The sequence below is a fragment of the Vanellus vanellus genome, assembly GCF_965231255.1.
Source record: "Vanellus vanellus genome assembly, contig: HAP1_SCAFFOLD_35, whole genome shotgun sequence".
NCBI classification, from domain to species: domain Eukaryota; kingdom Metazoa; phylum Chordata; class Aves; order Charadriiformes; family Charadriidae; genus Vanellus; species Vanellus vanellus.
The window spans coordinates 2,238,017-2,379,719 of NW_028128889.1; the positions used below are offsets into that span (position 1 = coordinate 2,238,017).

Consider the following 141,703-nt stretch of genomic DNA (forward strand, 5'->3'; position numbering starts at 1 on the left):
ATCAACCCTCTCATCTAGCTGGGTCCATCCCCAGAGGAACAGAGAAGTGGCAGGATCTGACAGTCCTCTTTCCAGTGCTGAGGCAGGCACTGGGACAGCGCAGTGCTTCCCCGTGCATGAGCGCCTCACAGGTGCTGAGCACATCATCTCCCTCAGAAGTGAGTGCAAGCCGAGCAATCCCGTGTGGGATTTGACAGGATGGGCAGGGGCAGGCACAACAACGAAAAGGAAATGCAGATGAGGAAAACAAAAATCTAAAAAGAAAATGAAAATCTAAAAGGGGTGGGGTGGGAACCCCAAACTGAGGCTAGAAAAGGCATGTTCCATGGCGTGGGGAACTAAACCCTCCAGCAGAGCACAGGACACACTGCAGAGCAATAAGCCCAAAGGCTGGGATTTCTCCCAAACCTCCTATGTGGCATAAAAGCACAAGATCTTGAATTCAGGTTGGGAGGGGGATGGCCATCACAGGGATTGCTGTCACTGGAGTTGTCAGAGATGGGAGCATACCAGTGACTCTCTTTGTCTTCTCCAAGAGCCCTAGCCTTCCCTTCCTGCCTCTTCCCAGACCCCTGTCTCTCCCTGTCGGCTCTGGGACGCCCAGCTCTCCCCCTCTTTACCTGCCTGTTCCATCCACCCTCTTCAGGAGCTTTTCTCCTACCGACTTGTCAGTAGGGCTGGGCATGCTGCTCGATGGGTCTGTGTGTGGCCACATGGGTGAACATGTGCTTCTCCCATACAAATTGTGTCTGTCCTCTCCACCTCCTTCCCTCTCAATAAAACCAATTTGAAAGTGAACACCATTTGGCTACGTAAAAATGTGGACAATGTTGTTCCCCATACCCACAGCCAAGCTGTGCAGTTGTGACCAAAACCAATTTGGTTTCTTCTCCCTGTGGCCACCTCCCACGCCTTCCAGCTCATGTCCTGCTTCTCCTCACATCCTTGTGTCATGGGCCATGTTGTGGCAGACACTCACCATTTCAGGAAAGATCACCACATGCACGGGCAATGAAAACGTGTCTGCTTTGGTCTGCAACGAGCTCTGCCCTTTCCTAGGAGGCCTTTGTACCAGCAGCAACTGCTGTGCTGTGCCCATCCTCAGTGCTACATGGACAGCTGGGGAGAGGGCAATGGAGCTCCCTGTTTTAATGGACAGTGTTCCGCACAGGGACACTGCCAAGCCCCAAAGAGCCACGCACCCAACTGCTTCCATTTTTCACGGCAGTGTTTGCAGCACCATTATCACGGCAGTGTTGCAAATTTTCTTGCTGAAGCCACAGGACCAGCAATGTTGAGCTGGGAGAGACTTTCCAGGATCCATCCCTGCCTTGCCCCTGAGGAGGATTTTCTAGTGCAGGAGTGAGTGAAAAGCCCTCTGAGCAACTGCATTCTATTTATTCTACAGGAGACACAGGGGGATGTGAAAGGCCCATGAAGTGTTGGTGTTGTGTGTGGCTGCTGATACAGTCAGTGCTTTCTCACTGTAGTGCAGGGTTGGGGTTCACACCATCATTCGGTTGTGTTTTCAGGCCAGGAAAGCATGTTCTTCAGCACTGTACCACTGACGTGAGGGTGGCTGATCCCTGTGCACACACAGGGTCACTTGTCTACAATGAATTTCACCTGCCGTGTGATTGCGTAGTCATTCAGTCTTAGTAGGTCTTAGGCAGATGCCAGTGCACACCCCTGCAGACCTCCCCTCCACTGTGAGAACTGACCTGTCTGTCCTTCCTTTCTTTTCTTTCTCCCTCCCTCCCTCCCTCCCTCCGTCCTCCTCTCTTTCCCTTCTCCCCTCCTTCTCTCCAAGTGTTGTTGTGGAACGGTGAGGAGTCCAGCCCATCCATCAGGCCACTGCAGAGTTGGTGGGGACCAGCTGGTGGAAGCAGGGCAGGCTGTCAAGGAGGAACTTGGAATCACATTCCAGAAAAGCAGACAATGTTTTCGGAAAGCCAAAGCTTCCTCAGACTTGACCCTTGAAGGGGACATCAAGGGTAAGATGGTGAGCTGCTACCACTTCCTTAACATGGAAAGAATTAACAAGGACAGTGTAGGGCTAGCTGCTCAGCTGGGTGGAGAACCTACTAACAGCAGACCCAGATAGGTCTGAAGAACTCAAGGCCTCCTTCTCCCGACTCTTCAACAACATGTCCCAAGCCTTTTTGTGTAGGGTCACGTCTCCAGAGGAGAAATACAACCAGCAGTGGATGAGGGTGCGGTCAAGGATTACTTCATGAACTCAGCGCATGCAGGTCTGTGGGGATGAACAGACTTCATGGGAGTGTGTTGATAGCTGCTGCTTTCACTGCGAGGCCATTGTCTGTCACTTTTGGAAAGCCATGGTGATGGGAGAGGTCCCTGGTGAGTGGACCCATGGCCACATTGCACCCATCTTTGAAAAAGCACAGAAGTTCAACCTGAGGAACCCCAGGCTTTGATGAGAGTGTGCTATTGAATGAGTCCTCTGCAGGTGACATTTCTAGTCACATAAGGGAGAAGAAGGTGCCCAAGAATGGTCAGTGTGCTTGTATAGTCAGGGGAAATCATGCCTCATCAGGCTGATTGCCTTCATGATAAACTACCTGTATAGAGGACTAAAGTGGATGTCATTTGCCTCAGCACAGGAAGACTTTTGACACGGTGTCCCTCAATATTCTTGTATTCAAATTAGTACGCTAGAGTCTGGATGGGTAGACAACCAGGTGGGTAAAGCACCAGTTGAGTGATTGGGCTGAGAGAGCATTAATGAAGAGGTCATACCTCCCTGGATGGGCAGCAGAGGGGTCTTTCCTGGACCTTGTGCAGTTTTTAAGTCTTGGCTCTGCAGTGTCCAGATGTGGGGTCTCTAAAATAACTGCCTCCCAGGGCTCTTGTTCTACTCGCTGACTGCTCTGGTGTTGTGGGTTAACCCCGGTGGGCAGCAAAGCACCACAGAGCTGCTCACTCCTTCCCCCCACCTCCTGTGCCCCCAGTGGGATGGGGCAGGTAGAAACGAAGTATACAAGCAAGAAAACTTGGGTTTGGAATTTTAAAAGATGTTTAATAAGTGAAGGATAAGTGGAAGAAGTGAGAAATAAAGGAAAACAGAACAAGTGATGCAACAGCAATCACTCCCTACCTCCCATGGGTAGTGGGATGCACAGCCAGTACCCGAGACAAAGGTGGCTAAATTCCCGAAAGCTCCCACTTTTCCCTTTTATTACTGAGTATGATGTCATATGGTAGGGATTATCTCGTTGGTTAGTCGAGGTCATCTGCCTGGTTGTGTCCCCTCCCAACCCATTGCGTCCCCACCAGTCTGTTCCCTGAGAAGGCGCTGATGCTGTTCAGCAAGAGCTAGAACATCAGCGTGGTACACACTTTGTCTGCACAAAGAGCAGAGAGCCCCCTCACCCCAGAAACTTGCTGGAAATGAACTTTAGTAAGGAAACAGGACAGGCTGGAGAGATCAGTCGCAGGCAGCTAATTATACGACCAGCCAACGCTTTACATGTGACCAGCTCTTTTTAAACCCTTTTCCCTCTGTTTCCCATGTTTGTTGCTCCCCAACCCACCTTGATCCCTTCCTTTCCTTTGCCTTTGGTCCTTTCCTAGACACGCCATGAGGAAGTGCAAGATGACTTTCAGATCTTTAATTATCCTAAGTTGATTCCATCCAAGGACACTCTGGATACTCAATGGGGTCTAGCAAACGATTTCTCAGCCTGAGGGTACTCATCTTCTCACGGAATGCGTCACCCTCTCATCCCTCTTGACTGCTTTGACTATTTTCCTTTCAAGGTACTGGCAGCTTGGGCAGACACAGCCGGAACAAGCGATTTGCAGTCAACTCTCCAGGGGAACTTAGGATGTTCTGGAGTAGGAAGATATCGAGGTGGAGCTACCCAAGATGGCAGGAAGGCCCCAGCAGAGCTATCGCCTTCCTGAGGAGGATCATAGCCAGGCAGGACACCAGTTTTCTCTAAGCTAATATGGGACACCTGTGTTCACACAACCAAACACCTTGTGGGGGCTTTTGGTACTGTTTCAGCTTATTTCACAAACTCTGCAGTATCACTTTCTCCATAGGAGTCTCTTCAGGGCAATACTCACTTCCTTATTCCTCAGGCTATAGATGACAGGGTTAAGCACGGGGGTCACAGCTGTGTAAAACAGGGCAAGGTATTTGTCAGTGTCTGCAGGGTCTCTTGACCGTCCTTTGAAGTACACAACCATCGCGGAGCCATAGAAGAGAGTCACCACCCCGAGGTGTGAGGAGCAGGTGGAAAAGGCTTTGCGTCTGCCCAGAACTGAGGGCATTTTCAGGATTGCCCTGACAATTTGCGTGTAAGAAACAACTCTCAAGGAAAAGGGAAGGACTGCAAAGAGCAGGATGATGGTGTGCAGCATCACTCGGTTCCAGAAAGTGTCTGCACAGGCGAGTTGCAAGAGAGGGGGCACGTCACAGAAGAAGTGATGAAGGGCATGGGAGGCACAGAAGGGCAAAGTGAACACCTGGTACGTCTGCCCTGCCTGTACTGGTATGACAGCCAGCCATGACCCCACTACCAGTGTGACACAGAGCCTCCCATTCATGATGAGGCCATAGTGCAGGGGGTCACAGATGGCTACATAGCGGTCGTAGGCCATGGCAGCCAGGAGAAGGCTTTCGGTGCTTCCCAGCAAAACCAGGAAATACAGTTAGGCAGCACAGCCAAGGAAGGAGATCCTGCCGTCTCCCGTCAGGAAAGCCAGCAGCATTTTTGGCAGCGTGATGGAGATATAGCAGATTTCCAGGAAGGATAAATTCCTCAGGAAGAAATACATGGGGCTGTGGAGGTTTGGGTCTACCAAAGTGATGAGCACGATGAGGCCATTCCCTACGAGGACCATGAGGTAGATGATCAGGAAGACTGTGAAGCACAAGTCTTGCAGGTTGGCCTGGTCAGAAAATCACAGAAGAAATCCAGGTCCGGCTGTATGATTCTCCAAGCCTTTTCTTTGGGGCATTTTCCGTCTACAGAGAAATGCAAACAACACACTCACTGGACAGTGGCAGTGGCCCATCCACCATCCCACACCCCTCAAGCACAGCGAAAGACTGCAGACACCAGCGCAGGTGTGACTGCAGTGTTAGCAAAGCCCCAACAAGATCTGCATGGCCGTACGGGAGTCTACCACCAGGTGCTTGTTGAGAAAAGGCTTCTAAGAGGAAAACAGAACAGGGATGTTCAGTCCAAATCATGGAGTTTGGCAGTATGGACCGGAAAAATGTGTCTTTCCTTCTTGGGAGGAGATGTTCTAAAAAGCATTGCCTGGTGATAGATGAGGGAAAGGAAGGGAAGGGAAGGGAAGGGAAGGGAAGGGAAGGGAAGGGAAGGGAAGGGAAGGGAAGGGAAGGCAAGGCAAGGCAAGGCAAGGCAAGGCAAGGCAAGGCAAGGCAAGGCAAGGCAAGGCAAGGCAAGGCAAGGCAAGGCAAGGCAAGGCAAGGGTAGGGCAACACCAGATTTCACTCTTAGATTGTAGTGAGAGAGATTTACCTCAGCTCTTCTGAGACATAAGAACTCATCTCCTGAAGCTGTGTCCACACACGGTGAGCAGGGAGACATGCTTTGGATCCAAATTTTTCATTTCTACATGGCTGACAGGTGAACTCTGTCAGAAAGAAAACAAACTTCTCTCTGTCCATGAATCAGAAACATTGATGGGGCATTTCAACACATCAGAAAAAGTGCTATTTGTGCATCTATCCCAATCCCTCAGGGTGCTAAAAGGAGCCACTGTGCAACACTGTCTCAAAGAGCTTTCAATGCATCCCAAAACAAAGGTGATCAAAGGCAGAAGAGTGGAGATTAGAGGGTGATCTCCCAAGGTATCTGGTTTTCCTGAAAAGGTCAGGCTTTTATGACTTCTGAAGGAGCTCTGTGCAGTTCCCTGTTCCTGACCTTGCTGCTCTGTCGCATGGATTTATGGCAGTTTACTGAGGGCTCGGTCGCTCTGATGCCAAGGCAGAGATGTTTCCCAGGCCCCTGGAAGCCCTTGCAGAGCCAAGCGATGCTCTCATTGACTGGGAAACTGAGCCTTCCCCTCTGCATTTCCCACAGCACACGGACTTCTGGTGGATCACACCGGAAGAACGTGAGCCATTAACAATCAGCTCTGCAGTAGCAGGTTGCTCCTTGTGAATAACAGACTCAAACAAAGGTTTTTTAAAAGTTTCGATTTGATGTGGAGAAGGTATGTTCTCTTCAAGACTGAAGGTGCTGGCTGCGTCTCTGCAGCTCTCGCTGACTGCCTTCCAGAAGTCGTCTTAAACTCTGATGTATCGATAATGAGAAGAGCTGGTTAGAAAACATGTCATAAAAGCGTTCCCATTAGCCAAGTGAAAAACACACCATGTTTGGTCCAAGAGGTCGCTTGAATTCACAGACACCCAGTTTTAAGAGCATGATTTTTTTTTCTTTTGTTTTTAATATTCTCTTCCTACTGTTCCTGCCTATTTTGGTGAGTTTTATCCATGGAGTTCTCTTAGAGCTGCCCTTTGAAATCTCCAAGAGAAAATCAGGGTTTATGTGAGGGAAAAGTGGCCATGATCTCTTTCCTAATCTCACAACTTATGCACGCCAATGCACAGGAGCATTAAATACTTTTATTTCCTGAAATACTGTCAGATATTGCATTTAGTGTACACAAGTTTTTAACAGAAAGCAACCGCTTATAGGCAGCTTTTCCATAATCAGCATTGTCTGCTCCTTTCACTCCCCTCCCCCACCCAACCCTACAGCATCTTCTTTCTCAGCGCTTCACAGGATCACGCACAGTGCATGGTTTGGACCGGCTTTGGCGTGGGAAACTGCTGGAGGACTCTTTACCCGGGGACTGTCTCAGCAGCAGCGTTTCTCCAAGCTGAACCAAACCTGCTCCTCTGAGCCCAGCCGAGCCCCACAGATGCCTGCAGCTGCCGTGGCAGTGGCTGTGCTGCCACGGGCTCTCAGCACTTCAAAGCGTGCCAAAAGGGAGTTACCATTGTCAGGAGCCACAATGCAGGGACACGCTCCTCACTCCATGATGCTTCAGGAGACGGTGCTGACCTCTCTTCCTTTCTGTCATTTCTCTGGAAAACACCTGGATGGGGTTCCCCGGACTCTTCTCTGCCACTCCTGTTCCCACCTGGTTATAAGTCAGTGAAGAACCCCAGGAGAGAAGACAGCAATGCTGGCGCGACCAGTGCTCCTCCCCAGACACCCACAGCATCATTACCAACTTGAGAAAGACTGTCAGAATAATGATTAGAAGGGTCTGAGCAACTTCCAGAACGTGACTTTTGAAAACAGAGAAATTGAGAAATGAGATTTAGCTGCTCAAAGGAAAATTGCTAAGCTTGTAAGAAGGGGGAGGGGGGAGGGGAAGGCAAGAAAGGAGCAGTAAAGAAGCAAATTCAATCTGTGTTTAGCTTTAGTTTGCAGAAACGGAAAAGGCTGCTCTGCAACGCCTCCTCCCAGGGCCTCCAACTTGGGTGTGCCCTGTATTAGCTCCAAGGTGGAGATGGTCTTGAGAGGTCAAACTCCAATTGCTTAAGCTGTCTGAATCCAGGTTCACCTTCAAAGAGGGTGTAGAGAGAAAGCTCGTGTTGGAGGTTCATGGGAAGGTAATAAGGCCTGTGTCACAGAATCACAGAATCACAGAATGGTCAGGGTTAGAAAGGGACCCCTGGAGATCGTCTAGTCCACCCACGCCACCCCAGAGCAGGGTCACCTACAGCAGTTGCACAAGACGGTGTCCAGGTGGGTTTTGAATGTCTCCAGGGTAGGAGACTCCACAGCCTCTCTGGGCAGCCTCTTCCAGTGCCACTTCTTCTCTGCCACCCTCAAAGAAAAGAAGTTCCTCCTCATTTTAAGATGGAACTTCCTATGTTCAAGTTTGTGCCCATTCCCTCTTGTCCTATCACTGGGTACTGCTGAAAAAGACTGGTCCCATCCCCCTGGCACTCTCCCTTTAAGTATTTGTAAGCATTAATAAGATCCCCCCTCAATCTTCTTTTCTCCAGACTAAAAAGACCCAAGTCCCTCAGCCTTTCCTCATAGGAGAGATTTTCTAATCCCCTAATTATCTTTGTAGCCCTTTCATGTAGTCCTTTCATGGCACCGCACATATCTATGTTTGGACAGATTACTGTGGCCCCAGGGCCCCCCAAACGGATGAGTGTGTCTGACCAAGGCAGCCTTGCGTGGCTATATAGGGGAGAGCTCCCAGGGGAGAGCATCTCCTGCCCTTGAGTGAGGTTCATGCAGTCCTTGATTTCTTACTCTGAAACTCTACACATGGGTTCAGCCCTGCTGTTCAGCCAGTTCTTCACGCAGCACACCATGTACCTGGACAAGTTGTCCAGAAGGATGCTGTGAGGGAAGCTATCAAAAGCCTTATTACAATCCACAACAACTACATCCCCCACTTTCCATTCATCCACTAGGTAGGTGACCTTACTGTGGGCCGTGGTGAATCGCTTGTTTCTCTTGATGTTAACTCCTTCTCCCAGGTGGGCTTTAGGGCTCTAGGCAGCCACCAGTTCAGGCTTGGCTCTTCACTGTCCAAGAAGGGCACTCTGTGCAGCAGAGCTGAGATAGTTTCCTAGCAAAGTCTGAGATAATAAGAGGAGGAGAAAGCCTAAGCTCTGACTCCATGAAGAGCAAGTAGAAGTGTTGGAGGTCGTCTGGCCAAAGATTCCTTATGACAGGGGAATCCTTTCCCACCACTATCACTGGATGGAACTCTATGGACATTTCCTGAAGTGTTTGAGTGCAAAAAGCCCAAAGAAAGTCGTTTAGTCTCCACACCGTGCCTTCCTGGTGGGCCTTCCTGGTGACTGTGCCTGGGTCCAAGCTCATCACAGTGCTTCACCCAGCCATGAGACTTCTCTTGCCTATCACCTGCACAGACAGATGGGACCTCACAATCTACATCCAAGCCATTTTTTTTTTCTGGCCTGCGAGTTTCTCAGACAGAACTGGCTTCATAGTCACCTTCACAGATACCTGCCTGTTACGCACCTGTGAGATTGTGATGCACAACTGACATAAGAGGAACTTCCTCACCATCACCCACCCTTGTCACCTACAAGCTGATCTGACATCTCATCTCACATTCACCTTCCAGCACCATGTGACTACTCCAGGACATCACAGTCTCTGCATTCACTCTTCCTCCCGGGGAAAAACAGCTCCAAGTGAGGGTGAGAGGACAGGTGGAAGGTTAGGGGTTTGGGGGGAGGGTGCTGGGGCTTAGGGGGTTGGGGTTTCTGTTAGCAGTTTGCGTTCAGGCGAACCCGAAATTCTGCTGAGAATTTCTACTTTGTGCTCAGGGTAGGGCGAGGGGTAAGAGCTTCCCTTTTAGGGTTGGGGATCAGGGTGAGGCTCAGGGTGAGGGTTTGGGATTCTTCGTAGGTCTTCTTGTAATTGATGTGAGTACTGGTCAGCTTTGTGGGTTATGGGGTGGGGTTAGGGCTGGAGGTGAGGGCCAGGGTTAAGGCTAGCCTGGCATGAGTAGGGACCTCACAGACAGCAACCAAGTGCTGTCCCTCTCATACACCTCTCCTTTGAAGTTCCCTTCACTCCCTTTCTCTCTGATGAAGCCCTCACTCTTCTTGAGCACCTCAGAATGCTTCTTCTTAGCAGCCAGCTTCCTCCAACAGAAATGACATCCTAACCTACTCTCCAGAAAGGACACTTTTGCCTTCATCTTCCTCTTGCCTGCCCCTAACCTCTCAGCTCATCTCCCTGGCCTTTCCCTCCAAAACCTCACAATCCCTCTCCTCCTTCTACCTCCTGGGAAACATGAGTGAGGCTTAGGAGAGGGGTTGAAGATGAAGGGAGGTTGAGGGACAGGATGAGGGAGTTGGGTTATGGTTTAGGCTTGAGGCACCTGAGGGTTTCAGCTTTGGCATTAGTGTTCAGGGAAGGGCTAAAGATGAGAGCTCCGGGTTTGGTGTTCGGGTCAGGGTAGAGGCAAAGGTTTCGGGTGAGCTGGGCAGTGCCAGGTCTGAGAAGCAAAGGGCACTCTGCGTGCTTCTGCCCTTGTGGAGACCAGAAGGAAACCTCAGCTCCTGGTGACCAAAAGCATCACCATTTCAATGGGCTGGGGATCAGCACTGGGCCCCTTGGCTTGACAGGGCACATCCAAGGGGCTACACGACACAGGACGTCTCTGCCTCCTTTCTTTGTCATCCCAAAACCGCTGCCTCTGAGTTTGTGCTCCAATCAGCCCCCAGGGAAGCCCACTTCAATTCCCTGAAACAGCTTCATCACCCACAGCCTCAGCAGACCCTGCTAAACCTCCAAGTCTCTTTATTCCTGCCATGGCCCTCCACTCCCTGTGACTTTCCCCTGGGAGCTTGTTAGTGTGCAGCAACTGTAATGAGTTTATTCTTGCATCTCAATTTCTGTACGGTTGCAGAGGGATTTTTAGGAGAGTCTGTCTTTGAGGAAGAGTTTTGCAAAGTCTGACGATGTTAACAAGCACATGATGGAACACAGATTCTTTTCTTTCTCAGTCGTGACTCAGTATTGATTTCCACATGGACAAGTGATTTTTCATTTGACTGTCAAATGATGCCCACAACACCCCAACTTCATTTGCTAGAGGTGGCCATGGGATCAGGAGGCAGAGGCAGCCAGGTAGATGTGACCACAGGAAGATGGGCAGGGAGATCGCGAGAGACATGAGTTGGTGACAAGGCTCTGGGCTGGGAATTTGGCCAAGAATGGATGCTGAGCTCTGCCTGAGAACCTGAGAAATTTTGTCAACATCTAAAAAGTTATGAGCACTTTGTCACTCGCTGCAGTGATTGAATACTCCTACTAAAACTAATAAATTTTCCCCGGGTCATGTCAAATGGAGAATTTTAATATATGTTCAGTATTTTTTGGCCGTGTCTTCTTTCCTCAGTCGTGAGGATTTTTGTCCTCTCCTTCCACATTGTTTCTGCAGTCACCTCTCACCGCTGTGACCTTCAGGGAGTTGCTGCTTTCCCCTTCGTGGAGCTAAAAGCTCTCCTGTCTTCTGGTAGTCTGCTGAATTAACTCTTAAACCAACTTGCAAACTGTGTATATATTAATAATTTCCTCTTCTCTTGTCTAAAGTGTGTCATGTATGGTGATTGCTTGAGGAAACTGGACCTTATTGGAGGTTTGGACCTGCCATGCAGTTGAGGAGCGTGTTACTTCTTTTTATTAATTTATTAATTTAATAAGAAATATTGGTTTATCATATACTTGATAAAAATCAATTATAATTTATTGATTAATAATTAATAATTGTATTTTACTTGTGGATGTTCAATATTAATTACAAACCTGTATCTATTTACAGACAAATCTCAGGTTAAATCAGGTGGGAATTGGTACAAAGAAGCTGTAACAGTGATCTACAGAGTTCAGTGCAGAAATGTGATGTAGGAAAAGAATGCAAGTCCCAGGCGGCCCCCGAGAGAAGTGGTGGGGTTGGGGAGGTGGGGAGGAAAGTTGTACATACAGTGGGGGACCTCGAGGGGACAGCTGTTGCTGCCTCTGCAGATCTGCTCAGGACACCCTCGGCTTCAGTATCAGTTGGAGAAAGCTGCCAGCACTTCTGTAATCTGAAAACATAAAATAAAATATGCTTCAAAATTAAAACCAATTTTTTTTTCTGTTCACATTGAAATGTTCCACTGTAAGTAGACTCCTGAGACCTCTCCAATTAGCTGTACAAGCCTGGAAGCCCTGAAGAAAATCATGGAAGAGATGTTGCTCATTTGGGCTTTCTGCACTTTAACGAGCCCCATGGTGTATTTGGAGCTGAGCCCGTGAACCTCAGATACTGAGAGTGAACAACCTGTCCAGGAGTTAAAGTCAGCAGCAAACGCCAAAGTGTGTTGGAGCATTAATTGGCCCCACGGAGGGCCCTTCCAGATCAAGCCTCCCCATGGGTTTGTTAGAGCAGAGGGAAATATTTGACACAGTTATGATGTACAGTGATTAAAAATTTATTAGTGATTTAAGGTAGATCAAGAGATGGAATTTTAGCAGCACTTAATCATTAACCAATTTAGAGGTTTGCAAAGTGATTTAACAAAATAATTGAACAGCGACTTAGCTACAGATTCGAAGATGGGAAGATTCACACTAACGTACTATAGAGTATTCCAAATCAATACATATACATATGGGCAAGAGCACACATCTCCAGTTAATACATATGCACATAAGGAAAGCATATAAGTGCGCATGCACACACCCCCCCACATAGACAGAGGTCTTTGATTCCTGGAATCAGGAATTTCATAATAGCATATTAGCTATAATGCTCATAATTTCATAATGGCTCTAACAAACCAACAGGTACCACTTTTAACTCCTACGTGTGCATGGACAAACAGCAGAATATCCACATCCATAAAGCTAATGTGTATATCACAAACACATAGGTGGAGGGGTGAGTGGGATAGAGGCTAGCCTATAGTCACAATTTCCCTTTCCTGAGTTTAGGATAAATACTCACAATACATCGGTGTTCCTCAAGGGGCAGTAGTTGAGGCTCGACTAGTCTGGCCTTCCAGTCCTCGAGGTGTCAGCCTGAGCGGTGTCCCCACTCAGGGGAGATCCTGGCCACAGCCCACTGTGATCCAGAAGAGTTCAAATGATCTTTACGATAATTACTACTTATAGGATCTGAGATAATTGACTTTCATCATATACTTTTCCACTCTGAACCAGCTCAGACAATGCAATATCCCAGTACTTTCAACCAGAAAGTACGCAAGCCCAGAAGTTGCAAGGACTTGGGGTCCTGGTATTCCCTTTCTTTGTGGCCACGACCCATATGTTGTGAGTAGTGATGGGTTGTACTTATTATCTCCAAAGTGTAGGACCGTAGGGATCAGGCACACCATTGTGTTCTGGTCCGTTGTGTTCCACCTTTTCTATCTTTCATGGTACACCATTATGTATTGTTCTGATCCACTGTGTTATTTTGTGGCTCAGGTGGGGAGGAAATCTCGGCAAGTACCGAGTGGCCTGGGAGGAGGGGGGTTCCCCACCACAATCTGCTCTGTGACTAACGTTAATTTACCTCGTCCGTAGAGCTGCTGTTTTGTTGCCTCTTGTCTCTACGTCTATAAACATGGAATGCCTCAGTCTAAGTAGAATTTGAGGGAGACTTTTTGTTTGGTTAGTTCCTCAGCATTTTGTTAAATGTGGTTAAGTGGCATTATGTACACAGGGATATTTTTGCAGGAATGCAGTTTGTTTAGCCATCCTCCAAACTGCAATGTATAAGACAATATTTAACAGCAAGCATAATATAACAGCAGTCAGTAAGATCACGATAGGCTGTAACACCGGGTTTGGTGTTCCAGTTGCTGTTGGAGACCATCCAAACAGGACTTCCCACCAGTGGTGTTCTTGTCCTCCTTTGACACTTTTTAACACTCAGTGTATTTCTTCAACATCTCTGTAGCCTGTGATAATAGTTTTTTATCCAGTCCCTCGTGTTCGTTGTAGAAGGTTGATTAAATCCGGGTGGTGAAGGAGCTGTTTGATGATACTTACACTCATTCTGATAGGTGTGGGCTGTAGCTCATGATATATCATGTAATCAAAAGACAAATCATCATTAATAGTTATTGGTACAGAGAAAATAAAATCACAACCAACAATTATGAACAGGTTGCATACACATAAGTTCAGCTGATTGGTTATGTTGTAAGCAAGATCAGCTATCAATAAAGATTCACACAATGTTTGCATGCAGACATGTCCTTTTCCAATGTCTATGACGGCAGTTTCAGGAATCTCATTTGGGTGGATTTCAAGGTGGCAGATGCTTTGTTCTGTATCTTAACAGATGTCTTCAGCTACAAGAATGATACTTTTGCAAATGAAACCTTGTTGCTCTCTCATAATGCATGCATTGTCATCAACTGTTTGCCACTTTCCTCCCTTTGATGGGACCACACTCTGTGCTCTAAGGGACAGAGGACAGTTCCATTTTGATTTAGTCTTAATGCAGTGATTGGTTCTATAGTGCACACCGAAGCATTGCGTATTGTGAGGATGAAGGCAATAATCTTATCACTTTCTGTGTGATAAGTGAAGTTGATTAATTGCCACCAGGATTGAAACTGCTTTTCAAATTTTGAGGCATTGTCCCAAATCAATCGACGAGTTTCAGAGGGTAGGGTTCCTCCTCCTCCTTCTCTAAGAATGGCTGCTACCATAAGCTGTATCCACAAGTGTGCTCGGATACAACTCAAGGCAAGAGAGGTGTTACCTTGGGTTGCTCTGAGGGCTTTTGCAATTAATTGATGATCATTTTCTTCACTTTGTTCCCAATGAGGTAAAATGTCTGATTGGAGACACTGACTTGCTCCCAAGGCTGATAAAGATGACTGTAGTGGGCGTTCCAATTTGGTCAGGTCATCGGTAGTAGCGGTTAGTCTGTTCACTAGGACCTCAATTCACTACAATTCACTACTCCCAATCCTGTCCCCAGTAATTCAGTGGTGTCCCATCATATAAATTGGGATTGTTTATTGTTAAAAGATGGTCCATGTAACCATGCTATGCTGTCAGGAGTGATCAACCATCGTTATTATTTTCATACAACAGGACCATGGGGACCGGGCAGACTACTGTGTTCTGGTCCGTTGCTCTCCACCTTTTCTACCTTTTGTGTTACACAATTATGTATCGTTCTGGTCCCGTGTATTATTATGTGGCCCAGACATTGGAAGAACTGCTCTCTCCTGGGCACTTCCAGACCAGTCCAGACCCCCCCTGGCTCTCCCCCACCTCCCCTGCACTCTCCCCAGCCCAGCAGAGCAGCCCAGTCTGGGCTGGCCCCACAGCAGCGCTGGCCACAGGGTACTGCGGGGTTCTGGGCACTCCCCCCACAGCCCCAGCCCCTCGGAAGGCCACAGCAGCTGCTGGCGGGCAGAGCGGGCTCTCAGCCTCCCCACCAGCCCAGGGCTGGAGCTGGCCCCAAGTGCCAGCAGAGCCCGCTCACTCTCGGGCTCTCCTGCATTCAGCTGCGGGGCATCCCCCGCCCACACTGCCTCTGCCCCGCTCGGCCTCCCCGCCTGCCCTGCTCCCCAGCACAGCACCAGAGTCCTGGGGCTCCTCAGGCAGCTCCCCCACCTCTCCAGTCTCCCTTCCCTGGGCCCGCTGCATCCTCACTGCCTCCCACAGCACGGCACAGTCCTGGTTTGTGGGTACCTGGTTTGGTGCATTCTCCTGGGGGGACTTAATCTCAGAGGCTGTTTCACCTTCTCAGTCTCCATTCCCTTCCCACCCCAGAGGACATGGAGTGTCCCCATCCTCCCCTGAACACTCCAGATTCCTTTCCACATGGACTGACATCTGCCATCAGCCCCATCATACCTGGACATCTTCAAGTGTTCAAGGAAGTGTCTGGTGTCTGAAAGATCCCAGTGATACCATGAGTTTATTCCCCCAAACACAGGGAGAAAACAAGGTGGAAAGACACCTGGAAAGTCCAATGCTTTGTGTTTGTTGCTAGCTACAACTGTATCAAGGAGAGCCCAGCCTGCAGGAACCACACTCAGGAGATCCCCTTTTATTGCAGAGATGCTATTAGAAAGGCAAGAGGTGACACATGGTTCTTCAAGGATTAGACACACAAGACAGAGACTCAAGAGAAGTGTTATGATCCCAAGAAATTACCTGTAAGTATGATTATGAGAGAAAAAAAAACAACAAAACAAAACAAACAATAAAATAACCCAGAGGCCTTATCTAAAATACATCCTCGGTGCTCTGCAGACAAAGGGAAGAAAATTACTTCTGATGGTGCAAAACCACTTAGATCAGTTTCCTTAGGGCATTCTTCAGCTCCGTGTTCCTCATGCTGTAGATGAGAGGGTTCACTGCTGGAGGCACCACCGAGTACAGAAGTGAGACCACCAGGTCCAGGGTTGGAGAAGAGATGGAGGGGGGCTTATAGTAGGCAAACATGGCAGTGCTGATAAACAGGGAAACCATGGCCAGGTGAGGGAGGCACATGGAAAATGTTTTTTGTTGTCCCTGCTCCAAGGGCATCCTCAGCACGGCCCTGAAGATCTCCACGTAAGAGAGCACAATGAAAACAAAACACACAGAGAATAAACAGGCGCTAAGTAAAATAAGCCCAGCTTTCCTGAGATAGTATATGTCAGAACAGGAGAGATTGAGGATCCGAGCAATTTCACAGAAAAACTGCCCTAGGCTACTCCCTTTGCAGAGTGGTATTGAAAATGTATTGGCAGTGTGCAGGAGACCATGGAGGAAACCACCGCCCCAGGCAGCTGCTGCCATGTGGACACAAGCTCTGCTGCCCAGGAGGGTCCCATAGTGCAGGGGTTTGCAGATGGCCACGTAGCGGTCATAGGCCATGAGAGTGAGAAGGAAATATTCTGCTGAGATCAAGAAGGCAAACATAAAGACCTGTGCAGCACATCCCAGGTAGGAGATGGCCCTGGTGTCCCAGAGGGAATTGGCCATGGCTTTGGGGACAGTGGTGGAGATGCAGCCCAGGTCGAGGAGGGAGAGGTTGAGGAGGAATAAGTACATGGGGGTGTGGAGGCGGTGGTCGCAGGCGATGGCAGTGATGATGAGGCCGTTGCCCAGGAGGGCAGCCAGGTAGATGCCCAGGAAGAGCCAGAAGTGCAAGAGCTGCAGGTCTCGTGTGTCTGCGAATGCCAGGAGGAGGAACTCAGTGATGGAGCTGCTGTTGGACATTTGTTCCCTCTCCACAAGAGGAGCCTGTTCAAAGTAGAAAAAAGACAGTGACAAGTTAGGACAGACACTTCTGAGCAGAACTTGTTCCATTTGTCACAGAGAAGTGCCCCAAATGTCCTCTGTCATTCCAGGAAGACATTTGTGCAGGTACACAGGAACCAGGAGTGATCGCAGGTTAGAACTACCTTTGATATAAAAGAGCTTTTCACCATTATTACTCCCAATTCCCCTGAAGGCAAAACAGAGATGTGGGTTGGGTTTCTTTTATTTTATATTTTGCTCTTGTTACTGCAGTCCCACACAAGGAGTCATTTTTGAAGACAAAAATCCCTGGGAGGCAACAGGACATACCCTTAACCGCAGAAGGAAGAGAGCCGGTCTGTTCATCCGTCCTGCACTCAGCTGCATTTTGCTTGAACCTCTTTGCTCTGGAGGATGATCTCATGGAGAGTAGAGGATTCCAGTTTCAAAGTGTAGATCTTCAGCCTCCCCAGTGAAGAGCTGTGAGCTTGTGGATGCCCAGAAGATGGGGTATCCTTTAATGGAGAGTCAGCTTTATCCCCACCCCATGGACTGCATTGCCGAGAGACCCACAGGTTGGAAAGGTGCTTGGGCACCATGGACACATCAGCATGGCAAGACATTCAGGGGCAGTTGCTGAGCTGCTGCTGAAGCCCAACCCCAAATAACCTGAAAAGCAGAGCAGCAGCAACAGCAGGGATGGGTGGAGAAGCAAGGAGAAATGGCCCAATGGTTCTGCCAAGGCAGGCAAGGCCAGGGAGGGACAGAGGGGCACTCAGGAGAGTCTCTTCTGCCGGAGCTAATGCCACAGATGAGGCAGCTGCTGCCCTGGATGCCACATCCTTGAGGGCAGAAGCTCACTGGGAAGGCACACAGCCCCCCGGGGCACAGGGACCCAGCTCTGATGGACAGCCCTGGGCACCCCTGGCTGCACACCCGCCTGCACACCCCTGCAGCCATCCCCAGGACAAGGCAGTCCTGTACCTCTGATGGTGCTGCAGGGAAGCCCTGCTCTGGAGAACACCCTTATCCTCCTCTACACTGCAGTGGCAGTGCCCTGCAGCCCGAGACTTACCGTGCAGAGGGCTGTGAATCTTTCTCCCACAGTGAGCTCTCAGCTGTCCTCCCACTCCCAACTGCCTTTAAGCTCTCTCTGCATCGCTCATCTCATCGTTGTGCCTGAAGCTGTTCCCTCAGCCCTGCTGCGCTTTGCAGAGGAGCTGCTCCTGGGCAGAGCTGTCTCTCTGCAGCAGCACCAACTCACCAAGTGCTCCCTCTGTCCCAAGAGCCCGGCCCAGCTCAGCAGCAGAGCACCAGCCCAAGGCATTTTAATGACCCCTCTGGTGGGTTTGGGGCACAGTCCATAAACCTCAGACACTGAGAATTAATTGAGGAAAGGTCTCAAGAAGCCAATTTCACGTGTAATCTCCAAACTCAACACTTTCTTGTAGTGTTAATGGGTCCCACTGAGGACCATTACCAACAAAGCCTCCCCACGGGCTCGTTGGAGCACAACACTGGAGACAGGAATGGCTCAAGTAGGGAAAGGAAAATTAAAGGTGGCTCTGATGCTGAGTACACCTGAATGTGTTACATTGAGCCAAAGGGCCATGCTCTGACCTGCAGTCCCTGCGAAAGGAGATCTCGTCCCTCACCCCATGCTCAGGGCTCTTCCTGGGGCAGTGTGATGTGGGGATATGCAATGCCGAGGGCAGGAATACGGCATGACACTTATGGGTGAGGCAAGGAGGTAATGAGGTCTTCATGAGAAAGGTTAAAGTACCTTCTGGTAGGACTTGGTGGCTAAGATAGTAGCCATAGCCATGGTGAAGAAGAGATCATGTCTGGTGGGGGCTTTCAGTGCCCCCTTCTTTCTTTGAAGGCACTCAATTGTCTTTCATTTTCACCTCAATAACTCACTGCCCTTACTGATATCTCTCCATCCTCCCTGGCTTGTCCTTGAAAGACAAAGCCATGGGCTGGTCCAGCCTCCCTCTGGCTGCCCGATTGTTCCACAGCACTGCCCTTGGAGTGACATTTCCTTCTCTTCTTTTCTAGTCTCAACCTCCCAAGCCACACTTTGTGGCATTCTTCCTCTCTCCTGCTTTTTGAGCACTATGAAGTAAAGCTCCACCATCTCTGAAACCACCCTTCAAGCAGTTAGGGGTTGTGACTGCGATGCTCTGAGCCTCCACTTCACCACGCTGAAGGACCCCAAGTCCCTCAGCCCCCCCAAATGGGGCATGTGCTTGACGCCATGAATCCCCTATTGGCAGACCTCCTCTGGACACTCTCCATTCCTCCCCACTTGTCTAGAACAGGAATTCCCAAAGAGGGACACGCTAGTCCGGAGGTGACCACACGAGGTTTCAGTGAAGTGGGATGACAGCTCCCCTGCTGTGGGTGACCCACACTCCTCCCAAGGCAGCTCCACATACACCTGGCCCTGTTCATGGTGAGCATGCCCTACTGGCTCCTCTGGCACCCCTGGTGGTGCCCAGGCCCTTCTCCTCAGGGTGCCTACTCAGCCAGGCAGGTCCCAGGATGCCCTCTTCTACTGTATTAATCTTCCTCCTGATGCACCACTGGCCACTTCTCTGTGTAAAATTTCAAAGGTTTTCTGTTGCCCAAATCCCAGAGTTTCTCAAGCCCCCCCTGGACTGAAGCTCCCTTTTGTCAGCTGCTAACATTAATGTGCAGACGGTAACTCTGATGGTGGTGTCCCTCACAAGGTAACAGCACAGGGAGTTGCAGGGCACTACAAATACTAACAGGTGGTGCTACTTTAGTGCAACTTCTTTCCAATTTAGGATTATCCATGGTGACCATTTCATAAACAGCTGCAAAGCAAGCAAAGCCAGGGCCAGTGAGGAAAGAGCAAAGGGAGGTCTGCTGTTTATGTTGGAGGGTACAAGAAGGATTAAAGGGAAGAAAAGAGGGAGAAAGGAAATGGCAGGTAAAGCTAAGGACTAGATCAAGGCTGTTTTGGGGGTTCCTGCCAAGAAGCTCTGGATGTGAGCAGCAGTGACTGGTGTGGGACAAGAATGTCCCAGATGATCTGACCAAACCTATGTCTGCCTTACTTCCAGGTCTTGGAGAGTCTGAGTACTTTCCCTCCCATGATAAAGGGAAGAGCTGTGGTGGAAGGAAGCACAGAATCACTCATGTTGAAGGGACCGCAGAAGCTCCTTAGGCCAATGGCCATCTCACAGCAAGGGCAGCTATCAGGTTACACCAGGTTGCTCAGGGATTTATTCATGTTGGCTTTGAAACCTTCAAAGGAATGACACAGCACAATGTTGCTGTCCAACCTCCTCCAGTGCTTCACTCTCTTCGTGGGTAAACAGTGTTTCCTCACACACATCAAGGAAGAACCTGGAGGCACCTTATTGATGATTTCCTGGGAGCGGTAGAACTGTCATCTTTAGTTCTCCCCAAAGCCCTCTCTTCTCACAATGGAACAGCTTCAGCTCTCTCAGCCTCTCCTACTGACGAGGTCAACCTTACCAATGCATGCCTGAGACGTTTAGGTTCTTACAGTCCGAACAGATTTTATTGGATTTCCAAGTTACCGCAGGGATATTGGAATATTGTCACTCTCATATCATCACGTTCTGCATGTGTCGCTCTCATTGGTCACCCTGTTGCAATGCACAGCTGTTGCAGGCTGTAGGGACAGCCTGTTCTGTCTGAACAAGCAGTCACCCACAGTGAAACACTGAGCTCATGATGGTTCAGGCCCTGGTGGCAGCAGGACACCACTGTGAGGGTCTGGCTCTGGGGCTACCATGCTTGGTGCTAACCCACATGCAGATGAGGAATTAATGGCTGCAAGAACCACAGTACCCATCATCAGAGATGACAGGTTTATCACAGAACTGTTCAAGTTGGGAGGGAGATGGAACGTTTCCAGACCAACCTTCTGCTCACAATGAAGTCAACACTGATTTCACACCAAGTTCCTTCCAATTCACTTGGTCCGAAAGAGTCCTGAAATCCTCTTCTGAGGACTTCATCAGAGATCCTCGTTGAACTTAAATATTGATTTATGTTGATGCCAGTTTAGGCTAGTCAGAGGAGACTGTGACTGCTGGCAAGCTGCTGGCAGGCTCTAGCAGCTTCTAAGGAGCTCTGTCAACTGTCCTCGATGAAAGGGGGCATTGCTGAGAGGCTGCTGAAGGTTGTCCTTCTTTTGGACTATTAACCCCTGCTGCTCTTCCACACGAGCACCAATGACCCTGTCCCAGGACACCTGGAAAACATGAAGCATGACTATGTGACTCTGGGTGCGCTGGTCAAGGGCAGGGGGGGTGTAGGTGGTGATCTCAGTCCTTCTACTGAGGGGAAAAGGTTTGAGGAGAAGTGGACAGATCCTGCAGGTACACAACTGGTTGTGCATCTGGTGTCAGCCACAGAGTTACTAGAACCATGAGACACTCTCTGAGGACCAGTAACTGCTTGGAAGAGAAAGACTTCACCTGTGGAAGTTGGGGAAAAGTGCCTTTGGTAACAAAGGGACCAAGCTGGAGAGAAAACAGAGTCACAGAATCACACAGAATCACAGAATTATCAGAATTGGAAGAGACCTCTAGAGATCATCTAGTCCAACTCCCCTGCTAAAGCAGGATTGCCCAGAGCACATTACTCAGGACTGCATCCAGGCGGGTCTTGAAAATCTCCAGGGAAGGGGACTCCACAACCTCCCTGGGCAGCCTGTGCCAGTGCTCTGTCACCCTCACCGTAAAGAACTGTTTCCGTGTATTTGAACGGAACTTCCTGTGTTCTAACTTGTGCCCATTGCCCCTCATCCTGTCACTGGGAACCATTGAGAAGAGCCTGGCTCCATCCTCCTTCAACCCACCCTTTAGATACTTGTACGCCATAATAAGGTCTCCCCTCAGCCTTCTCTTCTCCAGGCTAAAGAGTCCCAGCTCTCTCAGCCTTTCCTCATAAGGGAGGTGCTCCAAGCCCTTAATCATCTTAGTTGCCCTTCGCTGGACTCGCTCCAGCAGTTCCCTGTCCCTCTTGAACTGGGGAGCCCAAAACTGGACACAGTATTCCAGTCGTGGCCTCACCAGTGCAGAGTAGAGGGGGAGAATGACCTCCCTCGACCTACTGGCCACACTCTTCCCTATGCAGCCCAGGATTCCATTGGCCTTTTTGGCGACAAGGGCACATTGCTGGGCCATGGATAATTTACTGTCTACCACAACCCCCAGATCCTTCTCCTCCGAGCTACTTCCCAGCAGGTCCGCCCCTAACCTGTACTGGTGCCTAGCATTCTTCCTCCCCAGGTGCAGGACCTTGCACTTGCTTTTGTTGAACCTCATTAGGTTCTTCTCTGCCCAGCTCTCCAGCCTGTCCAGGTCACGCTGGATGGCAGCACGGCCCTCTGGGGTGTCAGCCACCCCACACAGTTTGGTATCATCAGCAAACTTGCTGAGGATACACTCTGTCCCCTCATCCAGGTCATTAATGAATATAATGAACAAAATTGGACCGAGTATTGACCCCTGGGGGACACCACTGGTTACAGGCCTCCAACTAGACTCTGTGCCGCTGATCACAACCCTCTGAGTTCTGTCCCGCAGCCAACTCTCAATCCACCTCACTGTCACCTCATCCAGCCCATACTTCCTCAGCTTCCTAATGAAGATGTTATGGGAGACAGTGTCAAAAGCCTTGCTAAAGTCAAGGTAGATGACATCCACGACTTTCCCCTCATCCAACCAACCAGTTATAACATCACAGAAAGCTATCAGATTGGTCAAGCATGATTTACCCTTGGTAAATCCATGTTGACCACTTCCAATAACTTCCTGTTCCTCAACGTGTTTGGAGATGACATCCAGAATGAGTTGCTCCATTACCTTCCCAGGGACAGAGGTTAGACTAACTGGTCTGTAGTTCCCTGGGTCCTCCTTCTTGCCTTTTTTGAAGATTGGAGTGATGTCAGCCTTCCTCCAGTCCTCAGGCACCCCTCCTGTTCTCCATGACCGTTCAGCACTCGCGGATGCAAAACTTCAAACTGGAATTGATGAGGAAGGGAGGGAATGACCAACAGTCATATGAGGAAGTGATGGGTGTCAATGACAGGAAAGGGTCTTGCAGGATGGTAACAAAAGGGGCATGGTAATCAACAGAGCAGTACTGATGGGGAATCACCCAAACATACACATCTCTAAGGAGACATGATGGAAGGGCTCCCACGCCCTTTCTGGGAGATCAGCATGACTGGACACCTCTTTGGGGGTCTTGCACAGTAATTCTCACAGCATGGAGAACAAACAAGAGGAATTAGAATTCGGCGTGCAGTGACAGAGTTACAGCCTCATTTGCGTAGCACAGACATGGCGCGTAGCGCACACAACTGAAGTGCTGCAGTGGATAGATAGAGGCTCTTTAGAAGGACAAACCATGAAGAGGAGGAGTGGGAGGAGAAGGAGTTGCCCTTCATAGAATCATATAACCATTGAAAGGTTTAGTTTGGAAGGCACCTTAAAGATCATGTAGTTCCAACATAGCTGCCATGGGCAGGGACACCTCCCACTAGACCAGGTTGCTCCAACGCTATCCAACCTGGCCTTGAGCACTTCCAGGGATGAAGCCTCCACATCTTCCCTGAGCAATTTGTTCCAGTGCTTCACCACCCTCACAGTGAAAATTTCTTCCTAATATCTCATCTAAATCTCCCCTCTTCCAGTTTGAATCCATTCCTCCTCATCCTATCACTACATGCCCTTGTGAAAAGTCCCTCTCCAGCTTTCTTATAGAGGCCCTTCAGATATTGGAAAATTTCTGTAAGGACTCCCTGCAGTCTAGTCTCTTCTCCAGGCTGAACAACCCCAACTCTCTCAGCCTGTCCTCATAGGAGAGGCGCTCCAGCCCTCCGATCATCTTTGTGACCTCCTCTGGACCTGCTCCAACCGGTCATGAGAGAGAGCAGCGGGAATGTCTGGATCTGTGCCTGGGGAGAGATGATGAGTCAGCTGAGAACAAATGAGTTAGTGGGCAGAGACATATGGGTGAGGTAGTGGGTGTCTTCTCAAAAGTAGCGGGAAGATTAAGGAAGATGATTGAGGAAGATTAAGTCTTTCTTCAAGTGATCGTGGGCCATGCTCTCATGGGGAACATGCTCCAGTTTCATCTGGGAAAAAAAATGAAGGGCAACAAGAAAGGATGCTACAACTATGTCAACAGCAAAGGGAAGGCTTGGGAAAACATGAGACCACAGCTGAATGGGGTGGGAGCCCTGGTGACACAGGACATCGACCAGGCTGAGGGATTTGATGCCTTTTTAACCTCACTCTTTGCTTCTTAGATGAGCCTTCAGTAATCCCAGACCCCTGAGACTAGAGGCAAGGGTCAGATCAAGGATCATTTACCTTTTCACAGAATTGCTGAATGGTTGAGGGTGGAAGAGACTACTAAATGTCATCTGGTCAACACCTTTTCTACGGCAGGGCACCTCGTGCCAGTTGTCCAGGATCATGTCCAGATGCCTCTTGAATATCATCAAGGATGGAGAATCCACAACCTCTCTGGGGAACCTGTGCCACTCCTCAGTTCAACAACATTACCTGATGTTCAGAGCTGTGTTTCAGCTCGTGCGAATTGGCTCTGATCCTGTCACTGAACAGCACTGAAAAACATCTTAGAATCATAGAATAGCAGGTTGGAAGGGACCTCAAGGGTCATCTGGTCCAACCTTTCTTGGCAAAAGCACAGTGTCAATTAGATGGCCCAGCACCCTGTCCAGCGGAATTTAAAAGTGTTGTCCTGGTTTGAGGTGAAGCAGAACGGGTTTCCTGTTCAGGAACTTCACTTTTTAGCTGAGCCTCTTCTAATTACTGAAATTAACAGCATATTGTGCAGACACAGCTTTCTCTCAGAGTGGTAAGACTCTGCTTACCTGTGTTTATAGTTGAGGCCAAGGAAAGCCATGTAGAGAGGCTCCTGCTTATACTTATTGCTATAACATCCACTTTGTTGCTTGCCCTGTTGGAGGGTCGGAAGCCGAAGAGCATAGAGGGTCCCACCTGTTGAGAGGAGCGGACAGGACAGATGACCCAAAACTGACCATCGGGGTGTTCCATCCCATCTGCCTTATGCTCAGTACGAAAGCTGAGGGATCAAAGGGGTCAGTCTTTCTACAATGGCCTACATCCGAGAAGGACTCTGTTCGTCTGCCTTTGATCCCAGTGCTGAATCCAGATCCAGAATCCAGTTCGCATCCATTGCTGAGTCCAGTCTGGGACTTCCCCAGTCCCACCACTGATGGGATTGTCATCCTGGGAGCTTGATAGGGTTTTGTATCTATTTCATTATTGCCTTTTAATTTCATTATTAATATTCAATTAAAGTAGTTTAGTTGCTTCTAAACTCATAACTCTCTCTCTTTCTCCTGCCTCTCTTTGAAGAGAGGTTGGGGAGGGCACATGTTGTTCCGCCCAGTGGCTGGTTCAGCCCAAATCTCAGCATACGTATTGGTGCCCAGTGTGGGCCTTGAGCAGGGCCCGACCAGAGCTGTGATAGATTGGCTGAATAGTTTGAATTCCAGCTTGCCCAGAGATTAGAACAGACAGCTCACATCACGTCGTTCTTAAATGAAATGTTATATTCCACCTTTAGAGAGCTTTGTTTGTTCTTAACTGAGTCAACTCCGTTTAACCTGCCGACTGTGTTGCATAGTTTATTTACTCTTTGTGGTTTTATGCAAAAGTTTAAATGCACTGTTTTTTTGTGGTTCACAATTCAGATGTATATAATTACTTGGATAACGGCTCTACCTGCACATCACAGAATCAGAATCATAGAACGACAGGGGTCGGAAGGGAGCCCTGGAGATCTTCCAGTCCAACCCCCCTGCCAGGGTAGGTACACCTACAGCAGGTTGCACAGGATGGTGTTCAGGTCGGTTTGGAATGTCTCCAGAGCCTGAGACTCCACCACCTCTCTGGGCAGCCTGTGCCAGTCCTCTGCCACCCTCAAAGTAAAGTTCCTCCTCATGTTTAGACGGAACTTCCTATGCTCAACTTTGTGCCCATTACCTCTTGTCCTGTCACTGGGCACCACTGAAAAAAGACTGCTCCCATCCTCCTGCCACCCTCCCTTTAAGTATTTATAAGCATTATAAGATCCCCCCTCAATCTTACCTTCTCCAGACTAGAAAGTCCCAAGTCCCTCAGCCTTTCCTCATAAGAAAGATGTTCCAATCCCCTAATCATCTTCGTAGCCCTTTGCTGGACCCTCTCCAGCAGATCCCTGTCCTACTTGAACTGGGGAGCCCAAAACTGGACACGGTACTCCAGATGTGGCCTCACCAGGGCAGAGCAGAGGGGAAGGATGACCTCCCTCGACCTGCTGGCCACACTCTTCTTGATGCACCCCAGGATGCCATCCACCTTCTTGGCCACCAGGGCACATTGGTGTCTCATGGTCATCCTGTTGTCCAGCAGGACTCCCAGGTCCTTTTCCACAGAGCTGCTCTCCAGGAGGTCAGCCCCCAACCTGTACTGCTGCATGGGCTTATTCCTCCCCAGGTGCAGTACCCTACACTTGCCCTTGTTGAATTTCATACAGTTTCTCTCTGCCCAACTCTCCAGCCTGTCCAGGTCATGCTGTAAGGCGGCACAGCCTTCTGGTGTGTCAGCCACTCCTCCCAGTTTTGTGTCATCAGCAAACTTGCTAATGGTACACTCTATCCCTTCATCCATGTCATTGATGAATATATTGAACAGGACTGGATCCAGTACTGACCCCTGAGGGACACCACTCGTTACTGACTTTCAGCTAGACTCTGCACCACTAACCACAACCCTCTGAAATCTACCTGTCAGCCAGTTTTCAATCCACCCCACTGTCCATTCATCTAACCCATACTTCCTAAGCTTGCCTGTGAGGATGATGTGGGAGACACTATCAAAAGCCGTGCCGAAGTCAAGGTAGACAACATCCACTGCCCTCCCCTCTTCCACCCATCCAGTCACCCCATCATAGAAGGCTATCAGATCAGTCAGACATGACTTCCCCTTGGTGAATCTGTGTTGACTACTTCTGATAACCTTCTTTTCTTCCAGGTGCTTTGAGATGACACCCACAACAAGCTGTTCCATCATCTTTTCAGGGATGGAGGTAAGGCTGACCGACCTGTAGTTTCCCGGGTCATCCTTCTTGCCCTTTTTGAAGACTGGAGTGACATTGGCTTTCCTCCAGTCCCTCAGGCACCTTACCTGTTCTCCGGGACCTTTCAAAGATGATGGAGAGCGGCCCAGCAATGACTTCCCTCAGCTCCCTCAACACTCAAGGGTGAATCCCATCAGGCCCCATGGACTTCTGGATATCCAGTTTATCTAACTGATCTCTAACTTGTTCCTCATCAACCAAGGGAAAGTCTTGCTTTCTCCAGACTTTCTCCATTACCCGCAAAATCTGGGTCTCCCAAGGAGTGGCCAGAGCAGTGAAGACAGAAGCAAAGGTGGCATTCAGCAACTCCGCCTTCTCTGCATCATCTGTCACCACGGCACCTGTCTCATTCAACAGCGGGCCCACATTTTCCCTAGTTTTCCTTTTGTCTCCTATATACTTAAAGAAACCCTTCCTGTTGGCCTTGACATCCCTTGCCAGGTTCAGTTCCAAGGCTGCCTTGGCTTTCCTTGTTTCCTCCCTGCATACCCTGACAGCATTCTTATACTCTTCCCAAGCGGTCAGCCCCTTTGTCCACCCATTGTAAATTCCCTTCTTGCACCTGAGCTTTTTCAGAAGGTCCCTACTCAGCCATGCAGGTCTCCTTCTTCCCTTGCCTGATTTCTTGCTCTTCGGGATGCACCGATCCTGAGCTTGGAGGAAGTGAGCCAGCTCTCTTGAGCCCCCCTTCTCTCTAGAGCCCTCCCCCATGGGATTTGTCCAAGCAATTCCTTGAAGCAATCAAAGTTAGCCTTCCTGAAGTTTAAGATTTCAACCCTACTTGTCATTTTGTGTATACTGCACTTAATCCTGAACTCAATCTTCTCATGATCACTGCAGCCCAGTCTGCCCCCAACCTCAACAGCCTCCACCAGTCCTTCTTTGTTTGTCAGTACTAGGTCCAGTAGTACACCTCTCCTGCTGGGCTCCTCCACCACCTGAGTCAAAAAGTTGTCATCAATGCACTGGAGGAACCTCCTGGACTGTACATGCCCAGCTGTGTGGCCTTCCCAGCAGATACCAGGGTAGTTGAAGTCCCCCATCAGAACCAAGGCCTGTGATTGTGAGGCAATTCTCACCTGTCTGTAGAAGGCCTCATCAACTTCCCCATCCTGATCAGGTGGCCTGTAATAGACACCCACAACAGTGTCTCTCATATTACCCTGCCCCTTGATCCTTACCCACAAGCTCTCAACTGGCTCTTCGTCTGCTCCCAGGGAGAGCTCGATACATTCCAGTTGCTCTCTGACATAAAGAGCGACTCCACCACCTCGCCTCGCTGGCTTACCTTTCCTAAAGAGAACATAGCCCTCCATCACAGCGTTCCAGTCATTTGAGCACCACGTCTCAGTAATTGCAATGAGATCATGGTCCTGTGACCGCACGCAGACCTCTGACTCCTCTTGTTTATTCCCCATGCTGCGCTCATTAGTGTATAGGCATTTCACAAAAGCCAATGAGTGTATAGTTTTTGCCCTTGAGGGGTGGTGGGCCTTCCAATCCTCAAAAATACCAGCACTCTGCCCCACAAGTGCTCAGCTACTACCCCCAGGCGCCTCTCTATCGAGCCCAGTCACATGCCCACCCCCCTGCCAATTGACTTTAAAGCTCTCTCAGTGAGCCCTGCTAACTCTAGTCCAAGACCCCTTTTCCCCTGTGAGACAGGCTTTTCCCATCTGCTGCCAGCAGGCCCGGTGTTCTGTAAATCGGGCCGTGATGAAAGAACCCAAAACCCTACTGGTAGCACCAAGTTTGGAGTCAGTCATTGACCTGCTGGCTCTTCCTGTTAACCCCCTCATCACTCCCTGCAACAGGAGGGATAGAAGAAAACAAGACGGGCTCCCGATCCCTTAACCAGTCGTCCCAAGGCCCTGAAATACTTCTTCATTGCCCTTGGCGTTCTTCTTACTACATCATCACTGCCTACCTGAAAAAATAAAAGGGGATAATAATCCGATTGCTGCACCAGGGTTGCCTTCCTTTAGAGAGCGGCCCAGCTCTTGCTGCTCCCTGTCAGGGGAAGACTGTCTTCTGATCAAGTGTCAACATTCTTAAGAGAAAACCTGCACCTGACCTCATCATCTGGCCTCACTTCTCATTCTCCAGGAAGAAAATACCCACAATGGTATTTAGGAAGTATAACTCATCCCACTTAATGTGGACAACTGAAATCACTCTAGAAGCATTGGTTTCCTTTTACGGACCATCTTCTTTCATCCAGGTGAACACATGCTCCCCTGGGCCAATGGAAAAAAAAAAAAAAGAATTAGAAAAAGGGTGACTCATCAGAGGTGCTCTGCACAGATGAACCCAAAAGCAATGGATTGCCCTCAGGAAGTCTCCCTGCATTGATCACAGCAGAAGCATAGAACAGTTCAGACTTTGCAACCATCTCCACGGTGTATACAGTTACCTGAAACTAACCGTATCCCCTCCGTTCTTGAGCTATGTGCAGGTATCACTTCTGTTTCTCCTCCCCCTCACAACTGCCTTCCTGGCTCTGCAAACAGGGCTCAACGTGCACTCACCCAGAATAAATCATCAGGAGCTTGCCTTCATACAATGACTGGATAAAACAAAGACATGTATAAGAACGTTTACGTTTTCCTCTGTGTGCCACAGGGATTTGGATCTCATTAGGGTTTCCTGTGCTTGCCCAAGAGTCATACTGCTCTCTGCTCACACAACATTCTTGAAGAACAATATACAACTCCAGGAGCGGCTGATAGATGTTGCCTCTGCCTTCACTTGCAGCACAGTGTAGGCCTCGGCAGGTAACTTACTGTTCTCTCATGTCTCAGCTCCGGACACAGAGAAAAAACCTGAAATTGCTGCACTCTCAAAGATTGGAAGTCCAAAGTTCCTGGTGGTTGGATACTGAGGTTCTCATACCCCCAGCACACACCACAGTAGGAATACAGAGATATTAATGTGGATTTTTCCTGCCTCATTTCAGCTGTCAGATCATCAAGTCTAAATTAAGGTCAAACCTTAGTTCTGAACTTAACCTATGTTAAGATCTAAGATCACATTTAGATTCTAAATTGGACATCTGGTCTGAGGCCCTTGTCTGTGTTCAGTGGAGAGACATCTCTCAAGTGGTGAGCATGTAGTCACCCACCTCAGGACATGATGAATCACAAATGGGAAACATTTCTCTTCCCGTAAGGAGCAGAAGGCACCAAGAGGAATGGCTCAGAGAAGGTGATTTGGGAGGGATTAATCTCAGATAGTTGTTAATGTCTCCTACAGAAGCCGTTTGCAATAAGTCAGTTTCATAAATCAAAAGAAAGAGGAACTTGGATGGTAAAATGTTTATCAAGTGCTTTTAGATCATTGGAAAGACATCTCTGGTGCAGGTTGGATGGGGATTGATTTGAGCAACCTGTTCTAGTGGGAGGTGTCCCTGCCCATGGCAGGGGGTTGGAACTAGATGATCTTTAAGGTCCTTTCCAACCCAAGCCATTCTATGATTCTGTGATGCCAGAAGGTCTTCTTATGATGGTATGTTGCAGTACAGAACCTGTTATGATATTCATATCAAGAAATTTTACACTGCATCAGAATCATGTGATTCTACAGGGGGTCTACAGGAGAGCTGAGGAAGGACTTTTTTCAAGGGCACGTAGTGATAGGATGAGAGGGAATGGCTTCAAACTGGAAGAAGGAAGCTTTAGATTAGATATTAGGAAGAAATTTTTCACTTTTCCATGGGAAGGCACTGGAACAGCTTGTCCAGAGAAGCTGTGGAAACTCCATCACTGGAGATGTTTAAGGCCAGGCTGGTTGGGCTTTTGGACAACCTGGTCTAGTGGGAGGTGGCCCTGTCTATGGCAGGGGGGTTGGAACTCGATGATATTTAAGGTCCCTTCCAACCTAAACCATTCTATGACTCTATGAATCATGTGTTTGCCCTCCCCACACCTTTCTCACACATACACTTACAACATCTCTTCTTAGACAGAAAAGAAGATTTCCTGTTTCCTGAAGATTATCACACTTCTCTTCAAGCTCGCCTTGGGACCATCTTTCATCTGCTGGTTCCTCAGGCTGGAAATAAAGGGTCTCATCAAAGAAGTTATGACTGTTTTGAGAAGGGACACTGCCCTGTTATAGAAAATGTGGTGATCTGAAGGCTGGACATGCAGGAAGATGCAGCTACTGTAGCCCAAGATGACAAGGATGAAGGGAGAGAAACATGCAGAGAATGCCTTTTGCCATGAGGAAGCTGACTACAACCTAAGTATGGTACTAATGATGTACAGGTAGGACCTTGCTGTCATGCCCAGGGAGCCAAGGAGAATGATGCATGAGGTTCTGAAGGTGATCAGCTCAATAATCTGTGTTTCTGCACAGGACAACTTCATCAAAAGCACACTGTCCTAGAGGAAGTGCTCAATACCCTGCAGAAGGGCAGCCTGGCAACCGGGACAGTGGAGACACAGATGGCCAGGAAGCCTGCAGTCCACAAGCCCACCTTTAGGGCTGAAGGTAAGGCTGACTGTTCATGAACACAGGCTGCTGAAGAGGGTGGCATATGGCATCATAACGGTCGTAGGACATGACAACCAGAAGCACAAACTCAGTGCAGCCCAGAAGGCAGAGGAAGTAGCATTGAGGTAAGCAGCCTGCGTAGGAGATGGCTTTGCTCCCTATCAGCCAGTTTCCGATGGCTTTGGCTGGGATGGATGTCGTGATGAAGTTCTCCACACGGGAGAGGTTATAGAGGAAAGAATACATGGGCCTGTGGAGGTCTCCTTCAGCAAGAATGAGGGAAATGATCAGCAGGTTTCCCACTAACATCACCAGGTACGAAGGCAGGAGAGAGAATGCCATTGGGCCCTCCTGATGGCAGAGGGATGGGAAGCCCAAGAGGGGGAACTCTGTGAGAGTCGTGTGGTTCAACATTTTTTAACAATTTTTTAAAGAACCACACAACTTTGTAAAACTTTTCAAAGATTGTTAACAAGCCCCCACGGAGGCTTTGGCAGTAATGGCTCTCAGAGGGACCCATTAACACTCCAAAAAACTTTGGAGTTAACATCTGACTTCTACTTCTTGAGAGTTTTCTTCAGCTTCCTCTGTGTCTGAGGTTCATGGACTCAGCACCAAAATCACCAGAGAGGTCATTAAAATGCCTTGGGCTGCTCCTCTGCCGCTAAACTGGCCCAGGCTCCTGGGAGGGAGGAGGCTCATGGCAAGTGGGCATGCTGCAGAGAGACAGCTCTGCCCAGGAGGAGCTCCTCTGCAAAGCACAGCAGGGCAGGGTCAGAGGGCAGACGAGCGAGGCAGAGAGGGGTTAAAGGCAGTTGGGAGCAGGAGGACACTGAGAGCTCACAGAGAGAGAAATCTCCACAGCCCCTGACACGGTAAGTCTCTGGCTGCGGGGCAATGCAGCCGCAGCTCCTGCAGGGATCTCCTAAAGCTGCCATAGCCCAAAACCTACGGGATCTCGCTGCAGTGTAGAGGAGGAGGACGTGCTCCAGAGCAGGGATCCTCTGCTCACCATCAGAGGGAATGGGCACGATGGCTGCCTTCTCCCGGGGACAGCGTCAGGGCTGTGAAGGTGTGTGTGCAGGCACAGGTGCCCAGGGCTGTCCTTCTCAGCAGGGTCCCTGCACCCCAGGGGACCGTGTGCCGGGGCAGGGACTCTGCCGCCTCCCAGGGTCAGCACTCAGCCTGTCCAGGGAGCGCCCCACAGCCTGTGGCAGAAGCTGTGGGTCGAAGGATTGACCCCCGGCAGGGCAGGGCAGGGTCCTTCTGCTGTGGAGAGGCTGCTGCATGGGTCAGGTTGGCTCACAGCTCCACATCACCCCAAGAGGTTTCACAGGGGACTTCTCCAGAAGCCCATCAAGACAAGGGCTACCTGGGAGTTGTCCTGGTTTCAGCTGGGATAGAGTTAATTTTCTTCCTAGAAGCTGCTGTGGTTTGGATGTGGTATGAGAATAATATTGATAACACATTTTGTTTTAGTTGTTGCTCAGTAATGCTTATATTAAGTGAAGGACTTTTTCATCCAATAGAAACTGAGAGGGACCATAGGCAGGACAAGCTGGGCAAAGGAACGTTCCATACCATCATGCTCAGTACATAAATGGTGGGTTGGCGGGGAGCAGGAATCAGTGATCACTGCTTGGGATGGGCATCGGGTGGTAAGCACGTGTATTGTGTCACTTTTAGTTTTTGTATATACTTTTACCATTATTATTTTCTTTTCCATTACTGTTATTTTTAACTGTCTTTGTCTCAACCCATGAGGTTTCTTCTCCCTACCCTTCTGGGGAGGGGAGTAGGGGCTGGGGAGGAAGGTAGTGTACTCCAGTGTTGCCTTATTCCCCCACGGCTGAGGAGGGAACTGGCTCTGTTCATATCACTACAGTTTTAAGACATCCAGGACTTTCCTTGAGGTTTTCCTGCAGGAATATGCTGAGCAGCTCCACACTTCATTACAAGTGGATGACAAATGATGTAATGAGTGAATTTCAGAAGCTGTCACGCCCTTTTCCAAATCCCTGCTGCTGTGGAGCAGGGATGACTCCTTGGGAGCCCACAAGCAGCTCCCAAGCCCACAACTTGGACAGCACAAACCAGAGCTCCAACACGGGAGATTCAAAAAGTCCTTAGAAAAAAGGAGAGACGCGGTGTGTGTTTTCAGGGGTTGAGGATTTGAAGGGCAGGGAATGGGAAGAGATTTGCTCAGAGCTGCCCTGAGTTGTGAGTGTGCTTTCTCAGTCAGCAGTACCTCGTGAATCAAGGCATCAGATGTCCAACGGCAGCTCCATCACCCAGTTCCTCCTGCTGGCATTCGCAGACACACGGGAGCTGCAGCTCTTGCACTTCTGGCTCTTCCTGGGCATCTACCTGGCTGCCCTCCTGGGCAACGGCCTCATCATCACTGCCATCGCCTGCCACCACCGCCTCCACACCCCCATGTACTTCTTCCTCCTAAACCTCTCCATCCTCGACCTGGGCTGCATCTCCACCACTGTCCCCAAAGCCATGGCCAATTCCCTCTGGGACACCAGGGCCATCTCCTATGGGGGATGTGCTGCACAGGTATTTCTCTTTGTATTTTTGATCTCATCAGAATATTATCTTTTGACTGTCATGGCTTATGACCGCTACGTGGCCATCTGCAAACCTCTGCACTATGGGACCCTCCTGGGCAGCAGAGCTTGTGTCCACATGGCAGCAGCTGCCTGGGGCAGTGGGTTTCTCAATGCTCTGCTGCACACTGCCAACACGTTTACAATTCCTCTCTGTCACGGCATTGCCTTGGACCAGTTCTTCTGTGAAATCCCCCAGATCCTCAAGCTCTCCTGCTCAGACTCAGACTATCTCAGGGAACTAAGGCTTCTTCTGTTTAGCACCTTTTTTACTTTTGCATTTTTTCTTTTCATTGTGCTGTCCTATGTGCAGATCTTCAGGTCCGTGCTGAGGATGCCCTCAGAGCAGGGACGGCACAAAGCCTTTTCCACGTGCCTCCCTCACCTGGCTGTGGTCTTCCTGTTCATCAGCACTTTAATGCTTGCCTACCTGAAGTCCCCCTCCATCTCCTCCTCAACCCTGGATTTAGTGGTGTCATTTCTGTACTCAGTGGTGCCTCCAGCAGTGAACCCCCTCATCTACAGCATGAGGAACAAAGAGATCAAGGATGCCCTGAGGAAACTATTGCCATATACTCTATTTCAGCATCAATGAGATAACTGTCTGTCTCCTATGACTCCCAGCATATTCACAGAATACAGCAGGATGATCTCTTGTTCATAAGCTTCTCTTTTTCTTTCTTTCTTTCTTTCTTTCTTTCTTTCTTTCTTTCTTTCTTTCTTTCTATTTCTTTCTTTTTCTTTTTCATTTTCTATCTTTTGTATTTCGTTCTTTCTTTTTCTTTTTCTTTTTCTTTTTCTTTTTCTTTTTCTTTTTCTTTTTCTTTTTCTTTTTCTTTTTCTTTTTCTTTTTCTTTTTCTTTTTCTTTTTCTTTTTCTTTTTCTTTTTCTTTTTCTTTTTCTTTTTCTTTTTCTTTCTTGTCTTTCTTTTCCTTTATTGCTTCCATCCTTTCTCTGTTTTGCTCTTTTTTTCTTGATTCATTTCTCTTTCTTTCTCTCCTTTTTTCCTTCGTTTCCTTGTTCATTCGCTCAATCTCTTATTCATTCATTGGTTCCTTCTTTCCTTCTTTCTTTCCTTTCTTACTTCTTCTCCTCTATTCTCTCTTTCTCTCTTTCTTCTCTCTATCTCTTTCTCTCTTTGTTAGACCTGTGGTAATATTATTCCTAATCTCACTTCTTAAGTAAGCATTTAGGTGTATTTTCTTGCCCAGTGACCTGGTATACATGAGAAGCCAGATTCCCTCTGTAATTGAAACAAAATAGAGGCGGCAGCAGGAAATCAAGTTTTAAAAACCCTGTTTCTGAAAACGTTCCTGGAGCTGTAAGCAAGCAGAAGGCCAGGAGTGTCCCGCTGGAGAAGGATTCATGATAACCTGTTGTACTGGCTTTTGATGAGATAATTTTTTTTATAGTGGCTAGTATGGGGATATGTTTTGGATTTGTGATGGAAACAGTGTTGATAATATGGGGATGTTTTAGTTATTCCTGAGCAGGGTAACACAGCATCAAGGCTTTTTCTGCTCCTAGTTCCCTGAGAGCAAGTAGGCTGGGGGTGCACAAGAAGTTGGGAGGGGACACAGCTGGACAGCTGACCCCAACTGACCGGAGGGATATCCCATACCATATGACATCGTGATCAGCAATAAAACCTGGGGAAAGAAGAAGGAAGTGTGGGACGTTTGGATTTATGGCGTTTGTCTTCCCAAGTAACCATTACGCTTTCCTGGAGATGGCTGAACACCTGCCTGATGTTTGGAAGTACTGAAGGAGTTCTTGATTTTGCTTTGCTTACCCACACAGCTTTTGCTTTACCTATTAAACTGCCTTTCTCTCCACCCTTGATTTTTCTCAGGTTTGTCCTTCCGATTCTCTCCCCCATCCCACCCAGGGGGGAGGGAGCCAGGGGCTGTGTGGTTCTTCGCTGCCTACTGGGGTTAAACCATGACACCTCTTTGAAACATCACACACCAGATTTAGTGCAGCACTCAAATGCAGAGGCACTGGAAATACCCCACGGTCCTACCAAGCCCCTTCCTTGGCCATAGGCCCATCAGGAAGTGGAAGCTGGAAAGGGGCTCATCGGCAGTGATCCCTGTCCGTCTGAGTCTGCTTCCCACCCTGACCATCACAGCCAGTGCAGGGGCACCCCGTAGACCCAGGGCACCACAGTCCTCACCCACTAAAGAGCAGCACTTTAGCTCAGGGCCCTGTGGGGAGCATGGGCAGGGGTGCAGAAACAGCCGGCCAGGCCAGCACGGACACACTCACATGGGAAAAGGCTTTCTGTGATCAGGGGTGTCCCAGGAGAGGAGCAGGAGACCATGTGTGTGAAGGGGATGAAGACAAAGAGCAACCCATTCCCATGTGTCCAACTGGGGCAGGCTGCTGTGCCGCTGGCAGAGCAGGAGCTCCAAAAGGAGCCCCAGGGCAAGGACCCTCCTGCTGTCCTGGGGAGCGGGGCTGGCACAGGGGGGCTGCAGGCTGCTGGTGAAGGGCACCTCCTGGGCCTGACAGCAGGAGAGGCACTGTCACAGACCTCTCTTTCATCCTTCCACGTCCAGCCTGCAGCCCTGGGGCTGATGGGGAAGCTGAGAGCCCTCTCTGCCCCCCAGCACCTGCTGTGCCCTTCCATGGGGCTGTGGGCTGAGTGCCCAGCGCTCTGCAGCACCTTGCAGCAGGCACTGCCGTGGGGTCAGCCCAGACTGGGCTGCTCTGCTGGGCTGGGAAGATGGCAGGGGAGGTGGGGAGAGCAGGGGAGGGCCTGGGCTGAGCTGGAAAGTGCCTGGGAGAGGAAAATGCCAGTGCAGAGCTCAGCTGTGTGAGTATGAAGGTTGGGTGCACACAGCAGTGTTCTGCCAGGCCTTCTGGCAGAGACATGAAGGACCAGGAGAGCAGGACCTGGTCTGTGCCATGGTCCCTGGACACACCAGGGAAGCTGCCCCAGGGTACTCATCACCAACCAACCCCTCACAGCTGCCACTGCCAGCAATAGCCACTCACTTCAGCTCAGAGAGGTGGTTTGTGCCTCCACAGAGGGACATAAAGTGACCAGATCAGAAGATTTTTCTTGCATTACAGACTTATGAATACACATTTTCTGTGTGTGACGGGATGAACTTAAGTGAACACAAGTGCCATCAGCCCCTCCTGGGAATGTCCTCTTGTGGGAAATTGAGTTTCTTGAGATCACTTCAGTGTGTGAGTAACAACCCCTGGTAACCACCACTGGGATGTGTGTCCTTGCATGTAGGTCATAAGGACATAGAGCTATAAGATCTCCAAATGGTTCAGGTTAAAAGGACCTTTAAAGGTCATCCCATCCAATCCCCTTGCAACCAGCAGGGACAGCTTCCACTAGATCAGGCTGCCAAAAGCAATTTCCAGCATGAGTCTGAACACTTCCAATGATGGGGCATCCACAACTTCTCTTGGCAACCTATTCCCCTGTCTTACCACCATCATCATAAAATATTTCTTCCTCATGTCCCATGTTATCCCTCCTTCTTTCAGTTTAAACCCCTCGCCCCTTGCCCTGTCACTCTCGGCCCTGGTAAAACATCTGTCTTTCTATAAGCCCCCTTCATATCCTGAAAGGCCACAAGAAGGTGTCCCTGGAGCCTTCCCTTCTCCAGGCTGAAAAACCCACACTCACTGCAGCCTTTCTTCACAGGAGAGGCCTTCTCGGCCTCACATCTTTTTTGTGGACTGTACTAACACGTCTACATCTTTCTTGTGCTGGGGACACCAGAGCTGGACACAGTACACCAGGTGGGGTCTTGCAAGAGCAGAGTGCATGGGGAGAATCACCTCCCTCGACCTACTGGCCACGCTTCTTTTGATGCAGCCCGGGATACAGTTGGCTTTATGGGTTGCAAGTTGATATCGGAGGGTAATGATCAATTTTTCCCTCACCAGTGTCCCCATTTCCTTCTCTGCAGGGCTGCTCTCAACCCATTCATCCCTGTCTCTACTGATGCTGGCGATTGCCTCAACCAAGGTGCAGGACCTTGCCCTTGGCCTTGAACTTCTTCAGGTTCACATGCCCCCACTCCTGCGGTCACTCAAGGTCCCTCTGGATGGCATCCCTTCCCTCTAGCGTTATCAACTGCACCCCTCAGCTTGCTGTCATCTGACCACCTGCTGAGGGTGCACTCAATCGTACTCTCTATGTCATTGATGAAAATATTCAATAGTACTGGTCCCCTTGAGGGACACCACTTGTTACTGGTTTCCACTTTGCACATTGAGCTATTGACTGTATTGGACACCACCATCCAGCACACTCCTTACCTTTCTACCAGTCCATCCATCAGATCCATTTCTCTCCAATTTACTGTCAAGAATGTTGTGGGGCACCATGTCTAAGGCCTTACAGAAGTCCAGGTAGATGACATTACTTGCTCTTTCCTTTCCCACAGATGCAGTCACTCCATTCTAGAAGGCCACTAGATTTCTCAACCATAACATGCTTTTAGTGAAGCCTTGAGGGCTGTCTAGTCACCACCCTGCCTTCCATCGGTTTCGACATATCTTCCAGGAGGACCTGTTCCCTGACTGTACCAAGTACAGAAGTGAAGCTGACTGGTCAGCAGTTCCCAGGGTCCTCGTTTTTACCCTTTGTAAAAATGGGCCTGATGGTTCCAGTTTTCCAGTCACTGGGGACTCCAGCTGACTGCCATGATGTTTGAAATATGATGCAGAATGGCTTGAAAACTGCATCAGTCAACTCCCTCGGGACCCTAGGATTTATTGAGTTGGGTCCCGTGGACTTATGTACGTTCAGGTTCCTTAGGTGACCTCAAACCTAATCTTCTGCTACAATGGGAGGGATTTAATTCTCCCAGTCCCTGCCTTGAAGTTCATGGACTTGACAGACAGGGGAGGACTGACTGCCAGGGAAAACTGAAGCAAAAAAAATGGTTGAGTAATTCAGCCTTCTCCATGTCAGCTGTCACTAGTTTTCCTGTCCCATTTATTAGGGCAGGTACATTCACTTGAAACTTCCCTTTCTGGCCAACATACCCATAGAAGCCCTTCCTAATATTCTTCACATCCCTTGTCAAATTCAGCTCCAGCTGTGCCTTAGCTTTCCTGATCCCACACACACACAACCGGGCAGCATCCCTATATTCTTTCCAGGATACATGTCCCTGCTTCCACTGTCTCTGTGTTTCCTTCTTACACTGTAGTTTCAGCAGGAGGTCCTTACTAAGCTGTGCCAGCCTCCAGCTTTGTATGCATGTTTTCTTACACGTGGCAATCAAGAGCTCTTGCGCTCTGAAGAAAACGTCCTTAAAGAGCCGCCAGCTCTGCCCAGCACCTTTGTCTTTGAGGGCAGTTTCCTCAGGGGGCCCATCCACTAACTCCTTAAACAACAGAAAGCTTGCTCTCCTAAAGTTCAGGCTCCTGATGGTACTCTTCACCAGGCCCGTACCCCTCAGGACTGCTAATTCCACCAGGGCACGATCACTGCATCCCAAGCTGCCATCAGTCTGGACCTCTCTAATTAGTTCTTCCATGTGGGTGAGCAACAGGTCCAGTGATGCTTCTCTTCTGGCCAGGCTGTCTATCACCTCAAGGAAGAAATTATCCTTGACACTCTCCAGGAGTCTCCTGGACAGCTTACAGCTTGTTGTGCTCCTTGTTCAGCAGATGTCAGGAGGACTGAAGTCCCCCAGCAGGATCAGATCCTGCGAGCACGATGCTTCCTGTAGTTGAAGTAAGAATGCGTTGTCACCAGGCTCCCCTGGGGCAGGTGCTCTGTAGGAAACACCAGACACAAGGTTTCCTTTGTTTGCTTGGCCACTGGTTTTCACCCAGAAGCTCTCAACCTGTTCATTGCTGGTTTTCCAAGACAGCTCTATGCAGTCAATCCAGTCTTTTACATGGAGGGCAACCCCCCACCCCTCCTTCCTTGCCTGTCCCTCCTGAACAGTTTAAAGTCATCGATTGCAGTGCCCCAGTCATGCGACTCATCCCACCCCATTTCAGTGACAGCAATCAGATCAGAGCTCTCTTGCTACACAGGGCTTCCAGCTCCTCCACTTTGTTACCCAGCACACCTGCATTGGCACAGAGGCATTTCAGCTGTGCTATGGATTATGTCACCTTTTTAGAGGAAGATGCCCTAATTCCTTTGAGGCATTTCACAGGGGTTTCCCTGGTGGTTCCTAATACATCAGCAGCCCCTGGCTCTTCTCTGCAGCAAGAAACTCCACCCCCTTCTCCCACTAAGCCTAGTAAGTCCTTGTGAGTCTTGTGAGCTTGTTGGTGAAGGCCCTACTTGTCCCACTTGGTCAGGTGAATCTCATCAGCTCCCAAAAGATCCACCTACTCAAAGCTCTCTCCATGATCACAGAAGCCCAAACCTTGAGTGTGACACCAGCAGCCACAAAGCCAGGCATTCACCTGTTGGGTTTCTCTCCCCCTTCTGAAGCCCCTTCCTCTGACTGGGAGGAGAGAGAACACCACCTGTGCTCCTGATCCTTTTAGCATTGCTCTGTGGGACATGTAGTGTCTTCTGGTGGTTCTCAGTTTCCTTCTGGCAGTATCATTAGTCCCTATGTGGAAGAGGAGTGAGTGAAAACCTGTAGGGTTCACCAGGCTCAGCAGCCTCTCAATGACATCGCAAATGTGAGCTCCTGGTAGGCAGTAAACTTCTCCAGAGAAACTGTCTGGAAGGCAAATGGTTGCTTCGGTGCTTCTCCATAAGGAATCCCCAATTACTAATACTTTATGTGCTTTCTGGTGGCACTGGTTCTAATGCGGGTGGGTGGGTGGATCAGCTTTGCACGGTCGGCTTTTCCTGAATCCTGCCCATTACTCACCTGCTCTTCATTCTCCATCCCCAGAGCATCACATCTGCTACACAGGGGCACTTCAGGGGAAGGGGGAAGGTTCCTCCTGCCCTGACCAGAGACAAGGGACCAATCTCCTTCCTCTCAGGACTTACTTGTGTCAGTCAGCCTGAGGTGGAATTCAGGCTTACCCTCCCCTTGGGCAGCATTAAGGCAGGGCTGGTGCTCAGCGTGGCACAGCGCACAGGACCACTAATCCATCTCTCCCTCACGTTCCCGGATACTGCACTGCCTGTTGAGCTCCTCTGGTAACACACCTACTGGTTTGAGGAGCTCTTCCAGCTGGGCACACTTGCAGCTATGATGGCCATTGCTTACTAGCGGGACTTCCAGGTGCTGGAGCTCCATGCAACCTGAGGTCTGGACAGCTATTTCAGTCCCTGGGTGTTCTTTTTGGGTGGAGGTGACAGCATAGGAAGCCTTTAGAGCTTCTGCTTGCATTTCAGCCTCCGCCTTGCACTTGTGCTGCCTGGACAGGTAGACACCATTTTATTTGACCAGGACACAGTCTCTTTGAAGTTCCCAGGAAAAATGGCTCTTTTACATCGAAAATGGTTATATGTGGCGTCCTGTGGTTTGAACTGGCCGTGGGGACCAATGCACCGCACAACTCTTGGCTGACCCCTCTTGCCAGACCTGTTGCCTCCTGGCTGGTCCCTCCACACACACAGCCCACAGGTGCCAGGGGCCCAGAAACACCCTCCGGCACCTCCGGCACCTCACAAGTTTCGACGTCCTCTCAGCATGCCGCAACAACTGCTGCTCCACTGCCACCACTGCCGCCACTGACCAACGTTTAAACTCTGGCAGGAGCCATTACTTTCAGGTTGGTGTGGCTATTTAATTCCCAAAGTGCTGCAAATGAAAGTGTCACTGAAGGTGAAATAAGTTTCAATAGCTCCAAAGTGGCTGGAGATTGTTTTTTTTTAATAAAACTTTCATTCTGGCTGGGAGCACAAGTGCCGTGGTTTAACCCCAGACAGCAGCGAAGCACCACACAGCCACGCGCTCACTCCTCCCAGTTGGATGGGGGAGAGAATCACAAGAGCAAAAGTCAGGAAATTCGTGAGTTGAGACAGGAACAGGTGCATAAGTAAAGCAAAAGCCGCGCACGCAGGCAAAGCAAATCAAGGAATTCCCTCACGACTTCCCACGGGCAGGCAGATGTTCAGCCATCTCCAGGAAAGCAGGGCTCCATCACGCAGAACGGTTACTCGGGAAGACAAAACGCCATAACTCCAGAAGTCCCCCTTTCCTTCTTCTTCCCCCAGTTTATATGCTGAGCACGACGTCATGCGGTGTGGAACATCCCGTTGGTCAGTGGGGGGCAGCTCTCCCGGCTGTGTCTCCTCCCAACCCTTTGTGCATTCCAGCCTACACGCTGGTGGGGTGGTGTGAGGAGCACAAAAGGCCTCGACTGCGGAGCAACAACCACAAACCTGAGGGTGTTATCAACCACCCGGCAGGAAAACAAGTAGTCCCACCGCCTCCCAGCAGCCACAGGGGCCATTGGCCCCGGAAGACTCTCTCTCTTGTGGTCATGTGCTCTGTTGTGATTGGCTGGCAGGACCGGCCGCTCCCTCCAGCTCATCCGGAAATACATCAGACCCGGAAGGCCCTTCCCCTACATGCACAGGGGCCGCCATTTTGGTTTGACCACCATTTTAGGTCAGGGTGCCGCTATTCATGGCAGTGAGCGGCCATTTTGTTAAACATCATTGTGTTCTGGGATTGGCTAATGGCCATCGCTTGACTCCGCAACACCCACGTGTTCTCAGGCAGTCCCTGTGATTGGCTGCCTCCTTCCTTTGGCCTAGGAAGTGCTTGGATATAAAATAAATACATTAATATTCAATATATACACATATGGAAATAGATCTGCAAAAGGAAGTATATAATTCTATTAGTGAAATATTTTCTATATATAAATAGTTACAGTATTTTCATATATATCCTTCTATATATGTATATACGTATACACATTTTTCACAAATAAACATTTTTTAAAGCTACAGAAATTAATATACACACAAAAGTAGATGTGTGAAACCTTCTGTAATGACGATTAATTTACTGAAGAATGAAAGTTTAAGTGTGAGCAGAAACAAAAGGAAAAGTCCGGGTCAGGGTCCCCCACTTTTCCAGGCGGCAGAACATGCCATGGCAGCTCTGGGCTGGGGGAGATTCAAGAGGGTGAAGTGGTACCCGAAAGGTGCTGGGGCACGGACAAGCTGCGACATGCCCAGGTACTGTTGCCCCCTCCCTGGAGACCTCCATGGGGCCCCCAGAACAAATCCTGTCAGGTGCAAAGAAGGGCCCATTCCTGTGAGCAGCACTGGGAGGCCCCCACAGCCCAGCCCAGCGCTGCAGGGTGGCCACGCGGGCTGCCTGGGGCAGAGTCTGGGCTTTGAGCGGTGCTGCAAGACACAGGCCATGCTGGCTATGAGAATGGAAAACCAGGACAAAATGCCACCTGCAGAAGAACATGCACATGGGGTCAAAGCAGAAAAGATGCAAAGGGGCTCCCCAAAAGCACCACGTGCTCGAGGGAAAAGAGCCAATGGGCCAGTGAACTGCAAACTGCATTTTGAGGTGTCCCAAGAAGTAGCTGGGTAGATTGGGGAGCCCCCTTTCCTCAACGCTGTGGAGGAGATGACAGATCCCTCTCAGACCACCGTGGGGTGAAGGGCAGTGCTACATGTTCTGCCTTGTCCTTAGGTGGATGACCTGATTAAAATTTTTAAAAAAACTCCAATTAACTGAGTGGGGGGAGAATTCAGGAGTGGGCTGGGACTTGTCCACGTCCACCTGAGCCACACCAGCCAAACCCAGTGTGCTGTGTGTATGTCATGTCAAAGGATGGGGAAGGGGGTGCTGGTGGTTGCTGCAAATGCATTGAACACTGCAGGACCTGAGCAGGATGCCCCCACTTATAAAACTGTCTTTATCTCAACCCATGGTTTTGTTCTTTTGTTGTTTTTTTTTTTTTTCATTTGCCCTTCCAATTTTCTATCATTTTTTTCTGTGGAGGAGTGAGCAAGTGACTGAGAGGGGGTTTAGTTACTGGCTTGGGTCACCTCTAAAGGTGAGAACATACCAAATGCTATATTACTCTGAGGTCACAGCTGCCAGAGTGACCAGGCCAAGAGGAGGCTTGTGGTTTGTGTAGGAGCTTGTGAGGTCACTTGTTCCCTCCTATCTCATAGGTGAGCAGATAGCAAATAGGTAGATGTGTGATGGTCAGGTCTCTGGTGCCAGAGTAGCTGGTAGAGCAGGAGCAAGGCCAGGGCTCTTGTATGAGCCTGTGAGGTCACTGGTGCTTGTGTAGCTGATAGGCAAGAGGGAGACACATGGCTTGCATATGTACTTGTGATGTCACTCTCGGCTGAGTAGCTGATAAGCCAGGACCAGGTACACAGCTTGTATAGGGGCTTGTGAGGTCACTGGAGCCTGAGTACCTCACCAGGAAGCACATGGCAGATGGGCAGATACGTACTTATGAGGTCACTCTCAGCTGACAGGCCATGAGCTGACCCATGGCTTGTGTAGGTTTCGTGAGATCGTCCTTGCCTCAGTACCTGACAGGCCAGGAGCAGACCCATGGTATGTGTCTGTGCTTATGAGGTCACTCATGCCTGAGTAGCTAGTAGGCCCGGAACAGGCCTATGGATTGTGTAGGTGCTTGTGAGGTCACTGGTGCCTGAGCATGCAGGAGAAACGTGTGTTGAGTTGGATATTTTGAGGTCACAGGTGCCTGAGAATCTGGTAGGCCAGGAGTAAGCACCTGTGTTATGTAGGTGTTTGCAAGGTCATTTGTGACCAATTAGCTGATTGGCCAGGAAGAGGCCCAGGTGTTGTTTAGGTGCTGGTGAGGTCACTGCTGTCCTAGTGTCTAAAAGGCCAGGAGTAGACCCCTGGGTTGTGTCGATTGTTGTGGTGTCACTGGTGCCTGAGTTTCTGATAGGTTAAGAGCCAAGCAATAGCTTGTGTACGTGTTTGTGAGGTCACTGTTGGCCGAACACCTGATAGACCAGGAGCAGGCCCATGTCAGGCTTAGATGCTCTGACATCACCAGGAGCAGGCCCATGTCAGGCTTAGATGCTCTGACATCATCAGAGGCTGAGTGGCAGATAGGCCAAGAATATGTACGTGGCTTCAGAATGATCTTGTGATTTCACTGGTGCTGGAGTAGTTTTTATGCAAGGAGTAGGCATATGGTTGTGTGGGTGCTTCTGATGTCATTAAAAGAGTATTTAGATCCCACCTAAATAGAGATTTTTGGAAGAACCATCCTCAGCAGAAGCCCATAGTGAGGTCACCATCAGTATAGGTCCTGAGCACACAGCGGCAGAAGTAGGAGAGTGTGAGGTCACCGTCAGTATAACCCATGAGCACACAGCTTTGGCAGGAGGAGGGATGTGAGGTCACGTCACCGATGGAACCCCGTGGCCGTGGGGTCGGTGCACAGCAGCCGCGTATATCACAGGGGCTTCATGGGGGACGGGAGCTGCCCGGCGGCGTGCCTGCGAGGCCGAAGGAGCAGCCCTTGCAGCCCTGGCTGGAACAGTCGGGGTGGGGGTGTCTCGGGGGCACGGCAGGGATGTGCCTGGGCACGGCGCCAGGAGTAAACCACAGACTTCCTGCCCGAGCGCTGCGGGGGGAGCGCGGGGAGCACTGCGAGGCCACGTGGGCTGTGGGTTGTGCACCTGCAGGCTCCAGCTCCCGATCCGCCCGCGGGGAATAACGACCCCTCGGTGACACGCTGAGAGTCAGGGACACGTCTGAGCCTCTGGGCTGCATGTCAGCTGCCAGGGCAGGGACATGTCCCAGCTCCAGCTGCTGCGAGGGACTGACCATGGGCTCTGTGGGGAGGCCTGGACAAGCCAGCACTGCTGGGATGGAGCTCTTGACCTGGCCAAGGCCTTTTCCCGGCTGCTGCTCCCAGCACAGAGGGGTCTGTAGCAGGGGCAAGGGTGGTTTCCTCCCCATCCTGACACAGACCCCTGTGCAGTCCCAGCTCCATGGCTCCCACAGCTCGGGGACAGCTGGACACTTGCCACTTGGGTTCATGGATGAGGCCAGCGGAAGAGATGCTCAGTGCTCCCGGTCCCCACAGCGAGGTGCAAAGAGTGACCAACTCATATTCCCTCCACACCCAGCTTGTCCCATGACAATCCGCCACCACAGCGACTGTGATACGTGCAGTGGGACATGTATGTCCTTCATATATGGTCATGAACGGCACTGGAGAAGTTCATTGGAGGGCTGGGCTGTGTCGGAGTGGAGATAGCTCCCGATAACGTCTAAAAAGGTGCTACTGCTTCGATTGGCTCCTCCTGCAGCTGGGTCGGCATCTGCAGAGATATATTACCCTCCCATCATCATTGTCCCCATGAGTCCCCAGGATCCGTGACAGGGAACAGGGTGCAGCAGAGCCGTGCCAGCAGAGCAGGAGTCGAAGGATGGGAATAGAGGGATCCATCTCCCGTCTGGTGCTGGGGCTGCTCCTCTTGGTTCAGCTCTGCAGAGGTAAGTGCTGGCTCCCTTCTAGTGAGCACCGGTGTGGTCATCGGGATATCTCTGGGAATGGGATTTCCTTGTAGCTGACACTGAGGTGAGGGTCAGAGGGCGTTCAGGTCTTTGGACTCCATGCCTTTTCCTGCATCTATCTGGGTAGGAGAGGGTATCTCCACTTCCAGGGCTCCAGTATTTAGGTCAGCTCATTTCTGGCTGCATTTATAGACACCCCATCCCAGGGTACCCTTTTGGGATCGCCTGTTCCCCAGTGCTGTTCCTCTGGTGTTGGTGGTGGCTCAGCTGATGACAGCAGCACTCAGCAGTCCCCAGGGCTCAGCAAACATGCAGAGCACCCCAGAGGGTTTGTGTGCTGCTATCTGCCCCCAGGTTCTGGGGACCCTAACACCAGGAAGGGAGTTGTGCCCCACACAGAGAAGGGGACTGGGGCATCTGCACGTGGAGATGTCCTTCTTGGGGCCCCAGCAGTGATGCCAGTAGCTGGAAGGGGATATGGGTTGGGCGATGCTCAGGATTGTGTCGGCACTCCCTTGGGACTTGGAAAGCCCTGGGGTGGTAGGTTATTGTGGTGCCAGGGCAGGTGGTGTGCTATCGGAGCTTCAGGCCTGGGGACACGGTGCTGTTAAGGGGTGCTGGTCTGGGGAGGAGCAGGTGCCCTGTGCAGGGCCTGGGGGTACAGTTTTTGGGTGGGCATGGGCAGGGGGCCTTTGGGGTGGGAGGAGGTGCTGAGGGCTGTGGGGCAACAAATGGCCCCGTGGGTCTGGAGTTAGCACCCCCAGCCTGCACAGCCCACGGGGAGTGCAGGGTCACCCACACTCCCCCAAGGAAAGCCCGGAGGGGAGAGGGCTCCCACCCTGGTGGCCGTGGCTTGGCCCAGGCAGGGGGGACCCCAGACCTGCAGTCTGGGGCTCAGTGTTCTCCTGACCAGTCCCATGTTTGTGTTTGAAGGGGCTGCAGAGGTGAGGCTGGAGGACGGCGGTGGGCGCTGTGCTGGGAGAGTGGAGGTGAAACACCAGGGCCAGTGGGGGACCGTGTGTGGTGACTACTGGGACCTGGATGATGCTGCGGTGGTTTGTAAGCAGCTGGGCTGTGGGTCTGCTCTTGAAGCTCCTCGGAACGGACACTTTGGGGCTGGATCTGGCCCCATTTGGATGGATGATGTTGAGTGTCACGGCAATGAGTCTGCCCTGTCTAACTGTACACACTATGGATGGGGTCAACACAACTGTGATCATTCTGAGGATGCTGGAGTGATATGTTCAGGTAAGGAGCCAACCCGTTCCACATCTTTGGGACTGGGACAGGGGAAGGGACCTGTCTGTGCCCTCTGGGAGCCATGAACAGGTGCCAGAGCAGGGTGCGGTGTGACTGGTGCACTGCCAAGCTGGGGCTCTCATTGCCGGTGTCCCTGGTGCCTGAGGAAAGACCAGTGGGATCCCACCCTGGGTGTCCACCCACTGCCAGGCCCCAGGATGGCCCAGCCCACCCTCAGTCAGAGCCTGGGTCTGGGAGATGAATCCCCCTCCATGACCCGCATTTTTTGTTGGTTCTCATCTTTTTTTAATGCTTAGAGGAGGGGTGCCAGGGGGATGGGACCAGTCTTTTTTTTCAGTGGTGTCCAGTGACAGGACAAGAGAGATCAGGCACAAACGACCATGGGAAGTTCCATCTTAACATGAGGAGGAACTTCTTTACTCTGAGGGTGGCAGAGCACTGGCAGGGGCTGCCCAGAGAGGTGGTGGAGTCTCCCAAACTGGAGACATTCCAAACCATCCTGTGCAACTGCTGTTGGTGCCCCTGCTCTGGCAGGGGGTGGGACTGGGACTTCCCAACCTGACCATTCTGTGATTCTGTGATTCTCCTCCAATTCAGCCAGGACCTTTCTGGCATTGCCGAGGGCCAGGTTCCCCTGTGCCAGGTGCACCAAGAGCTGCTCAGATGGCCACCCACAGCCCAAGGGACGGGCACAGAGTGGCCAGGGGGTTTCGGGTTGTGTCTTCCGGCAGACAGAAGTTCCTCAGCCAAAGCAAAGGGGCTGCTCAAAGGGGAAAAGCGCTGGCCTTGGGCAGAGGAGCAGGGTGGCACACAGCACCCCGTTCCTCTCCCAGGGTCACCCTGCAAGAGCCAGCCCATGGGGACATGGCACTGTGCAGGCAGTGCTGACCCACCTGCCCCAGGCCCGGGCTGCCCTGTGTCACAGGGGCTTTGCCGGCACATTCTGGCGCTGCTCAGTGCCGGCCTTGCAATGGGAGTTGGTGTCAGCCCAGGGCTGCTCCTCTCCTGCTCTCCTACCCTCTGCCTTCCCGTTAATGGCCACATTTGTGTTCCTGGCCCTGACTGAGGCAGGTGCCAGAGTCAGGGGCTGGCACAGACTCCGACTGCTGATGTAGCCGTGCCACACTTGTACCATGTGACATGTCCCATCTAACAGCAGTGTCCCAACAGCCTGAGACCGCCCTGAGAGAAGGGTGTGTTTTGTGCGATTCCAAGGGATTCCTCAGCCTGGCCCTGAGCTCGATGGGCAGAGCAGGCTGCAGCAGCCGACAGCGTCTGAGCCCATGTCCCTGGGTCCCAACGTGCTCTGGGTGCTGCCTGGGAGCTCAAGGTCTCCAAAATGGCAGGAGTTTGTCTGAGCAGTGCCTACAGCTGGGGGTTGGGAGAGAAGCAAGACCGCAAGTGCTGTGCTGATGTCTGAGGAGCGGCAGGGTGTCCCTGGGGTATTTGTGCCAGCAGAACCCACTGGGAGCTGCTGAGAGGCTTGTGGGGCTGTTTGCCTGTGGCCACCTCAGAAACCAGGTGGGACATGGGCCCGTGAATCCCAGAGGGCTCTGGGAAATCGCAGGAGTCTTTGATTTCTCCAGGATTTGTCCAGCTGGTTGGAGGGGACAACCCCTGCTCAGGACGAGTGGAGATCCATGATGGGAATCAATGGAAAACCGTCTGTGACTCAGACTTTGGTCCCAAAGCTGCCGACGTGGTCTGCAGGGAGTTCCAGTGTGGCACAGTCCTGTCTGTCCATGGGGCAGCTCACTTTGGAGAAGGGGTTGGTCCCATGTGGAACAGGGAGCTCCAGTGTGTGGGGAATGAATCCTTCCTCATGTTCTGCCCCAAGGGGTCCCCCAGAGACCAGCCCTGCACCCACATGAACGCTGCTGGTGTCACCTGCACACGTAAGGACTCACATTGGAGTGTTAAACACCAAGGGGCGTGCTGGGGATGGGGGAGAAGGGCAGCGACCGTGCTGTGCTGGGCATGAGGAGAGAAGGGGTGATGTGGTTGTCTGCAGCCAAAAAAATCATGCAGAGGGAGAAGGATGACAGGGTCCTCTCCATTTGGCCTCTCTTCCAGCTCCTGAGAGAGTGAGAACACAAGTCCACCCTCTCTCATCATTCTCTGTCCCTGAGTTCACAGGGTTCAGGCTGGTGAACGGCAGCACGGCGTGTGAGGGGAGGGTGGAGGTCCAGGTGCTGGGGACCTGGGGCACCCTCTGTGCCTCCCACTGGGATCTCTTGGACGCACACGTTCTCTGTCGTCACCTCGACTGTGGATTCGCTGAGTCTGTTCCCAGAAGAGGGCATTTTGGGAGAGGCATTGGCCCCATCTGGAGAGACTCATTCCACTGTGACGGGACTGAATCCCACCTGGGCCAGTGCCCAGTGACTGCCCTGGGGATGTCACCGTGCTCCCATGGGAGCACCGCTGCTGTCATATGCTCAGGTGAGTGCTGGGAAAACACTCCATTAACTCTGTTTTCTCCCTACGTGCTACATGGTCTCCCAAAGCAGGGGGCCCTGTGGCAGTGCAAGGCGTCACCAGGGGACATCTGGAGCACTTTTCCTGCTCAGACTGACTACTCCGCTGTGACGGAGCAGAGGACTGAACGGGGGTCAGTGTCTTTCCCCCTCAGGGCAGCAGCTCCGGCCCTGGGGCCACCGCCAGGCCCAGACTCCTTTACCTTCCCACAGTGGGGTGGGCCAGGGATGTGGCTGTGGGGCTTGTCTCCATCCCTCTGCCTGCAGGCAGCCCTGTCCCACCCCACAGAGAGTCCCACAGAGCCCAATCCCACAGCCAGAGGTGCTGCCCGGGGGCCACCAGGAGCAGCATCAGACCTGGGGGTGAGCTGCAGAGTGGGGCTGGCTTCTGGTCAGCACAGGACCCAAATTTTGCCCATTTGATGGCAAAGGCCCACCTTGCTCTGGCTCCCAGTTGCCCATCCCAAGGGATGCAGGATGGCAGAGACGCATCTCTCCCGTGTCTCAGTAGTGGCCACTTCTGGCTGCTGCTCCCTCCTGCGGGAGCTGCCCCAACTGCCTTGGCAGGGACGTGCTCTGTGGCTCTGCCCCACCAAGAGCAAAGCTGGCGTCTTACTCAGGAAGGCTCGGGGACTGGGAAAGCACCCCATGGAGCCCTGGACAAGGAGCTCTCCTTGGGGGCTGGAGGCAGGCAGGCGAGCTGCTTCTGCAAGGAATTTCCCTTCTGGGCCCCTCTGCAAGGGTGCCAGAGCCTGGAGACATGCTGCAGGCTGCCAGGCTCCCCGATGCCACCAAGGACTGGGGCATGGCTGCTCTCCCCAGGCCCAGATCGCTTTGCATCCTTGCGGCTGGTGGGTGGAGGAAGCCGGTGTGATGGGCGAGTGGAGATCTTCCAGCACGGGACGTGGGGCAGAGTCCTGGATGACCAGTGGGATCTGAAGGAGGCCAGCGTGGTGTGCCGGCAGCTGCAGTGTGGAGAGGCAGAGACAGCCTACAACCCCCCGAAGCCTCAGCGAGGGACGGGTCCCGTGGGGCTTCGAGGGGTCCGGTGAGCAGGGCGCGAGGCCAACCTGACCCTCTGCAACACCTCCCTGCCTGAGAGTGCACTGGACACATGGATTGCCGAGGACGTGGGGGTCATTTGCTGGGGTGAGTGGCACTGCAGGGCCCCCCCCAGGCTCTGGGCTGGGTGGGCAGCCAGCCCGTGAAGGCAGCTGGGGTTTCCTCCTGCTGCAGGGAGCCGGCGGGTGCAGCTGGTGAACGGGCCTGGGCGCTGCGCTGGGAGAGTGGAGGTCTACTACCAGGGACGCTGGGGGACCGTCTGCGATGACGAATGGGACCTGTCTGACGCTGCCGTCCTTTGCCACCAGCTGGGCTGTGGAGGGGCGGTGGAGGCAGTTGGCTCCGCTCGGTTCGGGAAAGGCTCTGGTCAGATCTGGCTGGATGGAGTGAACTGCTCCGGGGCCGAAGCTGCTCTCTGGGACTGCCCGGCAGAGTCCTGGGGGCAGCACAACTGCGGGCACAAAGAGGATGCAGGAGTCGTCTGCTCAGGTCTGTGCCGGGGGCTGCGGTGGGAGCCCAGTGCCCAGGCAGGCTGGGACGAGGGGAGGGCCGGCAATGGCCGAGGCTGTTACTGGCCACCTCTGAGCCCCTGACAAAGCCCATCCTGGGGACACCCACCCACAGGTCCCCTCAGTCCCTTCGGGGATCCCTGGGGAGCTCAGCTGTCCCTGATGGTTTGCAGGGAGGGCAGGGTTGTCTGTCCATCAGGGACATTTCTCTGCCCGTGGGTGCAAGAGGGACTTGCTGGCCGTTCCTTTGCCTGGCTGAGGGTGTGGGTTGTGCAGCGGTGTCCCTGCTGCCACAGCCCCACACCAGCCTGTTCCCCCTCGGTGCCTTTCCTCCCAGAGTTTGTGGCCCTGAGGCTGGAGAACAGCAACAACTGCTCCGGGCGCCTGCAGGTTTTCTACAATGGGACGTGGGGGAGCGTTTGCTCCAACTCAATGACTTACAAAACGATGTCGCTGGCATGCAAGGAGCTGGGCTGCGGGGACATACAGACCCTGGAAACACAACTGCCCTTCGGCAGGCTTTCTGGCCCTGCCTGGCTGGATCGTGTGCAGTGTGGGGAGAAACACAGCTCCTTCTGGCAGTGTCTGTCTGATCCCTGGAACCCACAGTCATGTGATGACCTGCGAGATGAGACCCACATCACCTGCAATGGTAATTCTGCGCTACCCAGGCACCAGCTTCTCCCCAGCTCCTGCTCCTTGCTGGGCATGGTCAAACGCAGAGACAGGCTCTGCCGAGGCTCTTCCTTTCCATGCCAGATACTTCTGCTGCTGGTAGCAAAAATGGGACTTCAGCCCTCAGAGCCCCACACATTCACCAGCAGGGGAATTGCCAGCCGGGCTCCCAGCTTCCCCTGGGCAGGGAAGAGGTTTTTGGAGGCAAAGTCTCAGAAGGGAACAGCCAGGGCTCCCAGCAGTGTCCCTTCCATGGGCACCCTGCTGCTGCTGTGAGGTCCAGGGTCCCTTTGGGGCTGAGCAGTCAGGGTCCCTCACACTGCGTGTCCCCTGAGTGACCGGGGTTCAGGTGCTGCCGTGAGTGAAGTGGCACGAGCAGAGCGCAGCCCCGCTCTCTGCTGCACCATGCCCTGCAGCAGCCCCTTCACCGCAGCATTTCCTTCTGCAGGGCGTCAGCCAGAATTGCCCCCGGCCCCAACGGCTGCATGCCCCGGCACCACGAGCTGCACAGGTAGCTGCTCCTCTGCGTGCCCCTCTCGCCTGGCAGGGCTCTGCCTGCTGTCCCGCTGCCCTGGGAGCTCTCTGCCTTCTCCAGACAGGGAGAAGATTCGTGCCGTGGGAGGCGAGAACGGGTGCTCTGGCAGAGTGGAGGTCTGGCACCGTGGTTCCTGGGGGACGGTGTGTGACGACTGGTGGGACATGCGGGATGCCGAGGTGGCATGCAGGCAGCTGGGCTGTGGCCCTGCGGTGTCTGCCCTGCACGAGGCTGCGTTTGGGGAGGGGACCGGCCCCATCTGGCTGGAGCAGGTGGAGTGCCGGGGGACAGAGCCATCTCTGCAGGACTGCTGGGCCCGGCATGGGGACAGCGGTGCCTGCCGCCATAAGGAGGACGCTGCTGTGCGCTGCTCAGGTGAGCGGCAGGGCTGATGCTCCTCACAAGGGTATCAGCAAGGAGCCGTTTCCCCCATTCGGTCCTGTCATGGCTCCAGAGGTCCTGAGAGCAAGGCCATCGCTGCAGATCACGGGAGCCTTTTGCCAAGTGGGCAGCAGCTTCTGTGGGGCTGGATGTCCTCCAGCTTCTGCCCGCAAGGCCCTGCAGCCCCCAGGGCCATCACTGGGCTGCCTGCTCTGTCCTGCCCTGTGGCCAGAGTAGGGCCGTGGGCTCCTTCCTGGCCACCCTCACCAGCGGTGCAGGAGGGGCAGTTTGGGTGGGATGTGTCAGGGATGTCTGCACATGCACACGTGTGCACACAAACACACACACACACACACTATGTGACAGAGAGGAGGCTCCCTGGTACCTGCACACCCACCCATCAGCCCTATTCTCCTTCTCCTTCCTTGCAGATGCACCCAGGACGGCAGCACCAACCCCTCGAGCAGGTAACCTGTCCTCCCCACTGGCGCTGGCTCTCCTTGGGCCCAGGCTGTGACCCACAGCCAGAGGGAATGGGCTCCTTTCTGGGGTGTGAATTCTCCCAGGAGGAGGCACCAGGGTAGCAGGGAGGTGGGGAGGTTGGGAAGGAGTGTCATTTACCCAGTAAGGATGGAGCGTCCCCATCCCTCATGCCCTGGAGTCCCCTAGTCAAGATGCAGTGGGGATCAGGACTGGGCTGTCCCAGCCCCTCACCTCTCCCAGGCCTGGTACTGCCCTTGTTTCCTGCCATGCAGATCTCACCCGAGGCCGTCTGAGTGGCAGTGGGAGACTCTCAATGCCCGTCATCATCTGCATCATCCTGGGAGCCCTTCTCTGCCTGCTCCTGGCCCTCCTGGCCGGGCAAGTGCGACGCGCCAGGGCTGGGCGCAGAGGTGGGTCCCTTCCAGGGGAAGATGCCTCCTGGCAAGGCCAGGGCTGGTGTGGGCTGTTAGTGAGTGGTAGAGGCAGAGCTGGGGGAATAGGTGTTTCCTACCTGCGGAATGCCATCCTCTCTCTGACCACCCCTGGGCCAGCTCTGCCTCTGTCCGCAGGCTCTGAGAGAGCTCAGGAGCCCTTCCCTGAGGCCGTGTACGAGGAGATCGGTTACAGCCCAGCATGGGAGAAGCAGGCAAGGTTCAGCGGCTCAGGTTGGTGCGCGTCCCTCATTGAGGACACATCTACAGTGCCTTCCCCCTGGTCCCCACCCAGGGTTGACACCCCCTGCAGCCCCTGGCCCATGGTCCCTGCAGCGCTGGGGCTGTGGGATGTGTGGGAAGAGCAGCCAGGTCCTGGTCCCAAGAGAGAAGCTTTCTCCCCACCAGCTCTGCCCGTCCCAGCTGGGGACGGCCCCTCTCTGCCTGCCCCGGCACCCTGGGGGTTACAGGAGGGGTGAGGGAAGGGGCTGTCCCAGGGCAGCTCTGGGAGGCCCTTTGAGAAGGGGTTAGTCCCAGGGGAGCAGGGTGAGTCCTGAGCCCTTTTCCCCATGCAGCCGTGGTTCTGGGGGTCCCCCATCCCCAGCACCACTGGCCACAAGCCATGTCAGCAGAGCGCACTCCCATAACACCCATTGTGCCTCTCTCCAGGCGCCTCTTCAGAGGGGTCCCTGACCAAGCTGCAGTCCTACTCCGGGGACAGCAGGGAGGAGGATGGTCCGGGGCCAGCCCCAGGTAATGTGGGGCAGGAAGGGGTGGATCTCTCCTCCCTGAAGACATGTGATGGACAGCAGTGTCACTGGGTGTCAGTGTCAGAGTTGGAGAGGACATGGGGGGGTCTGCTGTGGGGCTGCCAACAGCAATGTCTGAGCCCCATGTCCCTGCACGTCCTCCCATCCTCTGCTCTGCAGATATATCTTCTCACTGCCACCAGCTCCCCTCTCCTTTCAGACGTCCCTGTCCTGGCCGGAGGTGACCCAGCGGATGGCTATGATGATGCCAGGGAGGTTTCTGACCCGGGGGAGGATTCTGCCCCTGGGCAGGAAGACTGGGAAATGCCCAGGGTGCCAGAGGAAGGAGCAGGGCCCAAGGATGCACCCGGAGGTGAGAGGGGGAGACAGCGCTGCCGGTTCCTGGGGTGCCATCCCTGGTGCTGGATGAATCGCTGCCATACTGAGAGCACGACCTGCTGGGACGGGGGCACCTGCCCCAGGAGTTTTCCTTGGGGGAAGTAATGGTGGGAGAGGGAGCTGAACATCTCCGGACTGGTGAGGAGAAGGGAGGAAGGAGATGTAGAGTCCAGGAGGAGTGCCCCATGGGATGAACATGCAGTGGCATGCCATGCTGCTTGCAGACGCAGCCCTGCGCTCCCAGAGAAGTGCTGGGGCCCCTGGAGCTAAGGGGGATGTCTGTTCCCTGTCCCCAGAGAGCACGGGCTACGACGATGCTGAAGAGGTGTCTCTGGCTCATCCCCCTGAAGACACAGAGGCTGTGACACCGTATCTCAGTGCACAGCAGTCCCTGAGCACCGGGCCAGGAGAGACCGTCCCTGCCGTGCAGCGGGGTGCAGCCAGGAGGGAGGAGAGGTCTGTGCAGCTGGGAGAGCCGTGAGCACCAGGGAACCGTCTCCCTTTTCCATGGGCAGCAGAAGCTGCCAGGTGTTCCTCTGTTTCTAATCCCCTCTTTTTACAACATGCCCCTATATTTGCTCTTATTAAAAGCCTTTGGGGCTTTGAGTCAAAGCTGTGCTTGCCTGCCAGGAGTTGTAGTGTCTCCCTGAGGCCAACTAGGGGGAAAAGAGCACAAAAACATGGGGGTGGGGAAGGGGCATGTCTTGGGGACAGCAGGCTGTGAGAGCCCATCTTCCGTGCAAACTGTTTCTGCTGAGAGAGACATTTTCATCCTGCCAGTCACACTTTCCAGCAAAAACGGTTCTTGTCAAGGTCCCGTGATGCACCCAGTGGGAGCGCCCATCTCCTCACCCCGGGGTTCCCCAGTCGCCCTTTCCTGCAGCCCTGCCTGGGCCACGCAGGTCCCACGGCGCAGAGCTCACGACAGAGCTGCTGTGTGTGGGGGAGCCCTGGGCTGTGGCCCCACAGAAGTGAGCCCGAAGGCGGCTGCAGTGCCCTGCACACCCCAGCCAGCCCCAGGGGGGTTCTCAGCCCACGGGTCACCTCCCAGAGTGGGCAGGAGGCAGCTCTGCTCGCACTGCCCTGGCACAGGGTGCAGAGCCACTTGCGGGGGCACACGGGGCTGGGACTGCCCCTTCACTGGCTCTGCCAGCACCCCAGTCTCCATGGGCCGTTCCTGCTGCTGTGGGCCCTCGCAGACCCCAAGCGCTCTTGTCACAGCCCCAGAGCTGCCTCCTTCCTGGGCAGGGGCTGTAAGGCCCCACAGCACCCCTGGGACCCCTCCTGCTGCTGTGCTCCAGCCCACACCCCATTCCCTGTGGGAGCTCCTCCACCCGTGGGGTGACCCTGGGGGGCTCCAGGGCAGCCCAGGCTCAAACAGCCCTCTGCCCTGGTCCCTAGAGCTTTCCTGCTGGCAGCCCCAGTCCCCAGGGAAGCCCCTCTGTCCCCAGCCCTGGGCCCATCTCTCCTTGTGGAGACGCAGGGCTGGAGCCTGCCCCGGTAGGATTTTCCCAGGGGATGGAGGCTGTGCATGTAGTGCCTGTGTGTGTCAGCCATCGCTGAGGGGGTCTCACCCTGGGAACGCTGCTCTCCCATGGGCTTTCCACAGCCGCGCTCTGCCCAGCATGGGGTAGCAGTGCAGAGGGTTGGGGTCTCACCCTCCCATCTCTCAGGCAGGTCCGTGGGAGCTGCAGGAGCAGGCACAGAGCCGGGGCACAGTGACAATCCCGCTTTGCTGCAGAGACCGGACCCAGCCTGCAGGGCCAGACTGTTCAGGCCCCAAAATGCCATGAAATGGGCTCTTTCTGCTCAGGTGTTCTGCCCCCTCACACATCTCCCTGAGGAGGAGGAGGAGGAGGCAAAGCTCTGCTGGGTGCCAGAGTCAGTGAGAATTGTCACAGCTGTGGGACGGAAGGGCTGGTGGGGAGGTGGCTTGGGAAGGGCACTGGGCTCTTCTCTATGGTCGCCATCTGGGGCAGCTTGGGTCCACAGGTCGGTGTCCATTCATGGCACCCATCATCTCGTGTTCAGAAGATTTTCCCACCTCCTTTCTTCTTTGCTTCACTTTTATACCTCATTTGTCTGAATACGGGCCCACTGTTCCTGGGGACTGGGCACCCTGCAGTGCAATGCCATGTCTCACACCCCATTTTGGTTGCAATTAGTTTTGGGTGGGAACAGTGGGGACACCATCTCCTGCACGGCTGTGGACAGGCTTGTGTCTCGCTCTTCTCACTGGAACGGGGTGGATGGAGACCCAAATGCCGCCAGTACAAGAGGTGGGTTCTGGCCCCACCAGTTCCACCTCTGCAGGGCTGTGCCTGACCTCAGCAGCTCCGGGTGCCCTGAGCTGAGGCTCTGCTCAAGCCAGTGGTGATGGCAGAGGAAAGAGGAGACAGGGTCGGGGTAAGAGGTGTCATCCCTCCAGCTGGGAGTCCCACAGGTCTGTCCAGGTTCATCCAGCTCAAACACCCCTACCTGCTGGCACAGAGGTGTGCTTCCCACGTGGTGTGGGATCTCCACCTGGAGAGAGGACCATCTCAGACTCAGACCACGGCAGCGTGGCTCTGGTCCCAAAGGATACCTGGGCTGGAGCAGCACCCTCACACCACATCTCTCAGTGCAGCCAGAAAGGATTCCTCGTGTGCTGCTGATGTCTCCCCCCTCCCTGAGATCTCCTCACAGGCACTCTGCTGCCCAACCTTGTCCCTGGGTGGTGGGTGGGGTGGGTCTGTGGTGCAGGCAGTGACCTGAGCTCAGACTCAGCACAGCCGCCTGCCTCTCTTCTGAGAGGGGGCTCAAAAGAGGCAGAGCCCTCCTCACCCCACAGCCAGGCCCTGGGTGGGCAGGGCAGCCCCACAGTGCCTGGAGGGGACCAGAGGCTCCAGCTCCAGCTCCAGAGCTCCCACGCTCTGGCCCACCCTGGGGTGTTTGGATGGAGAGGAACAAACCTCTTCCCCTGAGCCTCCTCTGCCACCCAGGACAACACAAGTCTGTGCCACATCTGTCCCCAGCTCCACAGGAGGAGCAGTACAACAGGGTGAGGGACATGGCCTCCCTGGGGTGAGGTGCCCCCAGGCTCTTATGGCATCCCAGGTTGTATGGTGGGGGAGACAAGGGGTCAGAAATCTCACAGACCCTCGTCCAGGTACTGGGCCTCCTCCAGTACCCTTCTGCCCCACAGCATCCCTGGAGGTGGGGTGAAGGGCAGGCTTCCATCTCCATGGGGCTGATGCCCAGAGAGGGGCACAGAGGTGTTTTATCAATCACTGCAGCAGGGGGGCAAAGGGGACCAAGAAACTCTGCTCAGGATGGAGTGTGACTAAACAACACTGACGCCCGTGCACTGCAGTGGGTGACCCTCAGCATGGCTTTGCCAACTGTCCTGGGCACATCAGAGGTGTGGCTGCAACACCCCCCCGCAGGAAGGATGCTGCCATTCAGGGCTCGGTTCCAGGGAGTGCCCTGCCGTGGGACTGGGGGGACGGTGGCCTCTGGTCTGGGAACTGAAGACAAAGTGAAGGAGGTGCACGAGGAGGGGAGCAGAGTGTGCACCATCAAGTGTGACAAAGAGGAGAGGAACAGGGTCTTTGCAGAGACCCTATAGAGGAGAGATCCCCACCCCTGTGGAGCAGGGAAGGGGGGACAGCTGGACACCCCCCCAAAGCAGCACTGAATGGAGAGTCCTGCCCAGAGGGAGGATGGGGACTTGTGGCGCTGGAGGAAGGCTCCTTCTGAGCCGCAAATGCACAGCTCCAGGGCAGCGCCAGTGCTGTGGCAAGAGGTGAGGGAGCAAGCATGGCTGGGGCAGGCTGGAAGAAGGCAGAGGGGCTCTGCAAAAATGAAAGGGAGAAAATCATTGCTGAAGCCCGGGGTTGAGCCAGGGACCTTTAGATCTTCAGTCTAACGCTCTCCCAGCTGAGCTACTTCAGCCCTGCCCCAGCAGCCACTGTGCCACCTGGGCCAGGGGACAGGCTGACACACACGAGGAGTGCTCCCCAGGGAAGTTGCCAGGGAGAAGCTGTGCCCAGCCCCGGACAGAGGGGACCTGGCCCCTCCCTGCCTCCAAGGCCAGGGGGGCTCCAGGTTTGGGTGGAGGTCAGCTTACACTGGGCATGCCCAGATGTGTGTGGGCCTCGTACAAACCTGACAGGAGTGAAGGTGTTTGGCAGACCAGGCTTGTGCCACTGCAAAGACTGAGGGTTGAGAAAGCATAGGGCTGGTAGAAAACCATCTGCCAGTTCCCTCAGGACCCACAGATGAATCTCATTGGGTCCCATGTATTTGTGCAGCTTCACGTTCCTCAGATGGTCTTGAATCTGGTCTGCTCCTACAGTGGCCAGTTCCTCATTCTCCCAGTCCCTGCCTTTGCCTTTTGTGACTTGGGTGGTATGGCTGGAGCCCCTGCCGGTGAACACCGAGGTAAACTTTATTGAGTACTTCAGCCTCTTCCATGTCCCAGGTTACCAGGTCCTCCATTTCCTTCCTGAGAGGGCCCAAAATTTCTGTCATCTTCCTTTTGTCACTGACATACCTATAGAAGCTTTTCTTGTTGTCCGTGACACCCCTGGCCAGATTTAACTCTATCCGTGCTTTAGCTTTCCTAACCTGATCCCTGGCTGCTCGGACAATTTCTCTGTATTCCTCCCAGGCTACCTGCCCTTGCTTCCACCCTCTGTAGGCTTCCTTTTTCTCTTTGAGATTGCCCAGGAGCTCCTTGTTCACCCATGCCGGCCTCCTGGCATTTTTGCCCAACTTCCTCTTTGTTGGGATGCATCGCTCCTGAGCTTGGAGGAGGTGATCCTTAAATATTAGCCAGCTGTCTTGGGCTCCTCTTCCCTCCGGGGCTTTATCCCATGCTACTCTGCCAAGCAGATCCCTGAAGAGGCACAAGTCTGCTCTCCTGAAGTCCAGGGTAGTGAGCTTACTGCGCGCCCTCCTCGCTGCCCTAAGGCTCTTCAACTCCACCATCTCTTGATCACTGCAGCCAAGGCTGCCCTTGAGCTTCACATTCCCCACCAGCCCCTCCATGTTGGTGAGAACAAGGTCCAGCATGGTCCCTTTCCTCATTGGCTCCTCTGTCACTTGGAGAAGGAAGTTGTCATCGACGCATTGCAGGAACCTTCTGGATTGCTTATGCCCTGCTGTGTTCTCCCTCCCACAGATATCAGGGTGACTGAAGTCCCCCATGAGGACCAGGGCTTGTGAATGTGAGGCTGCTCCAATCTGCCTATAGAGGGCCTCATCCGCACAGTCTTCCTGGTGGGGTGGCTTGTGTCAGACACCCGCTGTAATGTCACCTGTCCCTGCCCTCCCTTTAATCGTGAACCATAAGCTCTAGTTCCATTCCTTATCCATCCCCAGGTGGAGCTCCATGCACTCCAGCTGGTCTTTCCCTTCTCTGACAGGTGGACCCCATCAGGCCCCAGGGGACCCTGTTTCTCAAAGTGAGTCTCATGGTCTAAGCAGCCAAACCCCTGGCTGTGGCACCAGTCCTGTAGCCATTTATTGACTGGCCAGCTTTGACTGGACCTTTCAAACCCTTCTCTTTGACTGGGAGGATGGATGAATCAACCACCTGCGCCCCAGAGTCCCTGACCGCTGCTCCCATGGCTCTATAGTCTTTCTTGGTAGTCTTCAGGCTGCTCCCGGATGCATCACTGGTGCCCACGTGAAACAGCAGCAGCAGATAACAGCCAGAGGACTGCTCTCGGCGCCATCCCTGATACGAGCCCCCGCTAAGCAGCGCACCTCTCCAGAGGGTGCATCAGGTCAGCGAATGGGTGCCTCCGTGCCTCTCAGAAGAGCGTCGCCTACTGCTATCACCCGTCGCCTTTTCTGAGTTGCACTGGTTGTTACACGGGGAGCAGATCGGGTGGCCTTACTCAGCTCCAGCGCTTCTCCTGATGCAGTGGGTTTTTCCTCTTCACTCTGCAGAGCAGTGAAGCGGTTCTGCAAGGGCACCTCAAGTTTTGGGGCAAGTCTCTTCCTCCTGCTGGTCTTTGCAGTAACAAGCTTCCATTCCCCTGTGTCACTGGTGCCCCTCCCTTCTGTCTGTGCCAGAGTGGGAATTTTTGGCTGTTTGGCCGTTGGCCGTGGGTCCACTTCAGGCTGTGCTTGTAACGAGCTATCTCCTTCTCAGCCTCCCAGATGCACTAAGATGCACTAAAGAAAAGCACTACCCAACAAAACCCCAGCTTCCCTGAGGCAGGAGTCTGAGCAGGAGAGTTTGAGGATCTGGGGGATTTCACAGAAGTACTGGTCCACAGCATTGCCGTGGCAGAGAGGTATTGAAAATGTATGTGCAGTGTGCAGCACAGCATTGAGAAACCCACTGCCCCAGGCAGCTGCTGCCATGTGGACACAATCTCTGCTGCCCAGGAGGGTCCCATAGTGCAGGGGTTTGCAGATGGCCACGTAGCGGTCACAGGCCATGACAGTGAGAATGAAATATTCTGCTACAACTAGAAAGAGAATCTAAAAAAATGTGAGCAGCATATCCCAGGTAGGAGATGGGCCTGGTGTCCCAGAGGGAATTGGCCATTGATTTTAGGACAGTGGTGGAGATGCAGCCCAGGTTGAGGAGGGAGAGGTTGAGGAGGAAGAAGTACATGGGGGTGTGGAGACAGTGGTCTCAGGCTATAGCAGTGATGATGAGGCCGTTGCCCAGGAGGGCAGCCAGGTAGATGCCCAGGAAGAGCCAGAAGGGCAAGAGCTGCAGCACTAAAGCCCCCACATAGGACTGGGACCCCCTGGTGACCCATGATCTACAGGAGCACTTCTGGAGCAGGAGCTGGTCACCAGACAGGCTGTGTCAAAGCATCACAGTTGAGACAACTGGTTTCTCTTCCTTGGGTAGGAAAGGAAGCCTGGGCAATGGCACCCCAGCTCTCCAACATGAGAGGAGATCACTCTCATCCCTGCCTCCCCCTGCAAAGGAGCCACCTGTCCCCTACCCTGCAGGGAATTAAACAGGAGTTGGTGTAGGTGCTGCAGAGTCTACTTGAAATGGATCCTTTATCCCTGATGCATTGGGATGAGTGCAGGTTTGGCTATTCAAAGTAGAGCACTTCATTAACTGTGTCTCTTTGCTTCCTTCTGTGAATTGAGGGAGTTTGTGAATTCACCGTGTGACTCATAGTTGGCAAAAAAAGGGAAGACTGAGAGAGTCCGAGCAGGGAGCGTTGTGGTGGGCCTTGGGATCTGTGCTTGACAGAAAAACATTTTTTTCCATTGGTCTAAGGCTGTCCATTTGGAGGTGCTCAGGAACAGCATCCGTCATGGATCGCCGACCTCACTTAATCTGTAATCAGAAAAAAAAGGAGTATGAGAAAAAGAACAAATGCTTTGTTATTGTTATTTATTATTCAACTCTTTTCACTTTGAGTGGGCTCTTGAAATCTCACTAATCAACCACATGAGAACTGAGGACTTGAGGAAAACTCTGCCCCAAGACTTGGCTTGTTAGGGCTTTTTGGGTGTTTATGAGCCCTCTGGTGTCAAATGTTTGAACTGCAGTTACTGAAAGGTGGAACAAGTTTCTATGGAAGTAAAGAGTCAGCAGCAAACCGTCAAGTTTCTGAGCATGTCAGCAGGTCCCACTGAGGGCCATCACTGAAAAGGCCATGGAGGGCCTGACCTGACAAGGAGATGGTCCCTGGGGGCTGGTGAAACAGGAAGTCAGAGGCCCCGGTTACAGGTGGAAAATTAAATGCTGAAGTGGCTCCGAAAGACCTTGATGTGTTTCACCAAGCGGGATGCCCAAGCCTGGTTGATGATCTTTAAGCCTGCTTGTGAGGATTTGCTAAAGCCATCACCCATCACCTTGTAACTCACTGACATCCCCTGACCCACCTTCCCAGACACACTGCATTGGCTTTACGTGGCAGAGTTTTGGTAGGGGGGCACTCCAGGGTGGCGTCTGTGAGCAGATGCCAGAAGCTGCCCCCACGTTGGGCAGAGCCAGTTCCAGGCGGGTATGAGACAGACCCACCGCTGGCCGAAGCTGAGCAAATCAGTAACAGTGGTGGTGCCTCTTTGATAACACATTTAAAAAGGAGTAAAAAATGGCTGCGCAGCAGCAGCTGAGAGAGGGGAGTGAGAATATGTGAGAGAAAGAACTCTGCAGTCACCAAGGTCAGTGAAGAAGGAGGAGGAGGAGGTGCTCCAGGTGCCATAGCAGAGATTCCTCTGCAGCCCGTGGGGAAGACCATGGTGAGGCAGGCCGACCCCTGCAGCCCATGGAGGCTGTGGATATCCAGAGTGGAGCACGTATCCACCTGCAGCCCGTGGAGGATGGCATAGCAGAGCCGGTGGATGTGCCCTGAAGGAAGCTGCAGCGCTGTGGAGAGCCCACACTGCAGGAGGCTTCTGGAAGGAAGCAGAGGAAGAGCATGAGGAGGAACGAGTGGCACAAACAAAGCGATACAAATCGAACACAATCCCCATTCCTCACCCTCCTGCATCACTCTGGGAGAGGACATAGAGCAGTCAGGAGCAAGGCTGATGCTGGGAAGAAGGGAGGGGTGGAGGGAATGTGTTTTTAGATGTTGTTCTTCTGTCTCATTATCCTCCTCTGTTTGATTGGCAATAAATTACGAGTCTGTTTTGCCTGTGATGGAAACTGGTGAGCGATCTCCCTGTCCTTATCTCAACCCATGAGCTTTTCATTTTATTTTCTCCCCGTCCTGCTGAGGAGGGGCAGTGACAGAACAGCTCGGTGGGCACCTGGCAGCCAGTCAAGTCCTACACAAGGCCAATCACTGCTGCTCAGAGCCACTCACACTTCAGACAGGATCTTGAGCTTTCTGGATCTTCCTGGTGCTTATTACAATCTCCCTGTCTTCCTCCACAGCTCATGGGGATCTTTCCTGTCCTTTCACAGGGACTTTATGACCATCTTTTATGAAATGGTTGTCTTTTTACGGTATTCTGTGCAGAAAGAATAGTCACAGAAAAGCACCACATATGTCAAAACAAATGCCGAGTGAAGTGCCAGAAAAAGCCTCCTGAGCTTCCCTCATGGCTGTGGCTTCTTGGCAAGCAGTCTGTCCTGAGAAGGGGCTCCAGCCCCTGCTCCTCTGGGGAGCGCAGTAGTGCAGTCTGGATCAGTCCATGGCAAATGGTGGGGCTGTGTTTCCACCCCTGGGGCAGTCGATTCCAGGCGTACGGGGTACTCCTCCAGGTGAAAGCAAACTCTGGCCTGCACTCTGCTGCCAAAGAGACCAAGAAAGAAACTCAGTGGTATCAATTGTTGCATACCCCTTGGCTGCCTTTGACTCCAGTTCCTACTGGAATTCTATCATGTCTGGTGTGGCAGCACTCCGTGGTGGTATGACTTTGTTATGGCCCCAAAAGTGACCAAAGAGCTGTCCAGTCATGCTGATCTCCCAGAAAGGGCGTGGGAGCCCTTCCATCATGTCTCCTTAGAGATGTGTGTATGTTTGGGTGATTCCCCATCAGTTCTGCTCTGTTGTTTACCATGCCCCTTTTGTTACCATCCTGCAAGACCCTTTCCTGTCATTGACACCCATCACTTCCTCATGTGACTCTTGGTCATTCCCTCCCTTCCTCATCAATTCCAGTTTGAAGTTTTCTTTCCAGCTTGGTCCCTTTGTTATCAAAGACACTTTTCCCCAACTTCCACAGGTGAAGTCTTTCTCTTCCAAGCAGTTACTGGTCCTCAGAGGGTGTCTCATGGTTCTAGTAACTCTGTGGCTGACACCAGATGCACAACCAATTGTGTACCTGCAGGATCTGTCCACTTCTCCTCAAACCTTTTCCCCTCAGTAGAAGGACTGAGATCACCACCTACACCCCTATGCCCTTGACCAGCGCACCCAGAGTCACATAGTCATGGTTCATGTTTTCCAGGTGTCCTGGGACAGGGTCATTGGTGCTGGTGTGGAAGAGCAGCAGGGGTTTATAGTCCAAAAGAAGGACAACCTTCAGCAGCCTCTCAGCAATGCCTCCTTTCATCAAGGACAGTTGACAGAGCTCCTTAGAAGCTCCTAAAGCCTGCCAGCAGCTTGCCAGCAGTCACAGTCTCCTCTGACTAGCCTAAACTGGCATCAACATAAATCAATATTTAAGTTCAACGAGGATCTCTGATGAAGTCCTCAGAAGAGGATTTCAGGACTCTTTCGGACAAAGTGAATTGGAAGGAACTTGGTGTGAATTCAGTGTTAACTTCATTGTGAGCAGGAGGTTGGTCTGGAAATGTTCCATCTCCCTTCCAACTTGAACAGTTCCGTGATAAACCTGTCATCTCTGATAATGGCCACTGTGGTTCCTGCAGCCATTAATTCCTCATCTGCATGTGGGTTAGCACCAAGCATGGTAGCCCCAGAGCCAGACCCTCACAGTGGTGTCCTGTTGCCACCAGGGCCTGAACCATCATCAGCTCAGTGTTTCACTGTGGGTAACTGCTTGTTCAGACAGAACAGGCTGTCCCTACAGCCTGCAACAGCTGTGCGTTGCAACAGGGTGACCAATGAGAGCGACACATGCAGAACGTGATGATATGAGAGTGACAATATTCCAATATCCCTGCGGTAACTTGGAAATCCAATCAAATCTGTTCGGACTGTAAGAACCTAAACGTCTCAGGCATGCATTGCTAAGGTTGACTTTGTCAGTAGGAGAGGCTGAGAGAGCTGAAGTTGTTCAATTGTGAGAAGAGAGGGCTTTGGGCAGAACTAAAGATGACAGTTCTACCACTCCCAAGAGATCATCAATAAGGTGCCTCCAGTTTCTTCCTTGATGTGTGTGAGGAAACACTGTTTACCCACGAAGAGAGTGAAGCACTGGAGCAGGTTGGACAGCAACATTGTGCTGTGTCGTTCCTTTGAAGGTTTCAAAGCCAACACGAATAAATCCCTGAGCAACCTGGTGTAACCTGATAGGTGCCCTTGCTGTGAGATGGCCATTGGCCTAAGGAGCTTCTGCGGTCCCTTCAACATGAGTGATTCCGTGCTTCCTTCCACCACAGGTCTTCCCTTTATCATGGTAGGGAAAGTACTCAGACTCTCCAGGACCCTGAAAATAAGTCAGACATAGATTTCGTCAGATCATCTGGGTTAGTCTTGTCTCACACCAGTCACTGCTGCTCACATCCAGAGCTTCTTGGCAGGAACCCCCAAAACAGCCTTGATCTAGTCCTTAGCTTCACCTGCCATTTCCTTTCTCCCTCTTTTCTTCCCTTTGATCCTTCTTGTACCCTCCAACATAAACAGCCGACCTCCCTTTGCTCTTTCCTCACTGGCCCTGGCTTTGCTTGCTTTGCAGCTGTTTATGAAATGGTCACCATGGATAATCCTAAATTGGAAAAAAGTTGCACTAAAGTAGCACCACCTGTTAGTATTTGTAGTGCCCTGCAACTCCCTGTGCTGTTACCTTGTGAGGGACACCACCATCAGAGTTACCATCTGCACATTAATGTTAGCAGCTGACAAAAGGGAGCTTCAGTCCAGGGGGGGCTTGAGAAACTCTGGGATTTGGGCAACAGAAAACCTTTGAAATTTTACACAGAGAAGTGGCCAGTGGTGCATCAGGGGGAAGATTAATACAGTAGAAGAGGGCATCCTGGGACCTGCCTGGCTGAGTAGGCACCCTGAGGAGAAGGGCCTGGGCACCACGAGGGGTTCCATAGGAGCCAGTAGGGCATGCTCACCATGAACAGGGCCAGCTGCATTTGGAGCAGCATTAGGAGTGTGGGTCACCCACAGCAGGGGAGCTGTCATGCCACTCCACTGAAACCTCGTGTGGCCACCTCCGGACTAGCGTGCCTCTCTTTGGGAATTCCTGTTCTAGAAAAGTAGGGAGGAATGGAGAGTGTCCAGAGGAGGTCTGCCAATACGGGCTTCATGGCCTCAAGCACATGCCCCATTTGGGCAGGCTGAGGGACTTGGGGTCCTTCAGCCTGGTGAAGTGGAGGCTCAGAGCATCGCAGTCACAACATCTAACTGCTTGAAGGGTGGTTTCAGGGATGGTGGAGCTTTTCTTCATAGTGGTCAAAAAGCAGGAGATAATGCCACAAAGTTTGGCTTGGGAGGTTGAGACTAGAAAAGAAGAGAAGGAAATGTCACTCCAAGGGCAGTGCTGTGGAACAATCGGACACCCAGAGGGTGGCTGGACCAGCCCATGGCTTTGTCTTTCAAGGACCAGCCAGGGAGGATGGAGAGATATCAGTAATGGCAATGAGATATTGAGGTGAAAATGAAAGACAATTGAGTGCCTTCAAAGAAAGAAGGGGGCACTGAAAGCCCCCACCAGACATGATCTCTTCTTCACCATGGCTATGGCTACTGTCTTTGCCACCAAGTCCTACCAGAAGGTACTTTAACCTTTCTCACGAAGACCTCATTACCTCCTTGCCTCACCCAGAAGTGTCATGCCGTATTCCTGCCCTCGGCATTGCATATCCCCACATCACACTGCCCCAGGAAGAGCCCTGAGCAAGGGGTGAGGGACGAGATTTCCTTTCCCAGGGGCTGCAGGTCAGAGCATGGCCCTTTGGCTCAATGTAACACATTCAGGTTTCCTCAGCATCAGACCCACCTTTAATTTTCCTTTCCCTACCTGTCATTATTGACTCCTGTTTTCTGCTCTAACGAGCCCCTGGGGAGGCTTTGTTGGTAATGGTCCTCAGTGGGACCCATTAACACTCCAAGAAAGTGTTGGTTTTGCAGATGACATCGAAGTTCTGCTTCTTGACAAGTTTCTTGTACTTCATCTCAGTGTCTGAGGTTCATGGACTGTGTCTCAAACCCACCAGGGGGGTCATTAAAATGCCTTGGGCTGGTGCTCTGCTGCTGAGCTGGGCCGGGCTCTTGGGACAGAGGGAGCACTTGGTGAGTTGGTGCTGCTGTAGAGAGACAGCTCTGCCCAGGAGCAGCTCCTCTGCAAAGCGCAGCAGGGCTGAGGGAACAGCTTCAGGTGCGACGATGAGATGAGCAATGCAGAGAGAGCTTGAAGGCAGTTGGGAGTGGAAGACAGCTGAGAGCTCACAGTGGGAGAAAGCTTCACAGCCCTCTGCACGGTAAGTCTCGGGCTGCAGGGCACTGCCACCGCAGTGTAGAGGAGGATAACGGTGTTCTCCAGAGCAGGGCTTCCCCGCAGCACCGTCAGAGGTACAGGACTGCCTTATCCTGGGGATGGCTGCAGGGGTGTGCAGGCGGGTGTGCAGCCAGGGGTGCCCAGGGCTGTCCATCAGAGCTGGGTCCCTGTGCCCCGGGGGGCTGTGTGCCTTCCCAGTGAGCTTCTGCCCTCAAGGATGTGGCATCCAGGGCAGCAGCTGCCCATCTGTGGCCATAGCTCCAGGAGAAGAGACTCTCCTGAGCATCCCTCTGTCCATCCCTGGCGTTACCTGCCTTGGCAGAACCATTGGGCCATTTCTCCTTGCTTCTCCACCCATCCCTGCTGTTGCTTTTGCTCTCGTTTTCAGTTTATTTGTGATGAGGCTACAGTAACAGCTCAGTGACTGCTCCTGCAGATCCTGCCACGCTGATTTGTCCATGGTGCCCAAGCCCCCTTCCAACCTGTGGGTCTCTAGGCAATGCAGTACATGGTGTGGGGATAAAGCTGACATTTTGTTCAGGACACCCCATCTTCTGGGCATCCAAAAGCTCCCAGCTCTTCACTGGGGAGTGGAGGTTGAAGATCTGCACTTTGAAACCTCGATTCCTCTGATCTCTCTGTGATCATCCTCCAGAGCAAAGAGGTGCAAGAAAAAGCAGCTGAGCTTTTCTTCAGCTTTCTTCCGCTGAGCTGAGCTGAGTGAGATAGACAGATGGTCTGTCCATCTGTCCAAGACGGATAGACATAGCAGCTCTCCCCCTTCTGCGCTAAGGCTCTGTCCTATTGCCTCCCAGGACTCTCAAAATAGTACGTGTAGTGTAATAAATATGCCAGGGACTTTTGTCTTCAAAAATGACTCCTCCGGTGGGACAGGGGTAACAGGAGCAAAATAAACAAAACCCCCAACCCACATCTGTGTTCTGCCGCCAGGGGAACTGGGAGTGACAGTGGTCAAAAGCTCTTTTATATCAGCGGTAGGTTTAACCTGCGATCACTCCTGGTTCCTGTCTGCCCATTGCTGCACAGCACGACTGACTCCTCTGGAGCCCACAGCAGAGTCCCCTTCTCCCCACTGCACCCTCAGCCCACACAAACCAGTATCACACCAGGATCTGCACAAAGGTCTTCCTGGAAGGACAGAGTTCACTTGGGGGACATTACTGTGATGTGGAACAAATTCTGCTCAGAGGTGTCTGTTCTAACTCCTCACTATCTTTTCCTCCTTCAACAGGCCCCTCTGTTCAGGGGGAACAAATGTCCAACAGCAGCTCCATCACCCAGTTCCTCCTCCTGGCATTTGCAGACACACGGGAGCTGCAGCTCTTGCACTTCTGGCTCTTCCTGGGCATCTACCTGGCTGCCCTCCTGGGCAACGGCCTCATCATCACTGCCATCGCCTGCAACCACCGCCTCTACACCCCCATGTACTTCTTCCTCCTCAACCTCTCCCTCCTCGACCTGGGCTCCATCTCCACCACTGTCCCTAAAGCCATGGCCAATTCCCTCTGGGACACCAGGGCCATCTCCTATGGGGGATGTGCTGAACAGGTCTTTCTATTTCTATTTTTTATCTCAGCAGAATATTTTCTTCTCACTGTCATGGCCTATGACCGCTATGTGGCCATCTGCAAACCCCTGCACTATGGGACCCTCCTGGGCAGCAGAGCTTGTGTCCACATGGCAGCAGCTGCCTGGGGCAGTGGGTTTCTCAATGCTCTGCTGCACACTGCACATATATTTTCACTACCTCTCTGCCAAGACAATGCCTTGGACCAGTTCTTCTGTGAAATCCCCCAGATCCTCATGCTCTCCTGCTCAGACTCAGACTACCTCAGGGAAGTTGGTCTTATTGTTTTTAGTGCCTGTTTATTCTCTGTGTGCTTTGTTTTCATTGTGCTGTCCTATGTTCAGACCTTCAAGGTGGTGCTGAGGATGCCCTCGGAGCAGGGACGCCACAAAGCTTTTTCCACGTGCCTCCCTCACTTGGCTGTGGTCTCCCTCTTCATCAGCACTTCATTCTTTGCTTACCTGAAGCCCCCCTCCATCTCCTTCCCAGCCCTGGATTTAGTGATATCATTTCTGTACTCAGTGCTACCTCCAGCATTGAACCCCCTCATCTACGGCATGAGGAACAAGGAGCTCAAGGATGCCCTGAGGAAAGTGATCCCATGGATCTGGCACCATTAACACACCATTAAAAATAATTTGCCTCCCCTTCTCTGCACGTTTCCCGGGATGTATTTTACACGTGGCCTCTAATTCCCCGCCGCCCCCCCCACCCCCCACCCCGCTTTCTGGTAATCATACTTAGAGGTAATTGCTTGGGTTCATAGTCCTTCACTTGGGACTGTGTCCTGTTGCGTCTGACTCTTGAAGAACTGTGTGTCATCTCTTGCCTCCCTAATAGGATCTCTGCAATAAAAGGGGATGTCCTGAGCGTGGCGCCTGAAGGCTGGGTTCTCTACAGTTGCGGTTAAGAACAAACCAAAGGAACTGACCTTTCCAAGTGTTTTGCACCTTTTCCTTTTTTGGGGGGGAATAAACTCATGATATAACTGTGTTCTGTTAGATACCAAGCACTTAATTAAAGGCTCTCTTCTTGGTGTCCAGGGGCAGCGGAAATAGTCAAAAAGTGCCTGGTCACCTTCCTCAGGCTGTCACAGGTGATGGGGCTGATGGCAGATGTCAGTCCATGTGGAAAGGAATCTGGAGTGGTCAGGGGAGGATGGGGACACTCCATGTGCTCTGGGGTGGGAAGGGAATGGAGACTCAGAAGGAAAAACACCCTCTGAAATTAAGTCCCCTCAGGAGAAAGCACTAAAGTCAAGTGCCCACAAACGAGGACTCTGCCATGCTGTGGGAGGCAGTGAAGGGCAGCAGAGCTTGTGTCCACATGGCAGCAGCTGCCTGGAGCAGTGGTTTCCTCCACGCTCTCCTGCACACTGCCAATACATTTTCAATACCTTTCCGCAAAGGCAATAGCCTAGAGCAGTTCTTCTGTGAAGTTGCCCAGATCCTCAGGCTCTCCTGCTCAGAGGCACACTATCTCAGGAAAGCTGGGCTTTTTTTACTTAGTGCCTGTTTATTCTTTGTGTGTTTTTATTTTCATTGTGTTCTCCTATGTGGAGATCTTCAGGGCTGTGCTGAGGATGCCCTCGGAGCAGGGACGGCACAAAGCCTTTTCCACGTGCCTCCTTCCCCTGGCTGTTGTGTCCCTCTTCCCCAGCACTGCCATGTTTGCCTACCTGAAGCCCCCTCCATCTGCTTCCCATCCCTGGACCTGGTGGTGTAAGTTCTGTACTCAGTAGTGCCTCCAGCAGTGAACCCCCTCATCTACAGCATGAGGAACCAGGAGCTCAAGGATGCCCTGAGGAAACTGATTCCCTTGGTCGTATTTCAGCAGAACTGAGCCACCCATCTCTCTTCACAAGTAATTGCCAGTTATTCTCAGGCATCTTCCGTGCCTCGCACATTTGTCCTGTCATTATTGTGTCTGTACACAAATAATTGAATTTATCCCACTTCTCCAGTGGCACCGACCCACTCCATCTGACCCAGAGGCCTTCTTTCAATGTGTCGATCGCTATGTGCCCACATATTCCACAAGGAATTGCACGCTAAAAGGGTCAGATGCTGTGCTTGGGGTCTCCATGGGCTCATGGGGATGAGCTCATTGGGCAATGTGTTAGGGAGGGAAGGCTTGACTCAGCTCGCATTTGTGGTCGCACAGTGCCACTGGAGATGGTGAATGGGCAGGACGCATCTGCTCCTGACTCTCCCACATGTGACAGGGCTGCTGACAGTTGCCCATCGTCCTGTCTCCCGCCAGGAGAGCACAGGGGATATTCACAGACACCCTGTGCCGGGGGGTGGGCAGCAAATGCTACTTCCAAAAGCCAAGTGGAGTCTCCTAAAAGTAAAGGGCTAAACCAAAGAATACACAGGCTATTGATGGCTCTGCAATCCCAAGAGAGGCAGGGGAGGCACAGCGGGTGCAGGGAAGAGAGCCTGGAGTGGGATTCACATCACCTCCAATGAAGAGCCACGGCCTGGATCTAAGGACACATGTGAACGCCTTGTGACTTTCTGAAAAGCCCCAAGATTGCCCCGAGCACCTGCACAGCCACAGGTCCCCAGGGAGAGCATTCTCACATGCAATGACCCCTGTCTCTCTGACTCTGCTTCCAGCTTGACCAGCACAGCCAATAGGTAGCCACCCCATAGTCCCAGGGCACCACAGCCACCTCGCTCGGCAGAGCATCAGAACAGCCGGTCAGGCCAGCTCAGATGCATTCACCTGGGCAAAGGCTCTCTGGGGAACAGGGACATCTCAAGAGAAGATCAGGGCAGACTGTGTGCGGAGCAGGAATGAACGAGAAAGAAAACCATGTTTCTGACTGCACCAGCCCAGGGCAAACTGTCCTGCCACTGGGTAGCAGGAGCTGCCTGAGGAGCCCTAGGACCAGGATTCTTGTGCTGTGCTGGAGAGGGGTCTGTCAGACAGGGGCCTTATGCGGGTGGGGATGAAGATACCCTGCACAGGAGAATAGGTCAAGAGTGTCAGTGTCCTACAGTGCTCAGGCAATGTCCAGCCTCTAGCCCCGGGGCTGATGAGGACGCTGGCAACCCTTCTCTCTGGCCCCGACAAGTTCCTGTGCCCTTCGGCGGGGCTGGGGCTGTGGTGTGAATGCCTAGAGCTCTGCAGTACCATTGTCCTCGGTGTGGTGGGGATAGGGTTAATCTTTGCAAGGAGATGGCATGGGACACAGGTGCCAATCAGTACAACAACGGTGCATAAGCTGCAATATGGCACTAACCAAGACTCTCGGATTCCCATCCATAAGCTGATTTGTCAACTAGAGACTCAAGCAGTCATCAGCAAGACCCACTCACCCTTTAATGGTCCCATATGGCCAGTGCGAAAATCTAATGGAGAGTGGAGGCTAACAGTGGACTATCATGGCCTGAATGAAGTCACGCTGCCACTCATCACTGTAGGAGATGACTTGTAAATTCCCTGAAACAAATGGTGAGAGACCAAAGACAGGGGAGGCCCTCTGAGCCTCACTGAGGAACAAACACTCTCAAGTACCTTGAGATATGGCTGTAGCCAAGGGGTGGATAATGTGGAGTCTGGATAATGGAGGCCTTGTGCTCAAAGAACTGATATGGCTAACACTTGCTTCCCTCTTGTGTCACTCAGGAGAAAAAACTCATCTCGATAACGCAGAGTTCATCTGTGTGTGGGGAAGTCTTGTGAAGACAGGACTTTCTGCTCAACTTGTGAAGATTGTTAGTTCTCTGTTTTTGGGGCCATCGTGTCTGATGAATGACCTTTGCCTCATTATCCACAAAATGCATATTAAACTTCACACCCCAACATATGCTCATGAAGATTATCGAGATCGTGCTAAACATACATGACTATAGGACTCTTCTCTCCACCCAAATCATGTTATGTGTCACCTGGTGGGGAGAGAAACCTGAGCACCGTAACAGCGGCACAGGTCATACTGATACTGAGAACATAAAAGGGGAAAATAAGGGCCCCTAGGGAGACGATTTTCCTTGGGGATCCACAGAGGGGCGCTTCTACAACCCAGAGACCCCCGTTGGCTGGACAAATGCTGGAACCAGATGCGGTGATCTCTTTCTCTCTCTCTTTCTCTTTTTCTCTATCCCTCTGTTTCTCTTTCTTTTCCCTTCTTCTTTTAAAGTTAAGTACATCACGCAAGGCGCACTTTGCCACTTGAAATACATTGTTTTACCGTTAGCCATAATTTGTCATATACCTAACCCTTTATAGGAGACCTAGTAAAGACATATATTAATCACTGTGGGAATCTAATAAATGTTTCTGTATGGACCCTGAGAGTTGTCTCACCTTACTCCACACCACTGGGGATTTGCAAATCTGAGTCACTTCCCCCCCTCTCTCGAGAGTGGGGTGTAACAGCCTCCAAAGCACCAGCTGCCCCGAGGGCTGGCACCGTCTGCCCTTCGCCTCTCCCAGCTTCATGGGGGGACACTCTAGTTTGCCCTAATCTGCCTTTTTCTGGGGGCACACGGTGGGTGGAAGGGGATCTCCTCTACAGAGACACCCCAGGTGTCCACACTCCCTCAGTCACTCTGCTCACTGCCGTGCTACAGCCAGAGAGGACCCAGGCGTCTGGGCAATGTCAGGGAGGGGACACGGACACGGACACGGACACACACATGCAACGTGTAGCTTTGCTGAAGGGATTTATTGATCATTAGGGGGGAATAACCCAGGGCTCCCAGGGGATCAGGTGGGGTCATCCAGAGAAGAACTCATGGTCATGCTGCTGGAGGGGAACAGGGCAAGGGTGTCACCACCAGTTCCTGTCCTGAAAGACAGAGCCCCAAATGAGACCCCCACTGTCGGCTGAGACATGACAGTGACCTTGTCTGCCATGATCCCTCTCTGCACAGAGCTGGGGAAGGAGAAGGGAGCTGAAGCGCTCAACAGACCAAGGACCAAATGTGGGTCTCCTGAGAAACATATCGCAACCAGAGCCCGTTGCCCAGTGTGTCATTGCCTTGGGATGCCCCAGGGCATGGGATGACCTCTGTCCCTCTAACACTGGAACATGGATCATGGACAGTCCCCTCACTTCCGCTCTCCCATACCCAAGTTCTGCCCAACCCAGAGGGCTCAAGGATCCCATGGGGCTCAGCATCCTTTGTGGGGCTGGAGACACCCTGATGCTGCTCACCTAGACATCAACGTCGACAGCCACACGTCTCTGGCGCACCAAGTCTACCACCTGCTCAGCCACAGGAGGCTGGGGAGAAAGGGAGAGTTAGGGACACCCTTGGGTGCACTGGGAGACAGGGGAAAGCAATGGGCTCCTTGGGGAAGGTGCCCCTGGGTAGGAATGGAATACATGAGTTTGTATGGGGGTGCACAGTGTGCAGTGGGGGTCTGGGGAAGGGGCCCACTTGGGTGCTGGCTGTGTACTGGCGCATCCTGAGGTGTACTGGATTGTAATGGGAGGGATGGGAATGCAGTGGGGGCCTTGGGGAAGGGGGCCTCCCTGGGAAAAGAGTGGGGTGCAGGGGTGTTTTCCGGGGTTCAATGGGGTGCAGCGGGGTGTACAGGGCTATGTTTGGACACCCTGGAGTTTTGTGGCCCTGGGAGAAGAGGGTCCAGGGCCAGCAGAACTCGTGGTACCTACCTCAGACCTCTTCACTCGCCCAAAACTATACCCGTACTGTAGAGAGAACATGAGACCTCACTGGTCACTGGGATGTCCTTGGTCCCAGCAAGGAACGGGAGGGCGAAATTGCCCTCCCATTCCTCAGACTGGATGTCCTCAAAGTCAACCCCACTACTTACATCCAGGTCATAACTTCCACTTGCATCGAAGAATGCCTAAGAAAGGAGAGTGAATGGGTGGTCTGGATTGGACCTTGGTGGGACTGTGAGTGGGGCACAGGTGTCTCCAGTTCCCCCAGGCCCACAGCTTCCTCCTGGTCTGGTCCATCCCTTCTGCTCCTTCCAGCTCCATTCCTCCAAGTTTCACCTGGGATGGCTGTTCACTCAGGGACCAGGGGCGGGGATGGAGATAAGGATAGTGTGGGGAATTCAAGGTCACCAAAGAAGATGGGGGTGGGGAGGACCCAAAGACAGGGCACTGGGGTGAATTAGTGGACCCCAGAGGGACTGGGCTGGGGGTGTTGAATGGACAGGAACACGTGGAATGGAAGTAACGCATAAAGGACTTCAGTGGAGGGGATACGGAGACTTCAAGCGAGGTGGTAGGTGGGGGAAGAAGGGTGAGCAATGCAGAGGATCAAAACAAGAGGAATGGGAGAGTGTTTGGGAGTGGGGGTTCAAGGAAGGTGATCAGTGGAAACTACTACAGTGGACAGGATGAAAGGCAAAGGACTGAGGGGAACGACAGAAAGAAAAGCGATAGGAACAATTGACAGAATGGTGTTTAGGGACCCTTGACAGAACACAGAGGAGATCCCAGGGAGGTGATGTTGGAGGGTTACAAAAGGATGGGATGAGGAGCACCAAAAAGGGGAGATGTGGGGGCACCAGGACAAGAAACGATCTGATGACCTGCAATGAAGACCTATCCTCAGCCTTGAGTCCCTCCCTGTTGCATTGGGGACTCACCTGAGCATCTTCCGGGGTGCACAGCAGGATGGTGAAGAGGAGGGCCACACTGAACACTGCGACCTTCATCTTCTTCTGCAATGTGGTGAGTCCTGGGTGAAGCCAGAGAAGATGAGGGGCAGATTTATCCCTGCCCTGACTCCTCCTTGCCCCTCCCAGCCCCGAGAGCCCCCAGGGCAAAGCCAGGCTTGGCAGAGACGCGAGCCCTGGCAACAAGCCCAGCCCCGGCAGAGAGTCAACCCCCGCCTCCGGCATAGATCCCGCCACTTTCCCCGGTATCACTCCACCTTCCCACCTGGAGCAGCTGCACAGGGAACTGCTCAGGCATCAGCAGGGGGCGATGGGGGGGTTGGCAGTGTGCCACTGACAGCTGGACATACTATGGTGAAGACCCACTGCTCCAACACAAAACCATGCTCCAACAGCTCCCCAAACACAGACCTCCCCCCATCTCCCAGTGCCCCTCACCTCCCAGCACTGCCATCTCCCAGTGCCGCCTGCCTCCTGGGCCAGTCTTTCCCTCTGGGACTCTCCCAGAGATGCCTCCAGCCTCAAACCAGTGGTCTCTGAGTAGACTTCTCTCTGAGTGCTATCCAGCCCCTTCGGGTAAACGCGGGGCTGGGACTGAGCCCTCTCCTTGGAGTACCGGGGATCCTGGGATTAGGGAACGCTGAGTGGTGGGAGGACAATTGTGGAAACGGGGACAGCCAGGAGAATGGGATCTTCAGTCCCTGGAGGCAATGGGGAGCACTGGTGAATGCTGGGCCCCCGGAGATGAGGGTTGAGCTTGGGGGAAGTACTGGGTACTCACAGTGCCCAGCTCCAGCCCACTCCATTCCCCTTGCACTGTGGCCCCAAACTGGTACAGTTCCCAGCCACGTCCTTCCCAGAGCACAGAACAGAGGGAAAAATCCCGTGCCCTCCAGACAGCATGGGTCCAACTATGCAGAACTGCCCCCACACAGTGGGTCCCAGTGGCCCTGTCCCAAACAAGTCTCTGGCTCCAGCCCTTTCCCTGGCTGGGATTTGGCCACAGCTCACCAGAGGCCCTTGTCCTCACAGAGTGTCCCTTCCATGCCCTTGTCCTCTGCCCAGCCCAGTGCTGTCACTGAGCAGGATGTGGCTGTTCAAAGGGACACGATGAAGGAGGCCCTTGTGCCCGGGCAGCCACCCACAGCTAATTGTGGGGACAGAGCTCTCCTGGCAAGAGGAGGGATGTTTGCCTGGGGGCTGGAGCTGTCTCCCCAGGGGCACTGCCTCCCTTTCCCTCTCCCCCCTGCCTGCCCTGCAGCTTTCCCCAGCTTTCCAGGGGGATTTCCTTCACAGCACCCCTGGCCCACACATCACCATCCCGGGGGCCCTGCACAGCACCCTCTGGCCAGTGTGGGGCAGGGGCAGTGTGCGGTTGTACACAAGTGGTTCAGCTCTCCCCTCTCAGTGGGGAGGGCCGCTGGGTGAAGCTGCTGGCCTGGCTCGCATAAGCCAAGCAAGACCTTCTCCAGCAGTGCAGTGTCTATGCACCGTTCTTCCCAGTTGTGACACGCACGGGATCGGCCATCACTCCTCTCTTCGAGGATGCAACTGCCCAAACAGCAGAGGGAATAGCTGGTGCCTCTGTCAGCGGGGACACCCTCCTAATGAAGATGGGCGTATTTTGGATCAACAAGCTCAGGCACCCCTGCTGTGCCTCCTGTAGATGCACACAACTGGAAGGAGAGAGAGACAAAAGGACAGATATTTATGGATTTCTGCATCCCAAGAAGACCAGCATTTTTACTGGTGGTGTGAGCTAGCACTGGGAGGCCAGTAAAGGTCTCAGTCAGGAGATGCAGCATGTATTCAGTTGCCTTTTTGTGTAGCTGATGGTCAGAAGTAACCTCATGGAATGACCATCAAACCCACCAGCTGCACTGAGCCACAGCAGCATTGAAAGCATTGGACTCCTGCCCCTACTGAGTTCATGGGACATCAACATTATGACAGCACATCCATGGATACTTTGTAAGGCGGACATGTTCCTCTGCAAACTCATCCTCTGAGTGATATGTGCCACAGTAATTCAAGATACCGCGCTGTGCTTCCCAATTGCCCTTCCAAAACAATCCAGCAGTCCATGTCACGTGTCTGAAAGTAAAAAAGTGCTCTATTTGAGTCCTCTGTCTGTGAGGGAGTGAGGCTAATTTATTTTTATGAGACTCAAGCTGGGAATCAAAGGCTGGTAGTAAAAATCTGGTTTAGGTTTAGTGGGAGGTTTGCCTGAGTTTCAGTGAATCCAAGGTGTCATTGGTTTTATTACATGTCCCATGATGATACTGACTCCTGCCACAACTGAAGAAAGACTGTGCTGTTTTATCCACGTGAAAAGAGATAAATAGAAATACACTGATAAGTGGTTCACGAGAACTGTGAATGGCTCAGATTCTTCCATGACATTCTCTGTCATTATTAAGGCTTATGGGTATGGTTCTATCTTTACAGGACACTAACTATAAATAAGAGATCTGCTGTGGATCAGCTGTGAAAAGATTTAAGGCAACTGACTTGAATATTTGCTTTGGAAATTACCTGAAGAGCAGTCAGTCACCTGGAAGATTTTCATTTTGACTGCTTCTGCTTTGTGTGTTACTTATCAGATAGCTCAGTGACTGAGTGTTGAATTATTTATCGTCTTTAAATATATTGTGATGTTATTTGTATTCTGAAGCTATTTTGAAAAGAACTGAAGTATTCTGAAGCTATTTTGAATAGAACTGATGCACTTTTATACTTGAGAAATACTGACTTAGGAGAGGTCAGGGCTGCCTTTGAGTTCAATTCAAATCAGGTGGATGGCATTTGATGGGCACTGAACCTTAAAGGTGCTGTTCAGGAAGATCCCATCTGCTGTTTAATGACACCTAAAAGGACGCGGTCATGTTTAGGTAAGAGTAGCCTATTGGAAAAGTGTAATGTCACGAGGTTGCCAGCTTGACAAAGAGGTGGACAAGAGACTTTACAAGGTTGGTCTAAAGTGTAGCTTCTCCTACTTGTGCTGTCTCCCTCAACCTTCTCTGAGCAGGGCTGAGAGCAATTGTGGAGGTTTCTCTGTTTTTCCTGCAGTCACTTCTGTGAGGCAGTGGAATTTGTCTCACATTTGTTTTCCAAATTAAGTTGTAGTACAGTTGCTGTCCTCAGGCTTTGACCTGCAGCGAGGTATCCCGTTGTTTTACAGAGGGAAAGGTGTGTTTTCCCTCTGTAAAAGAGGGAAAAGAAAAGTTCATGTACTGCTGCTTTGGTGGAAACACTTGGTTCATCCATTCATCTTGAACATGTATATAGGTTTGGAGCTTGAGCAATCACCCCAGCTCTCCTCTCCAGCATTTGGAGATGCATCTTCCCCTGCCCCATTGTAGGAACCCCAGGGATGGAGGCAGGAGGGAGAGGGAGACCAACAGAGGCAGGAAGGAAAGGGGAGGAGAAGGGATGGGGGTAGAAGGAGAGGGGAGAGGCCGCTCTGCAGCGCTGGAAGCGTGTCAGTGGGGACAGATGGACAGTGAGGGCCGTGTTTTCCCCACGGTTACGTCTTGCTCCATCACCCAATCAGCTCTAAGCCTCACTCCTGCAGGACTCCCCTCTCACCAGGCTTTGACGAAGGACAGCTACACCCCGGGTGTCAGGCTGCTTCCCCAGGATGAAACCTCTGGGGTCCAGTGTGTGGGGACCCCCAAGATGTGCTTCTCCCCAGTACCCCCAGCACTGCCCTCCTCTGTGGGCTCTGCCCGCTGCCAGGGCTGGAGGGAGCCCCGGCATCCAGGATGCTTTATCCCCCCTGACTCCCCCCCAGTTGGGCCCTCTTGTGAAGCACCAAGCTTGCTGAAGGGGCTCCTGGTGCCATGGGCGCTGGGCAAAGAGACCTTATCAGTGATGCTGTGGGGACAAACATCCCTCCTCTTGCCAGGAGAGCTCTGTCCCCACAATTAGCTGCGGGTGGCTGCCCGGGCACAAGTACCTCCTTCATTATGTCCCTTTGAACGGCCACATCCTGCTCAGTGACAGCACTGGGCTGCACAGATGACAAGGGCATGGAAGGGACAGTCTGTGAGGACAAGGGCCTCTGGTGAGCTGTGGCCAAATTCCAGCCAGGGACAATGCTGTAACCAGAGCCGTGCCGGGGACGGGGCCAATGGGACCCACCGTGCAGGGACAGCTCTGCAGAGTGGGACTGATGCTGTCTGGAGGGCACGGGATTTTCCCCTCTGTTCTTTGCTCTGGAGAGGCCGTGGCTGGGAACTGTACCGGTTTGGGGCCTGCAATGCAAGGAGAATGGGGTGGGGTGGAGCTGGGCACTGCGAGTACTCAGGCACTTCGCCCAAGCTCAGCCCTCAACTCCCAGGACCCAACACACTCACCCGTGCTCCCCATTGTCTCCAGAGACGGAAGATGCCAGTCACCCAGCTGTCCCCATTGCCTATGCCCCTGGTTGTCCTCCGTAGGGTGTGCAGCTGTCAGGGGCGCACTGCCCTCACCACCTGCTAATGCCTGAGCAGTTCCCTGTGTAGCTGCCCCAGGCGGAAGCTGGAGTGATGCCGGGGAAGGTGGCTGGATCTGTGCCGGAGGCGGGGATCACTCTGTGGCGGGGCTGGGCTTGTTGCCAGGGCTGGTGTCTCTGCCAAGCCTGGCTTTGCCCTGGTGACTCTCGGGCTGGGAGGGGCAAGGAGGAGTCTGGGCAGGGATAAATCTGCCCCTCATCTTCTCTGGCTTCACCCAGGACTCACCACACTGCAGAGGAAGATGAAGGTCGCAGTGCTCAGCGTCGCCCTCCTCTTCACCATCCTGCTGTGCACCCCGAATGATGCTGAGGTGAGTCCCCAATGCCATGGGGAGGGGCTCAAAGCTGAGGATAGGTCCTGGCGGCAGGACATCTGCTGTCCTGCAGAATGACATTGTAGTGGTGAGCTTGGCCTCTCCCTTTCCCAAGCAAGGAGCTCTTCCAGCCTTCCATGCACCTCAAGCCCAAAGCAATGCAGCTTTCTGCCTCCCACAACTCTGTTCTCTCCACTTTCCCTGCATCTAAGCTTCTGGTGCCCAGAGCCTGAGTTCCTCAGTGAGTGGTCAGACCCGTCCCCTCCTTGGAGGGTCCACTGCAAACCCCTCTGAGGGCCCCCTCCTGTTTCTTGTCTTCGTGCCCCCACATCTACCCCTTTTGGGCCTCCTCATCCCATCCTTTTTGAACCCTCACACATCACCTCCTTAGATCTCCTCAGTGTCCTTTCTAGAGTCCCCAAATGCCCTTCCCTTTGATCATTCCCAATGACTTCTGTTCAGTCTTTCCCCTCAGTCTTTTGCTTTCATCTTGTCCACTGCCGTCGTGTCCCCAGATTGCCTTCCTTCAACCCCCACTCCCAAACACTCTCCCAGTCTCCTTGGTTTCGTCCTCTGCAGTCCACTTTTTCTGCCCACACTGACCACCTCGCTTGAAGTCCCTGTATCGCCTCCACTTGAACTCCTTTACCCCACACACCCACCCCCATCCTCTTTGCAGGCCCTGAATTCCCCATGCTATCCTTGTCTGCATCCCCACACCTGGTCCCTGTACGAACATATATCCCAGGTGAATCTTTGAGGGATGGAGCTGGGAGAAGCAGAAAGGATTTCCCCCTCCAAGCAGGGGAACACCATTGGACTAGAGAGACTAGGGACACCTGTGCCCCACCCACAATCCCACCAAGGTCCAATCCAGATCACCCATTTGTTCTCCTTTCCTAGGCATTCTTTGAAGGAAGTGGAAGTTATAACCTGGATGTAAGTAGTGGGGTTGACTGGGAGGACATCCAGTCTGGGGAATGGGAGGGCAATTTCGACCACTGATGAGTGAGGTCTCATGTTCTCTCTACAGTACGGGTTCAGTTTGGGGCGAGTGAAGAGGTCTGAGGTGGGTACCACAAGTTCTGCTGGCCCTGGACCCTCCTCTCCCATGGCCACAAAGCTCCAGGGTGTCTGAGTATACCCCTTTACACCCCACTGCACACCACTGAACCCCACTGAACACCCCTGCACCCTAGTTTTTTTCTCAGGGAGGCCCCCTTCCCCAGGGCCCCCGTTGCATTCCCATCTCTCCCGTTACAACCCAGTACACCCCAGGATACTCCAGTACACAGCCAGTACCCAAGTGGGCCCCTTTCCCATGACCCCACTACTCTCTGTGCACTACTGTACAACCTCATGTACCCCATTTCTTACTGGAGGCACCTTCCCCAAGGACCCCATTGCTTTACCCTGTCTCCCAGTAAACCCCAGTGCACCCAAGTGTGTCCCTAACTCTCCCTTTCTCCCAGCCTCCTGTGGCTGAGCTGGCGGTGGACCTTGCGCGCCAGAGACGTGTGGCTGTCGACGTTGATGTCTAGGTGAGCAGCATCAGGGTGTCTCCAGCCCCACAAAGGATGCTGAGCCCCGTGGGATCCCTGAGCCCTCTGGGTTGGGCAGAACTTGGCTAAGGGAGAGGGAAAGAGAGGGGACTGTCCGTGATCCATGTCCCAGGGTGACTGGGACAGAGCTGCCTCCATGCCTTTCCTTGAACGCAGTGGGGCTCTACAGACCCAGAGGGTCACCATGCAGGCCAGGCAGGGTCTCTGGTGCCATACACACCCCAAGCATCACCGTGAGGGCTGTGCAGGGTTCTGGGAGATTTAGGGGCATGGCATGGTAGAGACACACTGGGCGAGGGACTCTGGGTGCCATATGGTCTCAGGAGAGCCAAGTCGAGTCCTGGGTCTGTTGAGGGCTCCAATTCCCAGCTCCTTCCCCAGGGCTCTGCAGAGAGACAGTGGCAGACAAGGACACTCTCATGTTCCAGTTGACACTGGTGGTCTTGTTTGGGGCTCTGTCTTTCAGGACTGGAACTGGTGGTGACATCCTTGCCCTGTTCCCCTCCAGCAGCATGAGGAGATGATCATCCCTGGATGACCTCACCTGATCCCCTGGGAGCCCTGGGCCATTCCTTTCTAATGATCAATAAACCCCTTCAGCAAAACTACACTCTGCGTGTGTGTGTCCCCGTGTCCGTGTCCCCTCTCGCCTGCCAGTGCCCAGACGCCTGGGTCCTCTCTGGCTCTACCACGGCAGTGAGCAGAGTGACTGAGGGAGTGTGGACACCTGGCGTGTCTCTGTAGAGGAGATCCCCTTCCACCCACCGTGTGCCCCCAGAAAAAGGCAGATTAGGGCAAACTAGAGTGTCCCCCCATGAGGCTGGGAGAGGTGAAGGGCAGACGGTGCCAACCCTCGGGGCAGACAGTGCTTTGGAGGCACAACGGGAAAGTGGTTCTTACCGGGGCTGTAGTGAGCACCAAATGGCACCATTTAGTATTGGGGCAGGAGAGGAGCACGGGGACAGGCAGCCTGGGCCCCTGGGTCTTCTCCCTGCTGTGGGAGGGGGGTGGTTCCCTGCCCCATGGACTCAGCACTCCTGCCTTCACAGGTGATTTCAGAGCCCCGTGATGGGCCCATGTGCCTTCCTCAAGCCCCAGCCCGCATTCTTCTCCTGGGAATGCCCCATCACAGGCCAGGAAGGCAGGTCATGGGAATCAGATGCTGGAGAAGTGCTGGGTCCTGCACTTAGGTCACAACAACCCCATGCAACGCTACAGTTCTTGCAAAGTGTGGTTGGAAAGCTGCCTGGCCGAAAAAGACTTGGGGGTATTGGTGTACAGCCGGCTGTGTATGAGCCAGCAGCGTGCTCAGGTAGCCAAGAAGGCCAACAGCATCCGGGCTTGTATCATAAATAGTGTGGCCAGCAGCACTGGGGAAGTGATTGTTCCCCTGTTCTCGGCACTGCTGAGGCCTCACCTTGAGTACTGTGTTCATTTTTTGGCCCCTCACTACAGGAGGGACATTGACGCACTGGAGCATGTCTAGAGAAGGGCAACGAAGCTTGTGAGTGGTCTAGGAAACAAGTCTTATGAGAGGCGGCTGAGGAACATGGGGTTGTTTAGTCTGGTGTTGTGGTTTTGGCTGGACTTCCACCAAAATAAATGACAGATGCTCTCCTTTAACTTCTCTCCCAAGGGAGAGAAGAATGAGAGAGAGAGAAACTGATGCTTTGAAAAGAAACAAAATTATTTTAACAAAATATTAATAATCAATTAATTGGAAGAAGATTTGATCCTAGTAATAAGAAAACAATGGAATATATTCAGTATATAGAACCCGTATGGAGCACACAGTATGACAATCACATCACTGGCAAGCAATGAGAAAGTTCCGGACTGGACTCAGCAACGGATGGGAACTGGATTGCAGATCAAGAGTCAGGATCGCACAGACCGGGATCAAAGGCAAATGAAAACACAGAGTCCCCCTTGGACACGGGCTATTGAAGAAAGAGCACTGACCCTTTGATCCCTCAGCTTTTACATTGAGCACGAGGCAGATGGGATGGAATGCCCCCTTGGTCAGTTTGGGGTCACCTGTCCTGTCCGCTCCTCCCCGCAGGTGGGACCCCTTTACGCTCTTCTTCTTCCGACCCTCTAATGGGGCAAATACCAAAGTGAGCCGCCCTTGGGTGTTATAGCAATAAGTATAAGCAGGAGCCTCTCTGCATACCATGCCCGGGCATCAGCCATAAACACAGGTCTTATCCCTCTGAGGGTGAACAGTGTCTGCACAATGTGCTGTTAATTTCAGTAGTTAGAAGAGGCTCAGCTAAAAAGTGAAGTTCCTGAACAGAAAACCCGTTCTGCTTCACCTCAAACCAGGGCAACACTTTTAAGATTCAGCTGGACAGGGTGCTGGGCCATCTAATTGACACTGTGCTTTTGCCAAGAAAGGTTGGACCAGATGACCCTTGAGGTCCCTTCCAACATGCTATTCTAGGATTATGAGATTTTTTTCAGTGCTGTTCAGTGACAGGACCAGCAGCAATGGGCATGAGCTGAAACACAGCTCTGAACATCAGGAGAAGTATTTGAACTGAGGGGTGGCACAGGTTTCCCAGAGAGGTTGTGGAGTCTCCATCCTTGATGATATTCAATAGGCATCTGGACATGATCCTGGACAACTGGTTCTAGGTGGCGCTGCGGGAGAAAAGGTGTTGACCAGATGACATTTAGTAGTCTCTTCTACCCTCAACCATTCAGCAATTCTGTGAAAAGGTAAGTGATATTTGATCTGACCTTTGCCTCTAGTCTCAGGGGTCTGGGATTACTGAAGGCTCACCTAAGAAGCAAAGAGTGAGGTTAAAAGGGCATCAAATCCCTCAGCCTTGTCGATGTCCTGTGTCACCAGGACTCCCGCCCCATTCAGCTGTGGTCTCATGTTTTCCCAAGCCTTCCCTTTGCCATTGATAGAGTTGTAGAGTCCTTTCTTGTTGCCCTTCATATCCCTTCCCAGATGAAACTGGAGCATGTTCCCCATGGGAGCATGGCTGTGATCATCTGAAGAAAGCCTTAATCTTCCTCAATCATCTTCTGTAATGTTCCTGATTCCTTTGAGAAGACACACACTACCTCACTCGTGTCTCTGCCCACTAACTCATTTGTTCTCAGCTGACTCATCATCTCTCCCCAGGTACAGATCCAGACATTCCAACTGCTCTCTCTCATGACCTGTTGGAGCAGGTCCAGTGGAGGCCACGAAGATATGGGATATGGAACTACATGATCTGTCCCTACAGGCTGCAACAGCTGTGCATTGCAACAGGGTGACAAATGAGAGCGACACAGAACGTGATGGCATGAGGGTGATGATATTCCAACATCCCTGCAGTCCCTTGCTAATCCAGTAAATCCAGGGGGATTGGAAGAGCCCTAAACCTCCCAGGCATGCATTGGTAAGGTTGACCTTGTCAGTAGGAGAGGCTGAAAGAGCTGAAGTTGTTCAATTGTGAGATTAGGGAGCTTTAACATAAAATTACTACCTCCTACCACTACCAGGAGGTCACCAAGGAGGCAGATCCAGGTTCTTCCCTGTTGTGTGTGAGGAAACACTTTTTACCCATGAAGAGAGTGAAGCACTGGAGCAGGCTGGCCAGTCACGTTGTGCTGTGTCGTTCCTTGGAAGGTTTTAAAGCCAACATGGATAAATCCCTGAGCAACCTGGTGTAATCTAATAGCTGCACTTGCTGTGAGATGGACATTGGCCTAGAGAACTTCTGCGGTCCCTTCATCATGAATAACTGCACATTTCCTTCCACCACAGGTCTTCTCTTCACCATGGTAGGGAAAGTACTCAGACTCTCCAAGACCCTGGAAGTAAGGCAGACATAGGTTTGGTCAGATCATCTGGGTCGTTCTTGTCTCACACCAGTACCTGCTGCTCACATCCAGAGCTTCTTGGACGGTATCCCCAAACCAGCCTTGATCTAGTCCTTAGCTTCACCTGCCATTAACTTTCTCCCTCTTTTCTTCCCTTTGATCCTTCTTGTACCTTCCAGTACAAACAGCCCACCTCTGTTTGCTCTTTCCTCACTGGCCCTGGCTTTGCTTGCTTTGCAGCTGTTTATGAAATGGTCACCATGGATAATCTTAAATCGGAAAGAAGTTGCACTAAAGTCGCACCACCTGTTAGTATTTGTAGTGCCCTACAACTCCCTGGGCTGTTACCTTGTGAGGGACACCGCCATCAGGGTGACCAACTGCACGATCATATTAACAGCTGAGAGAAGGGAGCTTCAGTCCAGGGGGGCTTTGAGAAACTCTGGGATTTGGGCAACAGAAACCTTGTGAAATTTTACATGGAGAAGAGGCCAGTGCTGCATCAGTGGGAGGAATAATCCTGTAGATGAGGGCAGCCTGGGACCTGTCTGGCTGAGTAGGCACCCTGAGGAGAAGGGCCTGGGCACCACGAGGGATGCCAGAGGAGCCAGTAGGGCATGCTCACCATGAACAGGGCCAGGTGTATGTGGAGCTGCCTTGGGAGGAGTGTGGGTCACCCACATCAGGGGAGCTGTCATCCCACTTCACTCAAACCTCGTGTGGCCACCTCTGGACTAGCGTGGCCCTCTTTGGGGCTTCCAGTTCTCGACAAGTGGGGAGGAATGGAGAGTGTCCAGAGGAGGTCTGCCAATATGGGATTCATGGTCTCAAGCACATGCCCCATTTGGGGAGGCTGAGGGACCTGGGCTCCTTCAGCCTGGTGAAGTGGAGGCTCAGAGCATCACAGGCACAACCCGTGACTGCTTGAAGGGTGGTTTCAGAGATGGTGGAGCTTTTCTTCATAGTGGTTAAAAAGCAGGAGAGAGTAATAATGTGTGGCTTGGGAGGTTGACAGTAGAAGAGAAGGATATGTCACTGCAAGGGCAGTGCTGTGGAACAATCGGGCACCCAGAGGGAGGCTGGACCAGCCCATGGCTTTGTCTTTCAAGGACCAGCCAGGGAGGATGGAGAGATATCAGTAAGGGCAGTGCGATATTGAGGTGAAAATGAAAGACAATTGAGTGCCTTCAAAGAAAGAAGGGGGCACTGAAAGCCCCCACCAGACATGATCTCTTCTTCACCATGGCTATGGCTACTGTCTTTGCCACCAAGTCCTACCAGAAGGTACTTTAACCTTTTTCAGGAAGACATCATTACCTCCTTGCCCCACCCAGAAGTGTCATGCCATACTCCTGCCCTCGGCATTGCACATCCCCACATCACACTGCCCCAGGAAGAGCCCTGAGCAAGGGTTGAGGGACAAGTTCTCCTTTCCCCGGGGCTGCAGATCAGAGCGTGGTCCTTTGGCTCAATGTAACACATTCAGGTTTCCTTATCATCAGAGCCACCTTTAATTTTCCTTTCCCTACTTGAGCCATTCCTGCCTCCAGTGTTGTTCTCCAACGAGCCCCTGGGGAGGCTTTGTTGGTAATGGTCCTCAGTGGGACCCATTAACACTCCAAGAAAGTGTTGAGTTTGGAGATTACACGTGAAATTGGCTTCTTGAGACCTTTCTTCAATTAATTCTCAGTGTCTGAGGTTTATGGACTGTGCCCCAAAGCCACCAGAGGGGTCATTAAAATGCCTTGGGCTGGTGCTGTGCTGCTGAGCTGGGCCGGGCTCTTGGGACAGAGGGAGCACTTGGTGAGTTGGTGCTGCAGCAGAGAGACAGCTCTGCCCAGGAGCAGCTCCTCTGCAAAGCGCAGCAGGGCTGAGGGAACAGCTTCAGGTGCAACGATGAGATGAGCAATGCAGAGAGAGCTTAAAGGCATTTGGGAGTGGAGGACAGCTGAGAGCTCACAGTGGGAGAAAGCTTCACAGCCCTCTGCACGGTAAGTCTCGGGCTGCAGGGCACTGCCACCGCAGTGTAGAGGAGGATAAGGGTGTTCTCCAGAGCAGGGCTTCCCTGCAGCACCGTCAGAGGAGCAGGACTGCCTTGTCCTGGGGATGGCTGCAGGGGTGTGCAGGCGGGTGTGCAGCCAGGGGTGCCCAGGGCTATCCTTCAGAGTAGGGTCCCTGTGCCCCAGGGGGCTGTGTGCCTGCCCTGTGAGCTTCTGCCCTCAAGGATGTGGCATCCAGGGCAGCAGCTGCCTCATCTGTGGCCAGAGCTCGGGCAGAAGAGACTCTCCTGAGTGCCCCTCTGTCCCTCCCTGGCCTTGCCTGCCTTGGCAGAACCATTGGGCCATTTCTCCTTGCTTCTCCACCCATCCCTGCTCTTGCTGCTGCTCTGGTTTTCTGGTTCTCTGGGATGGGGCTTCAGCAGCAGCTCAGTGACTGCCCCTGCAGGTCCTGCCATGCTGATGTGTCCATGGTGCCCAAGCCCCCTTCCAGCCTGTGGGTCTCTAGGCAATGCATTCCACGGTCTGGAGATAAAGCTGACATTTTGTTAAGGACACCCCATCTTCTGGGCATCCAAAAGCTCCCAGCTTTTCACTGGGGAGTGGAGGTTGAAGATCTGCACTTTGAAACCTGGATTCCTCTGATCTCTCTGTGATCATCCTCCAGAGCAAAGAGGTGCAAGAAAAAGCAGCTGAGCTTTTCTTCAGCTTTCTTCAGCTGAGCTGAGCTGAGATGGACAGATGGTCTGTCCATCTATCCAAGATGGATGGACAGACCAGCTCTCCTCCTTCTGCGCTAAGGCTCTGTCCTATTGCCTCCCAGGATTCTCCAAATAGCACTTGTAGTGTAATAAAAATGACAGGGACTTTTTTCTTCAAAAATGACTCCTTAGGTAGGACAGGGGTAACAAAGAGCAAAATAAAGAAACCCCCAAACCCACATCTGTGTTCTGCCGCCCGGGGAACTGGGAGTGACAATGGTCAAAAGCTCTTTTATATCAGTGATAGGTTCAACCTGTGATCACTCCTGGTTCCTGACTGCCCATTGCTGCACAGCACGACTGACTCCTCTGGAGCCCACAGCAGAGTCCCCTACTCCCCACTGCACCCTCAGCCCGCACAAACCAGGATCACGCCAGGATCTGCACAAAGGTCTTCCTGGAAGGACAGAGTTCACTTGGGGGACATTACTGTAACATATGGAACAGGCTCCGCTCAGAGGTGTCTATCCTAACTCCTCACTGTCTTTTCCTCCTTCAACAGGCCCCTCTGTTCAGGGGGAACAAATGTCCAACAGCAGCTCCATCACCCAGTTCCTCCTCCTGGCATTTGCAGACACACGGGAGCTGCAGCTCTTGCACTTCTGGCTCTTCCTGGGCATCTACCTGGCTGCCCTCCTGGGAAACGGCCTCATCATCACTGCCATCGCCTGTGACCACCACCTCCACACCCCCATGTACTTCTTCCTCCTCAACCTCTCCCTCCTTGACCTGGGCTCCATCTCCACCACTGTCCCCAAAGCCATGGCCAATTCCCTCTGGGACACCAGGGCCATCTCCTATGGGGGATGTGCTGCACAGGTATTTCTATTTCTATTTTTCATCTCAGCAGAATATTTTCTTCTCACTGTCATGGCCTATGACCGCTACGTGGCCATCTGCAAACCCCTGCACTATGGGACCCTCCTGGGCAGCAGAGCTTGTGTCCACATGGCAGCAGCTGCCTGGGGCGGTGGGTTTCTCAATGCTCTGCTGCACACTGCACATACATTTTCAATACCTCTCTGCCACGGCATTGCCTTGGACCAGTTCTTCTGTGAAATCCCCCAAATCCTCAAGCTCTCCTGCTCAGACTCAGACTACCTCAGGGAAGTTGGTTTTATTGTTCTTAGTGCCTGTTTCTTCTCTGTGTGTTCTCTTTTCATTGTGCTCTCCTATGTGCAGATCTTCAGGGTTGTGCTGAGGATGCCCTCGGAGCAGGGACCGCACAAAGCCTTTTCCACGTGCCTCCCTCACCTGGCTGTGGTCTCCTTCTTCATCAGCACTTCATTTTTTGCTTACCTGAAGCCCCCCTCCATCTCCTTCCCAGACCTGGATTTAGTGATATCATTTCTGTACTCGGTGGTGCCTCCAGCAGTGAACCCCCTCATCTACAGCATGAGGAACAAGGAGCTCAAGGATGCCCTGAGGAAAGCGATCCCATGGATCTGGCACCATTAACGCACCATTAACAATAATTTGCCTCTCCTTCTCTGCACGTTTCCCAGGATGTATTTTAGACTTGCCCCCCCCCCCCCCCCCCCCCCGCCTCTGGTTCCCATACTTAGAGCTAATTGCTTGGGTTCAGAGTCCTTCACGTCCGACTCAGTCCTGTTGTGTCTGATCCTTGAAGAACTCTGTGTCACTTCTTGCCTCCCTAATAACACCTCTGCAATAAAAGGGGATGTCCTGAGTGTGGTGCCTGAAGGCTGGGCTCTCCTTGATACAGTTGAGGTACAAAACAAACCCAAGGAACTGAACTTTCCAAGTGTTTTGCACCTTATTCTTCCACTTCAACCTGTCCCTCCTCAACCTGGGCTCCATCTCCAATGCTCTCCCCAAATCCATACCCAATTCCCTGTGGGACACCAGGACCATCTCTTACTCGGGATGTGCTGCCCAAGTGTTTTTTCTTTTCTTCTTCCTTGGAGCAGAATATTTCCCTGTCACTGTCATGGCCTATGACCGCTGTGTTGCCATCAGCAAACCCCTGCACTACAGGATCTTCATGAGCAGCAGAGCTTGTGTCCGCATGGCAGCAGCTGCCTGGGGCAGTGGCGTTCTCAATGCTCTGCTGCACACTGCCAATATCTTTTCACTACCACTCTGCCACGGCAATGCTGTGGATCAGTTCTTCTGTGAAATCCCCCAGATGCTCAGGCTCTCCTGCTCAGACTCCTGCCTCAGGGAGTTTGAGGTTCTTGTGTTTAGTCTTTGTTTAGTCTTTGCATGTTTTGTTTTCATTGTGCTTTCCTATGTGGAGATCTTCAGGGCTGTGCTGAGGATGCCCTCGGAGCAGGGACCGCACAAAGCCTTTTCCATGTGCCTCCTTCACCTGGCTGTCGTGTCCCTCTTTCCCAGCACTGCCATGTTTGCCTACCTGAAGCCCCCTCCATCTGCTTCCCATCCCTGGACCTGGTGGTGGCAGTTCTGTACTCAGTAGTGCCTCCAGCAGTGAACCCCCTCATCTACAGCATGAGGAACCGGGAGCTCAAGGATTCCCTGAGGAAACTGATTCCCTTGGTCGTATTTCAGCAGGACTGAGCCACCCATCTCTCTTCACAAGTAATTGCCAGTTATTCTCAGGCATCTTCCGTCCCTCACACATTTGTCCTGTCATTATTGTGTCTGTACACAAATAATTGAATTTATCCCACTTCTCCAGTGGCACCGACCCACTCCATCTGACCCAGAGGCCTTCTTTCAATGTGTCGATTTCTATGTCAGAGCTGCCCTCCCATGTAGCCGCTAATAAAAGGGGATGTCCTCAGTGCACTGTCCAAAGACTGAGATCTTCTTCCTTTAGCTGGAGTCAGGAATACCCACAAGGAATTGCACGCTAAAAGGGTCAGATGCTGTGCTTGGGGTCTCCATGGGCTCATGGGGATGAGCTCATTGGGCAATGTGTTAGGGAGGGAGGGCTTGACTCAGCTCGCATTTGTGGTTGCACAGTGCCACTGGAGATGGTGAATGGCCAGGACACATCTGCTCATGACTGTCCCACATGTAACAGCGCTGCTGACTGTTGCCCATCATCCTGTCTCCCGCCAGGAGAGCACAGGGCATATTCACAGACACCCTGTGCCGGGGGGTGGGCAGCAAATGCAACTTCCAAAAGCCAAGTGGAGTCTCCTAAAGGTAAAGGGCTAAACCAAAGAATACACAGGCTATTGATGGCTCTGCAATCCCAAGAGAGGCAGGGGAGGCACAGCGGGTACAGGGAAGGGAGCCTGGAGTGTGATTCACATCACCTCCAATGAAGAGCCACGGCCTGGATCTAAGGACACATGTGAACGCATTGTGGCTTTCTGAAAAGCCGTACGATTGCTCCGAGCACCTGCACAGCCACAGATCCCCGGGCAGTGTGTTCTCACATGCAATGATCCCCAGGGCTGATGAGGACGCTGGCAACCCTTCTCTGACCCCATGAAGTTTCTGTGCTCTTCAGTGGGGCTGGGGCTGTGGTGTGAATGCCCAGAGCTCTGCAGTACCGTTGTCCTTGGTCTGGTGGGGATAGGGTTAATCTTTGCAAGGAGCTGGCATGGGACATGTGCTAATCAGTACAACAACGGTGCATCAGCTGCAATATGGCACTAACCAAGACTCTCGGATTCCCATCCATAAGCTGATTCGTCAACTGGAGACTCAAGCAGTCATCAGCAAGACCCACTCACCCTTTAATGGTCCCATATGGCCAGTGCGAAAATCTAATGGAGAGTGGAGGCCAACAGTGGACTATCATGGCCTGAATGAAGTCACGCTGCCATTCATCACTGTAGGAGATGACTTGTAAATTCCCTGAAACAAATGGTGAGAGACCAAAGACAGGGGAGGCCCTCTGAGCCTCACTGAGAAATGTCTCAAACACTCTCAAGTACCTTGAGATATGGCTGTAGCCAAGGGGTAGATAATGTGGAGTCTGGATAATGGAGGCCTTGTGCTCAAAGAACTGATATGGCTAACACTTGCTTCCCTCTTGTGTCACTCAGGAGAAAAAACACATCTCAATAACGCAGAATTCATCTGTGTGTGGGGAAGTCTTGTGAAGACAGGACTTTCTGCTCAACTTGTGAAGATTGTTAGTTCTCTGTTTTCGGGGCCATCGTGTCTGATGGATGACCTTTGCCTCATTATCCACAAAATGCATATTAAACTCCACACCCCAGCATATGCTCATGAAGATTATCGAGATCATGCTAAACATACATGACTATAGGACTCTTCTCTCCACCCAAATCATGCTACATGTCACCCAGTGGGGAAGGAAACCTGAGCAGGTCATACTGATACTGAGAACATAAAAGGGGAAAATAATTGCACCTAGGGAGATGTTTTTCCTTGGGGATACACAGAGGGGCGCTTCTACAACCCAGAGACCCCCGTTGGCTGGACAAATTCTGGAACCAGATCCGGTGATCTCCTCCTCTCTCTCTCTTTCTCTTTTTCTCTATCCCTCTGTTTCTCTTTCTTTTCCCTTCTTCTTTTAAAGTTAAGTACATCACGCAAGGTGCACTTTGCCACTTGAAATACATTGTTTTACCGTTAGCCATAATTTGTCATATACCTAACCCATTATAGCGGACCTAGTAAAGACATATATTAATCACTGTGGGAATCTAATAAATGTTTCTGTATGGACCCTGAGAGTTGTCTCACCTTACTCCACACCACTGGGGATTTGCAAATCTGAGTCGCTTCCCCCCATCTCTCAAGAGTGGGGTGTAACAGCCTCCAAATCACCGGCTGCCCCAAGGCCTGGCACCGTCTGCCCTTCGCCTCTCCCAGCTTCATGGGGGGACACTCTAGTTTGCCCTAATCTGCCTTTTTCTGGGGGCACACGGTGGGTGGAAGGGGATCTCCTCTACTGGGAAACCCCAGGTGTCCACGCTCCCTCAGTCACTCTGCTCACTGCCGTGCTACAGCCAGAGAGGACCCAGGTGCCTGGGCACTGGCAGGCGAGAGGGGACACAGACACGGACACGGACACGGACACACACATGCAACGTGTAGCTTTGCTGAAGGGATTTATTGATCATTAGAAGCGAATAGCCCAGGGCTCCCAGGGGATCAGGTGGGGTCATCCAGAGAAGAACTCATGGTCATGCTGCTGGAGGGGAACAGGGCAAAGGTGTCACCACCAGTTCCTGTCCTGAAAGACAGAGCCCAAAATGAGACCCCCACTGTCGGCTGAGACATGACAGTGGCCTTGTCTGCCATGATCCCTCTCTGCACAGAGCTGGGGAAGGAGAAGGGAGCTGAAGCGCTCAACAGACCAAGGACCAGATGTGGCTCTCCTGAGAAACATATCGCACCCAGAGCCCTTTGCCCAGTGTGTCATTGCCTTGGGATGCCCCAGGGCATGGGATGACCTCTGTCCCTCTAACACTGGAACATGGATCATGGGCAGTCCCCTCGCTTCCCCTCTCCCATACCCAAGTTCTGCCCAACCCAGAGGGCTCAAGGATCCCATGGGGCTCAGCATCCTTTGTGGGGCTGGAGACACCCTGATGCTGCTCACCTAGACATCAACGTCGACAGCCACACGTCTCTGGCGCACCAAGTCCACCACCTGCTCAGCCACAGGAGGCTGGGGAGAAAGGGAGAGTTAGGGACACCCTTGGGTGCACTGGGAGACAGGGGAAAGCAATGGGGTCCTTGGGGAAGGTGCCTCTGAGGAGGAATGGAATACATGAGTTTGTATGGAGGTGCACAGTGTGCAGTGGGGGTCTGGGGAAGGGGCCCACTTGGGTGCTGGCTGTGTACTGGCGCATCCAGGGGTATACTGGATTGTAATGGGAGGGATGGGAATGCAGTGGGGGCCTTGGGGAAGGGGGCCTCCCTGGGAAAAGAGTGGGGTGCAGAGGTGTTTTCTGGGGTTCAATGGGGTGCAGGGGGGTGTACAGGGCTATGTTTGGACACCCTGGAGTTTTGTGGCCCTGGGAGGAGAGGGTCCAGGGCCAGCAGATCTCGTGGTACCTACCTCAGACCTCTTCACTCGCCCAAAACTGTACCCGTACTGTAGAGAGAACATGAGACCTCACTGGTCACTGGGATGTCCTTGGTCCCAGCAAGGAACGGGAGGGCGAAATTGCCCTCCCATTCCCCAGACTGGATGTCCTCAAAGTCAACCCCACTACTTACATCCAGGTCATAACTTCCACTTGCATCAAAGAACGCCTAAGAAAGGAGAGTGAATGGGTGGTCTGGATTGGACCTTGGTGGGACTGTGAATGGGGCACAGGTGTCCCCAGTTCCCCCAGGCCCACAGCTTCCTCCTGCTCTGGTCCATCCCTTCTGCTCCTCCCAGCTCCATTCCTCCAAGTTTCACCTGGGATGGCTGTTCACTCAGGGACCAGGGGCGGGGATGGAGATAAGGATAGTGTGGGGAATTCAAGGCCACCAAAGAGGATGGGGGTGGGGAGGACCCAAAGACGGGGCACTGGGGTGAATTAGTGGACCCCAGAGGGACTGGGCTGGGGGTGTTGAATGGACAGGAATAAGTGGAATGGAAGTAACGCATAAAGGAGTTCAAGTGGAGGGGATACGGGGACTTCAAGCGAGGTGGTAGGTGGGGGAAGAAGGGACAGCAATGCAGAGGATCAAAACAAGAGGAATGGGAGAGTGTTTGGGAGTGGGGGTTCAAGGAAGGTGATCAGTGGAAACTACTACAGTGGACAGGATGAAAGGCAAAGGACTGAGGGGAACGACAGAAAGAAAAGCAATAGGAACAATTGACAGAATAGTGTTTAGGGACCCTTGATAGAACACAGAGGAGATCCCAGGGAGGTGATGTTGGAGGGTTACAAAAGGATGGGATGAGGAGCACCAAAAAGGGGAGATGTGGGGGCACCAGGACAAGAAACCGGTGGGATCTGATGACCTGCAATGAAGATCTATCCTCAGCCTTGAGTCCCTCCCTGTTGCATTGGGGACTCACCTGAGCATCTTCCGGGGTGCACAGCAGGATGGTGGAGGGCCACACTGAACACTGCGACCTTCATCTTCTTCTGCGATGTGGTGAGTCCTGGGTGAAGGCCGAGAAGGTGAGGGGCAGATTTATCCCTGCCCAGACTCCTCCTTGTCCCTCCCAGCCCCGAGAGCCCAGAGGGCAAAGCCAGGCTTGGCAGAGACACCAGCCCTGGCAACAAGCCCAGCCCCGGCAGAGAGTCAACCCCCACCTCCGGCACAGATCCAGCCACTTTCCCTGGCATCACTCCACCTTCCCACCTGGAGCAGCTGCACAGGGAACTGCTCAGGCATCAGCAGGGGGAGATGGGGGGGTGGGCAGTGTGCCACTGACAGCTGGACATGCTATGGTGAAGACCCACTGCTCCAAGACAAAACCATGCTCCAACAGCCCCCCAAACACAGACCTCCCCCCATCTCCCAGTGCCCCTCACCTCCCAGTACTGCCATCTCCCAGTGCCGCTTGCCTCCTGGGCCAGTCTTTCCCTCTGGGATTCCCCCAGAGATGCCTCCAGCCTCAAACCAGTGGTCTCTGAGTAGACTTCTCTCTGAGTGCTATCCAGCCCCTTCGGGTAAACGCGGGGCTGGGACTGAGCCCTCTCCTTGGAGTACCGGGGATCCCCGGGATTAGGGAACACTGAGTGGTGGGAGGACAATTGTGGAAACGGGGACAGCCAGGAGAATGGGATCTTCAGTCCCTGGAGGCAATGGGGAGCACTGGTGAATGCTGGGCCCCCGGAGATGAGGGTTGAGCTTGGGGGAAGTACTGGGTACTCACAGTGCCCAGCTCCAGCCCACTCCATTCCCCTTGCACTGTGGCCCCAAACTGGTACAGTTCCCAGCCACGGGCTCCCCAGAGCACAGAACAGAGGGAAAAATCCCGTGCCCTCCAGACAGCATGGGTCCAACTATGCAGAACTGCCCCCACACAGTGGGTCCCAGTGGCCCTGTCCCAAACAAGTCTCTGGCTCCAGCCCTGTCCCTGGCTGGGACGTGGCCACAGCTCACCAGAGGCCCTTGTCCTCACAGAGTGTTCCTTCCATGCCCTCGTCCTCTGCCCAGCCCAGTGCTGTCACTGAGCAGGATGTGGCTGTTCAAAGGGACACGATGAAGGAGGCCCTTGTGCCCGGGCAGCCACCACAGCTAACTGTGGGGACAGAGCTCTCCTGGCAAGAGGAGGGATGTTTGCCTGGGGGCTGGAGCTGTCTCCCCAGGGGCACTGCGTCCCTTTCCCTCTCCCCCCTGCCTGCCCTGCAGCTTTCCCCAGCTTTCCAGGGGGGTTTCCTTCACAGCACCCCTGGCCCACACATCACCTTCCCGGGGGCCCTGCACAGCACCCTCTGGCCAGTGTGGGGCAGGGGCAGTGTGCGGTTGTACACAAGTGGTTCAGCTCTCCCCTCTCAGTGGGGAGGGCCGCTGGGTGAAGCTGCTGGCCTGGCTCGCATAAGCCAAGCAAGACCTTCTCCAGCAGTGCAGTGTCTATGCACCGTTCTTCCCAGTTGTGACACGCACGGGATCGGCCATCACTCCTCTCTTCGAGGATGCAACTGCCCAAACAGCAGAGGGAATAGCTGGTGCCTCTGTCAGCAGGGACATCTTCCTAATGAAGATGGGCGTATTTTGGATCAAGAAGCTCCGGCACCCCTGCTGTGCCTCCTGTAGATGCACACAACTGGAAGAAGAGAGAGACAAAAGGACAGATATTTATGGATTTCTGCATCCCAAGAAGACCAGCATTTTTACTGGTGGTGTGAGCTAGCACTGGGAGGCCAGTAAAGGTCTCAGTCAGGAGATGCAGCATGTATTCAGTTGCCTCTTTGGGTAGCTGATGGTCAGATGTAACCTCATGGAATGACCATCAAACCCACCAGCTGCACTGAGCCACAGCCGCATTGAAAGCATTGGACTCCGGGCCCCTACTGAGTTCATGGGACATCAACATTATGACAGCACATCCATGGATACTTTGTAAGGCGGACATGTTCCTCTGCAAACTCATCCTCTGAGTGATACGTGCCACAGTAATTCAAGCTACCGCGCTGTGCTTCCCAATTGCCCTTCCAAAACAATCCAGCAGTCCCTGTCACGTGTCTGAAAGTAAAAAAGTGCTCTATTTGAGTTCTCTGTCTGTGAGGGGGTGAGGCTAATTTATTTTTATGAGACACAAGCTGGGAATCAAAGGCTGGTAGTAAAAATCTGGTTTAGGTTTAGTGGGAGGTTTGCCTGAGTTTCAGTGAATTCAAGCTGTCGCTGGTTTTGTTCCATGTCCCATGATGATACTGACTCCTGCCACAACTGAAGAAAGACTGTGTTGTTTTATCCACGTGAAAAGGGATACATAGAAATACACTGATAAGTGGTTCACGAGAACTGTGAATGGCTCAGATTCTTCCATGACATTCTCTGTCATTATTAAGGCTTATGGGTATGGTTCTATATTTACAGGACACTAACTATAAATAAGAGATCTGCTGTGGATCAGCTGTGAAAAGATTTCAGGGAACTGACTTGAATATTTGCTTTGGAAATTACCTGAAGAGCAGTCAGTCACCTGGAAGATTTTCATTTTGACTGCTTCTGCTTTGTGTGTTACTTATCAGATAGCTCAGTGACTGAGTGTTGAATTATTTATCGTCTTTAAATATATTGTGATGTTATTTGTATTCTGAAGCTATTTTGAAAAGAACTGAAGTATTCTGAAGCTATTTTGAATAGAACTGATGCACTTTTATACTTGAGAAATACTGACTTAGGAGAGGTCAGGGCTGCCTTTGAGTTCAATTCAAATCAGGTGGATGGCATTTGATGGGCACTGAACCTTAAAGGTGCTGTTCAGGAAGATCCCATCTGCTGTTTAATGACACCTAAAAGGACGCGGTCATGTTTAGGTAAGAGTAGCCTATTGGAAAAGTGTAATGTCACGAGGTTGCCAGCTTGACAAAGAGGTGGACAAGAGACTTTACAAGGTTGGTCTAAAGTGTAGCTTCTCCTACTTGTGCTGTCTCCCTCAACCTTCTCTGAGCAGGGCTGAGAGCAATTGTGGAGGTTTCTCTGTTTTTCCTGCAGTCACTTCTGTGAGGCAGTGGAATTTGTCCCGCATTTGTTTTCCAAATTAAGTTCTAGTACGGTTGCTGTCCTCAGGCTTTGACCTGCAGCGAGGTATCCCGTTGTTTTACAGAGGGAAAGGTGTGTTTTCCCTCTGTAAAAGAGGGAAAAGAAACGTTCATGCACTGCTGCTTTGGTGGAAACACTTGGTTCATCCATTCATCTTGAACATGTATATAGGTTTGGAGCTTGAGCAATCACCCCAGCTCTCCCCTCCAGCATTTGGAGATGCATCTTCCCCTGCCCCATTGGAGGAACCACAGGGATGGAGGCAGGGAGGGAGAGGGAGACCAACAGAGGCAGGAACGAAAGGGGAGGAGAAGGGATGGGGGTAGAAGGAGAGGGGAGAGGCCGCTCTGCAGCGCTGGAAGCGTGTCAGTGGGGACAGATGGACAGTGAGGGCCGTGTTTTCCCCACGGTTACGTCTTGCTCCATCACCCAATCAGCTCTAAGCCTCACTCCTGCAGGACTCCCCTCTCACCAGGCTTTGACGAAGGACAGCTACACCCCGGGTGTCAGGCTGCTCCCCCAGGATGAAACCTCTGGGCTCCAGTGTGTGGGGACCCCCAAGATGTGCTTCTCCCCAGTACCCCCAGCACTGCCCTCCTCTGTGGGCTCTGCCCGCTGCCAGGGCTGGAGGGAGCCCCGGCATCCAGGCTGCTTTATTCCCCCTGACTCCCCCCCAGTTGGGCCCTCTTGTGAAGCACCAAGCTTGCTGAAGGGGCTCCTGGTGCCATGGGCGCTGGGCAAAGAGACCTTATCAGTGATGCTGTGGGGACAAACATCCCTCCTCTTGCCAGGAGAGCTCTGTCCCCACAATTAGCTGCGGGTGGCTGCCCGGGCACAAGTACCTCCTTCATTATGTCCCTTTGAACGGCCACATCCTGCTCAGTGACAGCACTGGGCTGCACAGATGACAAGGGCATGGAAGGGACAGTCTGTGAGGACAAGGGCCTCTGGTGAGCTGTGGCCAAATTCCAGCCAGGGACAATGCTGTAACCAGAGCCGTGCCGGGGACGGGGCCACTGGGACCCACCGTGCAGGGACAGCTCTGCAGAGTGGGACTCATGCTGTCTGGAGGGCACGGGATTTTCCCCTCTGTTCTTTGCTCTGGAGAGGCCGTGGCTGGGAACTGTACCGGTTTGGGGCCTGCAATGCAAGGAGAATGGGGTGGGGTGGAGCTGGGCACTGCGAGTACTCAGGCACTTCCCCCAAGCTCAGCCCTCAACTCCCAGGACCCAACACACTCACCCGTGCTCCCCATTGTCTCCAGTGACTGAATATGCCAGTCACCCAGCTGTCCCCATTGCCCATGCCCCTGGTTGTCCTCCGTAGGGTGTGCAGCTGTCAGGGGCGCACTGCCCTCACCACCTGCTAATGCCTGAGCAGTTCCCTGTGTAGCTGACCCGGGCGGGAAGCTGGAGTGATGCCGGGGAAGGTGGCTGGATCTGTGCCGGAGGCGGGGATCACTCTGTGGCGGGGCTGGGCTTGTTGCCAGGGCTGGTGTCTCTGCCAAGCCTGGCTTTGCCCTGGGGGCTCTCGGGGCTGGGAGGGGCAAGGAGGAGTCTGGGCAGGGATAAATCTGCCCCTCATCTTCTCTGGCTTCACCCAGGACTCACCACACTGCAGAGGAAGATGAAGGTCGCAGTGCTCAGCGTCGCCCTCCTCTTCACCATCCTGCTGTGCACCCCGGACGATGCTGAGGTGAGTCCCCAATGCCATGGGGAGGGGCTCAAAGCTGAGGATGGGTCCTGGCGGCAGGACATCTGCTGTCCTGCAGAATGACATTGTAGTGGTGAGCTTGGCCTCTCCCTTTCCCAAGCAAGGAGCTCTTCCAGCCTTCCATGCACCTCGAGCCCAAAGCAATGCAGCTTTCTGCCTCCCACAACTCTCTCTGTTCTCTCCACTTTCCCTGCATCTAAGCTTCTGGTGCCCAGAGCCTGAGTTCCTCAATGAGTGGTCAGACCCGTCCCATCCTTGGAGGGTCCACTGCAAACCCCTCTGAGGGCCCCCTCCTGTTTCTTGTCTTCGTGCCCCCACATCTACCCCTTTTGGGCCTCCTCATCCCATCCTTTTTGAACCCTCACACATCACCTCCTTAGATCTCCTCAGTGTCCTTTCTAGAGTCCCCAAATGCCCTTCCCTTTGATCATTCCCAATGACTTCTGTTCAGTCTTTCCCCTCAGTCTTTTGCTTTCATCTTGTCCACTGCCGTCGTGTCCCCAGATCACCTTCCTTCAACCCCCACTCCCAAACACTCTCCCAGTCTCCTTGGTTTGGTCCTCTGCAGTCCACTTTTTCTGCCCACAGGACCACCTCGCTTGAAGTCCCTGTATCGCCTCCACTTGAACTCCTTTACCCCACACACCCACCCCCATCCTCTTTGCAGGCCCTGAATTCCCCATGCTATCCTTGTCTGCATCCCCACCCCTGGTCCCTGTACGAACATATACTCCCGGTGAAACTTGGAGGGATGGAGCTGGGAGAAGCAGAAAGGATTTCCCCCTCCAAGCAGGGAAACACCATTGGACTAGGGAGACTAAGGACACCTGTGCCCCACCCACAATCCCACCAAGGTCCAATCCAGATCACCCATTTGTTCTCCTTCCCTAGGCATTCTTTGAAGGAAGTGGAAGTTATAACCTGGATGTAAGTAGTGGGGTTGACTGGGAGGACATCCAGTCTGGGGAATGGGAGGGCAATTTCGACCACTGATGAGTGAGGTCTCATGTTCTCTCTACAGTACGGGTTCAGTTTGGGGCGAGTGAAGAGGTCTGAGGTGGGTACCACAAGTTCTGCTGGCCCTGGACCCTCCTCTCCCATGGCCACAAAGCTCCAGGGTGTCTGAGTATACCCCTTTACACTCCACTGCACACCACTGAACCCCACTGAACACCCCTGCACCCTAGTTTTTTTTCTCAGGGAGGCCCCCTTCCCCAGGGCCCCCGTTGCATTCCCATCTCTCCCGTTACAACCCAGTACACCCCAGGATACCCCAGTACACAGCCAGTACCCAAGTGGGCCCCTTTCCCATGACCCCACTACTCTCTGTGCACTACCATACAACCTCATGTACCCCATTTCTTACTGGAGGCACCTTTCCCAAGGACCCCATTGCTTTACCCTGTCTCCCAGTAAACCCCAGTGCACCCAAGTGTGTCCCTAACTCTCCCTTTCTCCCAGCCTCCTGTGGCTGAGCTGGTGGTGGACCTTGCGCGCCAGAGACGTGTGGCTGTCGACGTTGATGTCTAGGTGAGCAGCATCAGGGTGTCTCCAGCCCCACAAAGGCTGCTGAGCCCCGTGGAATCCCTGAGCCCTCTGGGTTGGGCAGAACTTGGCTAAGGGAGAGGGAAAGAGAGGGGACTGTCCATGATCCATGTCCCAGGGTGACTGGGACAGAGCTGCCCCCATGCCTTTCGTTGCACCCAGTGGGGCTCTACAGACCCAGAGGGTCACCATGCAGGCCAGGCAGGGTCTCTGGTGCCATACACACCCCAAGGATCACTGTGAGGGCTGTGCAGGGTTCGGGGAGATTTAGGGGCATCGCAGGGTAGAGACACACTGGGCGAGGGACTCTGGGTGCCATATGGTCTCAGGAGAGCCAAGTCCATTCCTTGGTCTGTTGAGGGCTCCAATTCCCAGCTCCTTCCCCAGGGCTCTGCAGAGAGAGACAGTGGCAGACAAGGACACTTTCATGTCTCAGCCGACAGTGGGGGTCTCATTTTGGGCTCTGTCTTTCAGGACTGGAACTGGTGGTGACACCCTTGCCCTGTTCACCTCCAGCAGCATGAGGAGATGATCATCCCTGGATGACCTCACCTGATCCCCTGGGAGCCCTGGGCCATTCCTTTCTAATGATCAATAAACCCCTTCAGCAAAGCTACACTCTGCGTGTGTGTGTCCCCGTGTCCGTGTCCCCTCTCGCCTGCCAGTGCCCAGACGCCTGGGTCCTCTCTGGCTGTACCACGGCGATGAGCAGAGTGACTGAGGGAGTGTGGACACCTGGGGTGTCTCTGTAAAGGAGATCCCCATTCCCACCCATTGTGTACCCCCCGAGAAGGGCAGATTAGGACAAACTGGAGTGGCCCCCCATGAGGCTGGGAGAGGCGAAGGGCAGACTGTGCCAGCCCTTGGGGCAGACAGTGCTTTGGAGGCACAACGGGAAAGTGGTTCTTACTGGGGCTCTAGTGAGCACCAAATGGCACCATTTGGTATTGGGGCAGGAGAGGAGCATGGGGACAGGCAGCCTGGGCCACTGGGTCTTCTCCCTGCTGTGGGAGGGGGGAGGTTCCCTGCCCCATGGACTCAGCACTCCTGCCTTCACAGGTGATTTCAGAGCCCCGTGATGGGCCAATGTGCCTTCCTCAAGCCCCAGCCCGCATTCTTCTCCTGGGAATGCCCCATCACAGGCCAGGAAGGCAGGTCATGGGAATCAGATGCTGGAGAAGTGCTGGGTCCTGCACTTAGGTCACAACAACCCCATGCAACGCTACAGTTCTTGCAAAGTGTGGTTGGAAAGCTGCCTGGCCGAAAAAGACTTGGGGGTATTGGTGTACAGCCGGCTGTGTATGAGCCAGCAGCGTGCTCAGGTAGCCAAGAAGGCCAACAGCATCCGGGCTTGTATCATAAATAGTGTGGCCAGCAGCACTGGGGAAGTGATTGTTCCCCTGTTCTCGGCACTGCTGAGGCCTCACCTTGGATACTGTGTTCATTTTTTGGCCCCTCATTACAGGAGGGACATTGACGCACTGGAGCATGTCTAGAGAAGGGCAACGAAGCTTGTGAGTGGTCTAGGAAACAAGTCTTATGAGAGGCGGTTGAGGGACCTGGGGTTGTTTAGTCTGGTGTTGTGGTTTTGGCTGGACTTCCACCAAAATAAATGACAGATGCTCTCCTTTAACTTCCCTCCCAAGGGAGAGAAGAATGAGAGAGAGAGAAACTGATGCTTTGAAAAGAAACTAAATTATTTTAACAAAATAATTGGAAGAAGATTTGATCCTAGTAATAAGAAAACAATGAAATATATTCAGTATATAGAACCTGTATGGAGCACAGAGTATGACGATCATATCACTGGCAAGCACTGGGAAAGTTCCAGACTGGACTCAGCAACGGATGGGAACTGGATTGCAGATCAAGAGTCAGGAATGCACAGACCGGGATCAAAGGAAAATGAAAATACAGAGTCCTCCTTGGACACAGGCTATTGAAGGAAGAGACCTGACTCTTTGATCCCTCAGCTTTTACACTGAGCACGAGGCAGATGGGGTGGAATACCCCCTTGGTCAGTTTGGGGTCACCTGTCCTGTCCGCTCCTCCCCGCAGGTGGGACCCCTTTACGCTCTTCTGCTTCCGACCCTCCAATGGGGCAAATACCAAAGTGAGCCGCCCTTGGGTGTTATAGCAATAAGTATAAGCAGGAGCCTCTCTGCATACCATGCCCGGGCATCATCTATAACCACAGGTCTTATCCCTCTGAGGGTGAACAGTGTCTGCACAATGTGCTGTTAATTTCAGTAGTTAGAAGAGGCTCAGCTAAAAAGTGAAGTTACTGAACAAAATATCCATTCTGCTTCACCCCAAACCAGGACAACACTTTTAAGATTCTGCTGCACAGGGTGCTGAGCCATCTAATTGACACTGTGCTTTTGCCAAGAAAGGTTGGACCAGATGACCCTTGAGGTCCCTTCCAACCTGCTATTCTAGGATTCTAAGATTTTTTTCAGTGCTGTTCAGTGACAGGACCAGCAGCAATGGGCATGAGCTGAAACACAGCTCTGAACATCAGGAAAAGTATTTGAACTGAGGGGTGGCACAGGTTTCCTAGAGAGGTTGTGGAGTCTCCATCCTTGATGATATTCAAGAGGCATCTGGACATGATCCTGGACAACTGGCTCTAGGTGGCCCTGCTGTAGAAAAGGAGTTGACCAGATGACATTTAGTAGTCTCTTCCACCCTCAACCATTCAGCAATTCTGTGAAAAGGTAAATGATCCTTGATCTGACCTTTGCCTCTAGTCTCAGGGGTCTGGGATTACTGAAGGCTCATGTAAGAAGCAAAGAGTGAGGTTGAAAGGGCATCAAATCCCTCAGCCTTACCGATGTACTGTGTCACCAAGACTCCCGCCCCATTCAGCTGTGGTCTCATGTTTTCCCAAGCCTTCCCTTTGCCATTGATAGAGTTGTAGCGTCCTTTCTTGTTGCCCTTCATATCCCTTCCCAGATGAAACTGGAGCATGTTCCCCATGGGAGCATGGCTGTGATCATCTGAAGAAAACCTTAATCTTCCTTAATCGTTTTCTGTAATGTTCCTGATTTCTTTGAGAAGACACCCACTACCTCACCCATGTGTCTCTGCCCACTAACTCATTTCTTCTCAGCTGACTCATCACCTCTGCCCAGGCACAGATCCAGACATTCCCACTGCTCTCTCCCATGACCTGTTAGGAATAGGTCCAGAGGAGGCCACAAAGATGATGAGAGGGCTGTAGCACCTCTCCTTTAAAGACAGGCTGAGAGAGTTAGGAGAAAGCTGGAGAGGGACTTTTTACAAGGGCATGTAGTGATAGGACGAGGGGGAATGGCTTCAAACTGGAAAAGGTGAGATTTGGAATAAATATTAAGAAAATTTTCACTTTGAGGGTGGTGAGGCACTGGAACAAATTGCTCAGGGAAGTTTTGGAGGCCCCATCCCTGGAGGTTCTCAAGGTTGGACAGGGTTTTGAGCTTCCTGCTCTAGTGGGAGGTGTCCCTGCCCATGGCAGGGATATTGGAACTACATGATCTTTGACAAAGTCCTCAGAAGAGGTTTTCAGGATTCTGTTGGACAAAGTGAATTGAAGGATCTCGGGGTGAATTCAAGGTTGACTCTGTTGTGAGCAGCAGGCTGATCTAGAGACATCCCAAACTCCCTCCCAACTTGAACAGTTCTGTGATAAACCTGTCATTTCTGATAATGGTTACTGTGGTTCCTGCAGCCATTAATTCCTTATCTGCATGTGGGTTAGCTCCAAGCATGGTAGCCCCAGAGCCAGACCCTCACAGTGGTGTCCTGTTGCCACCAGGGCCTGAACCATCTTCAGCTCAGTGTGTCACTGTGGGTGACTGCTTGTTCAGACAGAACAGACTGTCCCTACAGCCTGCAACAGCTGTGCATTGCAACAGGGTGACCAATGAGAGCGACACAGAACGTGATGGCATGAGGGTGATGATATTCCAACATCCCTGCAGTCCCTTGCTTGTAAATCCAGTGGGATTGGAAGAGCCCTAAATGTCTCAGGCATGCATTGGTAAGGTTGACCTTGTCAGTAGGACAGGCTGAAAGAGCTGAAGTTGTTCAATTGTGAGATTAGGGGGCTTTAACAAGAATGTAAAATTACTACCTCCTACCACTACCAGGAGGTCACCAAGGAGGCAGATCCAGGTTCTTCCCTGTCGTGTGTGAGGAAACACTGTTTACCCATGAAGAGAGTGAAGCACTGGAGCAGGCTGGCCAGTGACGTTGTGCTGTGTTGTTCCTTGGAAGGTTTTAAAGCCAACATGGATTAATCCCTGAGCAACCTGGTGTAATCTAATAGCTGCACTTGCTGTGAGATGGACATTGGCCTAGAGAGCTTCTGCGGTCCCTTCAACATGAGTGACTGAACATTTCCTTCCACCACAGGTCTTGTCTTCACCATGGTCGGGAAAGTACTCAGACTCTCCAAGACCCTGGAAGTAAGGCAGACATAGGTTTGGTCAGATCATCTGGGACATTCTTGTCTCAAACAAGTACCTGCTGCTCACATCCAGAGCTTCTTGGAAGGTACCCCCAAAACAGCCTTGATCTAGTCCTTAGCTTCACCTGCCATTTCCTTTCTCCCTCTTTTCTTCCCTTTGATCCTTCTTGTACTTTCCAGTACAAACAGCCCACCTCTGTTTGCTCTTTCCTCACTGGCCCTGGCTTTGCTTGCTTTGCAGCTGTTTCTGAGATGGTCACTATGGATAATCCTAAATTGGAAAGAAGTTGCACTAAAGTAGCACCACCTGTTAGTATCTGTAGTGCCCTGCAACTCCCTGTGCTGTTACCTTGTGAGGGACACCACCATCAGGGTGACCAACTGCACATTAAAGTTGGCAGCTGACAAAAGGGAGCTTCAGTCCAGTGGGGGCTTGAGAAACTCTGGGATTTGGGCAACAGAAAACCTTTGAAATTTTACACAGATAAGAGGCCAGTGGTGCATCAGGGGGAAGATTAATACAGTAGAGGAGGGCATCCTGGGACCTGCCTGGCTGAGTAGGCACCCTGAGGAGAAGGGCCTGGGCACCACGAGGGGTTCCATAGGAGCCGGCAGGGCATGCTCACCATGAACAGGGCCAGGTGTATGTGGAGCTGCCTTGGGAGGAGTGTGGGTCACCCACAGCAAGGGAGCTGTCATCCTGCTCCGCTGAAACCTTGTGTGGCCACCTCTGGACTATTGTGCCCCTCTTTGGGAATTCCTGTTCTAGACAAGTGGGGAGGAATGGAGAGTGTCCAGAGGAGGTCTGCCAATACGGGATTCATGGCCTCAAGCACCTGCCCCGTTCGCGGAGCTTTTCTTCGAGGTGGTCAAAAAGCAGGAGAGAGGAAGAATGCCACAAAGTGTGGCTTGGGAGGTTGAGACTAGAAAAGAAGAGAAGGAAATGTACTGCAAGGGCAGTGCTGTGGAACAATCAGGCAGCCAGAGTGGGGCAGGACCAAGCCATGGCTTTCTCTTTCAAGGAACAGCCAGAGAGGATGAAGATATATCAGTAATTGAGATATTGAGATGAAAATGAAAGACAATTGAGAGCCTTCAAAGAAAGAAGGGTGCACTGAAAGCCCCCACCAGACATGATCTCTTCTTCACCATGGCTATGGCTACTGTCTCTGCCACCAAATCCTACCAGAAGGTACCTTAACCTTATTCAGTAAGGCCTCATTACCTCCTTGCCCCACCCAGAAGTCTCACGCCATACTCCTGCCCTCAGCATTGCACATCCCCACACCACACTGCCCCAGGAAGAGCCCTGAGCATGGGGTGAGGGACGAGATCTCCTTTCCCAGGGGCTGCAGGTCCGAGCGTGGCCCTTTGGCTCAATGTAACACGTTCAGGTTTCCTTATCATCAGAGCCACCTTTAATTTTCCTTTCCCTACCTGTCATTATTGACTCCAGTGTTGTGCTCCAATGAGCCCCTGGGGAGGCTTTGTTGGTAATGGTCCTCAGTGGGACCCATTAACACTCCAAGAAAGTGTTGGTTTTGCAAATTTCATCCGAGTGTGGCTTCTTGAGAGATTTGTTCAAATTCCTCTTATCGTCTGATGTCCATGGACTGTGTTTCAAACCCACCAGAGGGGTCATTAAAATGCCTTGGGCTGGTGCTGTGCTGCTGAGCTGGGCCGGGCTCTTGGGACAGAGGGAGCACTTGGTGAGTTGGTGCTGCTGTAGAGAGACAGCTCTGCCCAGGAGCAGCTCCTCTGCAAAGCGCAGCAGGGCTGAGGGAACAGCTTCAGGCACGACGATGAGATGAGCAATGCAGAGAGAGCTTAAAGGCAGTTGTGAGTGGAGGACAGCTGAGAGCTCACAGTGGGAGAAAGCTTCACAGCCCTCTGCACGGTAAGTCTCGGGCTGCAGGGCACTGCCACCGCAGTGTAGAGGAGGATAAGGGTGTTCTCCAGAGCAGGGCTTCCCTGCAGCACCGTCAGAGGAGCAGGACTGCCTTGTCCTGGGGATGGCTGCAGGGGTGTGCAGGCGGGTGTGCAGCCAGGGGTGCCCAGGGCTGTCCTTCAGAGCTGGGTCCCTGTGCCCCGGGGGGCTGTGTGCCTGCCCAGGGAGCTTCTGCCCTCAAGGATGTGGCATCCAGGGCAGCAGCTGCCTCATCTGTGGCCAGAGCTGGGGCAGAAGAGACTCTCCTGAGCGCCCCTCTGTCCCTCCCCAGCCTTGCCTGCCTTTGCAGAACCATTGGGCCATTTCTCCTTGCTTCTCCACCCATCCCTGCTCTTGCTGTTGCTCTTGTTGTCAGGTTCTCTGGGATGGGGCTGCAGCAGCAGCTCAGTGATTGACCCTGCAGGTCCTGCCATGCTGATGTGTCCATGGTGCCCAAGCCCCCTTCCAGCCTGTGGGTCTCTAGGCAATGTATTCCATGGTGTGGGGATAAAGCTGACATTTTGTTAAGGACACCCCATCTTCTGGGCATCCAAAAGCTCCCAGCTCTTCACTGGGGAGTGGAGGTTGAAGATCTACACTTTGAAACCTGGATTCCTCTGATCTCTCTGTGGTCATCCTCCAGAGCAAAGAGGTGCAAGAAAAAGCAGCAGAGCTTTTCTTCAGCTTTCTACAGCTGAGCTGAGCTGAGCTGAGATGGAGAGATGGTCTGTCCATCTGTCCAAGACAGATGGATAGACCAGCTCGCCCCCTTCTGCGCTAAGGCTCTGTCCTATTGCCTCCCAGGACTCGCAAAATAGTGCTTGTAGTGTAATAAATATGCCAGGGATTTTTGTCTTCAGAAATGACTCCTCTGGTGGGACAGGGGTAACAGGAGCAAAATAAACAAAAAAAATCCAACCCACATCTGTGTTCTGCCGCCAGGGGAACTGGGAGTGACAGTGGTCAAAAGCTCTTTTATATCAGCGGTAGGTTTAACCTGCGATCACTCCTGGTTCCTGTCTGCCCATTGCTGCACAGCACGACTGACTCCTCTGGAGCCCACAGCAGAGTCCCCTTCTCCCCACTGCACCCTCAGCCCACACAAACCAGGATCACGCCAGGATCTGCACAAAGATCTTCCTGGAAGGACAGAGTTCACTTGGGGGACATTACTGTGATGTGGAACAAATTTTGCTCAGAGGTGTCTGTCCTAACTCCTCACTGTCTTTTCCTCCTTCAACAGGCCCCTCTGTTCAGGGCGAACAAATGTCCAACGGCAGCTCCATCACTGAGTTCCTCCTGCTGGCATTCGCAGACACACGGGAGCTGCAGCTCTTGCACTTCTGGCTCTTCCTGGGCATCTACCTGGCTGCTCTCCTGGGCAACGGCCTCATCATCACTGCCATCGCCTGTGACCACCGCCTCCACAACCCCATGTACTTCTTCCTCCTCAACCTCTCCCTCCTCGACCTGGGCTCCATCTCTGTCACTGTCCCCAAAGCCATGGCCAATTCCCTCTGGGACACCAGGGCCATCTCCTATGAGGGGTGTGCTGCACAGGTCTTTCTGCTTGTCTTCTTGATTGGAGCAGAGTTTTATCTTCTGACCGTCATGGCCTATGACCGCTACGTGGCCATCTGCAAACCCCTGCACTATGGGACCCTCCTGGGAAGCAGAACTTGTGTCCACATGGCAGCAGCTGCCTGGGGCAGTGGGTTTGTTCATGGTGTGCTGCACACGGCCAACACATTTTCCATACCACTCTGCCAGGGCAATGCCTTGGACCAGTTCTTCTGTGAAATCCCCCAGATCCTCAAGCTCTCCTGCACAGACATAGTCTATCTCAGGAAAGCTGGGCTTATTGTACTTAGTGCCTGTTTATTCTCTGTGTGCTTTGTTTTCATTGTTGTTTCCTATGTGCAGATCTTCAGGGCGGTGCTGAGGATGCCCTCTGTTCAGGGACGGCACAAAGCTTTTTCCACGTGCCTCCCTCACCTGGCCGTGGTCTCTCTCTTTATCAGCACTTCATTTTTTGCTTACCTGAAGCCCCCCTCCATCTCCTCACCATCCCTGGATCTGGTGATGGCTGTTATGTACTCTGTGGTGCCTCCAGCAGTGAACCCTCTCATCTACAGCATGAGGAACCAGGAGCTCAAGAATGCCCCGTGGAGACTGATCCAAGGGGTCGTGCACCATCAACAGGAATTCTCTTCCCCTTCTTTGTGTGGTATGCAGAAAGTATTTTAGAAAGACCTCTGTATTTCTTTTCTCTGATAATTATACTTAGAGGTAATTGTTTGGGATCACAGCACTTCCCTTGACGCTCTGTCCTGTCATGTGTGATCCTTGAAGAAGTATGTGTCACCTCTTGCTTCCCTAATAGCACCTCTGCAAAAAAAGCGATGTCCCGAGTGTGGTGCCTGAAGGCTGGGGTCTCCTTGATTCAGTTGCTGTTAAAACCAAACCCAAGGAAATGGACAGTGTCTTTCCACCTTGTTTTCTCCCTGCGTTTGGGGGAATAAAGTTATGGTATCACTGGGATCTTTCAGACACCTAGCAGTTGAAGGCTCTCTTATTCACTTTGAGGTGCAGGAGAGATCATGCAGGACCTCCTTGTCACCCTCCTCAGGCTGTCACAGGTATGGTGGGACTGATGGCAGATGTCAGTCCATGTGGAAAGGAATCTGGAGTAGTCAGGGGAGGATGGGGACACTCTATGTCCTCTGGGGTGGGAAGGGAATGGAGACTGAGAAGGTGAAACACCCTCAAGATTCAGTCCCCCCAGGAGAAAGCACCAAACCAGGTGCCCACCAACCAGGACTCTGCCATGCCGTGGGAGGCAGTGAAGATGCAGTGGGCCCAGGGAAGGGAGACTGGAGAGGTAGGGGAGCTGCCTGAGGAGCCCCAGGACTCTGGTGCTGTGCTGGGGAGCAGGGCAGGCGGGGAGGCCGAGCGGGGCAGAGGCAGTGTGGGCGGGGGATGCCCCGCAGCTGAATGCAGGAGAGCCCGAGAGTGAGCGGGCTCTGCTGGCACTTGGGGCCAGCTCCAGCCCTGGGCTGGTGGGGAGGCTGAGAGCCCGCTCTGCCCGCCAGCAGCTGCTGTGGCCTTCCGAGGGGCTGGGGCTGTGGGGGGAGTGCCCAGAACCCCGCAGTACCCTGTGGCCAGCGCTGCTGTGGGGCCAGCCCAGACTGGGCTGCTCTGCTGGGCTGGGGAGAGTGCAGGGGAGGTGGGGGAGAGCCAGGGGGGGTCTGGACTGGTCTGAAAGTGCCCAGGAGAGAGCAGTTCTTCCAGTGTCTGGGCCACATAATAATACACGGGACCATAACGATACATAATGGTCTACCATGAAAGATAGTAAAGGTGGAGCCCAACGGACCAGAAGACAATAGTGTGCCTGGTCCCCATGGCTCCAACATTTGAAGATAATAACTATAATCCATCACTACTCACAACATATGGGTCATGGCCACAAAGCAAGGCAATACCAGGACCCCAACATTGCTTGCCAAGTTCTGGGGTTGCATACTTGCTGGCTGAAAATACTGGAATATTCCATTGTCCAGCGTGGAAAAGAACCTGATGAAAGTCAATTATCTTGGACCCTATAAGTAGCAATTCTAGTTAAGACCCTTTGAGCTCTCTGGATCGCAGCTGGCTGTGGCCAGGATCTCCCCTGAGCGGGGACGCTGCTCAGGCTGACACCCCAAGGACTAGAAGGCCAGGTTGAGAGAATCCCTCTTGAGCCTCAACTACTGCCCCTTGAGGAACACCGATGCATCGTGAGTATTTACCCTAAACTTGGGAAAGGGAAATTGTGACTATAGGCTAGCCTCTCTCCCACCCACACACCCACCCACCCCTTTACCTATATGCTTGTGATATACACATTAGCTTTATGGATGTGGATGTTCTGCCCTTTGTCCGTGCACACATAAGAGTTAAAAGTAGTACCTGTCAGCTCGTTAGAGCCACCCGCTATTACCAAATTCCTGATTCCAGCAATCAGAGACCTGTGTGTATGCGTGTGTGCGCGCATGCGTGCTTACATGCTTTCTTTATGTGCATATGTAAAAGGGGGTTGGCAACTTATGAGGATTATCACGATATAACAAAGCTATGTAGGGGGAAAATGAGAAGGGCCAAAGCTCAATCAGAACTCAGCTTGGCCACTGCAGTTAAAGACAATAAGAAAAGGTTCTTTGAATATATCAATAGAAAAAGGAAGACTAGGGAAAATGTAGGCCCACTGGTGAATGAGACAGGTGCCCTAGTGGTGGAGGACGCAGAGAAGGCAGAGTTACTGAATGCCTTCTTTTCTTTGGTCTTCACTGCTAAAGCTGTCCCTCATGAATCCCACACTCTGAAGGCAAAGGGGGAGGTCTGGAGAGAGGAAGATTTTCCCTCAGTTGAGGAGGACCGGGTCAGAGACCACTTGGCCAAGCTGGACATTCACAAGTCCATGGGCCCTGATGGCATGCATCCGCGAGTGCTGAGAGAGCTGGCGGATGTTATTGCTAGACCACTCTCCATCGTCTTTGAACGGTCATGGAGAACAGGAGAGGTGCCTGAGGACTGGAGGAAGGCCGACATCACTCCAATCTTCAAAAAAGGCAAGAAGGAGGACCCAGGGAACTACAGACCGGTTAGTCTAACCTCTGTCCCTGGGAAGGTTATTGGAGCGACTCATTCTGGATGTCATCTCCAAACACATTGAGGAACAGGAAGTTATTGGAAGTGGTCAACATGGATTTACCAAGGGTAAATCGTGCTTGACCAATCTGATAGCTTTCTATGATGTTATAACTGGTTGGCTGGATGAGGGGAAAGTCGTGGATGTCATCTACCTTGACTTTAGCAAGGCTTTTGACACTGTCTCCCATGACATCCTCATTAGGAAGCTGAGGAAGTATGGGCTAGATGAGGTGACAGTGAGGTGGATTGAGAGTTGACTGCGGGACAGAACTCAGAGGGTTGTGATCAGCGGCACAGAGTCTAGTTGGAGGCCTGTAATCAGTGGTGTCCCCCAGAGGTCAATACTTGGTCCTATTTTGTTTAATATTTTCATTAATGACCTGGATGAGGGGACAGAGTGTATCCTCAGCAAGTTTGCTGATGATACCAAACTGGGTGGGGTGGCTGACACCCCAGAGGGCTGTGCTGCCATCCAGCGTGACCTGGACAGGCTGGAGAGCTGGGCAGAGAAGAACCTAATGAGGTTCAACAAAAGCAAGTGCAAGGTCCTGCACCTGGGGAGGAAGAATGCTAGGCACCAGTACAGGTTAGGGGCTGACCTGCTGGGAAGTAGCTTGGAGGAGAAGGATCTGGGGGTTGTGGTAGACAGTAAATTATCCATGGCCCAGCAATGTGCCCTTGTCGCCAAAAAGGCCAACGGAATCCTGGGCTGCATAGGGAAGAGTGTGGCCAGTAGGTCGAGGGAGGTCATTCTCCCCCTCTACTCTGCACTGGTGAGGCCACAACTGGAATACTGTGTCCAGTTTTGGGCTCCCCAGTTCGAGAGGGACAGGGAACTGCTGGAGCGAGTCCAGCGAAGGGCAACTAAGATGATGAAGGGCTTGGAGCATCTCCCTTATGAGGAAAGGCTGAGAGAGCTGGGACTCTTTAGCCTGGAGAAGAGAAGGCTGAGGGGAGACCTTATTATGGCGTACAAGTATCTAAAGGGTGGGTTGAAGGAGGATGGAGCCAGGCTCTTTTCAATGGTTCCCAGTGACAGGACGAGGGTCAATGGGCACAAGTTAGAACACAGGAAGTTCCGTTCAAATACACGGAAACAGTTCTTTACGGTGAGGGTGACAGAGCACTGGAACAGGCTGCCCAGGGAGGTTGTGGAGTCCCCTTCCCTGGAGATTTTCAAGACCCGCCTGGATGCAGTCCTGAGTAATGTGCTCTGGGCAATCCTGCTTTAGCAGGGGAGTTGGACTAGATGATCTCTAGAGGTCCCTTCCAACTCTGATGATTCTGTGATTCTGTGATCTCTCCTGGCCTAGATGCTGCCAGACCCTGCAGCAGAGCTGTCTGCACTCACCAACGTGGGATTCAGCTGGGGTTGGGCAGGGGCAGGCACTGGTGGGAGGGAACAAACAGGGGACTACTTGGGGAAGAAGGAGAAAGGGCTGCCATGGGGACTGTTTGGGGGTGACATTTCTCCAGCCCTGAATGCACCCTGGTCCATGTGGTGTTGGAGGCCATGTGGGGCAGTGGGAAACCCACACACTGGACACAGCAGTCCTGATGTGGTTCCCAGAGGGAAAACATCACTGCCCTTTCCCTGCTGCCTCTGAATTTGCTAATGCAGCCCAGAATGCTGTTGGCATTCCCAATCCTAAGGGCACGCTGCTCCCTCCTCTCCCACTTGCTGTCCACCCACCCTCTTTGCAGAGCTGCCTTCCAGCCGGTCATCTCCAGCCGGGCCTGTTGCATAGTGTTGTCCCAGTGCAGTGGCAAGGGGAACATGGCATTTGTCTTGGATAAACATATTCCACCCAGGCAGCCCCTTTCACCAAGCCGTCAAGGGCTACTGCATCCACATCACCCCCCATCCCAAGGGCCCATCGCGTTGTTGTAAAAGGCATTCAGGTTGGTCAGGCACAGTTTGCCATTGTTGAGGTAATGCTGGCAGTTCCCAATCCCCTTCTTGACCATCAAGGTCTTGGGAATTGCTTCCAGGAATATTTGGTCCATCACCGTCCCGGGGACGTAGGTCAGGCTGACTAGACTGTAGTTCCTTGAATTTCCTCTTGGCTCTTCATGAAGATGGGTGGGAGGTTTGCCTTCTGCCAAGCATCAGGAACCTCCCTGAGTTCCATGGCTTTCCCAGGATGAGAGAAGCAGACAAACAATGACTTTGACCAGCACCCTCAGCACCCTTGGCTGCAACTCTTCATGTCTGTATGAGTGAGAGTCGCGTAGGACCATTCAGCTCACTGACACTCTCTCCACATGCCCTCGGTCACCAGGCACCCTGCCCCACTCAGCAGTGTCACCACAACTTTTTGCCGCCCTCTGGTTTCCAACACTCTCACTGAAGCCCTTCTTGCTACCCTCTGCCTCACCCAAGCAGTGCCCATCCTGGGTGAAGCTCTGCTCTGTGCCTGGGGAGGGTGGACGGACAAGGACCAGGGAAGGCTGGAAGAAGACAGGACAGCTCTGCCAAAGGCCAAGGGGGAACGCATTGCTGAAGTTGGGGCTTGAACCTGGGGGTCATCAGATCAAACTTTCCTAGCTCAGCTCCTTCTGCCCTGCCCCAGGAGCCCTTGTCTTGGTGCCAGCCCTGCCTGAGCTCAGACAGGCATGCAAGAGGTGTGCTCCTCAGGGAGATACTGTGACTAGTCCCAGCTAAACCCCACAGATAGGACCTACCCTCTCCCTGCCCAGGTCTGCCAGCCTGGCTGTGCCCAGAGCCCATCCCTGCCACCCCACCTCAGCCTGTTCCTGAAAAGCTTGGTCCCATCTCTCCAAGGGCACTGGAGCTGCCTCAGGCTCAGGCCATCTTGCACACCTCTCGTGGGATTTTAAATGCCACCATGTCCTGTTCGCTGCAGCCACGTGACACTGACCTTCTGTGGAAGAGCTCACGTACCCATGGTCCCACGGTGCTGGTGGGTCTATCTCAAATATTCCCTCCAGAAGTCCACCACAGGCAAAATGGTCCAGCAGGCCCTCCTCCCACATCAACCCTCTCATCTAGCTGGGTCCATCCCCAGAGGAAAAGAGAAGTGGCAGGATCTGACAGTCCTCTTTCCAGTGCTGAGGCAGGCACTGGGACAGCGTGGTGCTTCCCCGTGCATGAGCGCCTCACAGGTGCTGAGCGCATCATCTCCCTCAGAGGTGAGTGCAAGCCGAGCAAACCCTCGTGTGGGATTTGACTGGATGGGCAGGGGCAGGCACAACAATGAAAAGGAAAGGCAGATGAGGAAAACAAAAATGAAAAGCTAAAAGTGGTGAGGGGGAACCTGAAAGCGAGGCTAGAAAAGGCACGTGCCATGGCCTGGGAAACTAAACCCTCCTGCAGAGCACAGGACACACTGCAGGGCAAAGAGCCCAAAGGCTGGGATTTCTCCCAAACCTCCTATGTGGCATAAAAGCACAAGATCTTGAATTCAGGATGGGAGGGGGACGGCCATCATGGGGATTGCTGTCACTGGAGTTGTCAGAGATGGGAGCATACCAGTGACTCTCTTTGTCTTCTCCAAGACCCCTGGCCTTCCCTTCCTGCCTCTTCCCAGACCCCTGTCTCTCCCTGTCTGCTCTGGGACGCCCAGCTCTCCCTCTCTTTACCTGCCTGTTCCATCCACCCTCTTCAGGAGCTTTTCTCCTACCGGCTTGTCAGTAGGGCTGGGCATGCTGCTCGATGGGTCTGTGTGTGGCCACATGGGTGAACATATCCTTTTCCCATACAAACTGTGTCTCTTCTCTCCAACTCCATCCCTCTCAATAAAACTACACTGAAAGTGAACACCATTTGGCTAGGTCAAAATTTGGACAATGCAGGGAGTCAACTGCTGTTCCCCATACCCACAGCCAAGCTGTGCAGATGTGACCAAAACCAATTTGGTTTCTTCTCCCTATGGCCACCTCCCACGCCTTCCAGCTCATGTCCTGCTTCTCCCCACATCCTTGTGTCATGGGCCATGTTGTGACAGACACTCACCTTTTCAGGAAAGCTCACCACATGCACGGGCAATGGAAATGTGTCTGCTTTGGTCTGCAATGAGCTCTGCCCTTTCCTAGGAGGCCTTTGTACCAGCAGCAACTGCTGTGCTGTGCCCAACCTCAGTTCTACATGGACAGCTGGGGAGAGGGAAATGGAGCTCCCTGTTTTAATGGACAGGCCTCAGTACACATAGTGGTTGTTTCAGGAGATAAATGCCTAAATAATGAATACTCCCCCATCCTTTCTCTTAGTTTTAATGCTGAGCGGGATGTCGTATGGTATGGAATATCCCTTTGGGCAGCTTGGGTCAGCTGTCCTGGCTACATCTCCTCACAACGTCTTGCCCGCCCCCAGCCTACTGGCCTTTGAGGGTGGTGGTTGGAGAGACAGCCTTGCTGCCGTGCAAGCACTGCTCAGCAGTAGCCAAAATATTGGTGTGTATCAACACCATTCTGAATACAAAACCAAAGCACAGCACTATGAGGGCTGCTGTGGGGAGAGTTAACTCCATCCCAGCCAGACCCCGTATCTGCACATGTGCTTGCAATGGTTTCTGTATGTGTACCTGTATTTGGTTTATGTATGTGCCCGAGTAATTCTCTCGCTAATTGACGTAGTATCAGCCACCATATCTCCAATGGTATCTGTCCCACTGATGGTCTCGGTATGGTTGTGACTGTCTGCAATGGTATCGTTGTCCTTGTACTGGTATCGGGACTGGTAATGGTATTGGTAATGGCATCTGTGATGGTAATTGTATCTGGATAGGTATATGTGTAATGTTAGCGGTATCTGCAATGGGATCAGTATCTGCAATGGTACCTGCATCCGCAAAGGCATTTGCAACGGCCTCTGCACCTTCAGTGATCTCTGCACCTGCAATGGAATGTGCTTTTCCTATTGTACCTCCATCTGACTTTGCATCAGCAGAGGTGTCTGCAGCAGTTGCTACAATGGTATCAGCATCTGAAATGGCATCGGCATCTGCACTGCTGTTTGCTTTGGTATCTGCAATGGCAACATTATCAGGAAGGGTATGTGCATCCGCAAAGGTTTCTGCAATGGTATGTGACTCTGCAATCCCCTTTGCAGTGGTATCTGCATCTGCAATGGTATCTCCTCCTGCTATGGCATCAGCAACACTACCTGCACTATCAATAGCATCTATAGGCAGTGTTCTAGTCAATGGCTCGATGTGCAAGTGGAAACCGGTGTTCACCCGGGGTCTGTGCTGGGACCAATACTATTCAATACCTTCATCAGAGACATAGACAGTGGGATTGAGTGCACCCTCAGCGAATTTGCAGATGACACCACACTGAGTGGTGCAGTTGATTTTCTGGAGGGAAGGGGTGCCACCCATAGGGACCTTGAGAGGCTTGGGGAGTGGGCCCATGCAAACCTCATGAAGTTCAACAAGGCCAACTACAAACCCCACTATCAGTACAGGCTGGGGGATGAATGGAATGAGAGCAGCCCTCGGGAGAAGGACTTGGGGATACTGGTGGGTGACAAGCTGGACATGAGCAAGCAATGCGCACTTGGAGCCCAGAAAGTCAATCATATCTTGGGCTGCATCAAAAGAAGCATGGCCAGCAGGTGGAGGGTGATATTTCTGCCCTCTACTGAGCTCTTGTGAGACCCCACTTGGAGCACTGAATCCAATATTCCCCTGCAGTCAACACAGCTGAAGACATGAAATCATAGACATCATAGGATAATTTAGTTTATAAGAGACCTTTAAGATATCCACAAAAAAAAAAAAAATGTGTAATGTAAAAGTCGGTGGTAATTCTATACACACCTGGAGAGATGAAACCACAGTCAAGAGATAAAGAACACACAATCCCGCAAAGATGGGCCACGCATGGCGGAGAACAAGTGGAGGTCTGTCCAGCCCATGACCTGCCTTCCTGGCTTGTAATGTGGGGTACCCCAGTGAAGAATGTGGGCTGGGGTCCAGGAAGGCACATGGGCCCAGCATGGAGCTCTGAAATCACTTGTGAACCCAGGAGCACTGAGTCCATGGGGCAGGAAGCTCTGCTCCTCCCAGTGCAAGGCAGAGGACCAAGGGGTCCAGAATAACTGTCAGTGCTCCTCTCCTGCCCCAACATCAAATGGTGGTATTTGGGGGGTGACTCTCACTAGAGCCCCAGTGAGAACCTGTTTCCTGCTGTGCCTCCAAAGCACTGGCTGCCCCCAGGGCTGGCACCGTCTGCCCTTCGCCTCTCCCAGCCTCATGGGGGGACACTCCAGTTTGCCCTAATCTGCCCTTCTCGGGGGTGGGTGGGAAGGGGATCTCCTTTACAGAGACACCCCAGGTGTCCACACTCCCTCAGTCAGTCTACTCATCACCGTGTTACATCCAGAGAGGACCCAGGCATCTGGGCACTGGCAGGCGAGAGGGGACACGGACACGGACACACACATGCAGCGTGTAGCTTTGCTGAAGGGATTTATTGATCATTAGAAGCGAATAGCCCAGGGCTCCCAGGGGATCAGGTGGGGTCATCCAGGGAGGAACTCATGATCATGTTGCTGGAGGGGAACAGGGCAAGGGTGTCACCACCAGTTCCAGTCCTGAAAGACAGAGCCCAAAATGAGACCCCCACTGTCGGCTGAGACATGACAGTGGCCTTGTCTGCCATGATCCCTCTCTGCACAGAGCTGGGGAAGGAGAAGGGAGCTGAAGCGCTCAACAGACCAAGGACCGGACGTGGCTCTCCTGAGAAACATATCGCACCCAGAGCCCTTTGCCCAGTGTGTCATTGCCTTGGGATGCCCCAGGGCATGGGATGACCTCTGTCCCTCTAACACTGGAACATGGATCATGGGCAGTCCCCTCGCTTCCGCTCTCCCATACCCAAGTTCTGCCCAACCCAGAGGGCTCAAGGATCCCATGGGGCTCAGCATCCTTTGTGGGGCTGGAGACACCCTGATGCTGCTCACCTAGACATCAACGTCGACAGCCACACGTCTCTGGCGCACCAAGTCCACCACCTGCTCAGCCACAGGAGGCTGGGAAGAAAAGGACAGTTAGGGACATGCTTGGGTGCACTGAGATGTACTGGGAGACAGGGGAAAGCAATGGGGTCCTTGGGGAAGGTGCCTCTGGGGAGGAATGGAATACATGAGTTTGTATGGTGGTGCATAGTGTGCAGTGGGGGTCTGGGGAAGGGGCCCACTTGGGTGCTGGCTGTGTACTGGCGCATCCAGGGGTATACTGGGTTGCAGGGGTGTTTTCTGGGGTTCAATGGGGTGCAGCGGGTTGTACAGGGGTATGCTCAGACACCCTGGAGGTTTGTGGCCATAGGAGGGGAGGGTCCAGGGCCAGCAGAACTTGTGGTACCCACCTCAGACCTCTTCACTCGCCCAAAACTGTACCCGTACTGTAGAGAGAACATGAGACCTCACTCATCAGTGGTCAAAATTGCCCTCCCGTTCCCCAGACTGGATGTCCTCCCAGTCAACCCCACTACTTACATCCAGGTCATAACTTCCACTTGCTTCAAAGAATGCCTATGGAAGGAGAGCAAATGGGTGATCTGGATTGGACCTTGGTGGGATTGTGTGTGGGGCACAGGTGTCCCTAGTCTCCCTAGTCCAGTGGTGTTCCCCTGCTTGGAGGGGGAAATCCTTTCTGCTTCTCCCAGCTCCATTCCTCCAAGTTTCACATGGGATATATGTTCGTGCAGGGACCAGGGGTGGGGATGGAGACAAGGATAGCATGGGGAATTCAGGGCCTGCGAAGAGGATGGGGGTGGGTGTGTGGGGTAAAGGGGTTCAAGTGGAGGCAATACGGGGACTTCAAGTGAGGTGGTCGGTGTGGGCAGGAAAAGAGGACTGCAGAGGACCAAACTAAGGAGACTGGGAGAGTGTCTGGGAGTGGGGGTTGAAAGAAGGCGATCTGGGGACACTACAGCAGTGGACAAGATGAAAGGCAAAAGACTGAGGGGAAAGACTGAAAGCAAGTCATTGGGAATGATAAAAGGAAGAGTATTTGGGGACTCTAGAAAGGACACTGAGGAGATCTAAGGAGGTGATGTGTGAGGGTCACAAAAGGATGGGATAGGGAGGCCTAAAAGGGGGAGATGTGGGGGCACCAAGATGAGAAAGTGGCAGGTGCCCTTAGAGGAGTTTGCAGTGGACTCTCCCAGGGAGGGGACAGGTCCGACCACTCATTGAGAAACGCAGGCTCTGGGCATCAGAAGGTTAATTGCAGGGGAAGCAGAGACAACAGACAGAACTGTGGGAGGCAGAAAGCTCTTGCTTTGGGCTGGAGGTGCATGGGAGCCTGGAAGAGCTCCTTCCTTGGGAAAGGGAGAGGCCAAGCTCACCACTACAATGTCATTCTGCAGGACAGCAGATGTCCTGCCGCCAGGACCCTCAGCCTTGAGCCCCTCCCTGTGGCATTGGGGACTCACCTCAGCATCGTCCGGGGTGCACAGCAGGATGGTGAAGAGGAGGGCCACACTGAACACTGCGACCTTCATCTTCCTCTGCAGTGTGGTGAGTCCTGGGTGAAGCCGGAGAAGATGAGGGGCAGATTTATCCCTGCCCGGACTCCTTGCCCCTCCCAGCCCCGAGAGTCCCCAGGGCAAAGCCAGGCTTGGCAGAGACACCAGCCCTGGCAACAAGCCCAGCCCTGGTACATATTGACCACCGCCTCTGGCACCGATCCAGCCACCTTCCCCGGCATCACTCCAGCTTCCCGCCTGGGGCAGCTGCAGAGGGAACTGCTCAGGCATCAGCGGGTGGTGAGGGCATGAGCCCCTGACAGCTGCACACCCTACAGAGGACAACTGGGTGCACGGGCAATGGGGATATCTGGGTGACTGGCATATTCAGTCACTAGAGACAATGGGGAGCACTGGTGAGTGTGTTGGGTCCTGGGAGTTGAAGGTTGAGCTTGGGGGAAGTACTGGGTACTCGCAGTGCCCAGCTCCAGCCCACTCCATTTCCCTTGTGCTGCGGGCCCCAAACTGGTACAGTTCCCAGCCACGGCCTCTCCAGAGCAAAGAGCAGCGGGGAAAATCTCATGCCCTCCAGACAGCATCAGTCCCACTCTGCAGAGCTGCCGCCACACAGTGGGTCCCAGTGACCCCATCCCCGGCACAGATCTGGCTACAGCCCTTTCCCTGGCTGGGACTTGGCCACAGCTCACCAGAGGCCCTTGTCCTCACAGAGTGTCCCTTCCATGCCCTCGTCCTCTGCCCAGCCCAGTGCTGTCACTGAGCAGGATGTGGCCGTTCAAAGGGACATGGTGAAGGAAGCACTTGTCCCGAGGCAGCCACCCACAGCTAATTGTGGGGACAGATTTATCCTGGCAAGAGGAGGGATGTTTGTCCCCGTAGCATCACTGATAAGGTCTGTTTGCCCAGCGCCCATGGCACCAGGAGCCCCATCAGCAAGCTTGGTGCTTCACAAGAGGGCCCAACTGGGGGGAGTCAGGGGGGATAAAGCATCCTGGATGCCGGGGCTCCCTCCAGCCCTGGCAGCGGGCAGAGCCCACAGAGGAGGGCAGTGCCGGGGGCACTGGGGAGAAGCACATCCTGGGGGTCCCCACACACTGGAGCCCAGAGGTTTCGTCCTGGGGGAGCAGCCTGACACCCGGGGTGTAGCTGTCCTTCGTCAAAGCCTGGTGAGAGGGGAGTCCTGCAGGAGTGAGGCTTAGAGCTGATTGGGTGATGGAGCAAGACGTAACCGTGGGGAAAACACGGCCCTCACTGTCCGTCTGTCCCCACTGACACACTTCCAGCGCTGCAGAGCGGCCTCTCCCCTCTCCTTCTACCCCCATCCCTTCTCCTCCCCTTTCGTTCCTGCCTCTGTTGGTCTCCCTCTCCCTCCCTGCCTCCATCCCTGGGGTTCCTCCAATGGGGCAGGGGAAGATGCATCTCCAAATGCTGGAGAGGAGAGCTGGGGTGATTGCTCAAGCTCCAAACCTATATACATGTTCAAGATGAATGGATGAACCAAGTGTTTCCACCAAAGAAGCAGTACATGAACGTTTCTTTTCCTTCTTTTGCAGAGGGAAATAACCCCTTTCCCTCTGTAAAACAACGGGATACCTCACTGCAGGTCAAAGCCTGAGGACAGCAACCGTACTAGAACTGATTTTGGAAAACAAATGCGGGACAAATTCCACTGCCTCACAGAAGTGACTGCAGGAAAAACAGAGAAACCTCCACAATTGCTCTCAGCCCTGCTCAGAGAAGGTTGAGGGAGACAGCACAAGTAGGATTAGCTACACTTTAGACCAACCTTGTAAAGTCTCTTGTCCACCTCTTTGTCAAGCTGGCAACCTCGTGACATTACACTTTTCCAATAGGCTACTCTTACCTAAACATGACCGCGTCCTTTTAGGTGTCATTAAACAGCAGATGGGATCTTCCTGAAGAGCACCTTTAAGGTTCAGTGCCCATCAAATGCTATCCACCTGATTTGAATTGAACTCAGCAGCCTTGACCTCTCCTAAGTCAGTATTTCTCAAGTATAAAAGTGCATCAGTTCTTTTCAAAATAGCTTCAGAATACAAATAACATCACAATATATTTAAAGATGATAAATAATTCAACACTCAGTCACTTAGCTATCTGATAAGTAACACACAAAGCAGAAGCAGTCAAAATGAAAACCTTCCAGGTGACTGACTGCTCTTCAGGCAATTTCCAAAGCAAATATTCAAGTCAGTTGCCTTAAATCTTTTCACAGCTGATCCACAGCAGATCTCTTATTTATAGTTAGTGTCCCGTAAATATAGAACCGTACCCATAAGCCTTAATAATGACAGAGAATGTCATGGAAGAATCTGAGCCATTCACAGTTCTCGTGAACCACTTATCAGTGTATTTCTATTTATCTCTTTTCACGTGGATAAAACAGCACAGTCTTTCTTTAGTTGTGGCAGGAGTCAGTATCATCATGGGACATGGAACAAAACCAGTGACACCTTGGATTCACTGAAACTCAGGCAAACCTCCCACTAAACCTAAACCAGATTTTTACCATCAGCCTTTGATCCCCAGCTTATGTCTCATAAAAATAAATTAGCCTCACCCCCTCACAGACAGAGAACTCAAATAGAGCACTCTCTTACTTTCAGACATGTGAATGGACTGCTGGATGGTTTTGGAAGGGCAATTGGGAAGCACAGTGCGGTAGCTTGAATTAGTGGCACACAACACTCGGAGGATGAGTTTGCAGAGGAACATGTCCGCCTTACAAAGTATCCATGGATGTGCTGTCATAATGTTGATGTCCCATGAACTCAGTAGGGGCCCGGAGTCCAATGCCTTCAATGCTGCTGTGGCTCAGTGCAGCTGGTGGATTTGATAGTCATTCCATGAGGTTACTTCTGACCATCAGCTACACCAAGAGGCAAGTGAATACATGCTGCATCTCCTGACTGAGACCTTTACTGGCCTCCCAGTGCTAGCTCACATCACCAGGAAAAATACTGGTCTTCCTGGGATGCAGAAATCCATAAATGCCTGTCCTTTTGTCGCTCTCTCCTTCCAGTTCTGTGCATCTACAGGAGGCAAAGCAGGGGTGCCTGAGCTTCTTGATCCAAAATACGCCCATCTTCATTAGGAGGATGTCCCTGCTGACAGAGGCACCAGCTATTCCCTCTGCTGTTTGGGGCAGTTGCATCCTTGAAGGGAGCAGTGATGGCCGATCCCGTGCGTGTCACAACTGGAAAGAACGGTGCATTGATACCGCATTGCTGGAGAAGGTCTTGCTTGGCTTATGCGAGCCAGGCCAGCAGCTTCACCCAGCGGCCCTCCCCACTGAGAGGGGAGAGCTGAACCACTTGTGTACAACCGCACACTGCCCCTGCCCCACACTGGCCAGAGGGTGCTGTGCAGGGCCCCCGGGATGGTGATGTGTGGGCCAGGGGTGCTGTGAAGGAAACCCCCCTGGAAAGCTGGGGAAAGCTGCAGGGCAGGCAGGGGGGAGAGGGAAAGGGACGCAGTGCCCCTGGGGAGACAGCTCCAGCCCCCAGGCAAACATCCCTCCTCTTGCCAGGAGAGCTCTTTCCCCACAATTAGCTGCGGGTGGCTGCCCGGGCACAAGGGCCTCCTTCATTGTATCCCTTTGTACGGCCACATCCTGCTCAGTGACAGCACTGGGCTGTGAAGATGACGAGGGCATGGAAGGGACACTCTGTGAGGACAAGGGCCTCTGATGAGCTGTGGCCAAGTTCCAGCCAGGGAAAGGGCTGTAGCCAGATCTGTGCCGGGGATGGGGTCACTGGGACCCACTGTGTGGGGGCAGTTCTGCATAGTTGGACCCATGCTGTCTGGAGGGCACGTGATTTTTCCCTCTGTTCTGTGCTCTGGGAAGGCCGTGGCTGGGAACTGTACCAGTTTGGGGCCACAGTGCAAGGGGAATGGAGTGGGCTGGAGCTGGGCACTGCGAGTACCCAGTACTTCCCCCAAGCTCAACCCTCATCTCCAGGGGCCCAGCATTCACCAGTGCTCCCCATTGCCTCCAGGGACTGAAGAACCCATTCTCCTGGCTGTCCCCGTTTCCACAATTGTCCCCCCACCACTCAGCGTTCCCTAATCCCGGGGATCCCCGGTACTCCAAGGAGAGAGTCAGTCCCAGCCCCGTGTTTACCCGAAGGGGCTGGATAGCACTCAGAGAGAAGTCTACTCAGAGACCACTGGTTTGAGGCTGGAGGCATCTCTGGGGGAGTCCCAGAGGGAAAGACTGGCCCAGGAGGCAGGCGTCACTGGGAGATGGCAGTGCTGGGAGGTGAGGGGCACTGGGAGATGGGGGGAGGTCTGTGTTTGGGGAGCTGTTGGAGCATGGTTTTGTGTTGGAGCAGTGGGTCTTCACCATAGCATGTCCAGCTGTCAGGGGCACACTGCCCACCCCCCCATCGCCCCCTGCTGATGCCTGAGCAGTTCCCTGTGCAGCTGCTCGAGGTGGGAAGGTAGAGTGATGCCGGGTAAAGTGGTGGGATCTATGCCGGAGGCGGGGGTTGACTCTCTGCCGGGGCTGGGCTTGTTGCCAGGGCTGGTGTCTCTGCCAAGCCTGGCTTTGCCCTCTGGGCTCTCGGGGCTGGGAGGGACAAGGAGGAGTCTGGGCAGGGATAAATCTGCCCCTCACCTTCTCGGGCTTCACCCAGGACTCACCACATCGCAGAAGAAGATGAAGGTTGCAGTGTTCAGTGTGGCCCTCCTCTTCACCATCCTGCTGTGCACCCTGGAAGATGCTCAGGTGAGTCCCCAGTGCCATGTGGAGGGACTCAAGGGGGAGGATAGGTCTTCATTGCAGGTCATCAGATCCCACCGGTTTCTTGTCCTGGTGCCCCCACATCTCCTCTTTTTGGTGCTCCTCATCCCATCCTTTTGTAACCCTCCAACATCACCTCCCTGGGATCTCCTCTGTGTTCTATCAAGGGTCCCTAAACACCATTCTGTCAATTGTTCCTATTGCTTTTCTTTCTGTCGTTCCCCTCAGTCCTTTGCCTTTCATCCTGTCCACTGTAGTAGTTTCCACTGATCACCTTCCTTGAACCCCCACTCTCCCATTCCTCTTGTTTTGATCCTCTGCATTGCTCTCCCTTCTTCCCCCACCTACCACCTCGCTTGAAGTCCCTGTATCCCCTCCACTTGAATTCCTTTATGCGTTACTTCCATTCCACGTGTTCCTGTCCATTCAACACCCCCAGCCCAGTCCCTCTGGGGTCCACTAATTCACCCCAGTGCCCCGTCTTTGGGTCCTCCCCACCCCCATCCTCTTTGGTGGCCTTGAATTCCCCACACTATCCTTGTCTCCATCCCCGCCTCTGGTCCCTGAGTGAACAGCCATCCCAGGTGAAACTTGGAGGAATGGAGCTGGGAGGAGCAGAAGGGATGGACCAGACCAGGAGGAAGCTGTGGGCCTGGGGGAACTGGAGACACCTGTGCCCCACTCACAGTCCCACCAAGGTCCAATCCAGACCACCCATTCACTCTCCTTTCTTAGGCATTCTTCGATGCAAGTGGAAGTTATGACCTGGATGTAAGTAGTGGGGTTGACTTTGAGGACATCCAGTCTGAGGAATGGGAGGGCAATTTCGCCCTCCCGTTCCTTGCTGGGACCAAGGACATCCCAGTGACCAGTGAGGTCTCATGTTCTCTCTACAGTACGGGTATAGTTTTGGGCGAGTGAAGAGGTCTGAGGTAGGTACCACGAGTTCTGCTGGCCCTGGACCCTCTCCTCCCAGGGCCACAAAACTCCAGGGTGTCCAAACATAGCCCTGTACACCCCGCTGCACCCCACTGAACCCCAGAAAACACACCTGCACCCCACTCTTTTTCCAGGGAGGCCCCCTTCCCCAGGGCCCCCACTGCATTCCCATCCCTCCCATTACAATCCAGTACACCTCAGGATGCCCCAGTACACAGCCAGCACCCAAGTGGGCCCCTTCCCCAGACCCCCACTGCACACTATGCACCACCATACAAACTCATGTATTCCATTCCTCCTCAGAGGCACCTTCCCCAAGGACCCCATTGCTTTCCCCTGTCTCCCAGTGCACCCAAGGGTGTCCCTAACTCTCCCTTTCTCCCCAGCCTCCTGTGGCTGAGCAGGTGGTGGACTTGGTGCGCCAGAGACGTGTGGCTGTTGACGTTGATGTCTAGGTGAGCAGCATCAGGGTGTCTCCAGCCCCACAAAGGATGCTGAGCCCCGTGGGATCCTTGAGCCCTCTGGGTTGGGCAGAACTTGGGTATGGGAGAGGGGAAGCGAGGGGACTGTCCATGATCCATGTTCCAGTGTTAGAGGGACAGAGGTCATCCCATGCCCTGGGGCATCCCAAGGCAATGACACACAGGGCATAGGGCTCTGGTTGCGATATGTTTCTCAGGAGAGCCACGTCCAGTCCTTGGTCTGTTGAGCGCTTCAGCACCCTTCTCCTTCCCCAGCTCCCTGCAGAGAGGGAACATGGCAGACAAGGCCACTGTCATGTCTCAGACGACAGTGGGGGTCTCATTTTGGGCTCTGTCTTTCAGGACAGGAACTGGTGGTGACACCCTTGCCCTGTTCCCCTCCAGCAGCATGACCATGAGTTCTTCCCTGGATGACCCCACCTGATCCCCTGGGAGCCCTGGGCTATTCCCCCCTAATGATCAATAAATCCCTTCAGCAAAACTACGCTTCGCGTTTGTGTGTGTGTGTCCATGTCCGTGTCTGTGTCCCCTCTCGCCTGCCAGTGCCCAGACACCTGGGTCCTCTCTGGCTGTACCTCGGCAGTGATCAGAGTGACTGAGGGAGTGTGGGCACCTAGGGTGTCTCTGTAGAGGTGATCCCCTTCCACCCACCGTGTGCCCCCAGAAAAAGGCAGATTAGGGCAAACTAGAGTGTCTCCCCATGAGGCTGGGAGAGGCGAAGGGGAGATGGTGCCAGCCCTGGGGGCAGCTGGTGCTTTGGAGGCTGTTACACCCCACTCTCGAGAGAGGGTGGGAAGTGACTCAGATTTACAAATCCCCAGTGGTGTGGAGTAAGGTGAGACAACTCTCAGGGTCCATACAGAAACATTTATTAGATTCCCACAGTGATTAATATATGTCTTTACTAGGTCCACTATAATGGGTTAGGTATATGACAAAGTATGGCTAACGGTAAAACAATGTATTTCAAGTGGCAAAGTGCGCCTTGCGTGATGTACTTAACTTTAAAAGAAAAAGGGAAAAGAAAGAGAAACAGAGGGATAGGGAAAAAGAGAAAGAGAGAAGGAGATCACTGGATCTGGTTCCAGAATTTGTCCAGCCAACGGGGGTCTCTGGGTTGTAGAAGCGCCCCTCTGTGTATCCCCAAGGAAAAACATCTCCCTAGGTGCAATTATTTTCCCCTTTTATGTTCTCAGTATCAGTATGACCTGCTCAGGTTTCCTTCCCCACTGAGTGACGTGTAGCATGATTTGGGTGGAGAGAAGAGTCCTATAGTCATGTATGTTTAGCATGATCTCGATAATCTTCATGAGCATATGCTGGGGTGTGAAGTTTAATATGCATTTTGTGGATAATGAGGCAAAGGTTGTTAATCAGACACAATGGCCACGAAAACAGAGAACTAACAATCTTCACAAGTTGAGCAGAAAGCCCTGTCTTCACAAGACTTCCCCACACACAGATGAATTCTGCGTTATCGAGATGAGTTTTTTCTCCTGAGTGACACAAGAGAGAAGCAAGTGTTAGCCATATCAGTTCTTTGAGCACAAGGCCTCCATTATCCAGACTCCACATTATCCACCCCTTGGCTGCAGCCATATCTCAAGGTACTTGAGAGTGTTTGAGACGTTCCTCAGTGAGTCTCAGAGGGCCTCCCCTGTCTTTGGTCTCTCACCATTTGCTTCAGGGAATTTACAAGTCATCTCCTACAGTGATGAGTGGCAGCGTGACTTCATTCAGGCCATGATAGTCCACTGTTAGCCTCCACTCTCCATTAGATTTTCGCACTGGCCATATGGGACCATTAAAGGGTGAGTGGGTCTTGATGACTGCTTGAGTCTCTAGTTGACAAATCAGCTTATGGATGGGAATCCGAGAGTCTTGGTTAGTGCGATATTGCAGCTGATGCACCGTTGTTGTACTGATTAGCACATGTCCCATGCCAGCTCCTTGCAAAGATTAACCCTATCCCCACCAGACCAAGGACAACGGTACTGCAGAGCTCTGGGCATTCACAACACAGCCCGAGCCCCGCCGAAGGGCACAGTAACTTGTCGGGGACAGAGAGAAGGGTTGCCAGCATCCTCATCAGCCCTGGGGATCATTGCATGTGAGAACACACTGCCCGGGGATCTGTGGCTGTGCAGGTGCTCGGAGCAATCATGGGGTTTTTCAGAAAGTCACAATGCGTTCACATGTGTCCCTAGATCCAGGCCGTGGCTCTTCATTGGAGGTGATGTGAATCACATTCCAGGCTCCCTTCCCTGCACCCGCTGTGCCTCCCCTGCCTCTCTTGGGATTGCAGAGCCATCAATAGCCTGTGTATTCTTTGGTTTAGCCCTTTACCTTTAGGAGACTCCACTTGGCTTTTGGAAGTTGCATTTGCTGCCCACCCCCCAGCACAGGGTGTCTGTGAATATGCCCTGTGCTCTCCTGGCGGGAGACAGGACGATGGGCAACTGTCAGCAGCCCTGTCACATGTGGGAGAGTCGGGAGCAGATGTGTCCTGGCCATTCACCATCTCCAGTGGCACTGTGCAACCACAAATGCGAGCTGAGTCAAGCCCTCCCTCCCTAACACATCGCCCAATGAGCTCATCCCCATGAGCCCATGGAGACCCCAAGCACAGCATCTGACCCTTTTAGCGTGCAATTCCTTGTGGGTATTCCTGACTCCAGCTAAAGGAAGAAGATCTCAGTCTTTGGACAGTGCACTGAGGACATCCCCTTTTATTAGCGGCTACATGGGAGGCCAGCTCTGACATAGCGATCGACACATTGAAAGAAGGCCTCTGGGTCAGATAGAGTGGGTCGGTGCCACTGGAGAAGTGGGATAAATTCAATTATTTGTGTACAGACACAATAATGACAGGACAAATGTGCGAGGCACGGAAGATGCCTGAGAATAACTGGCAATTACTTGTGAAGAGAGATGGGTGGCTCAGTCCTGCTGAAATACGACCAAGGGAATCGGTTTCCTCAGGGCATCCTTGAGCTCCCGGTTCCTCATGCTGTAGATGAGGGGGTTCACTGCTGGAAGCACTACTGAGTACAGAACTGCCACCACCAGGTCCAGGGCTGGGAAGCAGATGGAGGGGGGCTTCAGGTAGGCAAACATGGCAGTGCTGGGGAAGAGGGACACAACAGCCAGGGGAAGGAGGCACATGGAAAAGGCTTTGTGCCGTCCCTGCTCCGAGGGCATCCTCAGCACGGCCCTTAGCATCTCCACATAGGAGAGCACAATGAAAATAAAAACACACAAAGAATAAACAGGCACTAAGTAAAAAAAGCCCAGCTTTCCTGAGATAGTGTGTCTCTGAGCAGGAGAGCCTGAGGATCTGGGCAACTTCACAGAAGAACTGCTCTAGGCTATTGCCTTTGCAGAAAGGTATTGAAAATGTATTAGCAGTGTGCAGGAGAGCGTGGAGGAAACCACTGCTCCAGGCAGCTGCTGCCATGTGGACACAAGCTCTGCTGCCCTTCACTGCCTCCCACAGCATGGCAGAGTCCTCATTCGTGGGCACTTGACTTTAGTGCTTTCTCCCGAGGGGACTTAATTTCAGAGGGTGTTTTTCCTTCTGAGTCTCCATTCCCTTCCCACCCCAGAGCACATGGAGTGTCCCCATCCTCCCCTGACCACTCCAGATTCCCTTCCACATGGACTGACATCTGCCATCAGCCCCATCACCTGTGACAGCCTGAGGAAGGTGACCAGGCACTTTTTGACTATTTCCGCTGCCCCTGGAGACCAAGAAGAGACCCTTTAATTAAGTGCTTGGTATCTAACAGAACGCAGTTATACCATGAGTTTATTCCCCCCCAAAAAAAGGAAAAGGTGCAAAACACTTGGAAAGGTCAGTTCCTTGGGTTTGTTGTTAACCACAACTGTAGAGAACCCAGCCTTCAGGCGCCACGCTCAGGACATCCCCTTTTATTGCAGAGATGCTATCAGGGAGGCAAGAGGTGACACACAGTTCTTCAAGGGTCAGACGCAACAGGACACAGTCCCAAGTGAAGGACTATGAACCCAAGCAATTACCTCTAAGTATGATTACCAGAAGGGGGGGGCGGGGGGGCGGAAATTAAAGGCCATGTGTAAAATACATCCTGGGAAACGTGCAGAGAAGGGGAGGCAAATTATTTTTAATGGTGTGTTAATGGTGCCAGATCCATGGGATCACTTTCCTCAGGGCATCCTTGAGCTCCTTGTTCCTCATGCCGTAGATGAGAGGGTTCACTGCTGGAGGTAGCACTGAGTACAGAAATGATATCACTAAATCCAGGGCTGGGAAGGAGATGGAGGGGGGCTTCAGGTAAGCAAAGAATGAAGTGCTGATAAAGAGGGAGACCACAGCCAGGTGAGGGAGGCACGTGGAAAAAGCTTTGTGGCGTCCCTGCTCCGAGGGCATCCTCAGCACCACCCTGAAGGTCTGAACATAGGACAGCACAATGAAAACAAAGCACACAGAGAAGAAACAGGTGCTAAGAACAGTAAGACCAACTTCCCTGAGGTAGTCTGAGTCTGAGCAGGAGAGCATGAGGATTTGGGGGATTTCACAGAAGAACTGGTCCAAGGCAATGCCGTGACAGAGAGGTATTGAAAATGTATGTGCAGTGTGCAGCAGAGCATTGAGAAACCCACTGCCCCAGGCAGCTGCTGCCATGTGGACACAAGCTCTGCTGCCCAGGAGGGTCCCATAGTGCAGGGGTTTGCAGATGGCCACGTAGCGGTCATAGGCCATGAGAGTGAGAAGGAAATATTCTGCTGAGATCAAGAAGGCAAACATAAAGACCTGTGCAGCACATCCCAGGTAGGAGATGGCCCTGGTGTCCCAGAGGGAATTGGCCATGGCTTTGGGGACAGTGGTGGAGATGCAGCCCAGGTCGAGGAGGGAGAGGTTGAGGAGGAAGAAGTACATGGGGGTGTGGAGGCGGTGGTCGCAGGCGATGGCAGTGATGATGAGGCCGTTGCCCAGGAGGGCAACCAGGTAGATGCCCAGGAAGAGCCAGAAGTGCAAGAGCTGCAGCTCCTGTGTGTCTGCAAATGCCAGGAGGAAGAACTCCGTGATGGAGCTGCTGTTGGACATTTGTTCCCCCTGAACAGAGGGGCCTGTTGAAGGAGGAAAAGACAGTGAGGAGTCTGTCTGTTACCCCTGTCCCACCAGAGGAGTCATTTCTGAAGACAAAAATCCCTGGCATATTTATTACACTACAAGCACTATTTTGCGAGTCCTGGGAGGCAATAGGACAGAGCCTTAGCGCAGAAGGGGGAGAGCTGGTATGTCTATCCGTCTTGGACAGATGGACAGACCATCTGTCTATCTCACTCATCTCAGCTCAGCGGAAGAAAGCTGAAGAAAAGCTCTGCTGCTTTTTCTTGCACCTCTTTGCTCTAGAGGATGACCACAGAGAGAGCAGAGGAATCCAGGTTTCAAAGTGTAGATCTTCAACCTCCCCTCCCCAGGGAAGAGCTGGGAGCTTTTGGATGCCCAGAAGATGCGGTGTCCTTAACAAAATGTCAGCTTTATCCCCACACCATGGACTGCATTGCCGAGAGACCCACAGGTTGGAAGGGGGCTGGGGCACCATGGACAAATCAGCATGGCAGGACCTGCAGGAGCAGTCACTGAGCTGCTGCTGCAGCCTCATCACAAATAAACTGAAAATGAGAGCAAAAGCAACAGCAGGGATGGGTGAAGCAAGGAGAAATGGCCCAATGGTTCTGCAAAGGCAGGCAAGGCCAGGGAGGGACAGAGGGATGCTCAGGAGAGTCTTTTCTGCCGGAGCTATGGCCACAGATGAGGCAGCTGCTGCCCTGGATGCCACATCCTTGAGGGCAGAAGCTCCCTGGGCAGGCACACAGCCCCCCGGGGCACAGGGACCCAGCTCTGAAGGACAGCCCTGGGCACCCCTGGCTGCACACCCGCCTGCACACCCCTGCAGCCATCCCCAGGACAAGGCAGTCCTGCTCCTCTGTCTGTGCGGAGAACACCCTTATCCTCCTCTACACTGCGGTGGCAGCGCCCTGCAGCCCGAGACTTACCGTGCAGAGGGCTGTGAAGCTTTCTCCCACTGTGAGCTCTCAGCTGTCTTCCACTCCCAACTGCCTTTAAGCTCTCTCTGCATCGCTCATCTCATCGTCGTGCCTGAAGCTGTTCCCTCAGCCCTGCTGCGCTTTGCAGAGGAGCTGCTCCTGGGCAGAGCTGTCTCTCTGCTGCAGCACCAACTCACCAAGTGCTCCCTCTGTCCCAAGAGCCCGGCCCAGCTCAGCAGCACAGCACCAGCCCAAGGCATTTTAATGACCCCTCTGGTGGGTTTGAGACACAGTCCATGAACCTCAGACACTGAGATGAAGTGCAAGAAACTTCTCAAGAAGCAGAACTTCGATGTCATCTGCAAAACCAACACTTTCTTGGAGTGTTAATGGGTCCCACTGAGGACCATTACCAACAAAGCCTCCCCAGGGGCTCGTTAGAGCAGAAAACAGGAGTCAATAATGACAGGTAGGGAAAGGAAAATTAAAGGTGGGTCTGATGCTGAGGTAACCTGAATGTGTTACATTGAGCCAAAGGGCCATGCTCTGACCTGCAGCCCCTGGGAAAGGAGATCTTGTCCCTCACCCCTTGCTCAGGGCTCTTCAGGGAGCAGTGTGATGTGGGGATATGCAATGCCGAGGGCAGGAATATGGCATGACACTTCTGGGTGGGGCAAGGAGGTAATGAGGTCTTCGTGAGAAAGGTTAAAGTACCTTCTGGTAGGACTTGGTGGCTAAGATAGTATCACAGTATCACAGTATCACAGTATCACAGTATCACAGTATGCTAGGGATTGGAAGGGACCTCAAAAGATCATCTAGTCCAATCCCCCTGTCAGAGCAGGAACACCTAGATGAGGTTGCACAGGAAGGTGTCCAGGCGAGTTTTGAATGTCTCCAGAGAAGGAGACTCCACAACCTCCCTGGGCAGCCTGTTCCAGTGCTCTGTCACCCTCACTGAGAAGAAGTTTCTTCTCAAATTTAAGTGGAACCTCTTGTGTTCCAGCTTGAATCCATTACCCCTTGTCCTATCATTGGTTGCTACTGAGAAGAGCCTGGCTCCATCCTCATGACATTCCCCCTTTATATATTTATAAACGCTAATAAGATCACCCCTCAGTCTCCTCTTCTCCAAACTAAAGAGACCCAGCTCCCTCAGTCTTTCCTCATAAGGGAGATGCTCCACTCCCTTAATCATCTTAGTTGCCCTACGCTGGACTCTCTCCAGCAGCTCTCGGTCCTTCTTGAACTGAGGGGCCCAGAACTGGACACAATATTCCAGATGCGGTCTCACCAGGGCAGAGTAGAGGGGAAGGAGGACCTCTCTCGATCTACTAACCACCCCCCTTCTAATACAGCCCAGGATGCCATTTGCCTTCTTGGCCACAAGGGTGCAGTGCTGGCTCATGGTCATCCTGCTGTCCACCAGGACCCCCGGGTCCTTTTCCTCTACACTGCTCTCTAACAGGTAGCTCCCCATCCTATACTGGAACCTGGGGTTGTTTCTGCCCAGATGTAGGACCCTACCCTTTCCCTTGTTGTATTTCATTAAGTTATTCCCTGCCCAAATCTCCAGCCTGTCCAAGTCTCTCTGGATGGCAGCACAGCCCTCTGGCGTGTCAGCCACTCCTCCTAGCTTAGTGTCATCAGCAAACTTGCTGATAGTACACTCAATTCCCTCATCTAAATCATTAATGAATATATTAAATAATATGGGCCCCAGTACCGACCCTTGAGGCACTCCGCTGGTTACTGGCCTCCAACTGGACTCTGCCCCATTGACTACGACTCTCTGGCTTCTCTCCTTCAGCCAGTTCGCAGTCCACCTAATTATCCGGTCATCCAGTCCACACTTCCTCAGTTTAGCCATGAAGATGCTGTGGGAGACCGTGTCAAATGCTTTACTGAAGTCAAGGTAGACCACATCTACCGCTCTGCCATCATCCATCCACCTCGTTATTTCCTCATAAAAGGCTATGAGGTTGGTCAAGCATGACTTCCCCTTGGAAAAGCCATGCTGACTGACCCTAATAACCCTCTTATCCTTGATATGCCTTGAGAGGGCACCAAGGATAAGCTGTTCCATCAGTTTCCCAGGGATGGAGGTGAGGCTGACCGGTCTATAGTTACCCGGGTCCTCCTTCTTGCCCTTTTTGAAGACTGGAGTGACATTTGCTTTCCTCCAGTCCTCAGGCACCTCGCCCGTTTCCCAAGACTTGGTAAAGATGGTGGAGAGTGGTCCAGCAATGACTTCAGACAGCTCCTTCAGCACCCGCGGGTGCATCCCATCTGGACCCATGGATTTATGGATGTCCAGGTTGCTTAACTGGTCTCTGACACAGTCCTCATCGACTAAGGCAAACTCATCCATTGACTTGACTTCATCTTCATCTGGGGTCTCAGCGGAACAGGACTCCTCAGGACAGCCCCTGACAGAGTAGACAGAGACAAAGAAGGCATTCAGTAGTTCTGCCTTCTTCAGTAGCCATAGCCATGGTGAAGAAGAGATCATGTCTGGTGGGGGCTTTCACTGCCCCCTTCTTTCTTTGAAGGCACTCAATTGTCTTTCATTTTCACCTCAATATCGCACTGCCCTTACTGATATCTCTCCATCCTCCCTGGCTGGTCCTTGAAAGACAAAGCCATGGGCTGGTCCAGCCTCCCTCTGGGTGCCCGATTGTTCCACAGCACTGCCCTTGCAGTGACATTTCCTTCTCTTCTTTTCTAGTCTCAACCTCCCAAGCCACACTTTGTGGCATCCTTCCTCTCTCCTGCTTTTTGACCACTATGAAGAAAAGCTCCACCATCTCTGAAACCACCCTTCAAGCAGTTAGGGGTTGTGCCTGTGATGCTCTGAGCCTCCACTTCACCAGGCTGAAGGACCCCAAGTCCCTCAGCCTCCCCAAATGGGGCATGTGCTTGAGGCCATGAATCCCGTATTGGCAGACCTCCTCTGGACACTCTCCATTCCTCCCCACTTGTCTAGAACAGGAATTCCCAAAGAGGGGCACGCTAGTCCGGAGGTGGCCACACGAGGTTTCAGTGGAGTGGGATGACAGCTCCCCTGCTGTGGGTGACCCACACTCCTCCTAATGCTGCTCCAAATGCAGCTGGCCCTGTGAGCATTGTGAGCATGCCCTACTAGCTCCTCTGGCACCCCTCGTGGTGCCCAGGCCCTTCTCCTCAGGGTGCCTACTCAGCCAGGCAAGTCCCAGGCTGCCCTCTTCTACTGTATTAATCTTCCCCCTGATGCACCACTGGCCACTTCTCTGTGTAAAATTTCAAAGGTTTTCTGTTGCCCAAATCCCAGAGTTTCTCAAGCCCCCCCTGGACTGAAGCTCCCTTTTGTCAGCTGCTAACATTAATGTGCAGATGGTAACTCTGATGGTGGTGTCCCTCACGGTAACAGCCCAGGGAGTTGCAGGGCACTACAGATACTAACAGGTGGTGCTACTTTAGTGCAACTTTTTTCCAATTTAGGGTTATCCATGGTGACCATTTCATAAACAGCTGCAAAGCAAGCAAAGCCAGGGCCAGTGAGGAAAGAGCAAAGGGAGGTCGGCTGTTTATGTTGGAGGGTACAAGAAGGATCAAAGGGAAGAAAAGAGGGAGAAAGGAAATGGCAGGTGAAGCTAAGGACTAGATCAAGGCTGGTTTGGGGGTTCCTGCCAAGAAGCTCTGGATGTGAGCAGCAGTGACTGGTGTGGGACAAGAATGACCCAGATGATCTGACCAAACCTATGTCTGACTTACTTTCAGGGTCCTGGAGAGTCTGAGTACTTTCCCTCCCATGATAAAGGGAAGAGCTGTGGTGGAAAGAAGCACGGAATCACTCATGTTGAAGGGACCGCAGAAGCTCCTTAGGCCAATGGCCATCTCACAGCAAGGGCAGCTATCAGGTTACACCAGGTTGCTCAGGGATTTATGCACGTTTGCTTTGAAACCTTCAAAGGAATGACACAGCACAATGTTGCTGTCCAACCTGCTCCAGTGCTTCACTCTCTTCGTGGGTAAACAGTGTTTCCTCACACACATCAGGGAAGAGCGTGGAGGCACCTTATTGATGATCTCTTGGGAGTGGTAGAACTGTCATCTTTAGTTCTGCCCAAAGCCCTCTCTTCTCACAATTGAACAACTTCAGCTCTCTCAGCCTCTCCTACTGACAAGGTCAGCCTTACCAATGCATGCCTGAGACGTTTAGGGCTCTTACAGTCTGAACAGATTTGATTGGATTTCCAAGTTACCGCAGGGATATTGGAATATTGTCACTCTCATATCATCACGTTCTGCAGGTGTCGCTCTCATTGGTCACCCTGTTGCAATGCACAGCTGTTGCAGGCTGTAGGGACAGCCTGTTCTGTCTGAACAAGCAGTCACCCACAGTGAAACACTGAGCTGAAGATGGTTCAGGCCCTGGTGGCAGCAGGACACCACTGTGAGGGTCTGGCTCTGGGGCTACCATGCTTGGTGCTAACCCACATGCAGATGAGGAATTAATGGCTGCAAGAACCACAGTACCCATCATCAGAGATGACAGGTTTATCACAGAACTGTTCAAATTGGAAGGGAGATGGAACGTTTCCAGACCAACCTCCTGCTCACAATGAAGTTAACACTGAATTCACACCAAGTTTCTTCCAATTCACTTCGTCCGAAAGAATCCTGAAATCCTCTTCTGAGGACTTTGTCAGAGATCCTCGGTGAACTTAAATCTTGATTTATGTTGCTGCCAGTTAAGGCTAGTCAGAGGAGACTGTGACTGCTGGCAAGCTGCTGGCAGGCTCTAGCAGCTTCTAAGGAGCTCTGTCAGCTGTCCTCGATAAAAGGGGGCATTGCTGAGAGGCTGCTGAAGGTTGTCCATCTTTTGGACTATTAACCCCTGCTGCTCTTCCACACGAGCACCAATGACCCTGTCCCAGGACACCTGGAAAACATGAAGCATGACTATGTGACTCTGGGTGCGCTGGTCAAGGGCAGGGGGGTGTAGGTGGTGATCTCAGTCCTTCTACTGAGGGGAAAAGGTTTGAGGAGAAGTGGACAGATCCTGCAGGTACACAATTGGTTGTGCATCTGGTGTCAGCCACAGAGTTACTAGAACCATGAGACACTCTCTGAGGACCCGTAACTGCTTGGAAGAGAAAGACTTCACCTGTGGAAGTTGGGGAAAAGTGTCTTTGATAACAACGGGACCAAGCTGGAAAGAAAACTTCAAACTGGAATTGATGAGGAAGGGAGGGAATGACCAAGAGTCACATGAGGAAGTGATGGGTGTCAATGACAGGAAAGGGTCTTGCAGGATGGTAACAAAAGGGTCATGGTAATCAACAGAGCAGTACTGATGGGGAATCACCCAAACATACACACATCTCTAAGGAGACATGATGGAAAGGCTCCCACGCCCTTTCTGGGAGATCAGCATGACTGGACACCTCTTTGGGGGTCTTGCACAGTAATTCTCACAGCATGGAGAACAAACAAGAGGAATTAGAATTCTGTGTGCAGTGACAGAGTCACAGCCTCATTTGCATAGCACAGACATGGCGCATAGCGCACACAACTGGAGTGCTGTAGTGGATAGATAGAGGCTCTTTAGAAGGACAAACCATGAAGGGGAGGAGTGGGAGGAGTAGGAGGAGAAGGAGTTGCCCTTCATAGAATCATATAACCATTGAAAGGTTTAGTTTGGAAGGCACCTTAAAGATCATGTAGTTCCAACATAGCTGCCATGGGCAGGGACACCTCCCACTAGACCAGGTTGCTCCAACGCTATCCAACCTGGCCTTGAGCACTTCCAGGGATGAAGCCTCCACATCTTCCCTGAGCAATTTGTTCCAGTGCTTCACCACCCTCACAGTGAAAATTTCTTCCTAATATCTCATCTAAATCTCCCCTCTTCCAGTTTGAATCCATTCCTCCTCATCCTATCACTACATGCCCTTGTAAAAAGTCCCTCTCCAGCTTTCTTATAGAGGCCCTTCAGATATTGGAAAATTTCTGTAAGGACTCCCTGCAGTCTAGTCTCTTCTCCAGGCTGAACAACCCCAACTCTCTCAGCCTGTCCTCATAGGAGAGGCGCTCCAGCCCTCCGATCATCTTTGTGACCTCCTCTGGACCTGCTCCAACCGGTCATGAGAGAGAGCAGCGGGAATGTCTGGATCTGTGCCTGGGGAGAGATGATGAGTCAGCTGAGAACAAATGAGTTAGTGGGCAGAGACATATGGGTGAGGTAGTGGGTGTCTTCTCAAAAGTAGTGGGAAGATTAAGGAAGATGATTGAGGAAGATTAAGTCTTTCTTCAGGTAATCATGGGCCATGCTCCCATGGGGAACATGCTCCAGTTTCATTTGGGAATAAAAATGAAGGGCAATAAGAAAGGATGCTACAACTATGTCAACAGCAAAGGGAAGGCTTGGGAAAACATGAGACCACAGCTGAATGGGGTGGGAGTCCTGGTGACACAGGACATCGACCAGGCTGAGGGATTTGATGCCTTTTAAACCTCACTCTTTGCTTCTTAGATGAGCCTTCAGTAAACCCAGACGCCTGAGACTACAGGCGAAGGCCGGATCAATGATCGCTTACCTTTTCACAGAATTGCTGAATGGTTGAGGGTGGAAGAGAACGCTAAATGTCATCTGGTCAACACCTTTTCTACGGCAGGGCACCTCATGCCAGTTGTCCAGGATCGTGTCCAGATGCCTCTTGAATATCATCAAGGATGGAGACTCCACAACCTCTCTGGGAAACCTGTGCCACTCCTCAGTTCAACAACATTTCCTGATGTTTGGAGCTGTGTTTCAGCTTGTGCAAATTGCCTCTGATGCCGTCACTGAACAGCACTGAAAAACATCTCAGAATCATAGAATAGCAGGTTGGAAGGGACCTCAAGGGTCATCTGGTCCAACCTTTCTTGGCAAAAGCACAGTGTCAATTAGATGGCCCAGCACCCTGTCCAGCGGAATCTTAAAAATGTTGTCCTGGTTTGAGGCAAA

The 141,703-nt window shown here is 52.7% G+C and overlaps 3 protein-coding genes, 1 long non-coding RNA gene and 4 pseudogenes across 8 annotated transcripts; 6 read left to right on the forward strand and 2 right to left on the reverse strand.

Annotated features, from left to right (window-relative positions):
- Positions 1 to 4,053: 4,053 nt before the first annotated feature.
- LOC309683844 (olfactory receptor 10AG1-like) lies at positions 4,054 to 4,989 on the reverse strand (annotated as a pseudogene). Its single transcript has one exon. The product of its transcript is annotated as an olfactory receptor 10AG1-like (transcript).
- A 25,918-nt stretch (positions 4,990 to 30,907) lies between these two features.
- LOC309683972 (olfactory receptor 6M1-like) lies at positions 30,908 to 31,859 on the reverse strand (annotated as a pseudogene). Its single transcript has one exon. The product of its transcript is annotated as an olfactory receptor 6M1-like (transcript).
- A 1,854-nt stretch (positions 31,860 to 33,713) lies between these two features.
- LOC309683973 (olfactory receptor 14J1-like) lies at positions 33,714 to 34,652 on the forward strand (the record flags this gene model as incomplete). Its single annotated transcript, XM_082499939.1, has 1 exon — positions 33,714 to 34,652. One exon carries the CDS (start codon positions 33,714 to 33,716, stop codon positions 34,650 to 34,652), a length of 939 nt encoding a protein of 312 aa, XP_082356065.1.
- An 11,724-nt stretch (positions 34,653 to 46,376) lies between these two features.
- On the forward strand, positions 46,377 to 55,906 carry LOC309683974 (antigen WC1.1-like; the record flags this gene model as incomplete). Its single annotated transcript, XM_082499940.1, is given in 13 exon segments — positions 46,377 to 46,443; positions 47,398 to 47,712; positions 49,311 to 49,619; positions 49,861 to 50,166; positions 51,030 to 51,250; positions 51,254 to 51,350; positions 51,438 to 51,752; positions 52,110 to 52,424; positions 53,043 to 53,357; positions 54,119 to 54,256; positions 54,416 to 54,511; positions 54,947 to 55,030; positions 55,722 to 55,906. Coding segments are annotated over 13 exon segments (2,763 nt in total).
- Positions 55,907 to 69,756: 13,850 nt separating this feature from the next.
- On the forward strand, positions 69,757 to 71,911 carry LOC309683975 (olfactory receptor 14J1-like; annotated as a pseudogene). Its single transcript has 2 exons — positions 69,757 to 70,413; positions 71,631 to 71,911. The product of its transcript is annotated as an olfactory receptor 14J1-like (transcript).
- Positions 71,912 to 90,160: 18,249 nt separating this feature from the next.
- On the forward strand, positions 90,161 to 111,594 carry LOC309683976 (olfactory receptor 14A16-like; the record flags this gene model as incomplete). Its single annotated transcript, XM_082499941.1, has 2 exons — positions 90,161 to 90,454; positions 110,908 to 111,594. The coding sequence occupies 2 exons, from the start codon at positions 90,161 to 90,163 to the stop codon at positions 111,592 to 111,594; spliced, it is 981 nt and encodes a 326-aa protein (XP_082356067.1).
- LOC309683847 (olfactory receptor 14C36-like) lies at positions 91,075 to 92,176 on the forward strand (annotated as a pseudogene). The gene is made up of 3 exons: positions 91,075 to 91,083; positions 91,362 to 91,366; positions 91,505 to 92,176. The product of its transcript is annotated as an olfactory receptor 14C36-like (transcript).
- A 15,564-nt stretch (positions 111,595 to 127,158) lies between the features above and the next one.
- On the forward strand, positions 127,159 to 128,183 carry LOC309683985. The gene is made up of 3 exons (XR_014270252.1): positions 127,159 to 127,243; positions 127,994 to 128,029; positions 128,155 to 128,183. It is a non-coding gene; the product is annotated as an uncharacterized lncRNA (long non-coding RNA).
- The last annotated feature ends 13,520 nt before the right edge of the window (positions 128,184 to 141,703 follow it).